The following is a 142,361-nucleotide window of genomic DNA, read 5'->3' on the forward strand; positions in this document are numbered from 1 at the left end:
CACCTCTCCTTGAGGTACCTGGTTATCTCATTTGTTTGCACTGTGTGACTTCAAAATAAATCCTGAAATGAAAAAATAACCCAGTTAAAATTGGAAAAAGCACTCGGGGTGGTGCTGCTGCATCCCACGGTGTGAATACCCATTTTCTGTGCCCCACGAGTGGGAAAATAACCAGGGTGCCTGTAACCCCACGTCCCTGCCTCCCAGCCTGAAGGTGCTCCACAAGCAGAACCAGAGACGAGATGAGGTGAGATGTGATGCGGGGCGTGCAGTGCTTTTATGTGGCAGGGGAATGAGCGTAAGGCTGCGAGCAGGGCTCTTGGGACGTGCTGGGAGAAAGAAAAAGGCTCCTGTGGTGTCAGGGCAACCACAAGAGAAGTGCCCCGATGCTTGGAGGAGTCCATTCCTGCTCTGCCTGGTTTTCAGGCTATGAGTAAGTGATCTCACAGCTCGTGATTGAGTTTTTAATATGCCATTGATAGGACTGTAGTGTTAGCGTAGTAATTAACACGTTTTGGAGGTAATTAAGCACAAGAGCTTGTATGGCTAAACTAGGATAGTGGCCCAAGGAAATGGGTAAAATTTCTCGTCAAGTGGAATGATCCTGCCCGATCCTGGGTTACCAAAGAGAAATTTGAGATTTTAAGCAGAGGAGAAACTGCCTGCATCTGGAAACACTTCAGGCTTCAGCTAGGTTTTACGAATTTTAAGAGACCGAGCTCCAGCTAGGAAGTGTGAATTGGTTCATTAGCTGGCTGTTGGTGACCTTTCTCTCTGTTTATTTATGTTGCTAATGCTTTCTGTGCATTAAAGCAAGAAATCACAGCTCTCGTTTTCCTCCTGTGGAGCTTGCCAGCCTTACTTTGCCGCGTGAAACCTCCCCCTGCAGCTGATAAGGAGCGAGCTGTGTCAGGGGGTAGCCATCCCGAGTAAATCAGGGCTCCCAAGGTGAGCTGGGCTGGGTGGAGGCTCGGGACTGCCCACCTTCCTCTCCTTCAAGTGTAGGTTTTTTTTTCCTAGACTTTCTGACTGTAATTTGTTTTTCTTAGTGATCCAGTCATCGCGCCACCTTCCAGCCCCAGGGAATTAGTCATCCCCAGCTCCTTTCTTCCTTTCTCATTTCCAAGGTGCCTTAAAATCAGATGTGAAGCCCTGCGGCTGGGGTGTGGCTCCCCTGGGTGAGTACTTGCAGGTGGTGGGGCTGATTGTTGCTCACCAACTTTCCTATGCAAGTACCAAAAGCGAAGGTCCTTGATGTTCCTTTTTTGAGGCTTCTTTTAAAATCAAGCAGGCAAAAGGGGCGTTCCGATTCCCAGCCGCTTTGTGCAAAATCCTTTCTATTAGTGCCTTTACGGGTTAGAAATAATTTTAAAATAACTGAATGACATTTTCTTTGAACAGAAATACCAGTGATAAGTAGAGGTCTCCTAAAAATTCTGGCGATACCTTTCCCTTTTTCCCCAAAGATTCCTTTGCCAGCTGATGGCTTTGAGTCAGTTGGGGTGGCGAGCCTGTTAGGAGAGTGGAGAGCTCGAAGGGGGCACGGTGGCTACTGGAAAGCTGCAGTCAGCACGTGGTGAGGTTTAAAGCGCTCGGATTGCTGAGGGATGATTTCACAGCAGAAAGAAGAGTCTGGGCATCCCCAGCAGGCAACAACCTGGGTGGTGGTGCTCGCTGAAGACCCCAGTTACCTTCTCTGTTAGGGCGATTCTGTTTCTGACACGTTGTTAGATCCCTTCCGCACCTGAAAATGGACGTGGAGATGCAAATCTCCAGATCCCTGCAGGAATTTGGAAACTGCAGCAACTGGCGTGGCTCCAAAGAGGCCCCTCATGGTTGTCATTGTGGTCTCTTTGTGGTGCCAGCTCTGAAAGCTGCATTTGGGCTGCCCCAGCTTGATTTCTCTGCTGTTCCTGGGGGTTCACTTTACCCCCAGCTCCTTGTGCTCTGTTCCTGGGCACGTTCTGTCATAGCATTTAAATCCAGGTGCCTGCTTGTGGAGCCTTGCAGATGGAGGCCTCTGGTACAAACGAGAAGCCTGGCACTTAGCACCTTACCTTCACTTCATAAACGATCCCCTCTGGCTTGGCCTGGCTTCCTGCAGCATTGCAACAGGCGGCTGTAAAATCGCATCCACAGCAAGGAAGTGTTGCAATCTCTCTCCTCACTGTCCTTCCCCTCTTTCCCCCTTCTCTATCATGCCAGGATTGTGCTGATTTTCACTATTTCTGTTTTTTTTTTTTTTTTTTTTCTTTTAAGGAGGAAGCTGAACGAGACAAAGCTTGCTCCTCTCTCACTCTCAAGCCAGTTCTCCATTACATGTGACACGTCCAGAACTTCCCAGTCCATGTCTGCCTTTAACTGGTAGCAGCTACAAGCTGGTGCCTCCTGTTCGATGTCACTTGTGTGCATCTTGGAGTAAAAAGTGTGTTTGGCCTGGTGAGAGCTCAGCAAAAACTGCTTGATGGCTGCATTGCTCCTAACAAATAGGTGAGAGTGAAAGCAGTTCAGTCAGTTTGGGGTCATTTCTTGTACCTTCACAGGTACTCTGTGCTCTGCAGAACACCCGTGTGGTCTCGAGCTTTCCCACAAGCCAACGTCCCGTATCCATTGTAATCTTAGTGCTCTGAAACTTTACACATTGCCTTTTGGGAAGGACCTTTGAAGAAGCAAGCTGCTGTGAGGGTTTCTGGCATCTCCAAAGGGTGAGAGGCTCGGCACAGCACTGTTCTCAGTAGCTCTTGCAGGCTGAGCTCAGCCCTGTAAGCAAGGCCCTGTTTATAGGGGAAACCATGCGTTTCCTAAACTGTCTGCCTGCATCTCTACTGCTCATATCCCAGGTTGTGCCACGTAGCAGAGACTATTTCAGGAGCATTCAAAAACTGTGTAAACAAGATCTGCCTTCTGTAAATCTGTAATTACAGGAGGGGAAAAAAAAAAAAAGAAAGGTATTTTAATAAGTATTGAAATAGGTGTTTATGTAGGGTGATCTACAGTTGGTCTGCACTCATGCTTTTCAAAGTGGCTAGCTGAGCGTTGGATGGGTAATGTGAGACATTAAAAAGAAGCTGAAGTGCCTGCCTATATTCTCATCATCAGGTGGCTTTAAAAGGTTTCAAGCTGTGCACTCTGAAAAACTCAGAAGGCTCCAAGAGCTTGTAGCGTATTTGGCCACGTCCTTTCTATAGGCTTCAAGATGTTGCTTCATTCCTTCCCTCAGACCCTAGTGATGAGGGAAAGTGATAAGTGTGTGTGTGTTTGCTTTCCACGTATATAGAGTTAAACCAAAGGAAGGGAAATTGAGTGTCTTTGTTTCAAATTACTTCACCCCTAGAGAGTGCATTGGAGTAGCAAATACTCCTTGCCCTAGTGCCATTTGCGGTTCCCAGCAGCCCTGCAGAGCTCAGCGCTGGTTAGGCAGGGGGCTGCCCTTCTGTAACACAGCACGCAGATGTGCCTGAAGCTTTACAGTCGGGCAGTTTGCTGAAGAAGGCTCGGACAGGGTTTGTCCAGCGAGCTGTTTTGTTCAGCACTGTGTGGTTATCTCCGACCACGGCAATACAGCGTGCCCGTGGTCCTTTTACATCACTCGGAGGCATCCAGAAGCATCCTTGTTGAGCCGTGCATCACATCTGTAGCTGAGAGTTGATTCTGCCCTCTGTTTTTCTTTTTTTTTTTTTTTTTTCCTCTTTTCTCACCTAGCCAGTTCTTGATGCGGTATGATTAGAATCAGGAAAGAAATCATTTTGTATGGATTTCTACCGGTAAAATAAAGTAGTCAGCAGATCTGCATCTCGGGGGATTTTATTTTTTAGAAATTTTTTTCCAGACATGACAGCATCTTTCCCGTCTCTTGATGATGCAAATAGGATTTTATGGGTCGTAATGAAATATTTTATCGATCATATTACGAAAAATCAATGGGAAAAGTTGCCCTGGCTGTCAGTTCTGTGCTGCCTACGATATCCGCAGTGACAGGTTTGACTGCTCACCATTGTGGCTGAGAAGAGAATACCTTGGGGTGCCCAATTATAGCAGCAGCGAGAGGAAATTCAGAAGAGTAATTTTGGCTTCCTTCATTGCCTTTATGTTGGCCTGTGGATGAGTGGCCGTTCCACTCCTTTCAGATTTCACAGCGGCAAGAGCACTAATGGCAACTCGGTGCAATTTTGACTTCTCGTGTCCATGAGATTGAATCAATGCTTTTCCTTCCACATTTAGTAAAACAATTTTCCACGCACGCTGAGCAGCTATTCTTGTCTGTACCTGCTTTGAGATGGGCTAGATGAACTGGAAGATTTTATAGAAAGCTCTCTTCTTTCTTTCGCTTCTGCTCCTGCCACCTCCCCCCCCCCCCCTTTTTTATTTTTATTTTTTTTATAAGCTGCAGATTGACAATGGAGCAATTCTCTAAAGGAGGTAGTTTTTAAGGGAAAGAAGTGGAAAAGCCAAGTGTTTTAACAGGGCTCGTCTCTTAGAGGGTGGAAGCTTAAAGCAGGAAAGAAGAATGTTAACAGAAGCAGAAAACAGCAGCTGGGCACTCGCAGCTCAAGGAAGGATATGCACGTCAGGCCCTGTGACCGTGGCATCTGAACACCTGAATTGTTGATGTGTTTCTTGCTGTAACCTTGCTGCGTGGCTTGGAGCAGAATCTCTTGCAAGGGAACTGTGACCTTGAAACCCAGTAACGACGTCAGGTGCCTCAAGGTGGTTCTGAGCGCAGTTGAGGTGCTGAAATCCATTCCTGCAGTCGGTGAGTTCCCTCTTCAGCTACCTCTGGAGGTGCTGCATCTGCAGACAGCTGGATTTTGCCTTCGTATCGCCCGGGACTGCTCAGATTTGGAGTCCCACTGTGTAGCTCCTAAAGAAGTGTGCCCTGACCCCAAAACAAAGCGTTCCTCTGCCCAAGTTCTGACCAAAACCTGCTGGTTTTTCAGGGGAGCCGAGCTTCTGATGAGCATCATTTCTCTGTTTTGGCCAATTTTAAAGCGTAGCTGGAAAAGGAAGGAGGGGGCCTAGTGGGGAAGGTGCTTCTTGGTGAAGGCAAGCTGGGGTCACACGCTGTCGCTGAGCACTGTCCCTCAGTGTGCCGGTTAGCATGAAGATCACATCCACGTGCAGAAATGAGAACAGGCAGCAGAGCTCTCCGTTCCCACACCACAAAGTCATGCTTCCCCTTAGGCGTAGTTCTCTCCCTCTGGCCCAGCAAATACACAGTTATAACTTAGGCTGAGCGTCGGGAGCAACTCATTCCTCGAGGACAGGGACACGTTGGACCCTCTTGCTCCCTCCGTACCCCCTGTACCAAAGGCCTCAATCTCTTAGGGCAGTAGTTTAAACGTGGTGACCGTGCTTCTTAAGAGGAACCCGGCTGCATTTTTGGAAAACATCTGCCTGTTTAGTGGGCAAGAGATGTCTTTCCAGCTTCTGTGGCAAGAGGTCATGTGTAACTTAAAATCTCTCTTCTTAACTGCAATTGATTGATCAGAGTTAACTGAACAAGCAGGGACTGTGTCTGCCCTTCAGCAGGGGCCCTTTGGGAACAGCCGCGAGCAGGAAGCCCCTCCACGCATCAGACAGTGTCTGGGCACTGCTTAGCCCGTGCTCCAGCAGCAGGGAGGCAGGCAGCAAAAGGCAGCAAGCCTCTTTGGTTTGTTTTTACCAACACGAGGTGTAATGCATAAGCTCTTCTAAAAGAGGGCGGTGGCTTTCCTAGCCTGATATTGTGCTGCGTAATAGCATAATCGTGTGATAGTGTGAATTTTTTCCAAAATTATGCTGCAGAGGTCTACCTCCGGGGAAATCTAACAGCAACGCGCCGTTGGGGACTATCACCTGGCAGTGAACTCCTCTCTGGAAGAAAACAGCTCCGATGTCCCCAGCTACTAAGACCGGCTGTACCTGGCTATGTGGGTACTTAGTTATCTATTTATGTAGCTCTACAGTGTGGTACTATAAACACACAGATAGAGAGCACATAGAAATATTTGTTGGGCATGCAAACTTCTCAGGTCTCCTTTAGACCTTTCTAACACAGTTCTCCAGCAAGGTTCTGTAAAATTTTCTTCTTTTTTTTGGGAGGGGGTCTAAGTACAGCTCTCTCTGCTCGCCTGTGTTCCCCAGGGAAGCAGCTGCTGGCGTGTGGGACGTGGTGGAGGAGGCACTGCTTTCTCCATGCAGCAGCTGCAGCAGCTCTGAAACCTTGTGGCTACACTTGACCTGCTTTCCTCGACAAAAGCACATCTGGTTTTCAGTTCGATTTAACTTGGAAACCACGTCTCGGGGCTGGGATTCCTGAATTGCATGCGCTTCTTCACAGCTCCGGTGTGTTGCTGCTGGGCAAATGACCAAGATGGCAAATCCACAGTGTTTCTCCACACAGAGGCTGTGTGGGTGTCACAAAGGTTCAAACACAGCCGTAATACGGAGCCTGGAGGCTTTCAGCGAGGGCCCGGACCTCCAAAACAGGTGTGGTGGAGGGCACAGCTAACAGATGTCTTCCCTTTGCTGGGCATCTCTCACCTGCCCCCACGGCAGCCCTCCCTCTGCTCCCAGCAAAGCATTTGCTGCCATGAGTGAGGGCCAAATTTCGGACCAGCTTCACGCCCACCCAGAGCTCAGGCCACGCAGGTGGGAAGAAGGGCTGGTCGCAGGAAATCTGGTGCCTCTTTTGGGGGATAGAGGTGGGAAAATGCCACCCCCCCATCTAAATCAGGCACGTTCGCTGTGACGGTAATTGGAATGCAGGCTGGGAGCCCCAGGATGCCACTTTCCCCAGCCCTTTTCAGAGCAGGCTGCACTTTAAGCCATCCCCTCCAGTTAAATCTCTTTACCAAAGTGGTCTCCGTGAAGGCTTACATACAGGAAGATAATGGTGCTGTCATTTCTACAAATAATCACAACGGGAGCAGAAAAATAAAGAGGAAGATGATTATGCCTGAAAATCCAGCGAGGTTCCTCTCGCTAATGCGGTGCAAGCGAAGAGAAAGCTGAACCACCACCGCCAGCTGCTCCTGCCAGCCCCCAGCCCAGCTCTTGTCTGGTGGCTGGGACCAGCGGGAAGTGTGTGACCCCTCTCCTGACGGCTGGCATCTGGGCACCCCTCCTGTGCTCACAGGGATTGGGGCTGCTGGCACCCCGCTGATAACGGGGTGACCTGAGCGTGTTGTTTGGGGCTTGAGTGCTTTGGGGCTCAGTATGTGAGTACACAGCATCAAGCCCCGGTTTCCTCTGCTGATCAGAAAGGATGGCAGGATAGTAGGTTGTTAATAGCTGTCTCCCTGTTTGTTACTTATTCCAGTGCAAATTTCTTCCCCTCCCTCTAAACAGGAGGATTTGTAATCAGCAGCACGGTCTGTGCTAACTTCATACATACCAGGTACTCCCTTTGCAGGTCAGAGGTGAGGCAAGGAAAACACGGAGCTGATTGACTTCTTTGCAAGTTCTGCAAGAATTGCTCCTAGTACAATATTTGCCCTAATTAAACCGACTCAGGGAATCATTTACAGGTTGAAGTAAAGGGACCCGCTTAATACATCAGCTCAGCTGGAAAACAGAGTGGCTGGTGCGGTGCTGGAGGGAGAGCAGTTGCTGTAGCTCAGGGGAGGAGCAGGGGCTAAAGCTGTCAGTCCTCAGGCGAAATGGTCAGTTGCTGAATGCCCTGAAATTGTTGGTTACATTCACACTAGGTACGTGTAGCTGGGTGTAAGAGAAATGTCACAGAGGCATGTTCTTCAGGAAAAAGGTTGGTGAGGTTGGCGTGGCACTTGTCACACGAGCGTGCAAGTCACCAAGATCCCTGCCTGGCAGCTCTGTAGGTAGGTGTGTTGCTGTACCCTCCGAGCAGAGATACAACAAACCAATCGTGTGTTCCTAAAAGCTCTGCTGTGAGGCTGCGTCAAGCACAGGCTTCGCCTTTAAATCCAAGGTCTTGTTTCTGTGCTTTGCGACCTACCTGAATGAAAGATCTGGCTTTTTAAAACGTCATAATTAGTATTTTAAAGTACTGGTGAAAAAGTGCAGGCAGAGAAACCACCGCTTCTTAATCCGTGCCTTCTCTTGTAAGATAATTTATTTTGCAGAGGTAAAACCTTTCGCTTATCTGTTTCTTCCCCACTCCTCCATGCTGGCTACCTTCCTGTGTCTTTGAGCAAACCAGGCGTTGCTCTTAAATTTGCCTGGGGTTTGTTCCTGCCTGGCTTGGCTTGTCATAGCCATTTTGGTCATGCCCATTAAAAAAAAAATAATAATTAAAAATACATCATCTTCTGCGTCTCTGAGGTGTCAAGGCAGGAAACAGCCAAACAGAAGACGAAGAGGAGGAAGAGCAAGGCAGGAGCTACCTGTGGGAGCTGGCTGCTCAGCTGCGTGCCCCTGGGTGCAGCTCCTTTCTGAGGGCTGGTCCCTGCGGTCTGGGGGCTGACGGAGGTGGTGCCTTGGTCACAGGCAGCTGAGACAGGAGCAGACTGCTGCGTGGTTGTGGGAGCAGCGCGGTTAAGCAGGTACCATTTGACTTTGGCCTCGAACCAGGGAGGGTTGCACATTGTTAGCGGCGCCTCTGAAGCGAGATCTGTCAAGAAGTGCGCTGAAGAGAGCTGCTTATGTGAAAAGGCAGCCGGTGGGAACGTTCATTAGCGGCAGGACTTTTTCCTGGGAAGGCTAAAGGGGTGCCAGACCCTTTGTCAAAGCTAGTGCCTCTGTCAGTTCCAGCTGTCTAATGCATTAAAGTGCACCTGCGCACGGCAAAGAGCAACACTTGGCTGCCACGGTGGGTTCGCCTGCCTCGAGACGTTCCCGTCTGGGAATATGCTGAGAGCCAGGGGTGAACGTCACAGCTTTCCTGAGTTTTAAATCACTGATTCCCCAAGACGCTTAGCCATATAAATGTAGGGAGTGCGGGGGCTTTCCCGAGGTGCACAGCACTGATGGATGGGGTAACCGGGGTTGGCAGCAGACCTGGGGTCTTCAAAAAAAGCGAGCCTGAAAAGCATGAAAGTGCTGATTGTCGCAGCGCCGTTTTGCAGCCACAGAGAGAGCAATTTCTGCCTCTTCTCACAGGGGAGAATATTGCAGGTTTCAGTCCTGACATCCCTTGAAGTTAAAAGAAGGGACTGTGAAAATATGCTTTTGTCTAGTGCCTGCAACACGTGTCCTGGTATTCATTTAGGCATTGTTTCTTACTGCCCTTTTTTTTTTTTTTTTCCCTAGATGGTTTGATTTAAATTATACATGAGATTTTATTTTATCGTTTTATTGTTTTATTGTTTCTTAGTACTATCCGCCGGAGCATCCTGACACTTGGAGTAATTAGAAACCAACTAAAAAATGCCTAAACATGAGATAAACACCCAAAAAACCATCCGAACCCCAGACTCCCCCTTGTCCTGCCTCTGCCAGGTGTGTATCCATGGCTGTTAGCTGAGCAGCAAGCAAATGCCAGCAGTGAGTGTGCCACATTCATGTGTCCACAGACACCAGGAAGAAGCCAGCGATGATGCTCCACAGCCTCCTGTCCCTAAAAACTCCTCCCTCCATCACTTTAGCCACGGATTTTATTTAGCAGTAGCCTGTGCTGAAATAGTAGTGCCTGAAATCTTTAAAGGCTGGAGTCGGAGCGGACCTAGCAATAAGCCTGGTGTCTGGGTCTCCTGGTGTGGAGCCTCTGATGATGTGTTTCATTTAAGCTTTGCAGCTGAGGAAGACAGAGGGGGGCTGTGTCAGTGTGGTGTGCGTGGATGCCTTGCTGAGAAGTTTGGGCCCGCTTCTTTCCTGCTGCTTCTGAAGCTCAGGAAAGGCTGTATCCCCGTGCAGCACTCAATGCGCTCAATTTCGAGGCTGCTGAAGTATGCAGCTTCCTCTGTTTCTCACACCAGCTTTAATTTCTCCTGCTAGCAGCTTCCCCAGCCCTGTTCATTGTCATCCGGTCCCTGCGGGGCTCCTGGCCTGTGGTTGGCACTAGGGCTCCGGTTTCGGCACGCTGCTGTTGTTGCTGACTGATAAAAGTGACAGGGAAAGACAAGGTTCTCCAAGACAGACTTAGAGTGCATTAAATAAATATAAATTTTATTAAAAACACCCACATCTCAGCGTTATCAGGAATGATATAATAATAAACAGCTTTCAAATAACCTGCATTACATTACAATACTTACAGTATTTATAACCATCCTCAGATTCTTTTTATAGACATACCAAACATTTCATGAAAATGAATGAAACTAAAGTAAAAAAAAAAAAAAAAAAAAAGTAGAACATAAGCATAGAAAATGCACACAGAAGTTCATTACCTTAGTGTCAAACTGCTAAAGTTTCCTACACAAGTTAACCACTAGCTTTAGAAGTGAACTTTATACCACTGTGCGTCAATCAAGATGAAAAATTCATTCAAGTAAAGTTGACACCACTCAGAAGCATCTTCAAGTATGGCTATAGTCAACCTGATAATCCTATACAAGCAATTTTATGTCTGCTTTGTCATTCGATCCAACTGAGGCAGGGTTCTGTACACCAAAAATTACAGTTCGGGTATTTACAATACATAACTGCTTCACCAACTAAGCTTCCTGCTCTTGCTGCCAGCAGTTTGGCAAATGACAGTGCACGGCATGTTAACCAAACGTCTACTGGGGATCAGATGAATCATATAGGACTTAAAACATAATCACCAAAAGATGAAGATTAGGAAGGATTTAATTAATCTGACACATAACCATCATTAATTTTTTTCTTTAAAAAGGCGAAACTTTTGTTTCAATGCAGTGGGTAAAAGTCACAGACTGAGAATTAAAAAAAAAAAAAAAAAAAATTGCCATAATAAATATTTGACCATTAAACCCAAAGGCCTCCTTTGATTTACTCGAGTTAGGTTGTGATTCTGTTAGATAAAATTTCTTTTGACCAAACTTAATCTTACAGTATATTGCACAAGATATATCTGGGACATGGAGGTTTGCATGTTTAGGGAAGCCCTTGTACAGACTGTACCTTTTTTATACTTTATTTTATTTTATTTATTACAGTATCCAAGAAGCCTTGTTTAGAGAGTGACTTGAAAAACTCTAGCAAACAGTCACTTGCCAAACCCCTGCCTTACATTTTTCCCTTTAATCAGCTCAGTGCATTCTACTTTCTTTTGTTTATTCGTTTGAAACAGGCAAAACATTCTAAATCTCTTAAACACTTTCATTACAATAAAAAGAGCTAACGAATTTACAAAATTAGTTTTAGTTACATCAATACATGTACAAGGAAAATTAGAGAAGGGATTCAAAAGAAAAGCATTAAATCCCTGAAGGAGAAAAAAAAAAAAAAAAAAAAAAGAAAAGAAAAAAAAAAAGAATAATATATTTAACCTACAACAGCTTTACATACACACAGGTGACACGTTGGCATAGGAGAACATGAGCTGAAATATCCCTGAATTTTTAGAACCAAAAAAAAAAAAAAAAGTTGAAGTTCAAGTTATACTTGCTAAAATGTCAAGTATTGAGAGAGTTTTTTTTTTTTTTTTTTTTTTCAAAGGCTATTGGGGGAAAAAAGATGGTATACAATATATAAACTTTCACACTCAGTTCAATATCCTATTGCCAAACTAGTGTTGAGGTATATGACAAGTAGGAACATCACTCAAACCTTTTAATGTATTTTTAGCTCACATTATGATATATTTGTAGCAGGCTGAGTAGCACCATGATGTGAATTCAGCTCAAAACCCAAATATATATAGATTTAATATTTTTACAGTACTAAAATACTAAAGCATTGCGTTAAAAAAAGTTTTGTTTACAATTTAATTTACTATACAACTCTCCTGCTTTTTTTTAATAGAAATTAATGTTTTAAAACCACCACAGCAAGCCAGCTGCCTATTTTTTTTTTTCTATTTAATCAACGGAATCACACAGAACTAACCCTGTTTCATTCATCTTGTGTAGGCATCGGTCTGCTCAATCTTCCTGGAAAAGAGGACACTTGCACCGAGAAATGACTTACACCACAATGTACATAATTATCAACACAAAAGCAGTCTGCCATTCAATAGTTGAAGAGCATACAGATCTTTAAAAACAGCAGAAGCCCAAGCTAACTAGTTGTAGTCTGTCGCATGCTGCTAATTATTACCTGTGGTTAATATAAAATTCTTTCCTTAAAACTGTACATATTTGAGCAATGAACTTGTCATAATTGTAGAAAACAGTTTACAGTATAGCTGTGTGAGATGAGCACCAGAAAAACATGTGTTTTGTGTACTAAAGTATTCCCTTATATCCAGTAAGCCCCATTTTTACCATAACTGACTGTATTAAAAATGGATATGTAGCCCACTAGCAGATGCACGGCTAAAACAAAAGTATTTAAAAGCTTTTTTTTTTTTTTATTTTAAAAAAATTATCTTTGCATTTTTAAAATCAAAGTAAACTCTTTTTTTTTTTTTTTTTTTAATGTCTTAGTACCTTAGCATTGTTCAAGTTGCCAAGCTTAGGTAGACAAAGTGCTTTTGAAACACTATTTTAAAAAAAAATCTCTCTCTCTATATTTTATTGTCCTTTTCTAGGACTTGACTGGATGAGCAAAATCCAGAGGTCTTTGTAATTCCCATATGTTAAAAAGTAAGCTTATTTTAACACCAGGTAAATTCAATACATACATGAATGAAAAGGTCCTCCCTGTTGTCGAAGAACATTTGAATACATCATTGACATTTTAATCGTTATAAAGGCAATAACTGCTTGACTGTTAAAATAAAGACACCGTTCTCTTAGATAGCACCATGTTTTTAGAATATCCAAACAAATTCAGTGTTTTGCTGTCTATTCATTACGTTTTATACGTATCTACTTTGTTAAATAAAATCAAGAGACTAATAAGATTACAGTAAAAACTGCATGTTAAAAAGCCATAATTCCAGTATTTCAGTACATTGTAGATTCAGCACCAGATGTTATTTTAAGATTCCTGCAGTTGGAATACTACAGTATTATTTTTTAGGATTTTTTTTTTTTTTTGCTCCTGTTCCATGACTATGCAAACTCAATGACATTAAAAGTGGTCACAGATGTGCAAAACTGTAAGAAAAAAAAAAATCCATTTGCAGATTCTCTCTTTCAGTAATGGAGCCAGTGTTTTCAAATGTAAATTGTGAAACACTTTTTGTTTTGTTTTTGTTTTTTTTTTTTGTTTTTGCATAGGATGCTTTGGTCTTGTTTCCTACATGCCATCTGTGACCACTTAAAAACCAGTGGAAAAGAAGTGCGCTAGTGAGATTACCTCTTTATGCTGGTGTGCCGAGGCTTTTTCCACCGATGAGTTTAATAGAAACACTGCTTTCTCCTCCACCCTTGCCTTCCCCAAAACCTGAACGAGAACTACCCTACTGATGAGTTGTTGTTTCTTTTTTCTTTTCAGATGAGGTAACCAACGAAGGTGTGAAGTTAGATATATCTGTTGTAAGGCCCTGTAACCCGTGTAAAGGCATATGGAGATGTCGTTACTGTGGAGTCTGTGGTGACCGACAGCGTCCGTTGTGCAAGAGACTTGATGAAGCGCACGTACGTCGGCTCCGAGGCTTCGTGTGGCTCAGCAGGCTCCCGCTTCGCTTTTTTGCCGTAGGATTTCTGAGGCACGTAGTCTGGACCGTATTTCTCACACTCCTCTTCCTTCTCTCTTGCCTTCTCAGCCATCTTGGCCTCCCACAGAGCCAGGCCGTGTTTCGGCTCGTTCATGCTCTTGTGCTGGTAAAAGACAAGGGATATTCTGGTGGGATGGTTCCTGTTGGGGTTTTTCAGGGGGGTCGTTGCATGGAGCTCGCGCTTTGCACACTCTATGAGAATTGACCCATGAGATGGAGCAACTGCCACTCCTCCAATTTCTGGATCCAGGAAGCTCTGTTCACTATCGGACCAGACTTCATCGGGATCCTCTGCTTTTTCAGGATTCAGCACATCGGTTTTCTCTAAACCGCCTTGGGGAGTAGTCCTATCGTGGTTTTGACCTGGAAGCATGCTAGACAAACCATTGACTGCATGGGAGATCATTTCGCTCTCCTTGTTTTGGAGGTGCAACGAATTAGGAGGACCACTGAACATATTTGGAGCGGGATGGTAGTCGTGTGCTAAATGTGGCGGGGGTTGCACATGGTGATGTTCAGTGGTTTTATTCATGGAGGCATAGTCCATGCTTGGATTACTCAGATTGGATTTTAGCCTCGAGGCTACCTCCATAAAATGGCCATCAGCCTCGTGGGTGGAGTAAGAGGAAAAAGACCCTACGTGGTGTACATTTGGTCTAATGGTGCAATTACTGAAAGAGTCGACCTGCATATTTTGGTTTCCGTAATTCAAGTATTTGGGACCAAAACTCTGGTTATTCCCAAACCTGTGCTGGTATAATGTTTGAATGGGTGGCAGGCTTAGTTTAGACATAGGGTCTTGACTCTGACAGCTATACAAGTCCACGTGCTGATGCTGGGAGGGGTAGGAGCCCAAGTAAGAGGGGCAGTTGTCCATCGGCATGTTTCCATTGCATGGGTAGGGTGGATACTGATTATTTTGACTTAACGATCCTGAATAAGGGTTCATGGGACTGGAAGAATTCAAATAAGACCCCGCAGGCTGTGATGAGGTGGTGTAAAGATTCATGGGAGCCGACCCTCCGTAGGGATCTGAAGTGTATGAAGAGCTGGGATAACCACCGGCTGGATTAGGCAACCTTACATACAGATTTGCAGAACCTGAACCCGAGTAAGAATTAATGGGATTTGACTGGGAGCTGTTAGGGAGAGTGCGCTGGGGATGTTGCTGCTGCTGTTGTGAGGCTGGTCCTGAAAGGCGTAACAGATCTGTAGACGTGAAAAGAAAAGAACAAGCAAGCTTTTTTCTTCTTTTTTCTTTTTTTAAACGCATACTTTATAGATTCCTCATGATAAATATCTGTGAGTTTTCTAAGAAAAGTCTATCATATGATACGTTAACAGAGGTTCCCTTTCTCATATCTCAAATGCCATGCTTTAAGAAGCTGAATAAATACTAAGGCTACTCTTCCTTTTTGGCCTGCATCCAGCGAGATCAGATGCTAGCAGCAACGGGGAAGAGAGGACAGTGCAATCTGTTCAGAGTCACATGCACAAAGTCCAAAGAGTTGAATCATCATTTAAGTAGCCCATGAAATGGAGCATCAAAGTGCTCCCAAAAAGCCATGCACAAGGTGACCTTCTTTGACCCGAGAATAAATAAATAAATTCTGCTACATCTATATTTATAGAACTGCCTCAGAAAGAAATGGCCCTAGCTTAATGTTAAACAAGTAAATAAAATAAAATAACAAAGGTGACATTCACTGAGAGAGGGAACATTTCAGTACCAAGTGAGATTAATTGAAGACACGAGGGAAAAGCCATCATTCATTAAAGTGGCATAGTTTGATGGTTAGAGCCCCAGCCTGGGTCACAGGACAGCTGACTTCTATTCATAGGCATCTCGGTGACCTTTTGGGCAGCCTTGGAGGTATCGCTTTATTCCTCTCTGTGGAAGCTGCTGTAACAATCAAATAGTCACGAGGGAGGAACTCCTTTGCCCAGGATTCTAAATCTACTGATGGGAACTGCCAGGGGTTGTTAAATGGATTTTTAAACTCTTACTCCACTATGGAAAAACCTCTGCTCTGCTTTTGGTCTTGAAGCAGAGTATTTGTATATACAGTGGTAAAGAGGCTAGGCTAGAATCCACTCGGATTATGATGTTCTCTGCAACAGTGGCAGACAGCGAGTGATGTGCAAGTCGCATTTTCTTTAGCAGCAACATCACACACTTCTCTTCACAGCTCCTAGCACCAGTAGTCTTTTAAAGGTACTTTGCAATATGTTGAGTTTGTAGAAGCACCTGACTTCTACAGGCGTCAGCTATCCAGTCATGGCTTTCTCATGTCTGGTTTTTTTCTTTTTTTTTGCTTCTCTGAGTTGACCACAATTTGGCATTCTAGTATTTATAAACATGCAATATTGATATTTACATTCAAGAATTTCTCTTTTGTTTGAAACGGTCTTGTGCTGTGAAAAATGGTTTTCTAGAGACTCGTTGTAAATGGCCTCAGTTTCTAGGAAGCTTACCACTTGATAAAGATCCTGATCAGATTCATGTGTTTACCTGCTAGCTGCTTCGCGTGACTTGCTGCTTCAGCGTTGCCTTGCTTGTTGCGTGCTGCAGCAGACTTGTCTCTTTCAGCTTTGCTAGACCCATTCTCCAAGGAGGAAAGCTTCTCTGCAGCTGCCTTCTTTGCTTCTAGCTTCCTTTGCCGGCACGTCTTAACGGGCTCCGCTAGCATCCTTACTTTCCGCCGAAAGGAGGTAAGGACCTGGATGCTGCCATTCCTCTTCTTCTCCTCCTGGCCTTCAGCGCTTCCAAACTCATCCACATCAGAGACTTTGTACAACGGGAGCACGTGGAGCTGCTCATCTTCAGGTGTTTGGCCAATTTCACGATTGTCTTCTCTAGTTAGTGTGCAAACCTGTCAGAAAGGGGGTGTTAAGAGTAACTCTCTCCAACCAGTCTGAGAAGAAGTTGCCTGAAATACTAGCTTGTGTGTTTTACCTTGCCCTGACACTGTCAGCATCTGGAAAGTTGCTTGGAAACTTTAAGTTTCTGCTCAATTTAAGCATTATCACAAGAAGTCTGCAATTTCACTTCTTCCATTCCTCTGTTGGACAGTGTAAATAGAAACACAAAGTACATACATCTCTGTTTCTGGTACTGAAATGAGCAGTATAGTTGGGTGTCACCTAACATGAAATAAACTGTGTGGTCTACAGCACCACATGGGCAGGGAGCTAAAACAGTGAGAACTGGGACTTTGTACCCAACTGAAGAGTTTGCTGTGACAGATTATTAGCCAGGTACCTATTTGAAGTAGTGAGGAATGTAACGTACTGCCACTGTATTTCACACCCCCTTACAATGGCAGCTTCCAGCACTTTGCAAAGGAGACAGTCATGTTAACGTGCACAAAGATTTCAGGAGGGTCCTGTTGTGTCTTGCAGCATGCTCACTGTGTTAGCTCCAGCTAAAACAGGCATTGGGAGTATCTCAGTGGAGAAAAAGATGCTGATACAGACATACTCTGCGGCAGAATCATTGAATCAGCCAATCTTAGGAAGAAAGCTCAGCTAGGAATTTGTGTTTGATTGGTGGTGGTTGACTTTTCAACTAAGTCAGACCCTGGAAACGGGGCAAATTTGAGTTGTTACTGGATTATCACAGAGAGAGAATAAGCAGGAAACAGAAATAATCTAATAACCATCGAAAAAAAAAGGCTAGTTTTTCTGATATCTTGTACAGAAGTGTTGCAAATGCAGTGTTCAGAAGAGTTCAGAATGGAAAAGTGTCAAGTGAGCACATACATTACTAAGGGTGGCAAGGCTTGCAGGCTGTATTCTCATCCCAAGCAGGAATGAAATCCACAGCTTTCTAAACTCTCCTCGGAAGAAAGTTATGAAAAGCAGTCATCTGCTTCTGTTTTTATTTTATTAGAAGATATATAATCCAAAGTAGTTATAAAAAAATATTTCAAGATGACAAACATAAATCATTTTGTTCCGGGAACGCTGAAACAGGCATTTCAGCCCTGCTGGAACCTTCCTGCCATTGTCTCCACGGTTTCTCCTTTACCAGTTCTATATTAAACCTTCCTTTCATACATCATAAGTCTCATTCAGTTGAATGAAAAATTGTGGAGGGGGGTAATAAGTTAGCTCAATTACTGCTTAACGTTTCTTTTTTTAGCAATCTACGTTACGCAATTATAAATTTAAACAGACTGAAGTTAATGAATTAACTGTATGCAATTAGCGCTGGAACAAGGAGGCTCTGTGCATCGCCGACTTACCAGTGTGCTCCCGTTCTGCATATTGTGTAAGTCTCTGTGGGCATGAGCACAGAAATCCAGGCAGGCAGTGACCCCGGAGAATGGGCGACCTTCTTTTAACCCCAGGCGACACTCGGGTGCTCTGTGTTCGTACTCGATCTGCAATCAGACAACAGGTATCGCTGCAACACCCGGGCTTAGCACCGAACAGCAGGCAGCTCTCCTAACATCTTCGGGGTGGTGACATACGGCTCTTACAGGCAAATAAAATCAAGCAATTCTGTGGCAGTTTTATATGCCTCTTTCACTCCTTGCTGCTTGCTTCCCTGTTACCTTGTGTCTCTGCTGGGATTGTGAAACCGGCCAGTAATACTTTTCTGTGCATATTGCTCCTGATTCCCTGCCAGCGGTTTGTGTTTTTACATGACAAATACAGTGCATGGTTTCGGTGTCTGGCACTGCAAGAGTGATGTGTTTGTGTAGTCTGGAAATACACCAAGCTATTAAGGGAAAATGACTTTAGAAAACTGACTTCAGAATGACTTCATGAAAAATAATAATTTGCTTTTTGATTTGTAATATTTTGGCACACTAAAAGCCTATTTTCATTAGCTTTAGTGCAGCACTAACCCCTGACCAAAATGATAATTCAGTCAAGGCCGTATTTTCTATACATGTACTCATTATTAAGGAGCTTTGCAAAAAGTTTATAGTGCAACAATAAACCTTACACAAAAAGAAGGGATTTTGTAATGGAAGATCAAGCCTCACCCAAATGGCGGTTTCATATTATATTTAGAAAATATATTTATTAAAATATATATTTAAATTTAGAAATGAAACCCCATTCGTAAAATGCTTTGCTGAAATTCCTGTTCTAAGTTAATGGGAAATTAGAAATTTTGCCAAGTCTTGATCCAGGATCACTAAAAAGATGTCTAGTTTGCTCACAGTAATTTTTCTTTACATATTTGGAATATTTACTTCACTGGAATCTAAAAACAAAAAATCAGAAGAAAACTTGAAACATGGAGACTCCTTTGGAATCCAGTGAGAGTAGTTCGAAATGGTATCCACGTTATAATTTGGTTAGATTTAAAGGGTGTGTTTAAAACGTATCGCTGCAGAGGTTGTATGAAATGTGCTGCTGGGTCCAGTGGGATAAACAGACGCTTTCCAATTCCAGATGTTAATGCTGCTGCAGTCCTGACATGGATTGGAACAGATTTTGGAATTTGGAATCTCTTCTCAGGATTCGCAGCTTGGGATATTCTGTGATTCAGAGGGGGACTGGCTTTGGTTAGAGCTTTGGCTTTTTATAACCTGCTACTGCAGCCACACAAATCAGGTCTTGCTCATCTCCCTTTGAAGACACTTGACAATAGCTTGATCTCTGTTTCCCCACAAATTCAAGGTTTGCATGGAACTCCCGAAATAGGCCAGGCTATACACATTGCTTATTATCTAAGGTAGAAGTTGGAACTTGAAAAAGCATGTACATGTATTTTCAGCTAGTGTCAAGCTTACAGTTTATATGAAGAACTTTTATGAGAAAAGAAAAGCAACCCAAGCAAAGAACCATTTTATTTTTCACCACCCCCTCATTTCTAATTCTTCCTCTTCCTTTCTTCGCTTGCAGAATGTCTCTACGATATTTGGAGAGATAACCACAGCTAGTGGGCACGTAGCCACAGTTTCCTCCAGAATGAGTCTCCAAGCGTTATCTGATCAGGTAAGTGAAATCGGATCAGTCTGTACTAAACCTGCTTACCCTGCCTAGTTGCTAGTAAATACACAGCAAAGGAGTGAATTTAACTGCGAATATAAATGGACAGTTTCACGTTAGCTTACTGCTTGCATTACAGTGGAAAATGTGTTCTGTGCTGATTGCTACAGCAAGGGAGTGTTTTGACTGGGCTTAATGTTGTCAACAGGAAAGAAAGAAGATGTCACAGTTTGCAGTGGTGCTGGTAGCCAGGAGGCTGTAACTTCTGTGAGTGTTTGTAATGGTAGCAAGCCTGAACAACAAAAATGAAGGCCAATAGTTAACACATTTCAAAGGGTACGGCGTCAAATTTTGATGCAAGTATATGAAGCTTTGTTCTAAAAGCACGTCTGTAATGGCCACTTTGGTGAAAACTGTCACTTGAGAGAGCAGAACTGAAACTGTAGTTTCAAGACTCAAGTGCAATATAATTCTCTGCCTAATGACACTGTCACCAGTCTTGAACCGTCTCTGTGGCTGTTTTGCTTGTTTGGCTGGTGAATCGCTCTAAATCCAGAAGCCTTGTGTTGTAAAGCTGGATTTCTGCTCAAGTGTGAAGTAATGTTGTTGTGTTTATGCAGGTGAAAAGATTAGCTTTATTTAGTGGGTAACATTCTGCTAGTTTTACTTTTGAAAGCATTTTAAGTGGCACTGAGGATTTCCATTTGTCTTTAGCCTGATGTCAAAGGAAGGCTGGTACAAAATGTACATGAATGGTATGGCTCAAAGATAAAATGCTGGGGAAAGTGTGGTAAAAATCAGATGGTGTGACTCTTCCAGTTCCCATTCCCCCCACTATACCTGGTTGTTGTATGCATCAGGTGCAAGCTTCTTGTAGGTGGGCGCCATCAGGGTTGACAGATTCTGCAAATTGGATTCTAGTTTTTCTTCCTGTTAGCAGACGAAATAGAGTTCAGTGACATTTCCATACCCTATGTATGGACCTAAAAAGTTAGGGTCTGCTAAAACGGAGTGATAGATATGTAAAGGCCTAGATCGTGGTGGTTCTGGTTTAGACAATAACTATTATGAATCTCCTTTTAATTATATTGTTTCACAGCCTTAAAAAAGACACAATAGTAGGGTAGTGTGATCCTTGTGAGAGGATATCACCGACTATAATTTTAATTTGGTTTATCTTAAAAAGAATTTATAATTTTTCAATATGAAGGTGTTTTAGGTCCAAGCATGATGACCCTTGTTATTTTCTCTACTGGAGTTTTGGGAAAATAATATTCTTTAGAAAGCTTGAGAGAAATAATATCTGAATGCTCCATCAAGTTAATCCGGCCAATTTAAGGGTTTTACACACCGCGATAACAGCACTTCAACACATTTAAATTGTCTTTTCATGCAGCAACTTAAAATTATTGTAATGCATTAGACTTCAAAAAGTTCCCAGTCCTCATGCAATCAAGAATTGTGGACACACCTAGGAGTTGGTGCTATGCAGCTAGGAGCGACCACATTTCACCTTTCTGTAAGGAGATGGACATGCTCTCAAAATGAAGGGCTCTTTAAAAATGAAGTACTCCAGTAACACACTCCAGAGTTGCTCCCTATCCTCTCAGGAAGAGAATTCCAAACTCAAGACCTTACTTACACGCAGCCCTTATTTTTCATTTCAAATACAGAGAGAACAGTGGCATAATGGAGTGGTGTACTGGCTTGTAGGAGTATTTCATGAAGGTGTGAAGAACCTATGGGTTTGACAGAGTTTGGTACATTAAAGTTTTGTATCTCCTCCTAAAATTTGGGACTCCAAAATGACACTGTGAAATTGTCAGAGAACATCTTGCTGTGACCTTTTGTATGGTTACCATTTGTAAGCATAACTTCGAGCATTTATTGGTGAGGATCCTATTTGTGCTGTCTGTATCACCCATAAACCGAGTCTATGCTATGAGACCCTTGTCTGGATGTGTGCCCCTGCCTTCGGGAACAGGACTGGAGGGTAAAAGCGTCCTCTCTGCCCAGCTCTGGCTTGCATGGAATCAAATCCAGGAATGCAAGTTGGAAGAATGCCCTAGTGAGCTCTGGCCAGGTATCCAGCTTAGAAAATTTGGGGGGTTTAGGATTGCAGCTATGATAAAGAAGGCTTTGTGCCACAATATGATTGAAGGAGAGCTGTTTTGTAATGCTGGGGGACACAGAGGAGCAGCAGGGAGGAAAACCTATATGGTAATTATGATGATATTCTAAATAAAGTGTGCTATTTTCAGCACAGGCCATAGCATGCAGGCATGCCCGACTCTCTGATCACATACAAGAAATGTTTGGGTTTGTGTAAGATCCCAGAATATAGTGAAAGCTCTGGACCTATGCATCCGTATATGAGCAGCAGTCCAGGGACTAAATTTGCACGTGCATGCCAAAGCCAAGCTAGGCCATTAGAGCCTCCCAGACACACGAATAACTGGAGGTGTCCAGGGTTCGCTGCAATCATACCTTCAGAGACATCCTGTGTCCAAGCTAAGGTTGGTGCTGTTTTACTCTGACTCGTTTTAAATGATCGCCAGCTTGCTGTAACACAGAGCCCGGCCTGGAAACTATCAGTGGGGCAAGACTGTGTGTAGCACGAGGCTTCCTAGCCTCTTATTCCTATTGTACTCTCAGAGTTTCACCACATTAAGTCTCCATGCAGTCTGCTCTGGTTCCCAGTTGCAAGGTTACATGCCTTCAGCTGGTAAACCTTCCACTCTGCCACTGGGGAATGCCCGATTGCAGGCCTAATGCGGGCACAATCATTCAGGCCGTGCCCTTTCTTCTAATTGTGAAAGCCTGCAAACATGGTTTCAAGTCTCAGGGCTTTTACCAGCTGTCAGAATTTGGACAGTCAGTTCAGCTGGCTCGGTGACTGGAGTCAATCAGCTCTGACTGGCAGTCATTTAATGGCCCTACGTGCATGCAGGGCTCTGCCCCCCTGCTCTCTTGCACTGGATCTCTTATTTGTGGAGTGACAGAAAACATTTCCTTGCAAATGAGGCACGTTTTCATTTTAGAAATGGCCACCAACCTCTTTTGGATCATCCCCCATCAGCTTGAACTTTCTCGGAATCTTGCTTCTGGCAAACTTACAACCATTGTAGTACATGCTCCAGGAGCAACCAAAGGAAAATGAAGCACCACAAGTTTCAGGGTCCAGCCCTTGACATGCACAGGTCCGTCTAAAGAGGAAGAGAAGACGGCTGTTAGCAGCAGGCGGGTCACCCCGGGGTGCTCCCACAGCGTTCTGCCAGGGAAGCACCAGTCCTGGATCTCCTTCCATCAATAAATAACGAGGAAGTGGAAGAGGCAGTCAGAGGAACTGTAGCAGAGGAATTTATCGCAACGAGTAGGTGCGTGGTTGGAAAGCAAGTTTCCTATATTGATCTGAGAAACCCGGGCTAGCTCAAAAGGGTGGATGTCTGCAAGGAGCCTCCGCAGGTGGGTCACTAATGGTACCTGGAGGGGCGTATGCTGCTGGCACTGCAAGGCTGGGGCTCTCTGACAAGCATTTGGCAAAGATTTCCGAAACACGACTCTACCCACGAAGCCACAGCATGTAAAATGCAGCCATCGCTAAGTTATTTTGATCTAAATGTTCTTTGCTGTCAGAAAGACATGGAAAAAAGAGTGTAATTTCTTTAGATTCAGGCTAGCTTCTGTAGGCATACGGTGTGATTTAGTGCACCTCATTTTCATTTCAAGGTGTCTGCTTTCCTGGGCCCAGCTGCGATTTTCTTTTAAATCATCTTCTTTTAAATACACAGCGAGGCTTCACAACTCTGGGAAGATGTTTTTTTTCCCTACTTTTAAAAAATATTTGCTTTGCTCTCCTCCAAAGCCTCGTGGGTTTTCCGACTGTCTGAAAGGGTTTGAAGGTGTGTGCGTTTATGGGAAAAGAGCCGGCGGAGACGCCAGGTCCCCGGCTGAAGCCAACCCCTTGTGTCACTTACTCTTCGTTCAGGGCACAGCGCCGGTTGGTGAGCGTGCCATACTTTCTCAGGGTGTCGGTGAGCTCCGAATACAGCTTGTCGGCCAGGCTGGTCGGGATTCCCTCCCAGACCAGGATGAGAATCACGATCACCGCCGTCTCGCAGGTGTGTCCCGCTCGCTCGCGCACCAAGCAGAGTAGCTTTTCTTCCTGACTGCTTCTGCGGACTACCTGCATGCACAGCAACACACACCCCCGGAGCCCCAACACAAGCAAGGCATTTCTTAATGTGAAGAGGAAGAGGAGAGGAAACCTCAGCACTAGTGTGCGTGGGGGGAGGTCACTTCTATCTCCCTCTTCCTCTTTGTTTCTGGCAACTCACGCCGTTCTTCCCCTCTACTGATAGGGGCCGGGGCGCGAAGCCCTTCCCTTTAACGAAGCTCTAAGCGTGCTGACTGATGGCATGGTGGTAGAAAACAGCTTTGCATGGTATCCCCCATGCTCTGATTTAGCAGAAATATTCTCCTGAGTCTGCACTACGGTATGAGTGCAGTGTCATTGTACGACATCCCTCCCTTTTCCTAGCGTGCCTAAACAGCTACACTTGTCACCAGCCGCTCTGTTTTGTGGCCTTGCCTGCCCTGACTCACAGAAACGTTATGGCAGTGAGAGGAAAGCAGCACCCGGCTCAAGTAAGTGTCCCTGCTTCTCAGTGCTGTGGGTATTTCTGTAAAAGGTGCCGTCTGGCGTGCAGAAACACTTATAATCATAGATCAGCTTTTCCTCAGCCCGGCTTTCCCCAGCCTACCCAAACCACTCAGCGCTTCGTGCCAGAGTAAGGCAGTGTTTGCTAAGAGGGTGTACTAATTCCTCGCTCCAACTGGGAGTGCGTTTTCAAAACACCACCGTGGTGTACTTACGGCGCTTCTTTGGAGGTAAAATTAAACAGCGGAGAGAACGGCTGGAGTCACGGGTCTTAAATCTTAGTTTAACTGCCTCCCTCCTCGGGTTTTCGTGCCTTTAGGCCAAATTTTATTCTCGCTGTTTTCCATGCAGCTCAAGTAAATGGAGTGTGAGAGACAGCGGTGGGAGCGGGCCGCGGGCGCCCTGCGGTGAGCTATTTTAAGCTCCCCAGCGTCAGCTAACAGAGGGACGTCACTGCTGGCTGATGCAGGAACCACCACACTGACCTAGATCAGCATTATTTTGTGGACATCACTTACCCATTTAGCAATAGGGCATCCTTGAGAACTTTTGCCTTCTTTCCCAGTGTAGACAACCCTCTCAATCCTTATAGCTTTACCCTTCTGTCCAAATCTTAAACAAACAAAAACACGTACAATAAGCAGGTTCATTTGGTTCTGCAGAAACACTTAAAAGATGGAGTACACTCACCAGGCTTATCTTAAAAAATAAATACTGTGAATTACAGGGAAGGGTGTGCAGTGCAGTTTATCTGGCCGATTTTACGGTGGTGGCGAATTAACACGTTAAAAGAGGCAAATGGCTTTAATACATCACAGCGGAGTGAGAATTACCCGTAACACATTAATAGCCCCAAACCTTTTAACCGTTTCTCTAGAGGAGTTGTTATAGATGGCATTTTGAAAAGTGGGCTTGAAGTCTCTCTGTTTTGGGAGGGAAACTTGCATTTGTCTTTAATTTCTGGGTTAAATTTTCAGTTATCACTCTGAAATTTGTATAATGAAGTTGTCATGGAACAGCTGGCATGCAGTAGTCACTCTATTAATTTTCTGTGCTTGTTTCTGGCTTAGATACAGTGTGAATCAGTTAAGCCATGATTAATTTGCTGCATATCTATTTCCTTTACTTTATCATCCGGTCATAAATTGTTACTTATTTACTTCTGCCAGCCTTCTATACTGAATTACAATCACGAGGTGCCCTCAAATGATGCCATTTGTGTGTGTCTTTTGGGGATAAAGGCAGGCAAGCTCCACGCCTGCTGTAGCACTCAGTCGAGGTGACGATGCACTCAGGGCAGAACTGAGCCCCAGAGCTGTTCAGAACAAAGGGGATCCACTTCCCATGTCCTCTGACGGACCAGGTGGAAATCTATGGCAAATGCTAAGTGAAGCAAGTCTTGAATTAACAGCAAGCATCAGACCTGTTGAGCTTTTCCTGAGCTTATTCTCGCCCCAGGGCTGCTGCAGCTGGGGGTGCCCAGCTGCTGAGCCAAGAGCGTGCCGGGGCTGAGGGGAGGCTGCTGCTCAAAGCCTGCGTGCTAGAGACCTCCGTGGCTGCAAAGTTGCAGCTCCAGCTTCGCTGCTGACTTGGCTGCGTTTCAGGGACTGGGCAAATTCCACCTCCAGCTCCTTTTCTTGAATCTGCTGCTCTCATTGGTGCTTTTTTTTTTTTTTTTTTTTTAATATATATATATCCAAGCATGGGGACTAAGTCACGGTGTTCCTGCTTTTTGCCTGTTACCTATGGAGCAATCAAGATAGTTCCTTCGTGTTACCCAGCCATTGAAAGCTGCTTTGAGAACTTTTGACCTTTCATCCCTCTTGTTTTTGCACTAAAATCTCAGTGACATATTTAAGAGCAAATTACTTGCATTTAAAACTTCTGTCGTGTAAAGGAAATGAAAAATACTTATTTTTAGATGTGATCTCATTGTGAAATTTCAGTGTCGCAGGAAATTATACAAATAAAATCAGGTCGTACTACACATGTTCTGCAGGCAGCTGTTAGATCACTTTTTCCTATTTAGTCTTGGAGGTTAGCATACATTTGTTTCTTTAATTAGCCACATAAACATTTTTTGATCTTAACATTTTCTATCAGTCTGCTGATCTGGATTGCAGGACAGCTGTGTGGGTGCCACTATCGATCTATCTTGAGCACTGCAAGTGAAATGGACTTTGTCTCACATCTCTTCAACTGTCACAGAAGAATTTGTGCCTGATGTTTGTCATGCTTGCTTTCAGTCCAGAGCTCATTGGCTTCAAAATGGGAGCAAAACTCACTGAGCATGAAGACTGGGAGAAGGAAGAGGTAAAAAATGGGTATCCACCATGGATTCTGTAAGAAACTAGTGTAGCTAAAATATCAACTGTCAGTATCAATTCAGATCCTGGTTTGTTTGGCAGTGCTAATACCTTAAAAGTCAATTTCATGGTCATGGGAAGATAGTTTAAAAGTGCTTAGGTTGTGATTAATGTCACCAACTGTACACACGTGCTCGAGAATTTCTTTAGGGTGTTTTTTTTCTCTTAGGGATACAAAATTAGCTAACAAGAAGGAGCTCTGGAGGTCTGTCCTGGGATCACACAGTTCAAGCAATATGACCAGTTGTAAGCTTGCCATTGTTCAAGCGGTTTCTGTTAGACTCTGCTGAACCTGGCTGCCTATACATATGTTATCTGTAATCTCTCAGGATTTCCTTCTGCCAGCATGAAATGAAATTAATGGGACGGGAAAAGGAAGAAAAGACAAGGTCGGTATTAAGGATGGAAAATCACATTCCTAAGTCCAGAAATGGAAAAAAGTTTCATCTCTAATAATTGACGTGATGCCGTGAATGACTTTCCTGTTTTATGTACTAGTTGTGAATATTAAAGAATTAAACAGTCAATTAGAGCCTTGGAGGTACATGGTAAGAAGCTTCTCAGGAGGGTCAGCGTTCACTCCCCCTTCCCAAGAAGCAGCTGATTGCAGCTTACATGCCTTTGAGCTGCTCACAAAGCTGAAAACAAGTAGTGGGGCAAGCCTTGCCCAGGAGCCACAGGGAAGGAGGTGCTAAGAGAAAGGACCTTAGGACTAATCACTTGGAGATAATCCTAAGGATTTAATATGCCATTAATGGTGCATGGCTGTGCAGTGATGAGCACAAGCTAGCAGACCCTGCTGAGAAACCGTTCTCCTTGGCTCAAGACAAGCGCTGCACAGACACCTATTTGCTTTTGGTGTTCAGAGTTTTAAGGTATTAACAAATCAAATTCCCATCTGGCTCCGACTTACTGGGGAGCTTTTGTTTGCTTGTTTGTTCAGAAGGGAACTGAATTTCCAGATAGCACTAAAAACCTGCCCTTTCCTGTCTGTGCTTTCCGAAACCTACAAGTAATGCAGAATGCACAGTGCCAGAGTCACTTTGGTGTGAAGAGGTTTGAATTTGTATCTTAGAAATGCTGGTGGATGTTGCACTTTTTCATTTTTCTAGATATCGCAGGTCACATACCCATGCTGTACCATTCGGAATCCCTTGTTGGGTTTGCCTTTGGGTAGCAGATACATTATGGGATGCAACGCACTGCAGGAATACCCACAGCTGAGATGAGGCTGGTCTTGTGCAGTACTCCGAGGGAGAGGGATGTTTTGTCACAAACATACTTCTTGATTCTTGGGCTGAAATCCTATCTAGTAACCTTGTTCCACACCTCTGGAAGTGACTGAGTTAGGCTTAGTCCTTTCGGGTTGTACTATGCACTCAATAATTGGCGGGCGGGGAGGAGAGAGATAATTTTGGAGCCTGGTATTCTGCCCTCCGTCCCCCTCCCGCCTTGGCGTCCTCGTCTGCAGAGGGAACACCAGGTCGGTGCCTGCTCTGAGAGCCATTGCCAGCCGCCTTGCCTCGCTTGGCAGCCTGGTGGATTCTTGTTCCTGCTCGGGTTTGCTGGCGTCGGTCTCAAAGCACGCAGCCCGTGCCAGCCAGCCGCCCATTAGCCCTGTCAAATATTGTGACTCTCTGGTGAATAGCACAGCGCGTCATGTTGGCAACACGGGGGGAGCTAAGCCTACGAGTAATTACTTGATTTGCAATTGTTTATTTCTTTATGTGCAAAAGCTGGAAAAATTCTGACGTCCACAAAAGGATAAACGTTAATCTGCCCCGTGCCTTTGCACTAATTACCTTTCTTCCATGATTTCTCTAATAGCTGCCACGTTAGGACCGGCTCCTAGATGGGTATAGAACGGACCTTCATCTTTCTCGATAATTTGCTCTGTTTAAAACAAAACAGAAGTTAGTACTTCGAAGCTTAATTCTTTAACGTAAAGAAGTCACATCGCAAAACTTACATCTAGCTGGTTACAGTACTGCTGTTGGGTCTCAGGTCAGTTTTCAAACACTTAAAGTACACCCATGAAATTTGTACAAAACACGCAAAGCACGTGGCTAACTCTGCAAATAGCCACGATATGGGCTGTGTGCTTTTTGCTAGCACAAACGGTTGTTTCACATCTCGGGCTTTACACTGAAATCCAAAAGGCATTTTCCCGTTATCACGGAATGAATGTTTCTCTTTCTCCCACTTCCTCCTCTCCCAGTATCTGGAAAGGAGGAGAAATGGGATACCAATGGTAAATATTGACATTAGTGAGCTGTACAGCACTTGTTTTGCAGCAGGCGTGTTATATAGGAACCTACAGCTCGAGAAAGTGCCCGTTAAGGTTGCACAGAGAATTTCTGCCACCCACTTCTGCCACTCTTCTTGCTTAGTTAGCGGCTGCAGTACTGGCTACAACATAAATAAATAAATCAACAAAATCGTTGCCTGAAAAAAGTTTTGCCAACTGCATTGGAGAGTGGTCTTAAACCAAACCAAACCAGTTGTAGGGTTAAAAACCAAACTCGACATGTTATAGGTTATTTCTTATAAAAGAAGAAGGAACAGCAAGGAGCTGGCTTCTAGCTTCCTTGCTGGGAGCTGTGAAAATCCATTACTTTCTCTTTTTGCTCCCATGGAGCATCTCTGAGACACAGCCCCAGGCATCTGAAAAGACAAAAAGGTCCATTTTGCAGTTCTGGAGGAGCACTGCTTCAACTTTCCCTTTTTAGTTGGTGTGAAATCCCAGGCCGTTAGGGCCAGTAAGTGAAACTTGGAACAAAGCTTTTCCTTTTCTCCTGGTTGGTGCTGAAGCACTTGCACCTTTTGCTTCAGTCTGAATAATTTATCCCGTGGTGGAGTCTGAAAATGCCTGGCCATGGGTGGTGCCAGGGTATGAAAGCTTGGGGTACAGGGCCTTGCTTTTCTTCCCTCTGCTCAATTCTGCTTCTAGGGACTGGGTGTGCTGGGAAGAAATACCAAGGGTATTTCTTGCTGCTTGTGTGGCTTCTCTAAGAAGCTGCTTAGCCTTGCAGTAGACAAATGAGTCAACAGGGTGATAAACTCTTGCAACAAGCGAGGAATAATCTAGCATTCCTTCTTTGCTTAGGTTTTACTGAGGCAAACTTCAACAATCTCACTGCCAGAGCAAAAACTGGAGGAAGGATCGCAAGTGTTGGACCCGAGACATGTTTTACAAACACTGTGTCTAGCCTTGACGTTCGATTATAAAGTTGGGACCTACTTTTTATCAGCGTGTTGTTATTACATGTCTGCTGCTTAAGGAGAATGGGAGAGAGGGAATGTGTTACCGTCCGCAGGCTTTCTGACTGTAAAAGCAAGTGGATAACTTCAGGAAATACTGAGCAAGGGCCCGCGCGTAGGGTTGGCTAAGCGGAGCAGGCCTAAGTGTAGAAAAATTGCTGTGAGCCTTTCCTAATCGCTCTTCTGACAAACAAAAAGCCCAACCTCCAGCAAAAACAGCCGAGTAACCCCTGCAAGCTGAGCTCGGAGGCTCGTTTCCCCGCTGCAAGCTGGCATGCTTTCGGCACACCTCCCAGCACTTACCGACACAGCTGCACGACGGGAAGTCATACTGGGTTTTGGCAGGTGTGTCCAGTAAGTTTTTTACAGGAGTATCCAGTAACTTGGAAGGTGAGTCTAAAAAATTATTGAGAACAGTTCCAGCTGTTCTTTTGGTCGGGGTTTTCTCAGCAGACGGGTTTGCTTGGTGTTCCGAGATGGGGGTCTGAGTGTCAAATTCTGCAGCACAGGTGTTCCTCGATAGGATGGTGATAGGGCCTGCTGTTTCAACCTTCACATGTTTAGGCGATTTGACAGTAAAAGTCTTGTGATCAAACAGTGATTTGACCTGTATCTGTTTTAGCTGCTGTTCCATTGTCTCGATGATGCTCTTTTGTTGCATGTTCTCGCAGCCGAAGTGCTGATTCTCTTGTTTAATTGTTTTTTTCCACATTTTGCTTTCTAGCTGTCCGGCAGACGGGCGCATGCAGACGTTAGCCTTTGTGCCAGCCTCGATTTTGATCGGCTTGCGTGCTGCGCTGGGGCCGAGCTCGGGTTTGGCTTGCTGGTACACCTGCTGCTCCTGTTTTTGTAGGAGATGCCACCTTAGGGCAGCGTGCTTCTGAAAATCCTTCTGGGTTTGGGTCTGCAGGTGGCAGCCTCTCTGCTCCGGGGCGTGCGGGGGAGCCTGTAAGTACCGCGGGGGCAGCTGCGGGGCTTGGTGGCTGGGGAGCTCTGGGTTCAGGCTGCCCCCGTAGCCTTGCGGCTGCTGGAGCGGCAGCTGGATGACCGAAGCTTGTTGCGTCTGCTGCTCCGCTTCTTGAAAGCAGTGGTTCACGTCTTGCTTGGGGGGCAGGCTGTTGGGAAAATACTGCGCGTGCTGCAAGTCCTGCATCTTCTTGGCCCCGAAGCGCTCGACATGCGCGGCGTTTTCCTTCTTCTCGGAGATCAAGTGCGCGTTGTTCGGGCAGGGATGCTGCGGGCCGGCGGTGGGTTTCTGCCCGTAGAGGGGAGCCTTGCTGTTCACGCCCTGCGCCTGCTCCAGCCCCAGCTGAGGGCCGTGCAGCGGGAAGGCGGCCGGCTTCAGGTACTTGTTCCCAGCCTGAAAACACTCATCTGCCTTGAGCTGGCCGAAGGATGCCCTGTCCAGCTGCTGCTCCAGGGCGCTTTGGGAATGGGAGATGGCTTGGGGCGGCTCTTTACTTCTCCTTTGCAGGGCCTGTTGCTGGCTGGGGGTCAGCTGCGGAGCGCACGGCAGCTGGGTCTGCTGCGCCTGCTTTTGGAGCATCTGTTGCAAGATGTGGGAATGCAAGAACTGCTCGCTTTCCCCTGGCGGGGGATTCAAGTGCTGCTGTTTCAGCGGGGCCCCGAGGGGCTGCTCGGCTGGCTGGTCAGCCCTCGGCTGGAAATGGAGCTGCTGAGCTTGGGGCTGGAGGGGGGGATCCACCTTGGCGAGCTGGGGCTGCGGCGAGTGTTTTGGGAACAGCAGCTGGGGGTCAGCTGCGGGAGGCGGCTGCAGCTGGGAGGCCTCGCTTTTGTAGAGCGGGGGAATTTGTTCCTGTTGCATTATCTTCTGGCTCTGGGGCTGTCCCGACGGCCCCTTTAATGCATCAGGGCTTCCAGCGTACTGCTTGCTGTAGGCTGTTTCGGGTGCGTTTGCCTGGAACTGAAGAATTGACCGGAGCAGCGCTTCGCTGGGCTTGTGGGGAGGCTCTCCCTGGCGGAACTGCGTGGAGACCAACTCGATCCAGGCCGGCTTGGAGTAACGCTGAGGCTGTGGCACGGGCTCTTTCGCTTGGTCCTTCTCTTTGTCGGGAGGAATCTCGGCTTCCCTCTGTCCTGGGAGATGCTGGCAGCGTGGCAACTCACCGTTGCTTCCGCACGCCCGCAGGCTTGGGAGGGGAGGCTCCGGCGGCGGCGGCGGCGGCATTTCTTCTGGGTGCTGCTGAGGCAAGGCAGCCACAGCAGCTCGGGGATTGCTCTCGCTGACATCTTGCTGCGGCGTTGGCACCTGCTGCGGAAGCCTTTGCGGAGGGTGAAGTTGCTGCTGGCCGAGGCTGGGACTCTCTAGCACCAGTCCCTGCCTCTGCCCTTCGCCCGCGATCTCTCCAGGAGGAGTTTCCTCGCCGCTGTTGCCGTAGGAGCGGCGTCCTTCTCGCGCCACGCCGGGCAGCGCGCTGTTCATCTCTGGAGCAGGAGGAGTGGAGGAATCTTTGTGAAACATTGAGTTCTGTTTAAAGAAAGCACCATTATGTTCTGCTCGCTCAGAAAACCTTTCCAGCGCGGCGTTCTGAGCTTGCAGGTTACTGCTGGAACTTAGAGAGAGGTCTTGGTTGGGAACCTGCCCTACGCTTCCACGCACAGTACTGTTTCCTACAGGTAACTGGTGTGTATCATAGCCTGGGATCTGCTGCTGTAGCTGTAGTTCTGGTTTCTGAAGCGAACAGCTACCTGGCAATACAGGTGGTTTACTGGAGTCTTCTGCATCGTAGACCTCAGTAACCACTACAGCTGGCACTTGAGGCAGCTCAGAGTTTGAGGTCTGTGGGGAAGTGATCTGCCCTGAGGTATGGGATGAATGCGTTGTCTCGTAGGACAACTCATTAGTAGCCTGACTGGTAATGGCATTGATATGAGATGTGTTCTTCTGCATTGCTATGGAAACATGTTCTGGATAGTATTGAGACAGTGTTTTCTCCAGGAGTTCACCATGCATGCTTTCCATGGAAGAGGCAGAAACTGTAGCACCATTAGGCATTGGCACCGCCTTGTTCTTAAGTAGTAAGACAATGTCCCTGTTGTGGCAATGAAGGTTTTCCCGCTCCTGCTCATTCTGGATCAGGAGGTCGTGAGGGTTTTCAGAACCACCACTGCTGTATCTTGTAGACGGTATCAACTCTGAGGCTTCATTTCCTTGTCCTGTAAAGCTCTCGGCTTTCTTCTCGCCGTAACAATTGGAGACGCTTGGTTTTTCATAGTTATCATCTGGCTCAGCTTTTTCTCCGTTCACCTCTTTGTCTTGTTTCGCCTTCTTGCTCTGATGAAGTCCACACAGAGAGGGCTCACTAAAAGTGCGTTTAATCCCACCGTTTTGCATATATTTGGAGCATACTTTCATTTCTTGTACAAGGTCGGGGCTAACGCGGTGGTTTGGGCTTCCCTTCGCGTGGGGCGCTCCGTAGTTGCTTTTGATGAGTAGCTGCTTGTGGTCTCCATTTACCTCGACTTCGGGCCTCTCTGTTGCCGGACTTCCATTCTGTAGCTTCACTGCCGAAGGCTCTGCCTGGCACACGGGAGAAGGTTGCGGTCTTAGGAATGGACTCAATCTATTGCCGTCAACATGCTTGGTTCTGTCCTGTTCCATCTGGCCTGCTCCGGGGCCATCCACAAGGCTACCCTCCGAACGTATCTGCGAGAGAGAAGCAAGGGGAGAGAGCTAAGTTAGGTCTCGTTTCCCTCAACAGACAGCAGATTGCTGGTTCCTGCACCCGCCGTCCCGACCCGTCCCTACACGCGGCAGCGGCTCGCGGGCGCACCTGAGGGGAGGCTCACGGCCCCGTTGGGTTTGGCAGCTCCGTGCGTCCCCCTTACTGCAGGTTTGTTCTTCAGGATGAAAAGAGCGTGAAAATACAGACCCGTTGCTCACCCCCACCGAACACACAAACAGCTGTTTTGCCAAAAAGAGCTCTCATAATGGTGGAAAAAACACCCTCTGCTTTTGAATGATCTGCACAGGCTCCCCTGTCGCCGCTTTTTCTCCTTAGTAAGGCAGAAAGTCATGCAGAAAGCCTGGTTCCCAGACTCGGTGCTAATCCTGTTATTTGATTAAGTGTGCCAAACCCCTTTTGTGTGACTTGAAGGATTATTGCCACCAAGCTTGCCAATTAGAGGGGAAAACCTCCTTTTTTCAGTCTTCAGCTGTCTGACAAGGTCTTTTAAAACTGGCATTCCAAAAGCCCACGCAAGTGGCACAATCCACACATGAGACAAAGCCTCGCCTGATTGCCATCCGTAGGAATTCTTACACTTCATCAACATCTTGATAATGTTGATAGAAACAAATTAAGAGATTTCAGAAAGGTTTGATGGAAACGGTATTTTTTCAGGTATTGATATTCTTTTAAATTTAGACTATAGACATCAGGCGTGGCTTAAACTCTGCATTAGGGTTTTGAACTGAGCTTCAAAGCTCCTTCTTTGTTTGGAGATGAAGTCCTACTTTCTTCTTTGACCTTTATATTTTATTTATAAAAGTAGTTTTTCCTTTAGCTACCAGTACTGACAACGCGCAGTGAACAAATCCCATGTAGCGACAACCTAATTCTGTTCACATGGATCTTCCCAAGATCCCAGTTAACGGAGATAATTGATAGAAAATTCACAATTCACAGAAAATTCACAATCCCGGTTAACATAAAGCCATTGTTTGACTCTGCTTGTAATTTATTCTTTGTTGGCTTGATGGTTCTCAAACAGTTGCGAATGACAGAAGACAGACTGGCAGAGGGTCTTCCAGATGTGAGATCACACAGAAAATTTGGACTCATGCACGTCTTTGCCCTGCAGGCTTTATTTTTAGTTTGTGTGAATGCGAATTCGAAGGCTTCCCCCTTTCCAGGCTGTGCCTGGCCGGACTGCAGAGTCAGCACCAGCACCACACGTGGCTGCCGTTGCCACTACACAGGAGTAACTGCTACGCTGGAAAACTTCTGTCATCACAGTTGCTCTGCTTATGTACGTATCCTACATTAATCTTATTAAAAAAATGAAAAAATATACTAAGGAACATCTAATTGATACAGTTTTCAGTGCAGTATTCCCTTACTCAACTAAGCAATATGATTCTAAAATGCTTTTTAAGGTAATATTAATGCCTGAGATTCATTACTTCCAGCAGAAGCACATCCGCTTACACCTCTAATTTTGGTATCAGGACAGTTCAAACATAAATTTTGACTGGCAAGCACCTATCTGACAACTTGGATTCACTTCATCCTTATCCCAAACTAGGTCTTAGACTCACTTTTGACCTCCTGAAGTTCTTTACTTTCTGTACTGAATTTATCTTTTGTGTGACGGAAACAGAGAAGTTCTCTCTGCAAATATCAGGACTTAAAAAAAGAGCTTTTGAAGTGAAAGCTAAGAATATGGCAACGGAAAAGAACGTTTGTCCATCTTCTCTATGTTCTTGACAAGGTAAGGCAAGCTTCTTCCCTTCTACATATATTTCAGTATATTTCCCATGCTAGCTTTAAAGCACCCCGAGAGATGAGCCTTTGCAGCTTTCCCAGAGAGACTGTATTCCACGCTGGAGAGAAAGCAGCGTGAGAAGGATTCCTCTGATGTGTCATTCTCGGCTGGGCGGCAGAGTTACGCTCCCAGAGTGTCTCAAAAAATAAGATGTCAGCCTAATTTGAAAACCATTCTTTGCCTTCACACCTTTCATTCCTAGAAACTGCAGCTGAACCACAGCTCATACATGAGTGTGTAGGCTGCTCTATTTCACAAGGCAGAAATGAAATAAAAGGAACCGTAGTAATTAACACTGTGCTGTCAGACTGCTTCTAAAATATTTATTTCTTCAAAAACAAACAATAAAAATTAGTCGGTGTGGTTGAGCCATGAGAAACTTCCTTCAGCCCTCAACGTCTGTCTTGTTTGTCGTGTTCTGATGGACCAGATGGGTTACAGCTTAATTCCACCTAAGAGTTCCCAGATGATCTTGCTTCCTGGCTTGTTACAAATAGGTAAAACCACCTCTTTTGTTTAGAAGTCTGACTTGCCTAACGTTACCGTACCCCTTGAAGGAATGCATCTGGGCTTCAGAAGAGAGTCTTAGGTTCACACTGCCCTTAAAAACCACAAGGTTATTTTCACTGCGTGGCGAGGATTGTTATTCACAGGATTCTCAAACACCTCACGGTGTGAGTCAACCGATTCCCCTGAGTTCTGATCAACTCCGGTGTAGAAGGCACTGGTCTTAGGCATTGCAAAGGACAGTCACTCAGTTCTTCAAAATACGAAGTTAATTCATTGATTAAAAGCGCCAGATCTACGTTCTTTAAAATGCAGCTGGGGTTGTGGTGACTTTACGTTACATGCGGTCTCTGTCGACGCTCTGTTATTTGCACTCCTCTTGAGCTGCATCTTAGCACAGATGTAGCTCAAGCAATCACAGTGCTTATTTGTAATTTAGAACTGGCAAAAGGCAAGTGGCAGCCGTGCCTTTATTACTGGTTTTAACTAGGGCACTGTGAAGATATTCTTGACGCTGCTACTCAGAGACCTGGCTGGGCCTTACAAAGTCTCTGCATTTGTACAAAGTCTTTGCACTTCGTTACTGTGGTGGGGTGATACGTCTGTCCCTCAAAGGAGGGCTGCCTTTCCCTAAGTTAGCGGTTACGCATTTTTCTCTTTCCCATAACTGTATTTTATTCAGGCCATTTAGGAGCTCTACATATTCTTCCTCAGCTATAATTCATTAGAAATTCAAGTCACATCAGCAGCATCTGTGAAACAATTACTGCATCTAGGACTGACTCTGCAGTCTAATCCATCATAATTATGACTGGCCTCTTTGAAGATGCCACGATGCGTGACTTAAATATAGCACATTACTGTGCAAATGGATCAGCATCTCATCCCACCAGTATGCATGCAGGTTATAATTCAGTCCACCGCTGTTTGACTTTCGCACATACGAGCCATGTACGTACATCTATTTCTCCCCACATATGGGGCACAAATTGGAAACCAAGCACTGAAAGAGACTTGGAGATTTTTTAGGTTTATGGGCGAGCTGGGCATATTTCTACCACCTCCAACAATACAGGAAAATGGAAAGGCTGTGGAGGGCACTGTTATGTGTGTGACAGGCAGTCCTATGGCAACAGAAGTACTTTTAGCTATGGTTTGTTGTTTGTTTGTTTGTGTTCCCCATGGAAAATCTGTCTTTAATTTAAGCCAGTTCTAGAGATTCATTCCTCATTCTGTACAGCACCCATACCTCGGGACTTTGTGAGTGCAAAGCAGCTCGGATGAAGGACTGGGCAAACACCTGCTGCAGGGGAGCACGATCTTTTCAAAGCTGGGCGAGAAACCCCACAGAAAAAGTAGGTAGGGGAATGCTGCGTTAGAGTACTCGTGGCCCCGAAAGGACTGAAAGGTGGGGTGTCAGACGGGTGGCTCCCCCTTCTCGGGTCAGCTGGGTTGGAAGTACACCTCCTCAGAGGCTTTGCTGCCCTGCAGAGCTGTGCCTCTTCTCTCCTCAGAAGCTCGTGCCATCAGCAAAGAGGTCTAAAGCCTGAACTGCTGTCCTTCCTAAGTAAGGACGCTCGTGCAGGGCATTATTGGAAAGCTCCACTTGCAGACAAATATTGCAAGTCTCAAGTTGTAACTCTGAGGTGTCCCTGAGGAGCAGGCTGTAACGCAGAGCTGAGCAGCACTGACGCCCGCTGAGCAGCACTGAATCCCTCCGTAACAGACCAAGTGCAATTCGTCAGGGCACAGGCAATTCGCGGTAAGAACTTCAGCACTAAAAACTGAAATCTTCTGGACTTACTCACAGAGTGCACGTGATGCTGTTTCTGGTTAGCTCAGAGTCAGTGTTCTCTTTTTAATTCTGGAAGGAGATGTGTAAGCAGTTACGATGCTCAGCACCAGGGTTTACAGCCGTGTGGTTATCGTGGCGTGTCATTTTTCTCTGGTCTATTTTAATAAATTCTGTTTCAGCTGTGCCCTGGGTTAACACCTGTAGGCAAGAAGCTTTCTCCTTTAGTCACTGGGAGAAAAAAAAGTCACTACAGAGAAAAGATGTGAACTCGGAGCACTAGCGGGTGAAGTAATGCATCAAAGCTGCTTATTAGTGAAACGTTTTCATTATTGTTGGGGTGAAATGTTGCACACATGGAAACCGTTGCATAGTTTAAGCATTTTGCATGTGTTTTGCACTGAAGGTGCTCCCTGCTTACCCGCTGAGGAACAAAGCAAGCTTCCCCATGGAGACCAGCGGGAGAGGCAAGGCCAGGAACATGCCTGCCCACACGCTGGGTGGTTTGTCCTTTCAGGACAGCTTCTTCCCAAGCCAGGATTGCTGGTAGGTTGTAATAGATTCAGTGCTAGCCAACCCCAAATCCCACACTGGCCTGAAAGGAGTTCCCTGAAGTGGAAGGGTACGGCAGCGAGGAGTGCAGACTGCTTCACGTGATTCCTTAGCTAGAGGTTCCTGTGGCAGCTGCTCTGTTTGAAGCAGAGCTATCCTACAAAATCGGGATTGCTTTCATGCTCAAGGTGAATTGAGGCTCCGAACCCCACAACATACCCTAAGGATTCGCTCTCTTCCCCACCAGCATCACTGCTGCCCCACTGCAAGTGCGGCGGCTGAGGAGAGTGCAGTGCAACTGCATTGCAGATTGCAGGAGGGCCCCAGAAAGACAAGGACACTCTGTTGTTAGCAGGGCTCTGTGGCTTACAATGGGGTCCTTCTGCACTGCATTCAGCTGTCTCTTCATTTGGATAGTATATTTATTCAGTGCATTAGAAATGGAAAAAAAAAAAAAAAGAAAGAAAAAGAAAAAAAAAACTGCATAAAGATGCAGTGCGTTCTCTGTCACTTGAAGTCCTTAAGTTAAGACGAGATTTTTTTGGTAAAATGAATAAATATCCTGTTTTCTTACTGTGGCTTTAAATAGCAGTTATGGGGTTAATGCAGAAACTACTGGATGAGGCTCTGTGACTGTATTCTGCAGGAGGTCATATTACATGAATGTAATTGTCTTCTCTGGTATTTAGATCTATGAATAATCTGTGTCAAATAGGAGAGAAAATGTGGGATGGTTAAAATTTGTTACCTCATTTATCCTTAATTTACAGGGAAAATGGTGACTAGTGAATATAGATATAAGCAGACATCAGGGAATGAAGGGCATGGGATTTGTGAAATACGAGGATTAATAATTCATTAAACCTTATCCAAGCTAGAAGCCTCATAATTCATGCATTTTTAAACCAACTAGTGCTCGCCCCCCTTCAATTTATTGACAGCACTGCTTGCATTTCAGTGATGCAATGATCTAATCGCAAAAGCACTTGGATCAGTTGATTTTTGACCTTAAAGCAGAGAGCAGGAGAGTAAAGCTGAACTGGTCTGCCCGGTGGTTTCCCCTTGCTGCACTGTATAACCATCAACAAGAGCGGGTCCTACAGAAAGCCTCCACAGGCACGGAGAGCTGCACTACCTGGCAGTTGCATAAAATCAAGGAGAGTGACAATTAAATGCTTCTACAGGATGGGTTGGAAAAAACCAATTATGCGAAGGGAATGAATTCAGGAATACGAAATGCGAGTAAATAGGAATTATAATGTCACCTCACAAGCTCTGCAGTTCCTATTTTTTCTCACCTACACTTCTATGACCCAGGCTTTGCACCTAACTGTGCCGTGCAGCGCTTGTAAGAGAAGAAGCCAACTCTTCCAGTCACTCGTCATGCTGCTCCAGTAGCACCAGACTGGAAATGCTTCTGGAAAGCTCCATCTGCAGAAACAGGCTGGATTTAAGTGATCAAAGACCTTCCTGCTGCAATAACCAGAAGGTTCAAGACAAGGTTAGCACCTACTCTTGTTCTGGCTGGTCATGAGCTCGTTTCTGTGGCCAAGAGTTGAAGTTTGTTGGATCCAGGTGGTTTGTACCAACAGGCACACAGCTGCAATGCTTCCCCCTCACCCTGTTTGGTGTAACCTTGGGTGTTGGCATGCCAACGTACTCTAAGACCAGTATTGCTCAGTTTCTTGAGCACCACTTTGACTGTTTTACACCTTCCTCAAAGCCAGGGCAGCTGACCTAAAACACCTTTTTGCCTTCTGTTTGCAGGAGCCACTGCAGTGGGTAATTGTAGTAGGGAAAGCGTGGGGGTGAGAGCTGGAGCCCCGAGAGCTGGGGGTGCTCCAATAAGCATGCTCTGAGAGAGATGTTTCTATGCCTGGGCAAAGCCAGAAATATTTCTTCTCTTGTGTGCCTGCCTGTGAAGTCTGTACCAGCAAAATTGTTTCAAATCGCGAGCCAAGCAGGGCATCACCATGGCAGTTCACCAACAATTGTGGATTCAACATCAGGAAAATTGTTGGAGGGGAAAAGCAAAACTAAGCCGCTGTTTTTCTGCATTTCAGCCAGCTCTGTTGGGTTTAGGTGTGTCGAGTAAAGGCTGGCAAGGCAAAGTGGGCAGCGTTACCTGGTGCATAACCACCAAATCAGTACTCAGACCGGTTTATTCCTTGAAAAACAGTGGAATTCAAGGGGTGGTTTCCTTGTGGGTCCTTCAGGTACCCCATCTGTCAAAAGGTAATGATGAGACTGGTGGCTGATTAAAATCAGCTCTCTGAAAGCAATAGCGAGCTGCTGATGTTCTGGCGGAGCTGTGTAGTGCTGCGTGCCTCTTTGGGAGCACGAGAGCCTGCCAGAATAAGCAAGCGTTGGTGGCTGAACCGTTCTTCAAGACACACTCGATGTTATCAACCTGCCATTTAGGGAAGGTTACCAAGAGGTCAGTGTCATCATTATCCTCCAGTTTCTGTGATCTTTGTCCATCTGGCTTCAGACCTGGATATAGCACGGATTTCTCGGGTTGATCACTTCCTGACACCAGCCGAAGGTCGGTTACCCGGGATGATTTCATCACAGCTGCCGGCAGGGTTGAGCAATTCATGATTAAAGAGCGCGTCCTCCTTGGGAGCGAGAGGCAACGGGTGAGATTCTCTTGCCTCTCTTCTTAGTATAAAGAAGTAAGGGCCCAAAGGAGGAGCCACTGGCAGACTTGCCAAAAGATTTCAGCGTTTCATCGTGTTGGGTCAGTAATATTAGAAAAATGGTCCTGTTTGGCATCTGGATGGAAGAAAAGCAGCAGAAGAGAATGAAGTGTTGTAGGCAGCGGCGTCCTCAGAAAGCCTGTTTCCACAGCTCTGTTTTCTATTATCCTTTGAACTTCAAATAGGAAATCCTGTTGGGTCTGCCAGTTCTGCCGAAACCAGAATTTTGGATGAGGTGCAGTTACCTTAACATTTCTTCTCCAAAAATTGAAGGTGAAGGCCAAACCAAGAGGAGACAGGGGCTGGGGAGAACACAACAACCGTCCCGAGTGCCGATTACTGCGAGGATCGCTCCGACTGATGCCCCCAGCTGACAAAGCATGGCTTTCGTCCCCTCTGCTGGCCTCACTTACGGTATTAAACCCCTCTGCACACTCCTCCTCTGTTTTTTTTCCATGCCTCCACCACACCTAGGCCGGGACGCTGTAGTAAAACCTGATTTTCAGCTGTGATTCCTGCCCGTCGAGAAACAAGAGGCGGCTCCCGCGCTAGGCAGTGCCGGGGATCCCCCAGGGGCGGCGAGCCACGAGGTGCCCGCTGCGAGATGCTGCCTGCCTCCTCCGGGGGATTTTACATCCAGATGGTGAAGATGGAGGAGCTGAGCCAAAACAAGGGTTTGGAAAGAGCTTGTGCTCTTTTAACCATTGCATGAGTTGATTCAGAATGGGTTTTCGTGCCCGCTTGCAACTTTTTTTCTTTCTTACAAACCAATAGCTGGTAAAGAAATGGGGAAAACAGGTTTGTGAGGGGCCTGAGGAGATGACCCAGCCTGTTTTCAAAGGTCTCTGTGGATGAAGGTTGCATGATAACCCACAGTTACACGCAGTGCTTCATTATTAGCAAGTTTCTACCATTCAAAACAAACCTAGATCACCTCATCCTGTCTACCACTGACTTGCAGAGCCATGTTTTCTTCCGTGCCATGTTTTTTTTCCACTGTATAACTGAAGACTTACGAATGCTCCCCTCCCAGACAGAGCAACCAAGCCAGCCTGTGACATCTGATCTCCTTGCCGGGTGGATCTCTGTCCACACCATTTGTTCCCGGACCAGGTGCACCGAGGTCACAACGCAAATGTGAGGGTCTGCTCCTCAGAGAGCTCATGCACACACCACCTTTTGCTGGATTTTCCCTGGGTGAAGACGTCTGATACATAAGCAGCTATGATACGTGCCTGTAAACCGCTCCAAATCCTGTGTGAATTAACTCGGCTCTCCCCCAGCACTGAAAGTCTCAGTTTTATTCCCTCAGTTTGAGAGGGACGGTGTAAATCGCATTGAAACCAACAGAACCAACTCACCACTCTGAGCAGTGCTTTACGTGGAGGCTGTTCCCTTAAAGACTTCCCTTGAAGCCTCTGCCTTCAGCGTGTTTAAGGCTGCAAACTACTGGCACAGACATCTCTGCTGACTTCCACTGTTGCTGAGGCACCACAGAAGATAAGAATCTAATGCATTTTTAGAGGTCTATTAGAAGATGCTCCCTGGAGCTACAGTTGCCATTCAGCTTCTTTCTGCGTTTGTGTGTGGTCTTCAGGAGCAGTTTTAATGTGGGTTTTTGCAATCTACACGCAACAATGGCGTGGGTTATCGGGCTGAAATCTACATCTGAGAAAATAGCTACAATTGCCTCCCCAGATGTACGGGAGATGAAAGACAAGGTGTTTTTGATGACCAGAGCCAGCTGACGACCCGAGAGCCGTGGAAGATCTAACCTCGATAGCAGCACAGCTCTGGGAGAGGAACGTGGGAGTTGGCGCTGCCTCGCCACGGCCCCGAGCGAGCAAAACGCGCGGCGCGGGTCCTGCTGCCCTCCCCTTGGCTTCCAGGGTGGGGATGAGGATGTGGGGCTCAATTTTCTTTTTGGATACTCAACATCCTCGTTTGCAATGAACTTGGGCATCGACCAATCTTAGATAAAACGGCCCGGGGCCCAAACTAATTGAAAGTCAAGAGACACCCACTTCACAGCACGCCAGTATTTATCAAGGAGATACAGCCTAGCGTCTGAAGGTTGACTTGGAAATCGGATTTTCCCTCATTACTTTCCTGGCTACAGCAATTCCACCCCCACCTCCCCACCCTTCTAATTTTATCATTTTTATTATTTTACAAGACAATTTAGTTTTTTCTTTACAAGAGCACGATTAATCCTGATCTGGGAATCAAACTACAGGCTGAAGTTTGTTCTTCCACAAAAAACGAGGCAATTTTAGAGCTCCTTCTTATCCTGTTACATCCTTGCTTCCAAATAACTTGTATTACACCTACAGCTGTTTAACATTCAAAAATACATGGACAGCATTGGGGTAACTTCACGCATTTTTGTGACAAGGAGCATTTAGTTAGCTCCTAGAGAAGAAGGCTCATTGCGGGGAGCTTGTAGCGTTTGCCTTTCTGAGGCATCTCCCTTCAGTGTTCCAGAAACTGGAAACCAGGAACAAGCTGAGATTTCACGAGCAGGATTCCCGTTTAAAAATACAGTCCTAAAGTGAGGGCTTCTCCCATCTACCACATGACAGGACTGGATAAAGATTTGGGATCACTGTGCCGAGGAAGGGTTGGGATCCCAGGATGAGCCGCCGTTCCTACTTTCCTTTAATTCCCAATAATTCAAAGCACATTCTTTCTCCCGTTTAAATTTTCCTCTTTATGGCAAGATGCAACACGAAGAGACAGAGAGCTCACTGCCGCCAAGTTAAAGAGCAGGGGGGGGGGAAAAACCGGCAGATTGTGTTTTAAGTCTCGTTAAGACTTTTAAACACCCGCAGCTGAGACTTGGAAGAGCGGCATTTGAACAGTCCTGAAGGGAACTTCAGCACTGCTCTCTCTGTCGCTCCTCTTCAAATGTGTTCAAAGCTTTGAAAGCAGTCGGCTGTTCCTGGCTCTGGCACCTCGCCACCACCGACTGCCGGCTCAAATCAGCTCACGGTCTCCCGAGGTACCCGGTAGCCCGAGCGGGCTTGAGAGAGTTTGAAGCTCTAATGAGAGACCTTTGATATTTGGGGATATGAAGCGACGTAGAGAGACGGGGAGGTTAAAGGGAGCGTTGTCTCCGTTCCTGCACAGCCTGCGTCCTGTCGCCAGCCACGAGGCAGCGCTGGGCCAAGCGGGGGCTGTCGGCCCGTGGCGTAGTCCTGCTTTAGGGGCACGGAGCAGCAGCGTGCAGAGCTCACCGCTCGACTTCACTTAGGGGAGTACACGCAGAGCTGGGATGTTGGACTGAATGAAACTCATTAAGCACAGCTGGGACTTGGTTCAGCTTAGGTACAGCTTTACGACAGCCGGTGACAATGACAGGAGCATTTTAACAGCCTCTCCTCGCTCTTCCTTGGAGGGGCAGCAGGTGAGCTCGCCTCCAAAGGGTCAGGATTTAAATACACACCTCTACGAGGAGGACCTGACCCCACAAGCTCACACCTGGGAAGATTGCATTAAGTGTTTGCCAGCCCAGTCCTTCAGCCAGATGCCTAATAAGCACGGTGCTCTTGGGCTGTCAGGAGTGCAGGCGAAGGGACAAACACCTTGCAGTGCCCTGGTCAGGCTCCTGTGGGTTCGCCTGCACCCTTGCACGTGAAGTGTGATTGCAGCTGGCAACAGAAACCTTGGCTCCTTCCTCCACCCCGTCCCCAAAACCTGTAGGGGAGAGGACAGGGCTGGACACAAAGCCAGGAGGGCAGAGCCGTGCGTTCAGCTCGGCTGTACTCGGCTGGTTTTGTTCAGAAGACAACACAAGGCCATGCATGTTCGGTGGTAATGCTCCTACACAGCCTTTGGGGGAACAAGCAGCCGCCTTTCCTCTAAAAATCAGAAAGTGGGGTGGGGGAAGGAGACAGCAGTCGGGATACTGAGTCTGATGCAGTTGTCGGAGCTAGTGTGCACGCCGCTGTCACGTGTGTAGGACATGTAGTGTTTGCTTTAACAACCTGGGGGGCAGCCAGGCTGATTATGAGAAAACGAGCTCGTCCCTCTGCTGTGGGAAGTGTGGGGGACGACGATAAATGACGGTTTGTCTGCTCGTTACACTCCCCAGCAAACAACCCCTCCAACAGCCTCATCGAGCTCGCAAGAGCTCGCGTGTAATTGATGGGTAATAAATCAGAAGCGTGCTTCAACTCCCCAAACCAAAACGAGTTTAAAAGTTTACGATAGGTATCGATGATTAAGTGTTCTGCAAAGTTAGTTGCACCTCAAATTAGAACTAAAAATGAGATTGGGGGTAGTATGGCAGGTGACTTGTACGATCAGGATGCTGGCTACTGCAACGTGAAGTATTTGTTGGCTGTTTTGCCTCCCTTCCCTCGTACACCACAACATACCCCAGCAGCATAAAATCTTAGCCTGTGCCTCAGCTTTGCTGGCTTCATTGAAAATATTCAATGTCCCAAACACAGCTGCTACTACTTAATGATCTTTGGGTAACTAAGGCTGATTTCTTTTGTTATGCTCTCTGAAGATTAAATTTTGCTCCGGACTCCATTGCCTGAAGGAGGCCATTGTAAAACAAGATACTGAGAAACCAGCAAAAAGATGTTAAAGCTAAGCCAGAAACCCAAAACACTTTAACTCGAGCAGTGCTGCTGCTGCCAGCGAGTTTGAGAAGAGATGCTGAGCTCCTGCTAAAAGCAGCGTCGCTTCATAACGCGCTGCGCAGCCCTGCAAAAGAATAACATCTGCATGGTGGAGTAAGAGCCTCCTCTTTGATGTTGGGTTTTAAAATCTGATTTGAGCAACCCGGCATCAGGCAAGTAACTAGCTGCTGGTACACATCGCTATTGCTGGAGCTGGTGGGAGGGAAATGCAAAGCTGGAGGATTTGTGGTCCCTTTACAAGAGACCCGTAGTGGAGAGCTTGCATCTGATGAATGCTGAGAAGCCTGATCAGGATTGCAAAGGAAATTGCTACAAAAGATTAAAATATGTGGTCAGCGGCAATAACTCTCGGTCTGTTTGTTGTCTCAGATTGTGTTTGTGTTGGAGGAAAGTTTGCTGCACTCCAGATAGCAGCAAGGAAGAAAGAGAGAGGTCTTGAGGGAGATTTTCCATGACAAGGTTAACAGGAGGAAGCGGATGGGGACGGGGGGAATGTGCTCTGCAGAGCTGCAGGAAGCCGAAGCCGAAGGAAGGCAGCACAGCAACTAGAAATTACTGCTCGAGACTTGTCATTAGGTGGCTACGAACACCGGCATTAGTTTTGGGGGATGAAATTATTAAGGGATGCCAACGGACCTGGACTTCAAAGGGGCTGGGTGTTTGGTGCCGGGGCTCCCCCCTTGCTCCGGAGCTAAAAGCGAGGTGAGCTCCGAACTCAGAGCCTACCTGGGGCTGACGGCAGGACTAAAGGCTGCCACTACCACAGGTTACAAAAAGCTTCCCCTTTGCAACGCAACAAAAGGATGCCTACAGAATAACACTGTACGCATTGGAGGAGTCAGAGGACAACCGTAATGAAACTCTGGCTGAAATGATTGCGGCGTGTTATCTTCTGTGCTCCGTGTTTGTCTACCGCTTAGAATTTTAATAGTGATTCAAAGGCCCACGGAAGGCAGGAGAATCCAGCTAATTCCCGCAGATACGGCTGATGAGAAAAGCCTCCCTTCTTAATTGAAAGTTGGAGCTCTTGCTTTGCAACTACTGCACTCATTTCCAAGTAATTGAAATACTTTGATTCAAATCAATCTTTATAGGAACTTTCCCACGTGACCCTCCCTATCTTGCAGCGCCGAGCAACTCCGCGTTTCCCTGATCCTGCCGACTCGCACTGAAATCCTCTCCTCAGATCTAGCTTGGTACCAGGAGACGTGCTCATCTGACCCGAGATACCAGCTGCAGGATTGATGAAGCCACTGCCTTGAGGCTGGCTGTCTCTGGAGAGCCCTCCTGCTCCCTGCAGCGAGCCCTGGGTTTCTGAGCGATGCTGTGGGTTGCACATGACCCCACTTAGCCTGCCTGTTACATTCCAGCTGAAACAGGGAGGGCATCAGCCCTAGCCAGTCGTTTTGCGGATGTAGGTCACAGTCACGGGTAGAGATTCAGAGAATTACTATAACCAGTACGTAGCAATGTGCAAGGCTTGGGAAATGCACGTTTGGTGGGCATATAAATTGCTCGCCATCACCTCTGTCAAACGTGCAGATACACATTGATAACATACAGGGCTGGATCAATCACAGCAAGCAATGCCCACATTATCATTTCAGAGGAGGTTTGCATTGCGTGCCCAGGGCACGCAGACAATTCCTAGTATAGAAGCTTATAGTTTCTCTTACAGCTTAGAAGGGAAATAGCTATAAGAGAAGAAATAGCTGTAAGAGAAGTAGCCGTACTTCAGTTTTAAATGAACTCTGCCTTGAGATTTAGTGGGTTTTCAATAGACGGACTGAAGAGAGGGGCAGTGGTAACAGCTCTTGTTAACCCTTTGGACTTCACTTGTGGCTTTGTCGTCACTTTAGATTTAGCTTTAGGCAGTTTTCACATTGCATTCAGCTACCTAAAGAAGTACAAAGTAATCTGTTACTTTATTTAGGCTGTCATTTGCCCACACTATGCGTGGAAAAGCAGAGCAGACAATTTAGCATCAGTTGCAATGGACAGGAAAACGCAGCTAGACCAGAGGTGGCATCTGCACAGAGCCATTACGGGCTCTAGTACCTCAGAGGTGCTACTTTCAATAACAGGAAAGTAACTCGGTGGTATTTTGTATATTGGTCATGCCCCAATAACTCCCACAGTGCTCTTCTTTTGTAATACTGAGCCTTTCTTTCCTTTCTTTGCTTGACAATGTTTATTTGCATTCTTTGTGTTCTTTGCTCGAAGGGAAACTCTTCTGTGAGCTTTTCTTTTTTTGTTGTTGTTTTTTAGAAACTATTTGCAAAGTCTTTTTTTCTGTACTCCTCATCTTTTCAAAGGGAAAAATAGACTTCTAATATCTGAATGAAGAAAAAATGATGGATAATACTAAGTACTCGACACATCCAAAGAGCAAAGATCATCAACTTTCTCTTTCATTGTTGTAGTTAGGAAGTGGATTGAATGAAGTTATGCTGTCAAATGGACTGGGAAGATGGACCAATTCTCTCACTTGTTGTCCCGTAGTGATGGCACGGAGCTCAGTTAAAATGAAGTCACTGTACACGACAAATCAGAAACTGCACGTTTCTTCACTGAAAGCCTTCAGTGCTTCGAAAATGCACAGAGAAGCTGCGTTGTAGGTCCATGCCCTGTACACACTACTCCTAATGCGTATCCCAAAATCCACTCACTGACCTGTGTGGCTGCTGTACTGCTTATAGAGGTAATTACTCGTTTACTGTCTTACAGAAGAGAGCTATTCCTAGAAGACCCCCCAGATCCATACAAGTGTGTATTTTCATATCCTGTACAACTCTGGCCCACAGTCAGCGTCTGTCTTACAAGCAGAATTGCAAAATGCTTTTCAGCTGGAAACCGAATCAGTAATGGAAAGGCAGAAATCTTCCTTTCCTCGGTTCCACAGTCCTCACAGTTGAATTGTTTTTATTGTTTTCATTTCAACACTGAGAGTTGCTGAGGAAGGAAGAAAATCTAGGCAAATCCCTCAGTTCCACTGCCTGTCCTACAGAAGAGGTTATATATTCATTTTTCTTTTATTCTTCCAAATATTAAACCAGAGTTAAGATTCTTCCTGACCATCTTTAGGGGGCGAGGTTTACGGTTTAGTTCTCAGTGGTGTTTTAGAAACGTAGAAAGAGAAGCAGTCCTAACGAAGAGCGGTATCTTCACCTAGGAGTAGGCTACAGATACAAGTGGTGCAGCAAGATGATAGCTTTCCAAGGCTAAACTCTGCAAGCAGGGTGTAGTGCAGGCAGCAAGCGGGCATCTTCTGAGATGAGGAGCAGAGGAGTTGCAGAAATGCAGGGTCTTCTTTGCAGTTGACCTTTCCTCTCCTTGAGCTCATGGGTGTTTGTTCAAGAGGCAGAAATTCTTGTTCTTGCTGTGCGCCCAGGAGATAAGGCCAGTACCACAGGGGGAGGGCGGTGTGCTTTCCTAAAAGGTGAGTTAGTTAAGGAGGGAGGGAGGGAACAGGCAGAAACTGTTTGGGGGAGATGTTTTGCCTAGGGGAAGGAGAAAGTAGACAGCATCACAGCTGAGCTCAGTTACACTGGAAAACTGTAAGGGAAAGAGATGGGCAGCATGGAGGGACCCGAAATTGGGACAAGGGAAATGCAGCCACCCGGGCTGCAGTGGCAGAGATCAGCGTTCAGACCAAAACGTGCATTTTCAGAGAAAGAACGGGCTTCTTTTTTGTCATCTCTAATGGAGAAGAAAAGAAAAATGCAAATGCAGGAAATCTTCTCGTGCCTGGGTTAAGAAATCCCTCCGAGTCACTAATGCACTGAATAAATCCTGTTTTAGGCAGGTAATGACTCGAAACTCCCTGCTGAAAACAAAGGCGATTCGCAGCGATGCGTGACAGCTGCAGAAGCAATGTGACTGTGCGATGGCACAGCTACTCCCCACCCGGGGCCGACGGGAGTTTATCTGAGGATAAAAGAGGGAGGGATTCCCTCCGCAAGGTCAGCGCAGGAGAGGGACCCAGGGGGAGACCAGCTGTCTGCTCCTGCGAGCCTCTAATCCAGGAGGACAGCTTTGCTCTGCTGCTGCTCCGAAGGACAGGTTAGGCTGAACGCCGACGAGGTGTCAGCCATCTAGGAAGTCATCTTCTGTTTCATTGCTCTTTCTTTCTTTTTTTTTTATTTTTTTTTTCCTTCTCTACTTGCACTGAGACAAGCATTCGAGGAGTTCCTGAGCCCAGGCTTTGCTCCTCAGCCTTGCAAGCAGCTCTGCTGCTCGCCCAGGGGCTCCCGAAAGGCCCCGGTGGTACCTGACCCCAGATGCTCAGCAGATAGCTGATTTTATGTGCTCTGCAGAAGAATAGGCCTTTGTCAGAGTTAGATGATAGCTGACTTTGTTGTGCAGGGGGAGGGGAGTTTTCTCAATTTCTCTGTATTTCTATTCAGCTGCTGCAGAAACATCCCCATCTGCTTTGAATCTACATTTTAATTCCAGATCCTAGCAAGAAACGAGGCAGGCTGGCTCGCCGTGCCTGGCAAAGCACACACCCAGCAAGTTGCTGAACCCAGAGCTGTTCCAAACCCAGGAAGTAACGAGCTGTAAAGCCAAGTTACCTGGCCCTGTGCTCTGCTCAGCCACACGCTGATGATAAGCAGAAAACAGGATTCATCACTCTGTCCTTTACATGTTGCCAGTTGCTCAGCAGTACGCGCTTTCTTTGTTGTCTTCTCTGCCAGGACAATTTGGACTTAGGAAGTGACACGGTAAAAAAAAAACACAACAAAACCCATTTCATTTCTCTGCAGAAAGCAGGCAGCGGGCATTTGCCTGCGTGATTAATGGACAGACAAAACAGAGGACGTGAATTAAATTGTTGAGCCTCATTTGTAACAGCAACACCGTGGTGTGACGTGATTTTTGCCACTAACAGAGGAATCTTGCATGTGTGTATACACATATATGTGAATGCTCAAGGCCTTTTTTTTTTTTCCCCTTTACGGTCTGCACAGTTGGAGTTTCTGCCTGCCTCTGCTCGTGCAGGAAATTTTATCCCTAACTGTCAACAGGTGTCAGAAACAGAAGCAGCTGGAGCCAGAGCCCTAGGAGATTTCTGTTCTGATCTGATAAACTTGCAAATAAACCACATGCGACTGCCGTCCTGGACGCCCAGCGAAGGCTAATCGCCATGCAGACCCTCGGTTAATTTCTGTGCCTGTTTCACAAGCTGAAGCAGGGGGATAGTGAGCGACACACAGGCCAGCTCGCAGGCTGATAAGAAGCAGGGCTGCCTCTTAAATTGCTCCTTGCTGAAAGGAATCGGAGAAACGCGAGTTATTTGCATCACGTTCTGGGGAGTATAATTTAAGGGAATTTTCTGGTGAGGGAAAGAAAATGGACAAGTGAAACTGCTGAAGCAAACCTAAGCTGTTAGTTGTGGGAAAAGACAGAAAAGGAGAAGAGGGTTTACTGTGAGCTGAAAAGAATTGAAAGATGCCCATTCAAATGCTTCATCTGCCTGCTAATTTTAATTAAGACTCCTCCTTTGTAACTATGCCACAGAGCCTGAGTCTCTTAAAAAAAAAAAAAAGTTGTCACTAGGCAGATTTCTGTGAGTCTCCTGATTGAATCATCATTTTAATCTCCTCGCCGCCACCCCCCTCTCCCCAGCAGAAGCTCCCGGCCGCATTAGCTGACAATTAACATGCTAGGAAATGCTGCCGCGCTCCTCGGGGACTTCCAGCGATGCAAAACGCTGCTTTGCCGGCTGACAAAAAAAGCTGAAACCTGCCAGTGTTAAACCAGCCCCTGCTTTCTGAAGCCTGGATGCACATCTCGTTTCCAGCAGGGGGAAAAAAAAAAAAAAAAAAAGTTCTTCCTAAACTTCTTTTGTGGAGAAATAAATATTCCTTTCCCTCTCGGCCCCGCCAAAAATAACCTCTCGGACTTTGGAGAACTTGATAAATGCGGCGACCTTTGGGAAGAAAAAGCGGACGGTGACAAAGCTGCTGGCTGGGTTTGTGTCTGCTCGGTGTCCTCGTGCTTCCTGGGACCCCTCCTTGCCCTGCTGCCACTTGCTGCTGTTTTGGCTCCTTGCTAACACCGCGCCGGGAGCTGCCCCTCGCTCCCCAGCAGCTCCCAGCCGGCCTCGTGGAGCCGGGGCACTGGTCCCAGTAAGGCGGCACCCACCGGGCCAGGCGAGGCGACAAGGAGAGGGGAGGGAAAAAGGCACCGAAGGGGCCCCCCCCGGCCTTCTCCCCCTGCCACCTTTGTGCTCCGTGCTGCCCGCGGGGACGTGCTCGTTGCGATGCTGTTTGGCAGCAGCCCGTGTCCTTGCACAACCGTTCGCAAAATGAGTAATTAAAAACAAGGCTCTGTGCCCCGCTTCCTTCCCTCGACGAGTCAGCGTAGGCACGTTTTTCCTTTCATTATTTCACGGACAACAATAAAGGACACGCTAAGGAAAGAGCACTTGGGAACGGTTTTGTCTGAAAAAATACCGAGGGTGGGTGTCCCTTTCTTCACCCTGGCAGCTCGCCTCGCTGGGAAGATGGGAACCACGAGGAAGCCGTGCAAGAGGGGACTGCTGCAGGACGGGCAGTGGGGTGATTCCCACGTGGACCGGAGCTCGTGGAGCACGAAGAACAGATTTTCAGCTAGCTAGCGTGCACGGCGAACACGTGCTCTGTGCCCAAGGAAAACTCCGAGGATCTGCTCTCCGTGTTGCTCCACAGAAGGCGAGTTCCTCGCTCTCCGAACGCGGGACTAATTGCTGTGAAACTCTGAAGGGCTCCTGGAGAGCTTTCCCGAGGCTTGGTTAAGCAGAGGGCTTTCTCTGGAGGCACAGCGGGCACAGCCACGGGGAGAAAGGAGTCAGCTGCTTGTGAAGACCTCGATGTCTCGAGTTGGAGAGGAGCGCATCCAGCCACGTGCTCTGGAGATGCTGAGGGGCAGCAGTGGCCGTGCCAGCCCAGGCTGGAAGGGACCGTGGGGTGCTGTAGGTTGATGGCAGGCATTACTCTTCCCAGCAGCTGCTCGGGAAGCCTTAAGGAAGCTCGAGACGAGAAACGAGCAGGTGGGACAAACCACCGAGCGGCGTTTAACCACAGTCACGCAGATCTCGGGCATCTCGTGGGGATTCATGAAAGCGATTTGGTAGTTAATGTAATTAGAAACTTCCCGGGGATTACAGAGGTACCTATCTGACTCTCAGGAAATCGCAGTGTCCCTGCAGAGACAGTCCTTGGGACATGCTTTACCAGCAGAGAGGTGTGCGGGTTCAGCTCGGCGTGGATCAGGTGCTGCTCCACCTCTCCTGCGAGGGCCCATCTTCTCCAAAGCTGGGTGCAGAAAGGCACGCTAGCTCGATTTCCACGCACAAAAACCCGTCCTGCTGTGAAACGCTTAACTACATTTTTGTTCAGAGCCAGGGGAGGGCAGGGAGGGACAGGAGCGATCTCTGCGTGTCGGGCTTTTATTTGTGTAAATGCACAGAACACCTTGAGAGGCGCGGGGATACACAGCACTATATATAGCAGTGTGAGTAATTGTATCAGCGAGCGCCGTGCCCTGTGCAAGCCAGAATATTCCCCAGTGTCTGCGGCCATGTGCTTCCCTGCCCCCTCCAGCCTCACGCAGGTTACTCTAAATCACTCCAGCATTATCTAAAATAAGTTTTTCTTCCCTTTTAGGGTAGCTCTTTCTGCACGAGTACTGTGTCCTCCTGTACGGGGTGCTCAAAGCCTCCCAGGTTTGTCCCGTGGTTTTTACCGAATAAATAAATTCCTTCCGTGGGGCTTTGCAGAGCTGTTACCCAGCTCATTCTGCAGTGAGGTTATACAAAAAGCCCTTGCTGGAAGAGAGATGAAGTGTAACGACGTGAGAGTCGGTGGATCGATCCAGCAGCAGGCTGATGACTCCCCCAGAATTGGTACCTATCCGTTCCTGTCCTGAATTACTCACAGAGCTCGTTAGTCCCAGCACTGACCTACAAAATAAAGTCTTTCCAGCTGAGGCAGCCACGCAAGGGGGTTCGCTGCTGCTGCTTGTATTTTGAGGTGTAAGAACACCGTGCTGTGAGCTGGTATTTCTTATTCCTGAGTTTAAAAGCTAAGTGACACGGATGAGAACGTGACCGTTCCCGACGTGGGACCCGCTTTATGCTTTCCAAGCAGGCAGTCCTGGGAGCAGCAAAGCACAGGGAGCTGTGAACCCTTGGGCTTTGCTTTTCCCGGGCAACTGCGAGCTGCAGCAGAAGCTTTTCCCATGGCTGGAGCGTGTGTATGGGCTGTCTCCCCTGAGGATTCTCCAGCATTTAATTACAAGTGAGGTTACGCATTTGCCGATCCCTCGCTCGGGATGCTCACAGGGCTTTTTGCCTCTACCCGGCGTCCGATCTGGCAGCAGCTGGAGCGCTCGCTCCGTCACGCCGCTGAACCCAGACTCAGGCTCCTTTTGGGGGAATGCACGGGCACGTATATGCACAGCATCATCACGTATTACTCATTTTGCTGGGAAAGCAGTTTAAGATAGGGATGTATTTCTAGCCACAGATGGACGTGTGAGGGTAGCGGCTTTTGATAGCGAGGTGAGTGGTCACTGGGATGAATGGGTCGGAGAAACCTGCGCAAACCAAAGAGCAGAAGGCAGAACTGCACGTCAGGAAGCCAGGGAGAGCACTGTCTGTAAGAACTGGAAGCAGAGACAGGTAATTTTCAAGCAGTTCTGGACAGTTTCTTCCACTGAGCCCTGGACCCCGCAGGGCCGTTGTGAGGAGGCAAGCGGAGCAGGTCCATGGGAGCCTCTCACCCTCTGAGTTCGCCGAGACAGGTGAGAAGTTAAAAGTTACAGGTCAAGTTACTGCAGCGTGGTACTGGCAGGAAGACAGGGCTTTGGATGGGCAGTTTTTGTTTTGTATGGAGTGAAACGAGGCGAGACGTTTTGGGGACAGCAAGTCAAAGTGTTTGACAGCAGGCCCAGAGCAGCGCTGCAGAAAGGGACGGCGCAGGGAGGTGCTGCAGCTGCGAACTCGGTGCTGTTTGGATGCAGGTTAAGCCACGACAGCTGCAGGATAAGGGGTTTGTGCTGGGCACCGTTTTTTTTTTTTCCCAGAGAACAACTTGACACGCGTTAAAATGAAAGGCTTGGAGCCTCTGAACGAAAAGGGACAGGAAGCTGGGAGGATGTCATAGGAAGTCCCTTCCGAATTTCTAATTTGGGAAGGGAACTCTTTTGGAAACAGCTGAAGGTGGCTGCGAAGTTTGGTGACAGGAACTGAAGAGAGAGGCTTGAGGGGTGGGAAGGGAAACGGGGTAGTGGCATGAACAGAGAACGTGTGGGTGCTTCGGGAGGAAGCAGGCTGCAGGGGAATAAGTCAGGAAAGTGCTGCTCAGACCCAGAGACAGATGCAGAGCTTGGATAGATTAGAGAAATCAAACGTATGGCCTTCTTTGGGCATGGGGAAAAACGCAGGGAGATGAAAGGAAGGATCTCAACAGAGGGCAGGAACAGATGAGCAGGAATGTGGAACAGGGACGGTTGGATAGGAAAAAAGAGGTTGTGGATACAGTGGAAGAAAAAGCTGACGAAAGCAAGTTTTGAAATAAAGCAGTGATGCTTCTCGGCTTGTAGAAAGTGAGCAGAACAAGCGAGAGGTGAAACAAAGTTTATACAGCCAAGAAAGGAGACTGGGGAGAAGTAAGACTTTCTGCTTTCTTCCTTTTAAAGCCATGCCACTCACAAAATCGTAAGGTTTGGCCTTCTGGCAGCGACGACTGCTGCTCTTACCCACTTCCAGAGCGAGCGTGGCGTGGCCAAGCGGTACCAGCCGTGGGCATGACGCTGTCAAGGCCCCCTGTGACCGCCCGGGTGACCCAGGCGAATGAGTTGGATGACTTCATGCAGCTAGCAGGTTCATAACAGCCGCGATCAGCTCCCCATTCAACACGATCAGATGGCTTACACGGTATCTCTCCTGTGACCCGTGGAACCGAATCTGTGTCACGGAGTAAGGTCACTACACTGTCAGCTGGGCAGCAGACCTGGTTCGAGCCTTGACTGGGGATTGCAGGCCGTGGGCCTCGGGCCAAGGGATGTCGAGCGTGCCACAGGGGTGACGCGCTCGCTGCCGGCGGGTGGCTTCCAGCCGAGCGGCACGCGGCCACGCCGTCCCCGCGCCAATTCATGGAAAGGCAGCCGGGCACCTGCGAGGGGATCGGCTCGCCTGGTGCCCAGACGGACGTGGAGCCGTGCTGCTAACGCCAGCAGAGGAGGAAGGGAGCCGGTCGGGTTGCCGCTGGCCGCCCGCACCCAGCTTTCTAAGGACGCGGGCCGTGCGCGGCAGGCACCCTGTTTGCTTTGGCCAAAAAACCGGGAGAGTTTTGCAAGAAATGGAGGAGCCAAGGGCAGATGTCGTGCTGCCGTACGCCGGGGTAGCTCCACAGATCTCAGCCGAGCCATGCTGCCCTACATCTGTTGAATTTTGGCTCGAGGTCTGAGCAATTGCGTTAGCACGGTGAGGCTGTTTCACCCCCGCCGTACAGGGTGCTGCTCCAGCTCTGTCTGGTCGAAGGGAGAGGTGAACCTGCCCCCTCGTGCGTGACTGCTGAGATACGCTGGCGCCGAGTGCGCCCGGGGTTTCTGCGTTGCTTAGAGCAGGGAGCAGCCTCGCTGCTGCAGTTTAGTTCTTCAAACAGTGCCATGACAACTGTGCCGCACGGTGCCTGCCGGGTTCAGGCAAGGACAGAGCGGAGCGCGCGTCAACAGTGGAGCTGCAAATGAGGTAATGTGTTATCAGCAGGCAGGTCAGGGCTCTATATATCAACTCCTGGAGCACAGAGCGACTAAAAATAACTTTCTATTGCAAGTGCCCATTTCCCGAAGAAGGAAATGCCCTCGTTTAACACCTCCCACCCCAAACAAACCAGGAATGACTTATCGCAGCTCCTGCCTCCCTTGATATCCCAGTGGTCTGGCTGGATGGCTGGCCCGAGTGCTCTGCTTTCACCTCCAGGTGACCACAAGTCAAGAGCAATATTAAGACCTGAGCAGCACCGGCCACATCCCCATCACCTGACCGTGCCCGTGGGTAATATTACAGCTATGTACTGGTCTCGCTCTCAGCAATGTGTGTCTGGAGCGAGTATGGAACTGGACTCCTCCTCGTGCTTTTTGAGGCGCACATCAGCAGATCGAGACCTCGACTGCTAAACAAACTCACATGTCAGCTCCCCGCTTGGATCCCGACTGCGAACGGAGAAGCACTTGGCTCCTGTTACTAACCCAGACTTTGTACCTGGACACAGAACCAGAGAGATCTCAAGCAAATAATCTTTCTGCTGTGAAAAAAAAATAAATCACTATTCACTTGTAGCTTGCAGCGTGCTCTAGGAGGTTTATTTTAGTTAAGCTGCAGTGGATGTTTTGGACTTAGCCCCGAATCAAGAGGTCTGCAGGACAACACCTCAGTGTGAAGGGCACGAGCCTGATGGCCCTGGTGCTCTACAGCTGGGCTGGCTCAAGTCAAGGGAAGAACTGCATGAGGTCCAGTTTCTTGAGAGCATTGGGCAAAAAAAAAAACAAAGGAAAAACAACAACAACAAAAATAATCGGGTACTCAAATTGTATTTATGCGTCTTCATCCAAAAATGTTTATCTGATTTCTGTTGGCAACACGTTTCACTACCTTGTACAGCCCTGGAACACGATGCTCTTATTACTGGCTGATTACTGCTCCCCCTCCCCACCTAATTATTACCTTTCCAGATGTTTACATGAGTAAGTCACGGAGTATGCTGATCCTATCTAATTATAGTGGCAGATTTACAGTTGTGCTACTACAGGCCAGGATAATCTTCTCCTGAAGATACCACAGCTTTGAGAACCCTCAACAGAGGACAGAAGTTTGCAGTAAGCAAAGAAATAAATGCAGCCTCAAAGAAAGCAGGAGCTTTTAAGAAGCAGTTGCTACTAGCTACACAAGAAGGAAGCTTTCCTGAAAGAAATAATCCGTGGCCCATATCCTAGTGACCAAAACCACAGGTGTTTGATTAACACACGTAATAAGTAACGAGCTTAAAAGGGCCACTGGACCAGGCAGGCCAAAACTCCCCTACATTTGCATGAGTTGACTCAGGACCGGGCTGGGGTTTTTTGTTTTTTGTTTTGCCTGCCTGCAGACAGCGCACCGCGGCTACAGAGGACAATGAAGCCCCGCTGCTGAGCATGTCTCCTCTTCCCATGCTGCACACCCTGGCAACAAACCAATTTTGTCTTTTTGCTGGGAGACTTTCTCCCTCGCTGCCTGCTCGGGATTGCTCTCCCAGCATCCTCCCGAGCAGCTTTTCTTCCTGCCAGTTGCCACTTTAGTAAATAGCACATTGCGAGCAATAACTTCATTTTTTTTTTCCATTCCCTCTAAAGGTTAAATATAGGTGAACGTTTTATTCTTTATAACAAGTAATTGACATGCATGAGCCAACTTTCTGTTCAGAACATAATTTGTATTCTTGAGAGATCTGTGCGTATTCTTGTTCGTATTGCTTCTTCCCCGAAGGGATCTGGGAGGGGGAGGAGAGGGAGAAGCTTTTAAAGTTTGGCTCACAAAAGTTACCGAGAAAGATCTAGGCTTTCAGCTCCATCAGATAAATGGCAACGTAACTGCACAACGTACAGCACCGCGGCACGTACCGGTAGGAAAAGAACAGAGTAAATAAGGGGGAGAGGAAGGAGGGGGAGAAGGGAAGGAAAGAGATTACTGCTGAGTGTCCAGCCAGCCTGCTGCTACAACAGCAGTCGTCAGAAATGGTGAGCCAGAAATTTGGTGGGCTTGCTTTCCCCATCGCAGATACAATTCAGCTGGGGTGGCGGTGGGAACTTTCTAATTAAGTCCGTGCAGCTCTTCGTGTCTGCGCGCTTAGGAGGCTTTTGCTTAATCAAACTTAATGATTTGATCCCAAGATCCCTGCAATCAGATTTAGCTCATTGACTTCAGCGGTTTAGGAACAGAGCTGTAAGAAGTGCTGGGTTTAGGGGGGGGGCAGTAGGGGTGCTTAAGGAGTGTGCTCTTTCTTTTTCTCTTTTTTTTTTGCTGGTATAATTCAAGAGCCTTCTCATGTGGTTGCATCTTCTTGTGAGAAGGTTTTTTTTCAGAATTTCTGTACAAAAAGAGTGTCAGCACATACGCAGCGCCTGTAATTTAGAACCTAGCTGGCGGGTTGCGGTCTCCTCGGTCGGGCTGGTGGGTGTGGTGGGTGCAGCTGCGTAATCCTCACCGTGCCGTAATCTGTCAGCTGCCACTTCAGCCCTTTAATTTTACCCGACGAGGGCGAATCTTGAGTTTGTAGGAAGGATCTCCAGCCCCCTCGTAAACAGTTTTTTTCAAGGCCAAACAAACGGACGCATCGCTTTAGCAGCCACGCAGCGGGCTGCAAACTCAATGTGAAATTGCATTTAAAGAGCTGATCTTCACACTTTCACTGCAAGGGTAGGTCCTGCCTAGTGGAGGTAACCCCATTAGCTTGTAACATTCAAATGTGTGGTTTCAGAAGAGCGCATAGTGTATTTTTACTCAAGAAAATACAATTTACAGAGTCGGCACAAGATCACCTACTGGAAGCATGTCAGCGTGGCAACTTCAGGAGACTGGGCTAGTAAATAGTCTGTCCTCGTGCTCCCTGGGTTGGGGTGTCCTCAGGTAGCCCCTCACTTCTGCTTGCCCACTGCACCCACTAGTAAGCACACACATGCTCGTTGTCTAGCAAAAAATCACTCTGCATACTAAGTACCCACAACTTACCCAGACGCAGCCACCTCTCTGGTACACCGAAAGCCCAAAAGAGCAGCACGAGGTTATTCTTTCCACTCAAACTTTATTTCAAACAGGTGTGCAAAGGGAACAGATCGGAGAGACTTAAATAGAAGGTGAAGCAGACTGTAAATTTCCATCTACGCTTGGTCTAATTAAAGCGACGAACATACTTGAGACTGAGAATTTAGGTTAGAGTAATCCCCTTATCAAAATTGTCATATGCCAGGAAATGTTAGAAGCAGAATTTCTCGTTCCCTGTATTCTCGAGCGCCCGTGTCTGCCATTTAAATATCAGCATTTCTCAACAGCTTTCGGTTTAGCCCACAAAGGTTTCCCACAGCAGCTACGGGCTGAGTTATGAGCCCCTTACTCATACTGGTGATGAGTTAATTCCACAAATAGCTCCACTGACTGCGATGGGATCACATTTAATTATGACTGCATCAACGTAAAAGATTTCCAGCCCTTTAGGACTGATGCAGATAGTGTCATGAGATAATCACAACACCGGTGTTCCCAGAGGTTACGGTCATCGGACTTTTTTGCTGCTTCTGCTAGGGCGAGTGACAAGCCCCTGCACAGCAGACGTGTGGCACTGTGTGACTCTTGCAAGCCATGCTAAGCCTGGCTTCCTTGCCTTTTTTTTTTCTTTTCATTGTTACCTTCCTACAAAGAGCCCTTTGCCTCTCCTCTCTCTTGCATTTACCACAAAAGCAGCATTTTAAGGGTTCAAGGGTTTTTCTCAACTGCAATACGCTGTCTCGCTCAGTGGGGTCTGAGTTTTGCACCTCCAGCCAGTATTTGCATTTACAAATGATGAACAGATCATACAGAAAAATGATTTTCTGTGCTATTTATGTGCTGCAGCAATGTCGTCAGGGCTCAGCTGAGCCAGGGGCCCGCTCCTATGAGCCACTAAGGGGACACACAGTGTGCTTTGATTCCCCTCGCTGTCTGTTCCTTCCCAAAGGGCCATATTGTGGGTTGCTTACATGGACGCAGGTAAAACCACACGCGATCTCACTGCAGTCAGTGAAACTATTTGTGAGATTAACTCCTCATCACAGGGGAAAAGCGCTCACGGTAGGTTTATCGGTGATGGAGAGCAAAGGAGACGCTTGTCAGAGCAGGGACTGGGAGCCCTCCCGAGGCTACCGAGGGCCAGATCCACGTGTGGACCTCTGGGCTGCCCCTTCCCCTCGTGGTCCTGCTGCTGCTGTCCTCGGGATGGGTTTCCTGCTGAGCTTTCACTGCCTGCTACGAAGCTTTCTTTTTTGAGAACCGCTATGCAATAGCCTAAAATAGCCTGCCCCATCCATCCTGAGTGCAGCTGGGCAGAGTTCCTTCATAATATCTGTCATGCCTAAAAATATTCTTGTTATGAAAATAGAGACAGAGATACTATGTCTGTTTTCATGTGCTGAGCTTGTGTTTAGTGTACGTGCGAGTGCACGCGGAGTAAATCTCAGGACAAGCTTCCTGGTCCACAGCACGTGAGTGCTGTGCTGAAGAATTACCTGAAACAGCGAGCTGAGGAAGGGCTCGGTGCTGGTGTTTCCGAGCATTTGTCCACAGCCCTGCTGCTGCCCTACAGATCAACCCACAGCAAAGCAGACGCTGTAGGAGGCAGGCCAGGGAACACCTCTCCGACTTCTGGAGATGTTCAGCTTCCCCCGTGGAGCAGTGCTGCTCACGGGAAGACTGCAGGGGCAAGACACACAACCAGGAGGGAGGCAGAGCGAGCCTCAAGAGCAAGGTGAAGTATCACGATTGGATTGCCAAGGAGAGGCACTACGAGTGCACGGAGTAGGCAAGGTGCTTTGGCTGCTGTGCTGAGGATGACAGTGGCGAGGGCCACGGTGACAAAGCAGAAAGGTGGGAGGTAGTTTAGATCACATGTGGTTTTCCTCCTCCGAAAGTTTTAAGTCACAGAAAAAGCCCGTAGAGGAATCAGATATGACCATAGAGAAACAGGAACTGATTAGACAAATTCAGGGCAGAGGAAAACCCTATTAGCTGAGTGTTTCTCACGGCCTTTCTCTCTCACTCTCTCCCCTCCCAGCCCCCAGCTCCCCACCCCTCTCTCTCCCTCCCTCTTTAAATGGTGATGTGTTCAGGTTCCTAACAGAGGCAAAGCTTGACTCTGGGCCTGCCCAGCTCAGGTGAAGCTAGAGGAGGGAGGCATAAGAAGCACAAACATCTGCTGGGAACAGAAAGGAACAAGAGAAAGGCTGCAGCAGGGAAAATGCCCAAGCTGTCTCCAGTTCCCCCTGAACCTAGCCCAGCTACCTTGCCATGAGATGCAAGTTCCAGCAGGATGGCCAGATTTGATGAAAGCTGGGTATTTCTCACCACTGCTATCTTTACATCAGATTACTGTATTTCCATGGTATTTCATTTTATTATTTTTTAACGGTTGCCTTGCAGCTTTCCTTGTTTGATAGTTTCTATGGTTCTGCAACCACCACCTCTGTGTTCTCGCCCTCTGTGACTTCTGAAAATGACTTCTCAGCTCCCTGGAGGGAGAGGCACGGGCAGACGAGGCAGCTCTTCCCTGTCCAGTTCTGCTCTGCAGAACCAGTAACCCTTCCAAACAGACTGCCGTTGCCCCTCCTGAACGCCCTGATTTAGTGCAAACTCGTATCCACATACATAATTAACACTTTAAAAGGATTTCTAAAGTCTGTATCGTAGCCTCGAAGATTTTCTGCTGCAGGCAGAGGAATGTAGGTACTTTCAGGCTAAAAGAGTTTTGGCAACACAAAGAAAACCAGAGGCAGTAATGAAGAAACAAAATCCCTGAAAGTACACGTTGTGCACTTCCCTGGGTTTTAGGCTGCCACAACGGTGCTGATAGGCAACGGGGGATCCGCGGGGATAAAGTAAACAACAAGCATGCCGATTGCAAAGCAAATATTTGGGTGTTTTAGCTAACTGTTTGTGGGTGTTTTGTGCTTTTAGGTTTGTTTGTGTTAATGTCTGAGCCCAGCTCACCTTCCAGAAGAGAGATAACTGACCCGATCCGTCTCCTGCCCAGAGCCGTCTCCCCCATCGATGCTCGTGCTTATCTCGCTTCTCATGTTTCTTGTTGTTTCAAGCAGCTCTTTAGCGAGCCACAAAAATGTGAGCTATCCAGCCGGCTTCGAGCGGACCCCGGCTGAAGTAAATACTCCACGCAGGCAGCCTGGCTTCGTTTTCCCTGTCTTGGTTCGTCCGCTTTGGGCCTGCTACGTGTGGATCAAGAGCCTCTCCAGTGTTTAGAGAGGAGACCCTGCACTACAGAAAGCATGGCTTTCTCAGCGCTGTGTTTCTATAGTAACCATCTTATTAAAGCACTGCAGCCATCTGCTTTAAATATTAACTTCACAAGACCATCAGGACTAGCTTAAAACAATATCACATGTTCATTAAATATTAAAACTCGAAACAAAAGGAGAGAACTCCAGGAGAGGGCTTTTTCCCGTTCCTCCTATCTAATCTTTGAGAAAGAAAAAAGCACAACACTGGTTTGCTGCTTTTAGATAATTTAACAGCTCGGCCCACTGCTTTCAGTGACCACGCTAGCTGCTGGTGGCATAAACTACAACTTTTGGGGTGCTGCAGAAGCAAACAAATGGAGAAAAGAGCTTCCTGGGGTGGGTGATGAGTTTGTACACGCACGTTCACCCCGATGTCAGATCCTCCTCACCCCGTTTCGGTAGCAGGAGTCTCTCAAGGAGCATGGCAGCCTCCCGAGGAGACGGCCAGCAGCTGCTGAGGGCTGCGCTGGAGCCAACAGCTGGCTGCTGCTCTGGTTTTGTCAGTCTGCTGAAGGGCAGGCGCCTGGGAGACAGGTATGAATGGTAATGTGTTACCCCCTGCGGGCTGGGGCTGATGAGCAGGAGCCTGGGCGCTGGCCTAATTCATGGAAATGCCCGCCGCTTCCAAAAAACCCGCAGCAGCAACAGGTTGTGACAGCAGAGTCCTTGGGTTAAGCACACCAGATCCTACTTGTTCCTTTTTGGCAATTTGAAATATGTTGCCTTTTGCTCTCTTTCTTCAAACTGTGCTGGACAGCTGGAGGTGAGCTCCCGAGAGCCCCTCTCTGCCATTAACACAGGACCTGGAGCTCACCCTCTCAGGGTATTTTCTCCGTGCTCCTCTTGCTCCCCCCTAGCTCCCCGTTTTGAGGCCCTCACCCAGAACAGGCTCTTGTGATCAAAGCGATGAGGCACGGGGATGAGCATCGTGTGCAAGTTTCACCCGAAAGTTTCACAGGACCAAAAAGGGGAGAATTCACATCTTCCCGTGGCAAAGCCACAGACCGCTGGCACTTGAGCTAAAGAAAACTGTTTTCTAGTTTTTCATATTCTCTGAAACACGCTGCTAGCTCCATCCACTGCAGCTTAATGAAACCGTACGTAAAGCCATTTGGTTTTGCCACCTCTCTTTACTGGTGCCCCACAGTGCCAGTACCCACACCGAGCTGCTCCTGATGCTATCTCGATCTTCTTCGGTGAGAGCGAACTCTTCATGCTGTGCCCAAACAGCAGCCATGCACCCAGCTAACACGGACGTGGTCCTTGCCCAAGAAATTCGCACGAGAGGATCCCCAGACCCTCACACAAGCGCCTAATTACTTGTTTTACAATTCACCCTGTATGCATTTCCTCCTGCTGCGTGACACTGACTTCTCTGTTCTCACACAGTGACCTTTTTTCTGAAGTTCTGCTCTTTCTTGTGTTGGTAACTCAAGGGCAACGTCTCAAAAGGCAGGAACAACCGCAAGCACAGACACTGAATGAGGAACAGCTGCCTAAGCTGCTGTTCAGGGAGCTGCCGCGGACATCCAGCTGAACAGCTGGTGTCAAAACTGGGGAGAAAAAAGGCAGTTTTAGGCCCGTTTGAAAAGAAAGGGAAAGAGGGGGGGTGAAATGGCCTCCTCCATGGCTAGTTCATGCACCTTTGGGGAACAACCTGTGCACTGGTACCAGGAAACTCCCTTTGGTGTATCCTGGTGAGAATTTTCCTGGACAAGCACGCAGCCAAACCTGCACGGTCACGGGCCTCAGGGGCTTCCCAGAGAGAAGGTGCTGCCCACTGCTCCCCCCGGAGTTAAACAACCCCCTGTTCTCCACACCAAACTCCATGCAGGAGCACTGCTTCCTTTTTACGTGGAGTTTTGCCATGTTTGCCGTGCTTGAGACTCCTACCACAAGGAAAGGCGACCAAAAAATGAAGCTGCCGTGGCAGTGGGGTGTGAGTAAAGGACCTGGTTTTGCTGCTTCTTGTGTGTTTATATTGAATTCATAAATCAGGGTTTCTTCTGCTTGCCTGTTACATAACAAAGACTGTTTTCTTTCACTGATGTATAATTTGGCCTCTGGAAACGGGGGTTTCATCATATTTTGAAGCTTTGGAGGTTGGCCATGGCCAAAGGGTAAAGCACAGTAGCGTTTCTTGTAGCACTGAACGATGTGGTAAGAACCATCAGCACCTCACTGGTTTAATCCCATGAACACAAAGAAGAGCCACTGGTGGGATGGCTCAGCCAACTTTTTTTTTTTTTTTTTTTTTTAGCCTACTCTATAATGCAGGGTTTTCTCTTTCCTAAGAACCTCTCTGGGCAATTTTGCCTAATACATTCCCTGGTAGCGTAAAAAGCTGAAACACCTCTTGCTCCTTGCATTGCTTTTGTTCTTTTTGCCACATGTCGTAGTTCTTTTGAATTAAGGGGGCTGCTTTGTATTTAAGAGGGGTGATGGGAAGCCTTTTGTGCTGAGCAGATACCATGCAGGTCTGTTGGTGTTCCTACCTTGCCTTCCAACGCTGCGGGCAGGTGTTAAGGTAACTCAGTGCCGTCCAGCGGGTGCTCTGTGTGCTTGCCTTCCCCAGGCACATGTATATGAAAAATTAAGAGTCCCGAGTCTGGTGCCTGGTAGCTGGGCAAAACCCTTTAGTAAGAATTGCACTTATGCATCTGGAGACATAATTAAACTTTAGGTGTGCCTTTTGCTGAACTCGTTGAACAAGATTTCCATTACTTTCTTACCTAGAGGACAAACCCATGACAGAGTCTGTATTTATTTTGAGATACTCATCTAAACTGACACAATGGTGGTTATTCACCCCGTAGCATGCAATGGTAAATTTTACAGTATTTTCTTCCATCCTGTCTCCAACTTAAAAGCCTGGAGTTAAATAATCTTTATCATAAGCAGCATTTCTTTCATTACACTTTGTTCCCTGAAAGAGTCTGCTCTTATAATGTAAGAAGGCGTCATTAATGGCCATAATGAGAAGATTCTGAGTCAAAGATGTGCTAGACGCATCATTTGGGTATCTGTAGAGATCTTCCCCTGGTTAAGCTAAATGTTCTGGTAAAGCCCGCAGACATCATAAATACTAATAAACTAGTCCTGGTGAGCCTCGATACTTTCTGATTCAGAACATTTTCCAAAAGTGCTTCGGGACTGCTGGAGGATGACTCCAGAAGCTGTACTGTGATGCACCCAGCCAAAAAGCCACACAAACTCAGAGAAGATGAGATGAAGACCGCTGGTTCTCCTTTCTCTGAGGCTCCCCGTACCTGTACAGATTCACTGTAAGGTGGATTTGCTTTCCGCAGGCAGAAGAAAGGCCACAAAGAACACTCAAAATAAGCAGTGACCCATTTTCTGTCCTTCCATTCTTATTCCTAGGTCTATTACACACTGTAATGAACACCATAATGAGCAGCGAAGAGACATCAATAACTGACGGAAGCACATTTGCTCACATGCTGAAGGCAACATTAAAACTGAGCGAGGAATTGGGACAAAACCAGCGTGGGGCTGAGCTGCAGAGCTCTTCACCTTCTCTGGCTGGAGCTATCTGGCCACATGAAGGCAGCTGGTGACCAGCTCTGGCCTCCCTGCCTCATGTAGTTTAAGTAATAAAAGATACCTACAGCAGCCTTGGTGACTTAATGCAGAGCTGCCATGGATACAGATGGAAAAGGTGAAGCCTCTGGACTAGCTCTGTGCTTGCAGGAGTTGCCTTCGGTAATGGGACAGAAGCACGTTGGGAAAGAGGCAGGGAGAAGCTCGTAGCGTGTCTTTCCTAAGGGCTTTGCCATCGGGATATTTACAAACACGGCGATGTATCATAGTAACTGGTATAAAATAGAAGTATGATCTTTCTGCTATCTCGTCGCCCTCAGAAAGGTCAACCTTGCTGTCTGGGAGGAAAAAAACAAAACCAACCCTTCACCACTTAGCAGGCTTTTGCAAAGCTGGGAGTAAGTAAATTGTTTGATTTCAGACGTAAAAATTTGAAGTGATTTATTAACGAGCACGGGTTATTTTTTGCTGGTTTAGCAGCTTTTTCAAGAAGGCTGTGTTTATCTTTGGCAACCAGTCACGGTTGTGTAGCCTGTCTTCCTCCACATACATGCTTTTCTGAGAAAACTTCAAGAAGCCTAGAGGCTGTCAACAACCCATCGTCAGACCACGTACTTCCATTTTACAATAAACTGCTAACTTCTAGGAAGGAAACTGTTTTAGGGTAATTTCAAGTACACTACAAGCTTCCTTGAAGAACTTTGAGCATAAGGAAGAGACAAATCGAGTTTTCTAATAAGCATCTAGTGTGTCCAAAAGCAATTAAAAAAATACATATGGAGAAGAAGTGTGGAGATCTGACAGCTGAGTGTAAGGCCTGGTTTGCTAGAGGGACATTTCTTTTCTTGAGGCCCATGCCAAAAAGTAGAGTGGTATTCATATTCTGCAGAGAAAAGTGTGTCACTTGAAACTGCTCAGCCGTCTTTCTCCTCACCCGATGGTCACTGTCCAGCAGCCAGGCATTCATTAGCGCCTGGGTGCAAGTGTTAATGAAGGAATAAAAAGGGAACTGCCGCTCAGGAAGCACACAATCACGCACTGTTCTTTTATTTTGGCCAAAGTAAGCCGGCTTTGCACTTCCTTACCACTTTGAAAATGTTATGTACTTTGAGTCAGTTCAGCAGAGAAACAAACCTGCGGTGCCGGAGAACACAGTCACCTTTATCCCCCAGCTGCTGAATCACTCGCCCGCTCCTGCTAGCTAGTAGGAGCTATTTTTAGCTTACGCTGGAAAATTCTCTCGTGGTGGCAATGATATTTCAAACGAGTTCGGAAGCAAAATCACCTTCCCCAGCGCCTCACTGTGCGCTCGGAGCCTGCACTCTGCTCGCCCGCCGCGCCGGCGATCTGGGTCAGCCTCGCGCAGGGGACGTGGCATTTGCTGGCTCTTTCATCACCCGCCCGTACGTCCCTACGAGTTCTGGGGTCATGTTTGTAAACACTGCGGCCATGTGCGCGCGAGCACGTGGCGAGGCATCAAACCCAGCGCCAGGCGGGGAGGGAGGTAAAACCTTGGCGCTGGGATCGATGTCGCTCCGCCGGCCAGCGCCAGCTCTGCGGCCGGCGCATCGCATTCCCCTGGTAGCCGCGTGAAGCGCGCCGGCGGCGTTGCCCGAAGGGAGAATCGGGGAGCTTTTTCCTGCCCGTGGCACACGTGGGAGCGTCCTGGTGTCGAGGCAGGTTCCTTCTCTCCGCCCTAAGCAAATGGCAGCGCGCCGAAAGGTTGGCGAGGAAAACAAAACGCACTTCTGCCCTCGGTCAGCGAAACCGGAGCCAGCGTGGTCCCTCAACACAATGCCAAACCGTGGCTGTTAGGGGAAAGAATTGTATAAGGGCGTGTTGCCAGCCTTTCCAGAACGACTTCAAAGGCAGATAAGCGAGACATCGTGTCTGTAATAGCTTTTTGCTGGCTTTGCACTGATGAAATTAAGACCACGTTGCAGGCATTTGAGGAAGTAGCTCCTAAATTATTCCTGTTCATCGGCAGAAGTTGCGTGAAGCTAGAGATGGCCAGTACAAACAAAAGTCACAAGCCTCTCGTTTCCTCTTACAGAGGAGCCAGCAGACACAGCCACCCAAAGGCTCAGGGAGAGTTTCATCTCGCCCTGGCCACGCGCTTCACGTGCTTGGAGACAAATTATGCAGGAGGGGGAACTGCCTGCGCTCGCCGGCCCTCCCTCCCTCTCTCCTTCCCTCCCTCCCTCTCCTGCCATTCTGTTTCAAGCGCAGCTGTAAGTCTGGTTTGCTTTGACCTTTGCTGGGAGAGCTGAGAATAGGACAAAGAGTTAAAGTGTTACCAGGCCCTGCTGAGTTTGCACTTCTCAGGCCCCGCGAGCCAGAGGCGGCTGCGAGAGGGTGTGCACGCCGCGCTGCGGAGGGCGAGCGGGAGGGAGGGTAAAGCAAAAGGAGAAGAATAAACAGTGCACACCCCGAAACACAACAGCGAGACGTGTACAGAAAAGTGCCTGTCTTTGAAGAGCACGGGCTTCTCTGTTTGTTTCTCTTGGGGTAGTTGTATCTTGTTATCTGAACTCAAGGTACGGTAGATAGAGGAGTCCTTGAACTCCGAACTCGTGAGGAGAGCAGCGAGAAGTAAGTCAATACAATTTTAGCTGAGTGCCTGGAAATAAGCACGCTTTGTCTTTTCGTGCCCCGGCTCTGGGAGGCCATTCCATACGGCAACGCACAGCTGTCCAAACCTCTTGCTTGCTGTATGCCAACGGCCTGCCAAAACAACGCAGAACCCAGGTGGTCCTCTCCTGGTGATAACGCAACCGGGGCTGCTCCGAGCGTCTTGCGTTTCGCTGAGACTCGTCTCTTAAATCTGGAGAAAAAGGGGTCCCTGCTTTGTCAGTGGGAAATAGAAAGGGCGCCCATGCACTTGCACAGGCTTTGTGAAACCCTGCCCGACTGCAAGCGTTACCCAGTTCCCTAGCAGCGTCTCTGGAAAGCAGAGGAGTCCCCTCCTCGCTGTTGCGTGTCTGTCTAGCTAGCGCTCTCCAGCGCTGCTACTCTATCGAGCAATAAAGTTTCTATTTTTGACTCACCGTGGACGACCTCGCTCTAAACCCCAGGCTGAATATCTCTTAAAAGCCAAACGAGCAAACCCCAGCGCGCTCGCGGGCTCCGGCAGCTCAGCCTTTCGCTGCCATCGCCGCCAGCAGCCACAGCCGTGGGTGACAACCGGGCTGGCGCACGCCGCGGCCAGGTCCTGCAGCGTGGCACCCTCCGGCCCGGCACGCAGCGCCCCGGGGAAGCCCGGGCCAGTGTTTGTAAACACGGCAGCCACGTGCGCGCCGGCCACGTGGGGACCCGGCCGCCGAACCTCCAGACTGCCAGGGGAGCGGCGAAAAGCAAAGCGGGGGGAGCCAGGAGGGAAGCCCCCGCGCCTGCTCTCGTTGGGGTTTGCTGTTGGATCTATAAACGTGGCAGGGAGAAATCCGTCTGTCCTTCACGGCCAACTGACTCCAAGGGAATGCTGCCCGAGCTAAATTGCCCATCGGATTTTGTTTCCAAATGCGTTTCATCATGGATTGTATCACGAGTCTCTGAACCCGCTGGAGTGACGTGGGGTGGGCTCTCGGATAAATGCTTTAAGCACCAAAGCAGGCGGCTCGAGCTACAGCCACCTGTGGCCTAAGAATCCCCAGCAAATCCCAAAGACACCAAAATTCACCACCTCCGATTGAGGTCTAGGAGACTGTTACACAGGAAGCTACGAACGCTGCCTGCTTTGTGTCACCTGCATGGGTCTGTGCATCCTGGCTCCAGCAGGGAGAAGTTTTGGCAGCAAATTAAAGGTTTTTTTTCCTTTTTCTTCGAGCTCCGCTACCAAGTATGACATCAGCGCGAGGGTTCGTGAACCCTGACGAACCTTTAATTGATAAAACAGATCAAAACGGGAGGCGTGTGGTAGGTTCGGGCTGGCCTACAGAACAGTTTGCAGACTGTGGGAAATCTTGCCTGAATGAATAGGAGGATCAAGGGTATTAAAGGTTAATGGGAATTATTGGAGTACCTACTTACTGGGATGGCATTGCACAACTCTGCCCTGCTCACTGCAATTAACCGACACAAGGCACTGTTCTTAATTATAATTAGCTCGTTGTGAGATTCTGCTTGTTTGTTTGGAGGTGCGTGGAGACATCTGCAGCACCAGTAAGATGGAGATAATGCCCTTCCTTCCCTGCACCTTTTCTCACTGAGAGCTGAGGGTTTCAGCAGTGCCGTAGTCCAAGCAGTACACAAAAGCAGACCTCTTCCCTGAGGAGACAAACAACAGAATTGGAGCACAATTTAATTTGCTGGCTTGTTTTGGGTGGGCGCTGCTGCTTTAAAGGTCCTGAGGCTCCTCCAGAAGGGGAAGGAGACAAAAAAAAAAAAAAAAAAAAAGTAAGCTAAAGCAAAAAACCCCGATGTGCTGTCAATTAACAGAAAATGTTACTGAAAAACAGCTTCTGAAAAAAGTGAAAAGCTACTCCTTTCTGATTCTAGTTTCTGTTTCTTAAAATTGATACTTCTGTTATCTTAGTAAGCAGAGAAAACTATCTGTAAACTTCTGAATGAGCAGGAAGGAGGGTATCATGGGTAACGCACTGGGGCATAAGAGATACGGGTTCAGTTCCCAGCTACACCACAGCTTTCCTGTATGTCTTTTAGTTTAGTTTTGTTTGCATTTTTTTTTAAGGTACTGAAATGAATGGCTCCAGCAAGCTTTGCACCACGTTTTGTGATCTGTGTGCGCTTTGGCTCTCGGTTGTTGCTTATTAATTTTCTACCCTTTCTCTCACTCCCCGCGTGTTTTGCCTGCTCATTAATAGGAGCACCCTAGGGAAAAGGCTGCAGCAGTGCTGGTTGGGAACTCCTCCGAACTCACACGGAGCAGGTAGCAGGAGCAGCTTTGCTTTATTTACTGCAAATATTTAGTTTTTTGGAAGGCAGCTGTCTGCCTCTGCTTTGCGTTATAAGCAAGAGGCACTAACACTCTAGGCTTTGTGTGCTGCCAGGCTTCTTTTTCTTTCCTTTAACTGTCTCCTTTGCTGCGTTAAATAGCAAAATGGAACAGAAATGGCTTGTGTTTGTACAGCCCCAAGCACAGTGGGATTCTGTTTCATGGCTGGGATACGAGGTGCCTCCTAACGCGCAGTAATTAATTTCCCTCGATCCACTCCTTATATTTAGAAGCACCAGAGTTGCCATCCCAAGCCAGGCTCATGCTACGGCTTGTCCCACAAAGCATCTCCAGCCAGCTAGTAGCAGTTGCTTCAAGAGAAAGCAGCTGTGCAGGAGGTAGTTACAGACTCACCCTTCCAGAGGCAAAACCTCTTTCCAATGCATCAGCGAGGCTTTGTATTTTCTAGGAAATGTGCTAACTTGCAGCTGCTTCAGAAACTTTTTTTTAAAGTAAAAATCATTTTGTAGCCTCTAAACTCCCCTCTGCATTTTTCTATTTCCTTCCTCTTCCCCCAGCAGAGGGAAAAACGCCCCCCAAACTATTTTATTTCCTTCCAGTTGCTACAAAGCACGTGGGCCTGAGGAGGTGCCTCTCTCCGGTGTCTTCCCAGAGGCCAACTGCTCCTGTCCCGCGGAGGAGCAATCAGTAGGGCTTTGTGGAAACGCAGGGGCTGCCATCAGTTTGCAGGCTCACACGCCTGCTGACAGCACCGGCAAGGGGGGCACCCAACGTATTGTCAGCTGCACAATGCAGGCATGGTGGAAAGATGCATAAAAATATGTATTTTCCCCTACCTGATCTCTTCCACTTGTCAGGCACTACGTGTAGGAATGCAGAGAAAAATCCATCAGCCTAACGCTTATCCTCCCCACTGCCTTCTCACACCTTCTGAAGCTGCCTCTCTGCATCAAGGATTGCACAGGAGCAGCAAAGCTCAGGGCCAAACTTCCTAAAAAAGACCAAATACACTGTAGAAAGTATGGAGAGCGCCACAGAAGCAGCAGAGAACTGAAAGGCTGCGTTTCTCTGTCTTGTGCGTTTTTCATTTTTATAAATACCAGGCGTGCATTGCCCCATTTGCTCACTGCTTTCAGCTGTTGCTGGGTCTGTGCCGTGTACACTTACTGACTGACTGTGTGGCGTGGGTCTCCTTAGCAGATTTTCTCTCCCCCCAATGTCTGTTGGCTACATGAGATAAATAAGGGTTAAATCCAGCCCTCTTCGGTTGCTCAGCTTTCATGCTTTTGATTTTTACTGTTGCCATTTTAGTGATACTCCAGCCCTTTGGGGGCAGATCCAGTTGAAAGAGAAACAGGCAAGCTAGCAAAGGAGCAGAGTGGGAACAAAAAGGTTGCCTTTTAAAAAAATCAAAGAATAAAAAATGTGAAGGTCTTTAGTACATGCATGCACCCCTCCCCTTCCCCCAGTTTTCCAAATCTCAGAGAAAGGCAAGGCCAACGCATCTTCCAGCTTTCATACGTTCTCTTCCAGGGATAAACTGCATTCTTCTTCCCAAGCTATACACGCACGGTAAGCTTCAAGGAAATCTCTCCCTTCTGTGAACTTCAGTAACCTGGGGGGAAGGGAAGCGACTCCTGCCTCACTGCAACAAGTCCTTTTCCTCATTTTACTGCGAACAGCACAGCAACGCTACTTTCGCACAGGAGGAAACATGCAATCATTCTTTTCTCCTTTCTGCTTACATAAGGGCCGAAGGAGTTGTGTGTCCTTTGGCAAGCAGAAGAATTGTATAACTTCAAAGTATGTGACTTCAAACACGGGAGAAGTAGCACCGAGAGAACAAACAGATTAAACAAAGATGAAAAAAAAAAAAAAAGGATCGGGAGCGTGAAGGTGGGGGCGAGCGCTGCACGGACGGACAGCCGTCGGCTCTCGTGCGAAGGAACAAATACGGGGGGCGACTGAGTAAAGGAGGCTGAAGTCAAGGGCAAAACTTTCGTGTCAGCATCAGGCCCAGGGTTAACGTTTACCCTTTGATCTCTGCAACAGCACCAAAAGTGGCAAGAGGAGGAACAAGCGCTGCAAACTCGGAAATGCCTTTTTCGCATGTTCCCTTCTGTGTGCTTTTATTCCTGTTTGTCGCCTCCTGCGAGAACAGCTGCGGCAAGAGCAGTGGGAACCGCGGGTCGGAGAAGTCAGCAGGACACGAAAGGAGGTGAAGAGCTTTGCGAAACAGCAGCGGGCTCCGGATCTGCCACGAGCAGCTGTGCCGAGCAAATTGAGAGGCCAGGTGAGAAGGGAAGTGCTGGAGCACGGTAACAACGCAGTGGTTGGGAGTGTGGCCCACGTCAACTGGAAGCAACCGGCGTGAACGCACAACGCCTGGCAAAAGGCACAGGTACAGCAAGTGCACTGGCCTCCAGCCACCGCCGCATGATAGCGAATGCCGTGACTCACGCAGACACATCCAGGATCAGGAGGAGACACCTGGCCCAAATCCTGCCTCCCTGCACGGAAAAACCAGTTCCCGGGACTCGTTTTGCAGCCCGAGCCATGTCCTCCGTACGCAGTCCCAAGGGAGCCTGAAAATCGTGCCCGGGTCTGGAAGCGAACGTTTCTGGATGAGGAGCAGCACCTCTGCTAACGAGGAGCACATGGCACGGGCTCAAAGCGTCTCCTCTGAGACCTGTTGGGCAGCTTCAGCTACAGGGGGTGGCCCGAAACCGCGCTTCTGGCCAGCTGAGCTTCCCGGAGCCATCCTGGCAGGATGACCCCGGTAATTGCCAACACCTCCCTCCTCCCCTCTGCCTTTTTAACAGCGGGTCGGTGGCGTTATTCTTTGGGTAGAGCAAGCAGAGAAATCTCCCCCGGGCTTCTTACGCCTGGTGGAGATCTACGGCTTGCCTCGCAGCGCGCGGTGTTAGCTTTCGTAACAGCAACGCCTCGTTGTGTCAACATGTCTCATTAGGTAATAAAGACTCACAGCTATTTGATTTTACTTATAAAGTTAGCAGCCTTCATGATTTCTTTCTTGCTCGTTAAAGAGGGAATTGTTCTAGTATTCCAACAGGCACTGAGTCATGCCTAATGAAGGGAAAAATACATTAGCAACTTACGGTGGGACCCTTGTACTGCAAGGAGCTGCTCTTGAAAACTTTGGGGATCGGATTCCTCACACGTTTTTGGAAAGGGCAAGGAATCATTCGAAACCTTCTCAGCAATTCCCTAAACTGTGTCTCACAGCCTGGGTCAGCCCATTCCAAGCAAACGTGTCGACACAGACGGCAGAGGGGGAAACAGGGGCGCCTGCGAGAGGCACGGGCGGCCTAGGATGGAACACAGACGCAGCAAGCCGAGCCAAAACCCCAACGCCAGCCCCGCTTCCTTCAGCTCCTCTGCGTGCTGCATTTCTTCCCCCCTCCCGCGAGGACCAGGCCGTTCCTGGGACTCCGGCCTCCTGCTCCTCGCCGGCTGCGTGGCGGCAGCTGCGGAGGATGCTGGGCCACTGTTTGTAAACACTCGGCCACGTGCGCGCGGCCGCGTGGAGAGTCATCGTCCCGAGGAGCTGCGGGGCGAGCGCGCTGCCGCCTGATCCTTTTCCAGCGCGACTCGGCTTCAAGCGGCTCGTGCCAGGACATTTGGAAGACGAGGCTCAGCCTGTTTGCGCGTTATTAGAAAGAAGACGAAGCAGAGGAGTTGTTTCAGTCACCGACACGTGGATTTGGGGATAGTGTAGCTCTCGAGGAGAAGCGAATGCAGAAGTCATTACTCCCTTTACGTGTCTGCAAAAAGTCCTGCTCCGACCTGGAGGCTGCTCCTCCCCCAGACACACACTGGTGAAGCCCATACTCGTACCCTGGGAACCCCCGTGGAATATGGTCAAGGTCAGAAGCAATAATGGGGAACACATGAAGATATTTCGCGTTGCTTAAATTGCACCATAGTAATTAATCACAAAATGGCAAGGCCACTGCCCTGTACACGTGGAAAACACTTCCAAGGGGTGCCTCTTGCTTATCTTGGCTGTCAAGCCACTCACCTGCTGCTCACTGCTTTGCTACCGCGCGCAAGAGGAACACAGACACTTCTTCCAAATACAGCATGCTTTTAATAAAAAAATTACCCCATTTCTCATGTAGAAACTCTTTTTGGATCTAACAGTCATGTTCTCATCCAGGACTACGGAAGCTTTTTCACAGCGCAATCTTGATAGGAAAGCTTGGAAAGTTTTCCCCCACTTTTCCAGTAAGTGGTGGAGCAGGACAGCATCGCACAGACTTGTGGAAGCACTGGCCTTTGCCTCATCATGGAATTTCTACTTGTTGCTTCAGCAGTCAAACATGTTCCTGAAGAAACGTACCGTTTGTACGCAAGGTACATGGAGAAACTCTCTTAAAAGACATGCTTTACGTGGGTAAGATTAGCATGCTGAACTTCCCTGTCTTGTTGAACTTGGGTATAGGACAAGTCTGTTCCTCTGCACACTGCGATAGAAATGCTGCACGGTAGTTGCTGTTTTTAAAAGACAAGGTTAAAAAAAAATAATAAAGGAAACACACCAAGAATAAGGGCAAACTGAAGCCTCGATACTGCAAGCCTTTATTTATTTGTCAGAATAATCTTACTGGGGTTTCTCGCCATACGTATGCTACACGGCTCTCCAGCTTGGAACCCACAGCTCCACAGAAAACTTTGTTCTTGAAGGAGAGCCTGAGTTCTGCTCAGGTTGCTAAGATGATTCAGCTTTTTGGAAGGTGTTTGACAGAGGTGAACACGCCTGCTTGAAAAGATAGACAGCAGTTTAAATCTTTAAGTCTTTTAATTGTTGAAGTGCATCGCAAAGCACAGCACCTCTGTCCGAGTTGCCCCCTGATGTAAAACCTGTTGTGGTGAGCAACTAGCAGAGCCTTCCCCTTGTGGGGCAGGGCGTTTCTGCTCCTTCCTTCCATCCTGTGTGGAAGGAATTAGCTGCTAGTTGTTCCTCCGCTTCAACCCTTGTTTTTCTCCACCTTCCTCCTGCTAGCCCCTGCTGTGTAACGTGAGCCATATTCCCAGCATTTTAATCCCCACAACTTTTCGTGCCAGCCGTGTCAGCTGTCCTTGGGATTAGTCCAGCTGATGCGGGAGGCTCGTGGCTTCGCTCCTTAACCCCACCACCTCTGCCTCCCCGCGCCGAGCAACGCCTTGGGAAAGGGGTGGGTTTTTTAAGAGCCTTGCCTACCCTGAGGGAAGGCAGAAGCGATTTCTTTTCAATGGGTGACTGAGAAGATGATTACTCATGGTACTTTCCATTTCTGACATTTTATTATCTGGGATATTGGGACAAGCTATGCAAATTGGAGACGTAACCAGTGACGATCTGAAAGTGTACTGGCTTGAACTGCAGCAACTTGTTCCTAGTTACTTGTTCAGTGTTTAAAAGGATACATTTCCTGCAGAATATCATTAAATGAGTAAGAAGGTATTCACTGCCTTACGGAGAATGGGATCAGAATAATGCTGCCAGTGTGATTGATTCATATAATTCCCTTTTTGGCTTTCAGCCACGATGCAGTCATATGCTTTATCTCCGTTCAGACTACAGCTTTTTTTTTTTTTTTAAGTAATGAATCATAGTACATCCCACTCCATTTCAGAACCAGCACACTGCCTTTCAGAATGATGTCACAACACTTAGTGCTGCTGGCTGGCTGACTGCCTCAGCAGCAATCAGGGAGCTGGACTAAATAAATACCGTATATTATTTGGCAAAATCATTTGTGGTTGTGTTCTCCAGCGCCGTTTCCAAGATAACCACCAACTCTACTTGAAACTTGGCAACTTTGTTCCACCACTTTCAGGCTCCAGTTGTGGAGCTGGCTTACAGATGCTGCTACCACGCTTAGAGCTACTGTGTGGCAGTCAGGCGGGAGCGGTAGAAGGGTCACCGCGATAAGCCAAATTTGACAGCTCATCCGAAATCCCGCCGTGAAAAGTGGACAACGTAAAAACAGCTCGTGTCTCTTGCTCCCGCAGCAGCCAAATATCCACCACTCAGAACGAAACGCAGCGAGTGATTTAAAGCCACCGCTTCAGCACGCGCTGTGAAAGCCACTCCGCTGCCATGTATTCACACGTAACTCGGAGGCAAGCTAGAAGTGAAACACTCCTGATAGTCCCAAACAGGGATGGTAACATCGTTCCAACCCAAACCTCACGTTTCCCAACATCTGAGCAGCAGGTTTGCTCCAAAACATATTTTTTCCCCATGGAACCATTTGGCTGTTACAAACCTATAAAGGAACCGCGCGTGGGACTGCATCCCACCAGCACCTGAAGCGCTTGGGGTGCGAGGACGGTCCCCTCACCCCCGGCAGCAGCTGGAGCCTCCTGATCCCGCACACAGAAACCAAAACATTTACAACCTCCCGTTCCCGTCACCCACCGCAGCGCCAACGAGAGACCTTGGGAGCCTGTCCATCATAACACAGCTCCTCGGCGGGCACACGCGTCGTGTTCTTTAAACAATGTTGACATGCCAAAGGCTGGGACCACGCGCGCTCTATCACAACAATGCCAGTCTCCCTGGCCAAAGGCCAGGAGTCAGCACAATGCTAAAGTCCTCGTTCAAAGCCTTACTACGAGCGGAGATAGCTTGGCAAAGGCAGGAGCCTCAGCGTCTCCAGCGCAACCTCTGATTATTTTGAGTATTTGTTAACAATTAATTCTGAAACAGGCAACACAAAACCGGTTTCTGAGGTCCCTGGGAGCGTTCGCAAAGCTTCTCGGTGTCACTCCCCCAAACGAGACAACTATTTCCACTGAAACGTGACTTCTGAGTGCTTCATTTGGAGAACAGCAGCTCAGTCCCGCCACCCGAACACCGTGACTTTTCACTTCTCTGCCCTCCCTCCCTTTTTTTCCCCTTCCCCTGCACCGTGGCTGCTAGATTTAAATGTCTTCTGACTCCCCTGGCAGGGTTCACACTACACTTTCCATGACACCGAGTAAGAGTCAAAACATTGCCCAACAGCAATTTATTTACATTGGTTCCAAATTGCTGGTTTTTTGCAGGAAGATATCCCAGACACGCACGTTCTTTCAAAGCATTAACAGCAGCAAGTCTGGCAGACCAAAAAGTTCTTGCCCTGCTAGATTCACCGGCGTTTTCAAGGCACAACAGACAGGAGTAAAATGGAAAGGAAATACTTGGGGAGCAGGAGAAGAAATACACCAAACTGTCACAGTTGCTACAGATGTAGCAATACAGTATCAATGTTTCATACCCAGCTTTAGCTGAGACTTTTCGGGGGAAAAAAAGTATCAGAGATGTAGCACCAGAGAACTGAAGCCCTGGAGGACAGCAGCAACTGCTGAGTGCTGCCTGCTTGAGAGAGAAAGAGCTGAACGAAGTAGCGTGACAGTCTATTGAGAACTGTTATGTGACTGTTCTCAGTTACCGAGCTTTAACCACGATTCACAAGCAAGCAGAAAACTGTACATAAACAGCACAGGCTTACCTTTACTCGGAGGGGTGAGAGAAGTCAGTTTTGGAGGCGGCGAGGGAAAGAAAGGAGAAGCCCACCGAGAGGGTGAGGAGTTTGGGGGAAGGTAAGGACGGCTGCGGGGCCAGCAGCCCGGAGGGCTCAGAGGAACGCGGTCGTTTGCTGCGGCTACCGATAAAAGGGGCTGGTGCCTTCATCGCACATCACTTGGGCAAATCCGTCCAACTCCCGGCAGATAAGAGGACGGGTGATTTATAACCCACGGCCAGCACGGTGTCGGCTTCGCCACCTTCCAGCCAGCCTCCTACACGAGCCCCCGGAAAAAGTGCCGGGGAGGCACAGAGGCAGGAGCAGAGGGGCTGGGACAGCTCCCCCAGTGCTGCATTCAGCCGGGCAGCACCCCTCTGCCTCCTGGGCAGCAGGAGGAGGAGGATGAAGAAGAGGAGGAGGAGGAGGAGGAGGAGGGGGAGGAAGGCTGCGCGCTCTGCGTGCATCATCACGGGGAGCTGCCCTTGTGAGCAGGGCTCGCCGGGCTCAGGGGAGCGGCTCGGGGTCCGTCCCCTCTGTCCCCACAGGGACATTTTAGGGTGTTTTTTTTTTTTTTTTGTTATTTCATTATTTATTTATTTTTGGGGGGGGGGGAAGGTGGGGGCGCCCTCCCCCCCCCCCCCAGCTGCCCGTTTTCCACCCCCCCGCAGCCACGTTGTGCGCACAGCGGCCCCGACGGCAGGGCTTGTAGCAAGGCGGGGAGCAAAATAAAGAGGGGAAAAACACACAAAAAAAGGAAAAAAATAATAAAAGGAAAAAAAAAATTTAAAAAAAAAAAAAGGAAAAAGGGGAAGGCAGGCGGCGAGGCTCGCCCCCCAGGAGCGGGTTTCGCTTCCCCCCCCCCCCTCCCCAACCCCGCCTTTGTGTGGGCCGGGGCCGGCAGCGCCACAAAGCCGGGCCCCGGCTCCCGGCGCCCCCCGCCCGGACAAAGCCGCGGGGCCCCCCCGGCGCCTCCCTCCGGCGGCCGCCATGTTGGGGGCTCCTTGGCGACCACCCCCCGCGGCCGCCCCGTCCCTCCCCGCGCCCCTCTCCCCTCCAGATCCCTCCCTCTCTCCCTCTCCCTCTCTCTCCCTTCTCCTTCTCCCTCTCCCCCCCTCCCCTCCCCTCCCGGCCCCGCACGGCCGCCCTGACCTGCGCCGCCGTCCCTCCGCCCAGCCGCCGGGCAGCCCGCACCGCCCCGCGCCGCGCTGCGCTCCCCGCTCCTACAGGGCCGCCATCTTGCTTCCTTCTGCTCCGCGCCCGCCGGGACCCCGCACCCAGCGGCACGCGGCGCCCTGACGTCGGCGACCGCCCCGCGCGCCGCCCCGCGCGCGCACCGCTCCCCCCCCCCCCCCCCCCACCCTCCCCTCCCTCCCCTTCTCCGCCGGCCGCGCGCCCCCGTCACGCGGCCGCGGGGGCGGGCGCGGGCACGAGCGCGGGCACGCGCCTGGACCCCCCCCCCCCGCCTTCCCCTTCCCCTTCCCGCCCCGGTTCCGGCCCCAGGGGCTTTCCGCGGGGCGCCTTCGGCGCTGCCCACGGTTGCCCTTTTTTTGGGGGCTTTTAAACATTTTTTTTCGGGCTTTTAAACCTTTTTTTTTGGGCTTTTAAGCCTTTTTTTGGGCTTTTCAGCCTTATTTTTGGGCTTTTAAGCCTTTTTTTTGGGGGGGGTTCAGCCTTTTTTTGGGGTATTTCAGCCTTTTTTTTTTCTGCCTTTTTTTCTTTGCCTTTTTTTCTTTGCCTTTTTTTTTTTTTTTACTATATTTCCTTTTTTCTTCCATTTTTCTTTTTCTTTTTTTTTTTTCTTTTGCCCTCTTCCATTTTATTTGGCTTTTTTTCCCTTTCTTATTTCCCCCCTCCCACCTTTTTTCCGTCTTTCTTTAGTTTTCTTCCTTTTTTCTTTTTATTTGGCTTTTTTCTTTTTTTTCCCTTTTTTTCTTTTTATTTGCTCTTTTTCTTTTTTTTCTTTCCCTTTTTTATTTTTATTTGCCCTTTTTTTCTTTCCTTTTTTCTTTTTATTTAGCATTTTTTTCTTTTTTTCCCCTTTTTTTCTCTATTTTTCTTCATTTTTAATTTCTTTTTCACTTTTGTCTTTTTATTTGGCTTTTCTCCCTTTTTTTTTTGCTTTTTTTTTTTTGCTTTATTTCCCTTTTTCAATTTTCTTTTTCTCCTTTTTTTGCTTTTTTCTTTTTTTGACTTTTTTTGTTTTTCTTTTGATTTTTTTTCCCTTTCCCATTTTTCCTCTTTTTTCCTCTTTTATCTTTTCCTTTTCCTTTTTTAATCTTTCCTTTTTTCTTTTTCTTCCTTTTTTTTTTTAATTTTTCTTCCTTTTTTTCTTTTTCTTCCTTTTTATTTTTCTTCTTTTTTTCTTTTACCTTTTTAAATTTTTCTTCTTTTCTCATTTTTCTTCTTTTTTCATTTTTCCTTTTTTCATTTTTCTTCTTTTTCCTTTCTCCTTTGTTCTCTTTTTTTTTCATTTTTGGGGGCTTTTTTGCTTTTTATTTCTTTTTTTTCTTCTTATTTTTTATTCCTTTTTTTTTCTTCGACCCCTTTTCCTTCTCCCCCGCCCCCAGCAGGCCGCCCCCGGGGGCCGTGTGTCCCCACGGGTTCAGCAGCCCCTCACCACCAGACCACCTGAGAAGCGGGCAGTGTCACTGGGTAACACGTTGGCTATTGAAAAAACATACAAAACCACAACAAAACAAACAAACTCCTGCGTTTTCCCCACAGGACAACCCCCCCGAGCAAGACCCAGCTCCCCCGCATCTCCCCGGCCTCCTCAGCAGGTGTCAGACCCCGGCTTGGCCTCCCGCTGCCCCAGACACTGAGGGGCTGCCAAACCCATGCCCTCGGGCTCCCAAAACACCACCTCAGTGCCCTAACTGGAGCAGCTCTACCTGGGCCGGCACTTTGGGGACAAGGAGGGCCTTTTGGGGCCGCAGGGTGCTCCCACCCCACCCCACAGGCCGCTCGGTTTCCCCGCGGCCCTGGCCCAGCAGCAGGGCGAGCAGGGCAGAGCGCTTTTTAGGAAGCTCGAGTGGTCGCAGAAGTGATTTGCTTTCCGCATCACGGGTTGCTGCCCGCGTTTTGGTTTTGCTTTAATTTCTGCAGAGGCTGCCAGGAGCCGCCCGGAGGTGCGAGGCTCCCCCTGCCACCCGCCCCAGCCCGGCCGCGCTGCCGGCGCCGTTTCGGGCCCCAGGTGGTGCCAAGGTTTTGGCCCGCGTGCCCTGCCCCGTATGGAAATACACGGCTTTTGGAGACAAAGGTCTTTGTGTTTGCTTCCGTGGACCTGACTTTGGCAGCGTCTCGTGCAGCCCAAACCTGTGCAAATAAGCTCAGGCTGTCTCTTTCCAGAGGAGCAAATGATACAAAAAATGGGCAAGGTCTGTCTGGATCTTGCCACTTTTTTGTGTGTGTGTGTGTGTTTGTGCCTTCACAGCACCTGCTTGCTCTCCAGCAGGCTTCAGCCGGCGTTTCAAACTCCTTTAAGTCTTCATCCCAGGGTTGTTTCACCCCCCCCGGCGTGGCACATCCAGCTGACACCTCGGGTGCAAAGTGCGGCTCCCTGCGCTCAGCAGGCTCCCCGATGGCTCGCCTCCATCCCCTGCTCCTTCTCCCTCTGCTCAGCACCAGCCAGGCCTCCCCCAGCTGCTTTTCCACCATGTTTGCAGTGAGCCGACCCCCCCCGGCACAGCCTGAGCCCGTCCCAGCCGAAGGAAGGGGTGCCTGGATTTGGCACGCTGGTTTTTGGACCCTGCCCTGCGCCGCCGGCTTCGAGCCCTTTGCTCAAGCGAGCAGCTGGCGAGCTGGGTGGGTGAGGTGAAAGAAAAAAAAAAAAAAAAAGAAAACCAACAACCCGCCAACCACCCCGGAGCTACCAGCGGGGTTTTTACGCCGAGACGGGATTCTCTGCTGCTCTGCCCGTGTTCCTGTGCTCGAGATAAGAAGGAGACAACTCGTGCGTATCTGACCTGCACGTACGAGTGTGGGAGAAGCGTGCATTTTTTACATGCTTCCTGTCATAGGTGTGGTTCGCTTCTCTATTCTCTTCTTTCACCCTCCTGGTTGTTTTTTTTTTTTTTTCTTCTTCTTCTTTTTTGTTTTGTTTTGTTTTGTTTTGAACTTCCCTGCCCTGATCACAACCCCCTGTAATCACCAGGCTGGATGAAACCCGCAGCAGCCCTGCTGAACCAGCCTCCCACCACCCCGGGCGCGCTCCCCTTCCCGGCGCGGTGCTGCTAAGCTCTCTTGACCTACAAGCCTCCTCATTGACCCGCTGCCCTCCCGTAGTCCTGCCACGTTTTGACAGACCGCAGGACCTTTTGGCTTCCAAACCAGCTGCTTTCTGCTACGCGCGCCTCTGCCAGCCGCGGCTCGCTGCACGCTGCGGGTTTGCTGCTGCCTGGGAGCAGCCGAAGGGGAGAGGCGCGGGTCCGAGCTCCCTCCTGGAGCAGCCCCGTTGACTTCCAGGCGTTTTATCGAGTGAGAAGACTTGACCCATTTTATCTTGCCACATCCCTGCCTGTCAAACGGGGAGGAACAAGTGCCTGAACTTGACCGCAGCGCCGAGTGACCTAAAACCTCCCCACATCCTCACCCTAACAGAGCTGGGGGGAAAAAGACGATGAAACAGCGTGGTTGCTGCTAATGTTTAGGCTTAAAATCCTAAACCTCGGCCCAGGGCTGGCCATCCTCCCAAGTCATAGCCTCCCGCAGCAGGTCTCTTAAAATCCAGAGAAGAAAGCACGCCCCATGTGTCTGTGTGATGGAGCAGCGAGCTTCAGACCGTGCATCCACCAGACCTGCTCGCTTCTTGAGGTATCCACAGGAACTAAAAAAGGGGGAGAGGAAAAAGAAAGAACGCCTCATTCACCTCCTGAACGTGCTGTTCCCAGCCTGAAGCTGTGCGTGTGTTTCAAAAAAGCTGCAAAAGGAGAACGTGCAGCTTCTCTGAAAAGGCTCTTAAACCAGGCACTGCTCCGGAGCCGATTCTGCCAGGCAGACCAGGTGGGTTTCTGCCTCTGTAAGCAGTGAAAAGGAAAAGACAGCAATTTCAGCTTCAAACGATTACGTGCGTGGAGTCAAGGGTCCTACCAAAAGGCAGATATATTGGGGAGCAGTTTCAGGTTCTCCATGAAATTGTGCTCCTTCTTTCCCCGGGTGAAACCATCCTCAGTGCACGGCTGGGACGTTTCACGGGCAAAGCGTCAGTTCAAAAGCATCCTGCCACTTGGCAGCAGGAGTGTTTGTGCGTGCAGTTATGCATCACACACACTAATTGGATGGACAGGTTAAAAAACCACCTGTGCCCGTGTCTTAAAGGTGTCTTAAAAAGTGATTGCTGTGCAATGGGGGATGCCGAGGCCACTACCGATCAGAGGGCCCTGGACTGAAGCTGCTTAAGGATTGTAGAGGGCAGCTTCAGAAAATTTAGGATGCTTTCAGGGCATCTCAAGGGAGGGAATCCCCCGTACGAAGTGTTTGCTTTCAGCCCCGCTTTTCCATTTGTAAATAAGGCGACTAACGCGCCCGTATCGGCAGAGGGATTTAGGGAAGATAAACAGATTTGTCTTTAATTCCTTCAGAAGCTGTGCCAGAGGTACGGAAAATAAACAGGAAGCGTTGGGAGCCCCAGCAGAGCCGCAGCAGCACGACGTGCCTGGAGGCCTGGGGGACAAGCCACAGGTTGGTGTATGGGCAGAGAGGGGCATGGCCCGCTTAGGGAACAGAGCAAAGGGGGATCCTACACCAGGAGATCCATCTCTGGACCTTGGAGAAGATGCTCGGGGGGCAGAGGGGATGGCAGAAAACACTTATAGTAGTTGTGAGTTCCTTGACCTGGCAGACAACGGCCAAGCAAAATGCCCCAGACAGTGGCTAAAGGTAGATTCCTGCTAAAAGGTTCTCATTTTTCAGAGCAAGCAGAGCTTCTTCTCAATTCACTGCAGGCAGGGGAGGTGGCAGAGCCTTGCTGTGGAGGCCGTGCCCGCAGGAGGCAGCGTGGTGAGCTCGGTGCCGGCCGGCGTGGTGCAGCCTCGTCCAGGGGTTGTGGCTGTACGGGGCTCCTGCTGCTGCTGCGTGGGTTCGAGGGCGACACACGGGGTTAACGCGGCGAGGTTCATCCCCAAACAACAAAAATCATCGGGGCTGCTCGGCCCGAGCGAGGTCAGGGGAGCAGCAAGTTTCTGGGAAGGGCAGGGCTCAAATTAATAAACGTGGGTGGGACAGAAACAGCGAGGTGCGTTCGTCTTTCACATCTAGTCACCCATGTTAATCGGTGCTAATTGCATTAACGGGACCGAACCAGCAGCATGGCTGGCTCTCCTCTGTGCAGGGCCTCTCTCACGGGAGGGCAGTGACCTTCCACATCCATCCATCCATCCATCCTCTGCGTTAGATTAGTGGCACGATAAGTGTGTGTATGTATGTAAATCTGTGCTATTTAACCTAGTTGATGCTTTGCTCCCAACTCCACGGGATGATGCTTTGCTCCTCCTGCCACGAGGCAGGTGGGTCCCGTGCCTGCGTGCAGAGCTGCTGTGTGCTCTTGATCCGGTAATCTCAAGGAATTTGTGGTTTTTAACCAACGCATCAGCAAAGCATCAGTGAGGGCTGAAGACCAAGCGAAGCACGGAGGGCTGGCCGGGCTGCAGAGGTGGAGCTGGCAGGTGGCAGCAACCTGGGGCCCTGCCAAAATAAGAAGGCTGCAAGTAGGAAAAACTTAAAGACAGAGGCAGGGAAGGGGCTGGAAGGAGGGGATGCTGTTTATGCTCGATTATTGTTGAAGGAGACCTGAGGTCTTGGTGGCTGATGGCTCCCTGTGAGGCAGCCAGTACTGTGGGAGATGCCCTCTCCATCCCCACCAGCCAGCTCCAAGGTCTCATCGTGACCCCTGAAAACCCAGCATGGTCCCTGAAATCCCAACGCAGTCCCAAAAGAGGAGATCTGCTGCAAAATCAGCATTTTGGAGCAGTTTGCTGTAGAGTGGAGAGGCTCTCCTTGCTGGGGGGGGGGGGGGGGGTAAAATAACACCAGGAGGTAGCAAGGGATGAAAGAGGGAAGGAAATGAAGCTGGTTTTAGGGCAATGACTTGCAGGGGGAAGAGGAGCTGCCCCAGCATGGGGGAGTTTCTGGAGTGCCCTTTGGGGCAGGCATTGGCTGGCTTTTTGGGATGCTCCTCTTCCCAGAGCAGATCAAAAACCTGCACCGATTTTCATCGCTGCGAAACGCTCGTGCCCGCTGTCATGCTGATCCTGCTTTTCCTTGGCAGCTTCTGCCTAGCTGTGTGTGGATTTGGGGATAAAAAGTCCTGCAGTGACAGCAGTGGGGTGCTTGCAGGCACGCCGAGGCAGCCCCCGGAGGATTTCGACCTGGGGCTGGCTGCCGCATCGCGGCGCAGCTCCTGCTGCCGTCGGGTTTATCCGCCGGCTCCCAAGGGCAGAGAAAAGCTTTTAATTGAAATATCCAGGCTCTTCAGCGTCTGAGGAGAAATCCCAGAGGGGCTTTAACCCCTGTAATGCAGGAGGGCAGCGTGGCTTGCTCTCGCAGGAGGGGGATTTGGAGTGAGGCTTCCCCACGGAGAGATGCGGCCGCGTCCTGCCCGGCGCAGCGGGAGCCCCTTCGGGTGCTTTCTGCTCTATTTAAGCCTGCTGTGTCGTTTTTCTGTTGTCGTCGTTCATTTCCTCAGCATATTTATTTAACATTAAGGTGTTGAGAATATATACCTAGGGGAAAAAAAACCAACACAGCCATCGGATGATCTGTAAAATCACCGATGGCTTCTCCCGGTCCTGTAGAGGAAGCGTTGCTCTCTGCATATCACAGCCAACACAAACCAGCCCAAACAAGGGCGAAGGCATCAGCCAGGGCTGTGGGTGCCCATAGTCCTAATATTCAGCCTTGATTGCATCCCGTTACATTTGCAACCTGCTTTCTGCTGCCGGCAGATAGGCTGACAGCCATTGCAGTTCTCATTCCGAAAAATCTGGGAATGTTTGGGTTAGGGGTTTTTTCTTTTTCTGGCTTTTTTTTTTTTTTTTTTTTTTTTTTGGCTCTGGCAAGAACGTTTTGATTCCCAGAGGGCAGAGGGAGGAAGAGGGCTTGTTCTCCCTCCTTTCATCTGCATCCGTCCTCTCTTGGGTTTGCTTTCCAAGGATGGGTGGGGGAAAGCGATGCCAGGCCCTGTGTCCCTTGCCCCCGTGCTCCAGGGCTGTGGGCTGGCGTTGGCACAGTCCTGGTGCTTGTGTCCAGCCAACGTGCTGAGCTGCTGTCGATATCAAGGAGGAATCGCCCGCTATTTTTAGGAAGGCTGCTGTTGGCAAAGTAGAGGGGGAAACGGGAGAGGAAAAGGAAAAGCTGCGGAAATAGCACGGTTTTCCTCCAGGAAAGGACCAAAAAACAATATCTGGGAAAGAGGAGGCAAAGCTCCCTTCGCCCTCAGGACCGAGGTGTCCTGGTGCTGCTGGGGTGAGGCTGCCCCCGGCTTCATGCCCCGTGCTGGAGGGCACTGGCAGCAGCACCGTCCGAACCCAGGGAGATGTAGCTACACATAGCCACGTATGCACATGCACAGCACGAACACCCCAGGCACTTATTGGCACATGGGGTGGACCCGGTGGCACGGAGGTGCCGTGTCCCCATCCCCTTGGGAGCCTGGGTGTCCCTACCCCGCTGCCAGCACCAGCACCCCCCTGTTTCTTCTCTGAGTCAGGGCAGGTGGAGATGATTCATCCCCAGCATCCATGCGGTGCTCATCTGCATGCTCTCAGGCTAGACAGCTTTTTTTTCTCTATATATTTTCTTTTTTTTTTCTCCAGTTCCCCAGATGATTCATCCGCTCATGCCAGCGCTGCAGAAGCGTCGGTCCCCGGGGCACTGACTTCTGCAGACGGTCTTCTAGGCGAACTCGGCCACCTTTCCCTTCCCTCTCTGCTGAGCAGCGCTGTTTGGGCTGTTTGTACTCATTGCTTTCTTATTCACTCACAGGTTTATGCCCCAAAACGAAGCGCCCCAAAGAGCTGAATGCGGTCAGTGCACAGCGAGGAGAAGGCAGCCCGGCGGAGAGCCCCCTACTCTTCAGTAAGCACCTTTATTAAACACCTTGAAAAATAGCAACGGCTTCCTAGAATACTCCAGCAGATGTGAAATTTGCCTTTCCTACTATTTTCACAGCTTGCGGATGCCCCCTTTCCCCCTCTGAAAAGAAGAGTGCTGTAAAAAGCCTGCCTTCCTAATTGAATGTGTGTGTAGACTCTGAAGGTGCAATCTAATATAATTAATGCTAATTAATTATTACATGGTCAAACGAGCAGGAAATGCACATGCAAGCTCAAAAAAATTAATTATATGAAAATAAGATAATCGCCTGTGTGTTCAGATACACATTTATCTGAGCAAGTGTGTACTCAGCATTTTAAAAAGGGTTACTAAAGAAAAAAAAAAAAGAAAAAGCTGTGAACAGAAGAAACCATTTCCTAAAATACTCTCTCCTGCATATTAAAAAAAAAAAAAAAAGTTAGCAAAAATAGCCAAAGTTGAGAAGAAGAGGCTAGCTTCAGTATCTTCAGAGGGGAAAATATTTTTGCTGTGTACACAACATCGATGTGTATGTGTAAAACCAGAGAGGTCCAAATGTGGCTAAGCATGCTTCCAGTGCGCGGTGGTTTGCTTTTTGGTTTTGCAGATGGGGGAAACAAGGTGTGAATGCCAGCAGGTGAGTGCCCAAGAGCTGCGGGACGGGGCACTACGGGGTTGTGGCATTGTCCAGATGCTGCCCCGCCGACTGCTGCAGCTGTGTCCAGACTCGTGCAGGGTCCTGTGCAAATGTGAAAAAGCCTGCACGCGAAGTCGCAAGGGCTATCGGGATCCAGGTTTTCCTCCCATCTTGCTCTTTCCCCGCTGGCTTCTCTTCCATGTGGTGCAAGCGTAGAAATGACACGGGAAGGCTTGGCAGAGTGGGAATGGCATCACGTTGCTCACTCCCGCCCCGGCACTTCGTTTTGAAGAGCGGTGTTACTCGAGGGATGATGATAAACAGAGCTGCAGAGCGTGTTTGATCCCTTCGTCTTTGTTACTCAGGCTTCGGGGTTGTTTTCCCCCAGCATTTTGCTTGGCTCTCAGGCAGACCCGTCTGTGCCTCTGGGTATGGAAAAAATGATGGGAGACCTCCAGCAGCTGGAGTTCAACTAGCAGCCGCTAACCCCAGAGCCTTCGCTTATGGCTTTCATCAAAACAGGACGTGCTGTCGGATGCCTTAGTTTTGATGCAGCTGCATCCCATTTTTTTTGACGCTGCTGCATCATCAGATGGGGATTTTGGCTCGCAGCAGAGGCTGCAGCAGCAGGAGGGTGGTGAGGAGCACCTGGCCACGATGGGACAGGGACCTGGGACACGCGTTTTCTTACCAAACAAACCCATTTTCTAGCTGCAGACACAAAACAGGGGAGCAGAAGTGTGTACTCAATGCACATCAGTGGCTGTGGTCGGGTCAGACGTTCAGCTAAAGTCTCCTCTGCTTGAAGGAGCTGCTGTAGGAGCACCACCACGGGTTGCTGGTGGTCTGCTGTCCATTGTGGTCAACGCAGAGATATATTTATACCAGGAGCTCCCAATGAGGGGAGGGTCTCTGCTCTGAAAGTAACAGCAACGCTGAGTTGGGATTCATTGAATATTTCATCCTGGCACAGCCATCAGGTCGACCTCCAGGAAGTGGATGGATGGAAGTGTGAGGAGTGTGCGCCCTGTGTTAAATTAGAAATAATCATTAAAGCCAACAGAGGTTCTAAAGAGCCACAGCAGGCCCTTTCCAGAAATTGATTTTTTGGGGAGCCCTGCGGATAGAGCTTTTTTTTCCATATATATAATGGATCCGTCCCCCGGCGATTAACGAAGTAATTCCTCCAGCAATTACATCCTCTCCGAAACAGCAGTTTTGTGGCTTAGGATGTACAGATCTGAACCCCACACCACGAGATTCACCCCCTGGGTGAACCATCCTCCATCCTCCAAGCTCCATCCTCCGAGCTGCCTGCCTGGGTGTGAGACCCTCGCTGCAGCTCCTGCATCCCGCGATGCCAGTTGCCTCCAGCACAATTAGCAGAGCATCATCAGCCGCTGCCAGCCCGCACGGGCACAGCTTTTCCCAGGAGAAAGCTGCAAACCTGGGAGCATACGAGGGAGATGAGTCCTCGTGGCCACTGGCCAAGAGCAAACGATTACAAGGTAGCAGGGGCACCCGCTTCCTTTAGCTTCTTATAAACCGGATAATTATCCTCTGGCTTTGATGCCGTATCATCGGCGCAGCGTTGGCTTGTCGAGTTGGCAGGACCCCGTGCAGTCTTAGCAACAGGAAGCTTCTTCTGTGAATGCTTAAAACTTTAATAATTATTTATTGAATAGGTAGGACAAGAGCCAGGACATAGCAGAAATGCGAGCAGTTTCCCAGGAGACCTTCCAAACTCTTTGAGATACTCGCAAGTCCAGCTGTAAAGTTATTTAAAGAAAAGAGAATCTCTAAAGAGCTCTTGGCTGTTTTTCTTCTCTCTTTCTCTCCCTTGTTTACCTGGACAAATCTCTCCAATCTGCCTTTATTTAGTAAAGTTGAGGAAAGCATTTTCTTTTATAAACTGAATCCTTCCTGAATGATCTTGGTGGAAGAGATAGAAGAAGGGAATACAAATCACAGCACCAAATTTATTCCTAACAAAGGGAGCTGTTGCTGCTAGTCCTGAGACAAACAGATAAGTCCAGTAATTATAGATAAGTGCTTTTGTTTGATCTGTATAACTATTCCTGCATTTGCAGGTAATTTCCCTTGGGCGTTCACAAGCAGGTGGGAAGAAGTTCTTATACAGGCTGTATTTTAATTTATTTTCAATTGACTTCTTGATGAGCAAACAAACAACTTTCATTTTTAGGACTAAACCTTATTCCGGAGACTTTTTATGAACTAAAGTTATGATTTCTTTTTAATATTATACTTTCTGAGTTTTGCCCTTTTCCCTGGGTAAGCCAGCAAATAAAATGAAGTACCCTCTTACTTAATTCTTGATTTTTCCCAGTAAAAAAAATAAAAATAAAGTAGGATAAAAATGCTCCTGACATCTTGCAAGCCCTTCTTATAAGTTAGGGGCCCAAAGCCCTGGTCAATATTTGTCCTAACTCTGCTAGATGCTATACAAACTTTTCCAGAGAAGTGAGAATTGTGTGTGAATGACTGAAAACCTTCATTTTCCAGGTTTCAGATTCCCATGAAAACCCACGGGACGCTTTCCAGACGTATACACAGGGACAGGAATGCCTTGCTAAACCCCATACATCCCCACGCATAACAAGCTAACGCACAACTGGGATTTTCAGGCTGCTGGCAGGAACATTTCCCTGGCCGGGAGTTTTGAAAGGGGATGCAAGCCGAAGCCAGCTCTATAACTAAGCAACGAAGTCAGTTGTTTGATATCCCAGCTTCCCCGAAAGAAAGTCAAAACCATGAGGCAGGTTGATAAGCTAGCTGAGAAAATGCTGAGAAAATGCACTTTCTGGACAAAATCTCACCACCATCTTTGTGTTTCCAGGTGATGATGAGCAATTTCGGGGGGTTCTGCTAGGGAAGGGTGGATTTCTTAACGAGCAAAGTGAGCACAATAGAAGGCTGCCTGAAAACATGATGGGAAATTGTTATTTTAGTGTTGACAGAGCAGATGTTCAAGAACACTTAAAGCAAACCAGATACACTGAGCTTTTTGTCTTGCTCTTCCTCTTCTCCTGCACTCTTTCTGGCCCCACGAGCAGTGGCCTGGCTCCAGAACAACAGCATTCACTGCTCCTACCTTCGGGCTCAGCTAGGGCCTGATGGCAACCCAAAAAAGCAGGGGTGGCCGGGTGGTCTGGCTGAAGATGCGGGTAGCTGGATATTTCACCATTTATTTTGGGGTGCTGGTGTTGGTTTGAGGGAGGAATGAACGGTGGCAAGTGAGAGCACAGGCCGAGAAATGTGCCTGCTTTGGGTAGTCCTTGGTGGCCTTGTGGTAGCTCACGAAGGGTTGAACACCCTCGGGTGGCCCTGTGGTGGTGCCTCTTCATGAGGGGTGGCCACCCTTGGTCTGATGGCAATGCCAGGCCTCTTGTGGTCGAAGGAAACCTCAAGCTTGGCAGTGCTGTGACTGAAAGCCACATCTGGACTGGCTGCAGCTCTGCTTCTTGCAGCGAAGCTTCAGGGATGGCCCAGCCTGTTGCTGAACTGGCTGCAGGAAGGTCACTATCAGGTAAAATTGCTGCGACGTGTTTGTTACCCCTCTCCTGATAGGACATGAAGGAAGAACCCTGGTGGGAAGGAGAGCTCACCTTGCGTGAGCCCATGCCCTTCACCCTCACCCATCTCCTGTGGTGGAGCCAGCATCTCCTCAAGAATGAGGTGCAGCAGAAAGCTCCAAGCCAACTAGGGGGATTTATTTCGCTCTTTGTCTGTTTCGACACTGATCTTTAACTGGTTCTTCTGGCTACCTCTGGGCATGTCTAAGCCGGTTTGACCAAATCCCATTAGGCTTTCCCTTGTTTTCTCCTTTCTTGAGCAGTTTCTGGGACCAGACAAATGGAAGATGACATCTCCTACTTAGGACCAAAGAATAGCTTCTGGGATAATGTTTGACAGCATAATTGTGCCTGGCAGTGAAGGAGCACCGGTGTTTAATTGTGGGCCATGTTAGTGTCAGCTAGGTGTAGAGGGAATGAGTGTGTAATAAGTATTTGACACAGTTCATTATCAGTCATGGTAGATTAAATAACAAGACATACATTAACTCATTTAATAATTAGCTACCATCATATCAACTTGATAAAAGAGTACTATTAAATAAGTCTGACATTGTATTAATACAGTCTTTAATTTTTAACATGGAAGATTAAGATAAAGCAAGTGCCAAGGACTGTATTGTAACACCTTCTCCAGCTATCTTGGGGTAAACATCTTTTGGGCAGAGTTAAAGCCTCCTGGGGTTAGTTAATGTTAACTCCCACGTCTGGCATTTTTCTGAAACCTTGAGTATTTGTATTAATTGCTCACATTCCTTTGGGAGAGAGCCAGTAGGCATGGACACCTGCTGCAGCAGAGCCGATCACGAAGGGCAGGCGAGGATGTGGTGAAAGCACACAGGGCACAGATGCCCTATGTAGGGCAGCGCTGGGAGGAAAGGCAGCCAGGAGGGCTGGGCAGGTCTGTCTCAAGCTTCCTCTGTGGGGTTCGAGCTCTCACTTCACCTCTTCTTGCATCACTTTCCTGTATAAAAAATACGAATATCAGCTTTTCTTTTTCCACGCTGTTTCATTCGCTGTGTCATGGCTAGCACTGCAGTGCGGGAGGCCATACCACATGTAAGGTTAACCACGTTTCCAGGGCTGGTTAGAGAGGTATGAGAGCGTAAGAGCTGCTGCCTGTGCTGCCCCGTTTGCGTTTCTGTTGACCGCACGGAAAGTCCTGGTTTACGCTAATGCAGCAACAAAAGCAGCGTGTGGTTTGTGAGTGGCTTAAGCTGGTTACATCTATCAGGTGTCCTCTTCATAGTGAAATACTAGTAGGAAGTGGGATGAGAAACAAACGCTTTGGTTATAACCATGATGTAGAAATCGGTCGCATGTCTCTGTTTCCTTTCATTTCGCTTTCGCTGCCGCTGACGGGCTTTGTTCTGGTGGTGCTTTTTTCGTGTCGCTTGGGCAGCGTGTGTCCTCCAGCAGCACCTTTCATCTCGCCCTCACCTCAACACGTGCACGAGAAAGCTGCTGGTGGGAATCACACCCAGCAGGAGGTGCCAGGGTGCGTGGTGGGCGCCCAGGGGAAAGCGGAGGTGGGGTGTGCTGTCCCGGCAAGGGCCTCCAAAAAGCAAGCTGGTGTCTTGCTAAGGGACACTGCTCCAGGGATTTCTTTTCTTATCAATTTGTCTGATGCTTCTGTAAGCCACTGTAAGCTCTCGGCACCCCCAGTGTGCTCCCCAGTTAGGCTAGGCACCACGCAGACGGTTGTCTTTTTCATTTTTAGTGTGCTGCCTGCTGGCTCCTGTCCACTCCCTCTTAGATCCCACGTGAAAATGACGGTGAGCAATCCCTACCTGTTTTATGTGACATCGCTCGTTGCCTTTGCTACGGCACCGGGCAAGTTCCTACATGCTCATGTGTGCTTGTAAAAAACATTTTGTGGCATTCTGGTTAATGTTTAGCAAAGCCAGTTTAATTTCAGAAGCTAGATTTAAGTTTTTTTTTGTTGTTTGTTTTTTTCTGAAAAAAAAATATGTTAGAAGCTAAGTATTTTCTTTGTAAATAATGCTATCTTGAATATTAATTTCTGTCAGTTATTTTTTGTGCTGATATGCAAGGCTAAGTGGCCATGCTGTAAAGGGATTGCAGAGGTCTTTATTGAAGGAACTTAAATGTTGTTACACTGGTGCATTCCTTGCTAAATACTGCAGTAATGCCAGTGGGCAGTATAAAAAATAATGGTGGGCTCGGAAAAACAAAAGTCAGCTTAAAATCAGAGGAATGAGAGGATATATATTTATATCTGCTTGCTTCTTATATTCTTCCTGTGCTTTTTTTTTTCTCTTATTTATCTGAGACTGCTGTTTATGCTTGCAAGGGCTTCTCCTACACTCCTATGCTGTCTCAGCACTTTGGTTTTTGTTATATTGAAAACCAGGTTCCCATGATGTTGCTCAGCTGAATGGCCAATGCTTTAAGAAAAGCAAATATGACAGGATACTTGATGAAATCATGGGAGATGGCAAGCTGCGGTGGCTGTATAAAGCACCTTTTCTGGTGAAGCAAGTTGACTAGACAGCTGGGGGAGGGAGCAGGTAGATTTATTCTGAAAATCACATTAACAATGTTCACGCAAGAAAATGAGCTCTTGATGGGAGGTGCTAATTGATATTAATTAAACAACTTAGAGATTATATGATTAGTATTGACCCACAATATTAAAACAGTAAATTACTTATAGAGTGGGCAAGACTACGATACGGGAAATTGGATAAGTTAATAAATCAAAATTAATGGATGTCTGGAACAATTATAGTCATTAGTGGAACTACAGTCATTCTAAATATGTAAAGGGAAGTCCATAAAAGCTAATAATGTTACTGTGGAAAGGGATTTCTTGGGACACAGCAGAGATACAGGCAACACCAGAACCCACACCAGGTATTGAAGAGGGGCCTCCAGTATGGGTACGCCTGTGGATGGGGGGCATTGCTCCCCGTGGCTTTCTTTAGGCTGCTTGGACAAACTGCATCCATGTTCCTCAGTCCTTCTCATGATGGACTAAAAGAGAAGGGAAAGAGCCCTGCTAAATTCAATGGCGAAGCCTTCATCAACGTGAGTGGAATGACACACTTGGTATCAGACTATGAAATCTTACATATACCTAGGAGGTTTCCACCCGTGGAAAGGAGAAGGGCTTGCAGGCACAATATGAAATAATTCCACTGCTAAGCACACAGTACTTTGTACTCGAATCAGGAGACCTTCTTGCTGTTCTGTGTGAGGGCCCAGGTCCTGGTCACCTCTGCAAACCAGAGCAGCTGGCCTCTGAACTGTCAGGACAGGCACACAGGACATACCCAGGACTATTTCTGAGTACAGAGAGAAACACGAACCTGAACCTAAAACAGGGTAGAGGAGGTGATATGCTCTGCATTTGATCACCCTTATTCATGTCACACCACATTGTTAGCGTATGTGAAAATGCAGTGAAGCGTTAACACACAATAACCAGGAAACTGAAGATCTCCAGCCATTTTGTGTCCAGAAGCAAAGTTGTATTCTGTTACTGAGGCAGATTTAATCAACAGGAACCAGAGCTGGAGGGCAGTAACAGATAAGCAAAGAAATTAGTCCCAGAGTCGTTGTAATTAAAAACATCTGGGTGATGTCAGCCTGCCTACAAGGCCATTTTCATTAAGAGTTTGTGAGCACTCCTAAAATCCTCTTACTAATTGGCAACATCAAGCCCCTGCATTACATGCCACACTTTTTTTTTTTTTTCTGAGTGTGTGTATCCGTGTCTGTGTGATATTTATGGGCTTGAGTATCCCCACAAATACTGTTTCCCTTTTTTTAAATGTTGGAAAAGCAACGCCACTTAGGAATTTACAAGGACAAATCAATGGCCAGACCCAAGAGCAGATGGAAACATTTAACAAATTTCTATATCCATTGGAGAGTCTTACCACAGATGTATCTGAAGGAGAGACATCAGCCAAGCCTTTATTTGGACACAGGGAAATGGTCTTTTATGTGAGATTTTTCCTTTTGCTGACTTGGTGGAAGCAGAGGAGCTGTATTTCTACTGACAGGTGGGCTACTAGCAGGGCTGAGCACAGGATGGGGCATCCAGCAGGTGCTCGTGGTAACTGGCAACTCTCTACTCTTCTCCAGTATGGGGAAATAAAGGGTTGGCTGGATTGGCCAATGTGGGAAAGATCAGTACGACTTTCTGATGAGGAAGGACTAATATCCTTATTGGCCAAAAGGGCTTTTTACTGTTGTTTTAAATTGTTTAATTGATGAACAACCATGTATATTATCATTCATAGGTTTGGCAACTTGCATTGCCCCCACCAATAGGTGAACTTCACAGCATGTTGGCTTATTTTACAGTCTGAGTGAGAGTCATCCTCGTTAATTTTAACGAGAGGTTGTCAAATCAAAGAGCGTTGGGGTCTTTTTAAGGTGCTCTCCATGTTATTTTATGGGATTCAATGTGGGGTTGCAGGGGAATAGATGCTTCAACAAAAACTTGCTGCTGCTACAAAGATTGGTATGGAAGGGGCGTTAAGGGGGCCTGTGAGCAGGACATATTTTACAGCACAACATGACCAGCATCTCCATTAATGGACCGGTGTGGGAAATTTCGGCTGCACTAAAATTAACCTGTATTGTTTAAGCATTTTATCAGACTGATCTAATCTCCATTGTCAGGCATTTATAACATTACTGTAGTGGTGGTATCTATGCATGCTATAAAACTTTCTAAAACTGCAAATGTTTTATGCTAGAAAGTGAGTTTTCTCTGAGTAAATGTGTCTCTGGAGCAGAGAGTACTTGTGCTGTCTTTGTTGTACAGAAGAATATAATTTTTTTTTTCTTTTAGGGTGAGGCCGCTGTAATAAATCCCCAGCTTGTTGCAACTGACTTTATGTCTGTGTACAGCAAACAACGTCATCCTTGCACCCAGCTCTTTAGGGAGCAGCCTCTGGTACGTGCTGCATACGTTGCTCCCTTCCAGAGGTGCTGTGCTGTGGCTGCCCCAGCCCTGGCCACATCTTGCAGCTCTTCAGCAAGCCCTCCGGCTATGCACGCCAAAACTGCCGCAGGAAGAAAAAAAGAAGAAAATAGCTGCCTCTCTCTAGATGTTTTAAACAAAAGAGAAGAGCCATGCTCTGACCTCGCTGCTGCAATGTGCTCACCATATTGTTTCCATCAGCCCCAGCAAGGCTGTGTTTTATGAAGCGCGCAAATAGCAATCCCAGTAGCAGGGGCTGTTCTGGAGATACTTTTGGCTATTTTGGAGATACTTTTTCCTTTTTTTTTTTATTATTTTTTTTTCCCCAGCATGCAGTGTCTTGAAAACATTTTATTTTATTTTTTTTTCTTTTTCTTCATAGCAAATAGATTTTTATGTCTTAGGAATACACTAGGAGTGAAAGCTGGCCGGGCATTACCAACGCCCAGCTTTACAAGCTCAGATAGGATCAGACTGTGCCATCCACACTCAGATCCTGCCCGTGCATGCTGCAGGAAAGCCATCTCCTTCTCTCCAGAGAAGCTGGAGATCTTCAGAAGCTAGGGTGCTGACTGCCCCCTGTTCTGCCCGCTCCCAACGCGTTTTTCTCTGGGTATCCCCATAGTTTGCTTGTTTGCTTTGCAAATTATTTTGTACTGCTTACACCACTAATAAAAGGGTGTTGTGCAAGGCCTGGCTTTTAGAAGAAAAGCAGACTGGCTTTGCAGCCTGCTGCCAGCCCTACCCACCACAGCACTTTCGGCTTTAAAAGGCTTTATCCAGTCAAACACCACTGACAGGTCATATTTCGAGGAAGCAAGCCAAAAATGTTTTCACTGTTTGGTTGGGTAAATTCGAGCACCTTAACCCCTGGAGCACCCTCCTCACCTGCTCCCTCTGCCTTTTAAAATCATTTCTGTGCAGGATGAAGCACAGCTTGGCTGTTTGTGCACTGAAACGTGAGTAAAATGCTACATTTTCCATGGCATTACAAATAGATAAACGATCACCTGGTAAAGATAACTGGGAGGAAAGAGGGACAGACCCCCCAAAGGTGACTTTTATTAATATCTGCAGGCTCTGCTCCTACTGTTACCCCCTTGTAATAATGCTTTTTATCCAAAAGGATCCAAAAGGGAAAGGCAGGGGCCTGGTACTGCCCTCCACTGCCACCGGCAAGATGGGGGCACCCCAGGCCTGGGCCTGGCGGAGGCCGCCATTTTGTGCGCCACAGAGCTGAGCAGTAAACACAGTCCCTGGGGGGGGGGGGAACTCTCAGCTGGTGCAAATTATCACAGCAATTAATGCGCTGTTTTTGTAAGTATGACAATTTACACCAGATGATAATCTTCCCCCTGGCCTGAAAGAATTACCAATTTTAACACATGATCCGATAAAGCCAGCTACAATTGCAGACCGCTATGACTTACATGCACTGGTAAAAAAAAAACACTTTTCTTCCATGTTTGTTTGAACTGAGAGCATTAAATGAAACATTTACCTTCTTCCCCTTCCCTATGGTGTGCACCTGCTGAGCACCCACCCTGCAGGTGCTGCTGTCAGATTTTGGGTGTTGCTCTCCTATCTGAGAGCCCTCTCAGCGTAACTGAGGACAATGTGGCTGGGCAAGAGTGGTTTATGCCCTGGGGCTCTTCTTCTTGTGCTGGTTTGTTACCCTGTGCCATAGGGGTTTGTTGCTCTGAGGAGTGGATTTATTTATTTATTTATTTATTTGATCTTGTTCTAAGGATTTGGCTAAAAGTAGCTGCGGTTGCTGACTTGAAGAGTCTTTGCAGGGATCTTCGGAAATGGGACAGCAATCCAGATTTGCAGAGTTGTAGTCAAAGGTGTATTTCCTTCCCTGAAGGATGAGGAATAACAAGGTCAGCAGGAAATCCTCCTTGAACCCCCACCTCTGCATGAGGCCTGATACTTCAGGGGTGTCCTCATCCATTTCCTTAAGGCATGTAAGCCCTTATCCATTATTACCTTTTTTTTTTTTTTTATGCTCCACTTGGGCTTTAGTGCATGTAAGACCACCAATGTGGTCTACTCCATCACCACTGTCTTGCTAGAGGCAGAGCCGAAGGCTGTTAGGGAACTATAAATTTTTTAAGATGCATGTATAGCTTCAACAACATCTACATGAGGAATTTGAGGATTTGTCCGTGGATTTAGGTACCTAAATTGTTATTTTATTACTATCTAAGTGGTGTATGTAGTTGGGTGTGGGATGCTGTTGTCCCTCTTGTATACATACACGTTTAAGCCTATGCTTTACACTGCTGCAGCTCACAGGAAGGAGGGCTGCTCACACGTACTGTACATCTAACACAGATGTGCACTAGGCTGGATCCAGGTCTGAATTTTAGCCTGGAGGTGTTCCAGATGCTTCTGCTGTTACATGTGTACAATGGAAACAGGATTTCTCTAGCTGGTTAAGCACTTTTGAATTCTGCAGGATGTAGACATTACTGTTATAATAATGGTTATGGTAATTTCCAAGGTAGGTGATAAATCTATCACTTAACGCATCTATTCCTTAATTAGACAGTAAGGGTAATGTCACTATTTGGAGTAGAAGGAAATGCAAGTGAGATCAGCATTTAAAATCTACAATTCAAATGATTCTTTTCTTTGTAAGGATAAGGGGGATTGTTTAAAAATAATCAACTGTGGTGATTTATATGGCATCCTCTTGTCTTATAAAAAGCACAGATTAAAATTGCAGAAGCTTTTATGGACCCAATGGAGAAAAGTCTTAACTTTAATCCTAGCAGACATTTTAAAACCATGAGAAGATACCGAGTATAGATTTTAAAAAGGCAAAACAAAATGCTTAACTTTCAGCAGTTAACAAAAGGCCACTCCAATAACAGAAAGCTACGTAACTCCGAGGGAAGAGTGCAAGTCATCACTGCAGCCCAATTAAATGATGGTGAGACCCAGTGGGGAACTGTGGGTGGCAGATGTGAACAGGGATTCTTAGGGTTGATGGAGCGTTGGACATCCTCCAGGAGAGGAGGCTGGCTGGCTGAGTAGCCTGTGGTCAGAGATTTACTGCTCAGGCTGATGACTGGGTTCACATCTCCAGGGCTATAAAAAGAAACCAGAGCTGTGGTCTCTTACTGTCTGGGTGAGCAAGCCAGGAAGAAGCTCAGGGACGAGAGGAAGGAGATGACTTTCTGCTCCTTTGAATGTATTTGATGTATTTGCTTGTAAGGTGAGCTAAGCATGTGCTTTGAGGAAGCCCAGGGCTATGGGAGGAGACCACGGGCAGGAGAAGCTATGCATGTCCCTGCAATGCTGAAGCATGGGCCAAAGCAGTTTGGGAAGGTGGCTTGACTCATACAGCTTTTTACTATGATGGATAGCTGGGCATGCTCTGTATCTTTGTCCCATCTCCTTCGTTTTCATTTACTGAAAATAGTTCTTTTGTACAGACCTTACAGTTAACTTTCTGTGTCAGGAAGCTTTCCAGGTGCTGGCTTAGAGACCAACAGCCCATGAGCCTGGGGCCTTCAAAAAGGGCTCCGCAGTCTTTTCTGAGGCTTCTGGATTAGTATTATTAGTACTGCACACTTTGCATCAAACCTGTGTGAGCTCCTTACTCAAAGGGCCTTAGAACAGGGAATAAATTACAGTTTTTGCAGGAAAAGGGAACAAGTAAGTCAGTTTAAAATTTCACACAGGTAGCTTGCAGAGTCTCTGCTAGGGCTGCACAACTTTTTATTCCATGAACTTTTAAGAGGATATGTTTGAAGCTGGGCTGCCACTGTAGTTCATTCCTTCCTGCCTTATTTTTCACTGCTGGTACTTTTTCCTTTCAATTAAAGTGCTTTTTACACCAAAATCAGTAGAGTTGAACTCCGAGTACACCTGACGTAACAGGTAGCTTTAAGGAAAAATAGGTTTGCATTTAGGGTATTTTTAGCTGATTTGCACCATAACAAGCAGCTTCTGTCTGTGGTCCTAAATGTGAGTGATAGGGGGTTTGTCACTCAGAGTCTTATCTGATGCAGAAGATTTCCTCCATCTGGAGCTTCTCTGTTCTGCCAAGTTTCATCCCTCCACAGAGAAGCTAGGAGGATTGGGTTGTTAATTAATAATATCCTAAGGATATTGTCTTAAGCCTCACGCTGTCAGTGCAGTAAAACAAAGCACTGATTAACTGAGTTATTTCTTTTTTTTTTGCCTGCCTTAAAAGGTTACTTTTTTTTTTTTTTTTTTTTTTTTTAACATCAACAACAAAAAAAGATTGTAGTTGCCACTACAACCTTGTTTATAGTGGCAAAACCTAGACATAGTGAAACTGCTGCATGTGCTGGAGGGAGGGAAAACCCCTGTCTTCCCCCCTCTGCCAGGAACGGAGTGTATATAAAACTGATAAGCTTGTTTAAGTTAAAAAAAAAAACACAAACTAGGCTGAAAACAGTGTGCAGCACTTTCTAAACAGCAGTTCCCTGAGGCATCCTAGGTGGCCTTGGTGTGCTGGCTGGGGTGGATGTGTCTGTGGAGCTGTGGGAGGAGATGGGCATGGCTGGTGTTCCCCTGCACCCCCAGACACTGACTTCTAACTTTTTATTTTATTTTATTTTATTTTATTTTATTTTATTTTATTTTATTTTATTTTATTTTATTTTATTTTATTTTATTTTATTTTATTTTATTTTATTTTATTTTATTTTATTTTATTTTATTTTTATTTTTATTTTTAAGGGGAGCTACTTTTAACTTATATCAGCTTAACACAGATCAAATTTGGGATGGATATGTCAATCAATCCACAGACCACTGTCCTGATGAGGAATGAGTTGCTCGGACCTGCTTGTGCTCATTTCATACGAGATAATCACCTTGTGTTAGCATACAAGTGAGGGTATTAGAAAAGGAAAATCAACAAGACACATCAGAGGTGCTGTTCAGGTATAAAGTCCCTATCGTTTTCTGGACTCAGATCCCGCAATTACCAAAAATTAGCCCATTATATGCTCGTGGTCCTTTCAAACCGGAGGGCAGCCCTGTGGGCAGGGAGCGTGGTGACAACGTGAGCCTCGCTGTGTGTTCAAACACTGCCCGACAGAATTAAACCTCAGACTCCTCCAGCCCCGACATCCCCATTCAGGAGCCCGACAACAGCAGCAGCCTTACTGTAGTACAGATTGAAGTGCATTTTCCTGTCTTCCAGCTTTTCTTCGCCGTTTGCTGTAGAGATCCAGATGTTTTTGGTTTTTTTTTTTTTTTTTTTTTGGTTGATGGAGGTGGCTGCGGAGATCCTCTTGTTGCTGCGGTCCCTCCTGTGGCCAGCTGCGGGTGCTGGGTGTCACCGCAGCCCCGTCAGGTGCAGCAGGGCTGCCACCACAGTGATGCTGTCTGACTTTTCACACAGCTGGAGGCAGGGGGACAACAGGGTCCTGGGGCCGCTCCGGCAGTGGGTTAATCTGTCCTGACAGCAGAGCTGTCGAGACATCTTTGCCTAATGGGCCTGGGGATAATTGGGTTTAGCACTCAGGGCCAAGGCGTGAACCCTGGGGCAAAGGGATGGATAATTGGGATTTCCCCCCTGTGGGGATAAAAGCTCCTCAGCTTCTTGCACAGAGTTTGGGGTGATGAGCCAGAACTTACAGACCCATCCTCTCAGGGAAAACCCTTTCAGTATCACCCTCTCTTTGTTGACTCTGATATAATCACATTGATATAAAACTATATCAAAATCACATTGATATCAAACTTTTTTTTTTTTAATTGTAGTCTTATACGGCATTTCTAACCATCCTTATGAAACAACAGTAGTAAAAGTTACCGAAGTCATAGTGGAAAGATGAGACATAATTATAGCAAAAAGTAATTTAAAATGCAAATTTGCCAGAGAAACTGAAAAAAAAAAACAAAAAAAAAAAACCAAACACAAATCCTGCTAATAATCCAACCCTAATTGCAGTGCTTTCTCTCATCGTCACTTCAAAAGCTCGGCGTGTTACCTCCCTCCCTTCGGGACGGCCTCAGCCGCGGCTGTGCTGCCACACTCTGACCTCTCCAGCGAAATACGTTTGACCCGAAATAAAATGGATGAGAGAGGGGAAGGAGGCAGCCAAACGCAGCAGGTGCCCCCTCGCTTGGCCTTTGCCAGATGGGCACGTGGCCACCGGTTGGCCATCGAAGGTGTCCTCAAGGATGTCACGGAGGCAACCGCGCCTCGCGGTCTGGGTGAGGCTGGCCTGTGGTGGACGTCTGGGTGGTTTCTGGGGCTGCTTGCACTCGAGGTGCCTTGAGGCTTTCTGAAAGGCAGCGGGGTTGTTTCAGCAGCAATGAGCACAGTGGTACGGACTGGCCCCAAAGCAGCGTTTTCACTGTCAAGGCCACCTGAGGGGTGGCACCAGTCACTTGGTGACCCCTCCTCAAGGTGCACTGGGGCACCACGAGGGCTTAGATGCCTCAACGCTGGCTCCTGGGGCTGAGCTGTTGCTGTAAGACCTCGCTGTGCTTTGAAGCAGCATGGGATGGGGTTCTTCAGGGTGGCTGCTGGCCTCACCTGGGGGGCACCTGGGACAAAGCCGGTCCCAGGCTGTGGTGCTCTCGGTTGGTGCTTCCTTGAACAACATCTCGTGTTTTCTCTGGAAATCCTAGCACAATACCACTTGCATCGTGACCTAACGACGTGGTGTAATTTGGTACGTCGTTCCTACTGTTCCTGTGCCCCCATAGCACCCTTAGGAAAGTTTTTATAGGGCTGAAGAGCAAGATATCCTATAAACCTCTGGTGGCAGTGGGTGCTTGCACTCGCACAGGCTGCGATTCGACCCAAATTCTGGCGCTGCAGGGTAGGGGACTTGAAGGCAGGTGAGGGAGCTGCATCCACTGGCCAGGGCTTGACAGCAGCAGGGCTGAGCAAAGGTTATTTATTTCCATGTAGCAGCATCGTAATGAAAAACTTATTGCCTCTGACAGGAGAGGAGCTCACCTGGCTCCTTCCCTGCTGATGGATGGGAAGGGGAATGAGCTTTTACTTGCCTGCAGAGAAGAAAAATCCCCAAAGAAGCCCAGACCAAGCTCTCCTTGTTCAAAGGGCTGCCAGGAGCTCTTACAGACATTTTGGGGATGGGGCACTGCCGAAGTAGCGATGGTCTGAGCGGAGGCATGCTGTAAAATGGGAACGTTTTCTAAATGGTTTCTTTTAAAGCAGAGCTGAGTGGTGAGTGGGAACGCTTCCCTGCAGGCTGGCAGAAGGACACAGTTGGTATCACACGTTTTAGCAGCTGGCATGTTAATGAGGCCATTTTTATTGAAATGAGCTAAATACTATTAACATTTGTGGACTCCCAACTGATTTCTGAAGCATTTATTGAACTTCAAAAAGTGCTTCAAGAATCAATTAAAAATAATTTTTTAGATTTGATAGAAAGAAGACCAAAGAATATTCTGCAGTCACATTTACACTTATCTGAACACATCTTACCTTTGTGTAGCTGACTTGAAACAGTTTCTTCTTTTTTTAATTTTTTTTTTCTTTTCTTTCTGTGCTCTAAATAATGCTTAAAAATAGGTCTTCTGAGAAACCGACAAGGTAGTTTGTAGCCAATGTGACTTTGGTGGGTCCGAGTCTCCTGTGCAGGAGGATGGTCGGTGTGCAGCTGAAAGAATATATGGCTTCCACCATACAGTGATTGCACCTGGCTATCTTTGCCGGTGGATTTAAAATAGATTTGATTATTTGTTATTAAATTAAGTATAAACATTCAGAATAAAATATTGTATTAATATTTTAATTATGAAAAGTAAATGCAGCAGAGAGCTGCCTGTCCTGGTGTTGCAGGAGGAGCGGACGGCAAGCAGCATCTCCTGTTCCCCCTCTTCCCAGGCAGGTCTGGAGACCCACACCGAACCCCACCACAGCATGGGGTGGTGAAATGTTCTCTGCTCCTCTGCTGTCTCCACTGACTGCCCGAGAGCTGCAGCCAGCCCAATATTTAAAGTGCTGTGACAGTCATATTGCTGCTTCTGGTTCTTACCTTGTCTCAGACTTGGTAATTATTGGCCACTATGATTATTTTTTCATCAGCTTCCTTTGAAGGAGAAAAACCAACCTCCCTCCCCCCCATTCAAAAAGAAAAATAAAATAATAATAATAATAAAAAAAAAAAAAACAAGCAAAAGAAACACACAAAGAATACACATCACATACAAAAATAAACCAATATGCATAAAGAGAGGCACTTGTGTAAATACACCTAGAAGTGGTTGATTTTTTTCCTCCTCTTTCCTCATTCAATTCAAATCCTTTCCCAAACATTAAAAACAGACTGGTCTGAAGGAGAGAGAAGGAAGGCAGCAGAAGCACGCTGCCACTCGGGTGCCTGTAACATCAACCCTGCGTGTCCCCAGCTCTCCGAGCAGCAACCCAGCCAGTATCCCTGTGATGGGAGTGTGCCCCAGGATCATTCTGAATAACCAGAAATCTTCATCTGACTTTTTTTGCGGGGAGGTTCACATTATTCACTAAATTTGTAGGATGGTGGCAGCTAGCATCTAAGTCTGCTCAATGAGGACCCCAAGTACTCAACGGGGTCAAGGGCTGGGAAGTGATTTGGGGTACGCAGGCAGCACAAACCCAGCTGGTCATGGGTTTTGTTGCTTTGGTCATGGTCATGTTGCTTTGAATATTGCATAAGTGACTTCAGTGCTAGGTCTCTTTGGATGCTGGACAGTTTTATGGCAGCTCTGCCCTGAAAGCTTTACGTGCCAGGGTCCTCGTGGACTGGCCACTTAGGTGGTCACCTTCACTAAAATTAATAGTGCTGTTCGATTGGGGTGGGGTTGGTCCCAGTGGTTAACTGTGCAAGAGCCTGCTGGAAAAAAAAAAGCAGCTGAAAACATGAAGTCAGCAAAAGAATAGGGCAAACGACCGATAGGTGTCTGGGCTCCTCTTCCCGGCTTGGCCAAGAGGACCTCTGCAGAAGCCCCTCAGCCTCCCTAAAAAAAAAAAAAAAGGCACATGAAATGGAGAGAAGAGTGTTTTAAAGATACGAGGCAAATGCAAGAGTGTTTGTCTGAGCTCTGCTCTCTGATGTCGCAGTGGTCAAAGCGAGGAGGGAAAAGGCTGAATGCTTTTAGTGCTTAAATAATTAATTCTTGGCACAAACGAAGCGTAAGGACTGATGGGGACCGGACCCAGCGCTGCCTGTGTAGCAGTGGGCACAATTAGATGAGCAAAACCAGGTAATGGGGAACTCCTAGGTTTAGTTCATTTGTGCCAAAGGTCCTCGAAATCCTGTGACGGTGCCGTAGCACCCTCCCCTTCCTTGCCCCTACCCCCCAGAAAATAATAGTAGAAAAAATGCAGCTTTAAACAGATATCTCTTTGCCTGTGGAATTGTATTTTAAAAAAAAAGGCATGACTGAGTAATCATGAACTAAAAGGGCTGAATTTATCCTTCCTGTAAGTTTGGCAGAGCTGGTGCTATGGTCCGTGTCCGTGCGGGTGAAGTCATCGTGACTGGTGAGGGGGATGGCTTTGTAGTAGATGGCTGTAAATGTTTGCAGATATTCTGCTCTGCCACCAGAAGCATATTGCTGTTGTGCAGGTTTTCAGTGCCGTGTGTCACATAAAACACAGAAATAGGACAAAGGAAGCTCTGTTTGGTTAAATGACCACATATTGAGCATTTGTCATAAACGCAGTTTTGTAAGGCATTGGGAAACTGCTATCACTTACGTTTTAAGAGCTTACTTGTAGACCAGCAGTCTCTAGGAAAACACAGTTTGAATCTTCTATTTTTTTGCGATGGGGTAGTTTAAAGGGTTGGTTTGGGTGAATTTTTGCTTTGTGATTCACTGTTCTGGATCGTAAGCAAAGTTATTGTTGTGCTGCTGTTTCTTCAGGAATGGTATTGCTATTTTTTACTTCCCTGTGAATGGCAATAACATAAAGAAAGCTGGCATCAAGGATTGTGTTTTATAAGAAAAGAAAGAGGAAAGATGAAACGGCTACATATGGCAACATGGACAGTTTCCAACTGAATGGGGAAAAAAAGAGTCCGATTTTTGCAGCATATACAGAGAATTGAACTGTATTTTTATGCAAATGCTTTAGAAAATGCAGCTCAGCAAAGGCTCTTTTCCTGCCATTGGCTGGGAAGCATTTTGAGCGCCTAAAGACTCGCGTTTTCCACAAGAACTTCATGAGAAAGAATATAAAGAGGTAATAGAGCGTCTAAAAACATTATGCCTACCACAGTTGTTTTTTTTTTTGTTGTTTTTTTATACTGAAGTTTCATCTCAAGAGTCAGCTAAGAGGAGGAAGCACTGCTGTGCCTTTGACAAGCCCAACTAGTGATTGTTCCTCGCTGTTTTAACGTTTTTGTTGAGAAATGCAGGTCAAGAGCAATTTGTGGAGTAAAAGACAAGGAAGACGGTGCTTGTGTGATGGTCCTGCTGCCAGCAGAACCCCCTGACCTAAAAACCCTTTGGGACAGCTCGACCTGGATGCAATATCGGGATGTGGATGAGCGTGGCCCCAAATTAGGATGCTCCTTGGAGGAAGGGCTTAAGGAGCTGGGCCTCTCTACCAGCACGGGTGGGATGGGCAGACCTCCCAAGTGCTCTGTTCATATGAAAATAAATCACGCGGCGTTAAGCCTGGCAGTGCGTGCAGGGTGCCTGAGGGCATGTATCAAAGAAAATTTTCTAAAACGAGCCCGAAGGAAATAAACTTGCTTTTGCAGCCTTCCAGAAGGGGACACAAGAGGAGTCTTAGGCTGCCCGGCTGTCACTGTAACTTCTCCGTGTATCTGTTTGCCATTAGAGTTAATTGTGACTGAAGGAGATGGTCTCCTGCGGGTAGGCAGAAAGTGGCAATATATAAGCACAAAGCAGACAGAGGAGCGGCAGGCGAGAGCCCTCGCAGAGGAAGGGAGCTGGTGGGTGAAATATAGAGCCGTGCTTAGTGCTGACACTTGTTTTATATGCAGTGCACCAGGAAGGCTAGAGGTGGCTGGCCATGCCATTTCTCAGCGCCGGGTGAAGCGTGGATGCAGGGCACGACTCCGTCCGTGGAAGCCAGGAGGGGATGGCACCAGATCGCCTCCGGTTGTGGTAAGCTGCTAGGGTTTAAAAGTTGGCTCCAAACGTATTAGATTTGATCAGCTGGATGTCTGCCTGCTTTAAAAGAAAAAGAAGAGTGAAATTAGGTATTCTGACAAACAGTTTGAGCCCTTCTGTATGTTTTAATTTTTAGCATTAACTTCAGTGCCCTTCCTGTAATTTCAAACATTTATAAAGAGATGAGTGGAAAAAAAAAACAACAAAAACATATCGTCATCTTACAGAATACATTCAAAGGTGGCCAGCATTCCTCCTAAATAACACTGCTCTGCCTCCCTCCTACCACCACGTTTGTCCATCGTTTGTGGATAAGTGTTAAAATGAGCTGCTGGGATGAAAATGTCCTCATCGCAGATCCAAAGCTGCTACTAGAAACACTGAGCTCGAGAATGTGCATTTCTCTGCCGGCAGCATTTTACCAAAATACTTTCTGTAGTATCTCAAAAATGCTTTCCCGTACTCACAGAGGTGGGAAGCAATTGAGTGTGTATTTTCTTTCCTACAGTCTCTTTATTAATACTGCTGAAGAAATTGTTCTGGAAAGAAGAGAGAACCTTATTTTGGTTATAGGTGCACACTTCAGGGATGCCCACGTTACATCACCAGCGGCCAGCTTAAGCCAGAGGGCTTTTAAAAACCTGACCTTTTCCTTGGTTGTTTGCCACAGAGAATGCTAGGGGCAATGAAGGAAGCTTACAAAGAGCCATACCCTTGTAATTACCTGAGTAGCACCAAGGGATCATTACATTCATCCCATCCTTGCAGCAGCGGGGGGACGTGTTGGCGCAGGGCATGCTGCCACGTGTCGAATTTGCAGGGGTGAGAAAAGCCAATGCTGTGTGGGTGGTGGCTGCTACACACTGCTGATGGCAGGAGTCGCACCAGAGGAGCTGAGGATGTGTTTAAGGCAAAATTTGCTGGCAACAGCCGCAGTCCCAATGCCAAATGCAGTCCTGGGCAGGGGGAGAGCCCTGCTTTGGTGCTCTGCAGCTCTCCTCGGCTCCCTGGGCATCTCATGGTGCATTCCCCAGGCTGAAATCAAGCAGGTTCAAAGCCTTGGAGAGAAAACCAGCAATTTCTGCACAGGGTGGACTATGCATGTGTGCGTGCGGTGTGATGGGATGGGTGATTTGGGAAAAAGGCGTGGTAAACATTTCAGTGATGGTGGCTAATTAAATAGAGGTTGAAGAAGGTGTGATGGAAAGACACACTAGTGAATTGCCTACATAGAAGCTTAGAGCAGAGGTAATACATGGCCCCAGAAGTTAATATCAGTGGCTTAATATTTGCAGATTTTATATCAGGCAGTGATAACCAAAAGAAGAGGATAGGAAAACATGCCAATCTCGGGAGGAATGAAGAACAAGGAAAAAAAAGAAACAGACATCGGACTCTCCCTGCTGAGCGCCATTGACCACTGAATTCAGAGAGCTCCCACAAGGTCAGACGTGTGATTTATTTCATACTGGGGATACCATTTGGGGCGATACACCAAGGAGAAGCGTGCTATATTGACAAGCTGTGCTGATGCTTTAAAGCTTAAGGTGTTGCTGATTTCCAGCCTGCTGGGTAAAGAGGCTAAGATTTTGTGCTTCGTTTCAATCGTGATTACAGCACGATGGGCTGATGGTCTTTCTGTGGTTGCTTCTTCACAAGAGTCACTGTTTTTTGTCTTTCTCATGTATATCAGCCACGTAACTGTTTGGAAATAGCCTTTAGAAATGAGTATAGAAGAAAACTGCAAAGATTAGTACTTGAACACTTGTATGGACTATCTCTGTAAGTCCTGGAGCTGTCTGCACCTTCACCACTGCCAAATCCCAAGCTGAAGGGGGCAAGAGCATTTCTGGAAGCCCCAGCTCTGGGATTCCTGCAATTCTTGCTTTCCATTAAAAGAACAGGTTTCCAGCTGCTGTGATTGCAAAGAAAAGGTTGAAAATGTAAGCCCTAAGTATGCAAAAGCAACAGATGCAACTATAAAAAATATGATTTTTTTTTCCATTTGGTCCTGTTCTGAACTACTCCTCCTTTCTCCAGGCAGCTGATTCATTCTTTTGAATAGATTGTGTTGGCAATACTGTGTTTTTGTTCCCCAAGGGATAACTTCAGAGCTTTGCTTTCAAAACCACTTTGCCCAGTTTAGACATCTCTTAGAAAAACTAAATGAGAAGGAATTTGTAAGAAAAATTAATGATCTGCTACATAAATTTTTCACAGCCTCGCACACGGATGGAGTGGGTTTGTAGAGTTACAGAACTGCGGTGACTAATAATAGTAATAAAGGGTCTGATTGTATCATGTGGTTAAAGATAGTCATAATACTCTAATTGTCTTTGCAGTTTTCCCACTCCTTGCTGTGACATCAGCCCATCCCCAGACCATTACATCCTGCTCATGGCTCTTCTTTGTTGATAAATAATGAGTCATTATATGCCTTGCTCTATGACTTGCACAGCTGTATTGCCAAATTTTCCTCTCTGCAGAATGAATCCCCCTTTCCAAAGGGGATTTAGTGTGCCTTTAAAATGGCAAAGTTTATCTGGCAACACACGTGCCCTTTAGCAGAGGATGGACTGGGTGAAATAAGGCTCTTGCTGGATGTTTCGCACTGGGAGCAGGCTCACCTACGGTAAACTGTACGTTTTTATTAATGACTAAACACTGCCACTTTGCAAGCCACCACGTGCCAGGATTGGAGCTGGGAAATCCCAGGGCTGGGATTTCTGTGGACTTCCTTGTAGGGCACATCGAAGCCAAAGACTCCAGAGTCCTGCTGTGACTCAGGCATCTGAACTGCATGCTGTATCTCAGGATGCTTATGTGTAAACAGATACACAAGGACATTACATGTTTTATCCACAAACACAAAACTGAATTGGTAATACTGAAATCAAAACTTGTTCTACAGCCTGCTGCTAGCTACGTGACAATTAGGAAGCTCTCCTAAAAAATCTTGACATGAAATCTAAAACAGATACTAATATGTATTAAAAAAGCACAAGAAAGAGTTACAGTGTTTTCCAAAATGACAAAAATACTTAGCACCATTTGCTTTGACACTGAGAACATTCAAGAATGAAGGCTGTGTGAAGCCTGGCACTTTAAATAGTGGATTTGCGTAGTGGGAAGATAGTGGTTTTCTTTCATTCTAATTTAAAAATATGATCAAGCATGTGGCACAGCAAACTTGCAGTGTTCAAGACCTGCTACGCTAATACGAATGGCTTGCCAACAGACAGTGTTCAATGAAGGATGCCTGCTTTGTACAGATGACTTGGGGGAGATAGAGGAGTGAAGGGAAGACCCAAGGGTATACCAGATATTCAGTGAAGCAGGATATGTGATTCGTTTGTTTTTCCTTCCTCGCATTAATAAATCATGCTTCTCGTGCTTGCAAAGCAAAGGAAGGCCAAGAGAGAGGGTGGCCTGGGGAGCGGTGGTGAGTGTCCGTGGATGAAGGAGGGACAGGTGAAAACCAGAGCAAAGAGTAGGGTTGCTGAGGTGCTGTGAGGCCATGCGGATGGCCTCCAGCCCCTGCTCATGTCTCTGTCTCCACACCGTCCCTTTTTCCTCGCTAGATTTGGAGCCCCAAATCAGCCAGCTGTCCAACAAAAGCTCACCTCAAGCTGGCCTGGGGTGTGTGACAGGGCGTCTCTCCCAACACACCTGCTTAAACCACAACCCTCTGCCTTCACCAAAACGCCATTATTTCACAGAAAACCCTTCACCACTTGTGTACATGCTGCTTTCTGCCCCATGCCACAGCCTCCACATCCCAACGGGGCTGGCGGCCACCACGAAGCCGTGCTGGTGGTGACACCAAACCTCTGCTCTCTGGCCCCATTTTGGAGTCGTGCAGGGTCTGCGGGGCGGCGAGGCACCCCGAGGGCAGTGTGGTGTGCTCTCTGGGATAACGGAGGATTATAAGTGATAATATAATGTGGTAATATATGATAATAATAATATAAATGATAAAACTCTGTGAGCCTTCCCTCCCAGCCATGCTGTGCGGCTGGGGGTTAAACCGCGATTACACCCTGAGCAGCCTAGTCACCGCCGTCTCTCTGCCCTTCCCCGGTTCTCATCCCCGAAAAGGGGCCAAAAAATCAAAAAATAAATAAAAAAACACAGCCCTTGAAGGATTTACACCGCGCCACCCGGGCTCTCCTCAGCGGGCCGCGGGGCGCCGGGGCGGGGCGGGCGGCGATGGCGGCAGGGGGCGCTGCGGCCCCGCCGTTGACGGCGGCGCTGTGGCGGGGGCGGCGGGCGGCGTGATGCTAATTGGAGCCGACACGCGGCTCCTCCATCATCCCCCGGCCGCCCCCTCCGGCTCGCAGTGCCTGGGAGGCCGCCGCCGGGGAAGGTGTTGCCGCCGGGAGGCCGCCCCCAAGCCCGGGGCGAGGCTGCGGAGCCGCGCCGTGCTGTGTGGTGTGGTGTGGTGCCGGCCCGGCGGCCATGTTGTCCCCCAGCGGGCGGCCGTGGCGGCGGCCGCGCTCCCCCGGGGCGTGACGAAGCAGAAAGCCGCCGTGTGATAATTAAGCTGCAAAGTCCCGCCCGCTTTTTCTCAATAAAATCTAAATCCCGGGTGTTGCTTGTGCGCATCGCGGTTCACGGAAATATCAAAGGTCGGGGAGGTGCCGGCCCCGCGCCCCGTGCCCTGCTGAGGTGAGGGGGGAGCAGCTCGCCACAGCCGCCCCCTGTCCCCAAACCGCGACCCCCTGTGGGGGCCGGGTCTCTGCCCCAGGGGCTGGTTTGCCTCGGGGAGATGCTGGCAGCCCAGCTGGAGGGGATGGGAATAGTCCACAAAGCTGATCCCCACCCAGCTTTACACCTGAAGCCTTTTTGGAGGCAGTATTAAACCAGAGACTTCGTTCAGCTGAGCAATATTAGAGGGGGAAGGTGCCAAGTAGCAGGGTGATGCCTCAAGCTTGTGTCTGTCCATCTACCCGTACTTCTGGAAATAATATAAACGCCTTTTCAGCTGGTATTGGAGCTCCTTGATGTCGAGGAGGAGTTGGAGCACTCAGCAAGGCCACGTGTCAGTAGGAGAAGCTGCCAAGCGCCCGCTCATCCCTCCCATCGCGCCCCTCCAGCGGCCTGTCTACGAGGTAGTTTTTGCTCTGTGCATGTTGAGGGAAGGTTTGTGGTGATTTTGCTCCTGGGTTGTGCAGGACCCCCAGGCCTTGCGGAATTTACATGCGATGTGTGTGTTTGGAAGGGCAGGACAGAGGTATCAGGGGCTGCTGGCTCTGGGTCCTTCTGTTCACAGCTGGTATTAGCAGATGAGCCCTGTCTGTCTCTTTATTCACGTAGAGACTTACATTTTCCTAGGCACAGGACACAAACTAGGCTTGCAAGGGACTGCTTGCTTTTACAGGCTTGCCAGAATTGGGAATTTGAATTGATCAATCTCAGTGTTAAAGGTTTGGGCTCTGAGGTTATTCCCACCCTCGTTTTAAACAGATGTAAATCCGGAGCTAACTCCACTGAAGGAAGAGTTATGCGGCACAAAGCCACTGTGCATGTCTGTGAGCAGGTACAGCTGACAGAAATAAAAATAATGAAGTAGTGGTGAATAAGCTGGGCACCTTACGTTCAGCTGTAATAAGCAGGGTATCTGAGAGGCAGATGTTCTCCGTCTTGCAAGTGCTAGTCTGTAGCTGAGCATGGCTGAGAAGGCAGTGAGGTCCCCTGAAGCCCTTGCGAGGCGTGAATGTATACACAGGTTTTAATGATGTCTTAGAGGCAGAGTCCCCGCAATCTGATCCCTACATGCAGAATTGCAGTATTAGATACACTGCCAGACAAGTGATAGGCATGAATTGGCTTTACAGAGATCAGCCATTACATGTCTCCTTGTGTCTACCATAAGCCATTAATCAAAGTTAATGGATGTACTCTTCTGCAGCTTTGTTCTCTCAGGGCAGATTTATAACCCCAGGTTGGTCCCGTAAGCACGGGTGCCGTACATTACACCTCCCGATGATGTCTAGTGCTGGAGTGCAACATGTAAAGGGCTCCTTTACAACTGATGGTGGAGTCATTTTTGACAGGACCGGGCAGCTCTACTGCCCAGGGAATGGTTGTGCATTAGTGGGATGACAAAGACTAGGTTTCTCCTGCCCTTTTGCTTTAACACGCTCCCTGCTACCAGAGAATAGCTGTGTGCTGGACTGGGACCGTACTTCTCTGACCTTTGCATGAGCCCAAAACAAGCATGAGGAGAAACTCTTCACCCGGTCGCTGCTGCTCTGTTGTTACTGCTTGGACTTTAGGTAAGCCTGACCTCTAAGAATATTTCATTGTCAAATACTTCTGTTTTTCGTCTTCCTGTGGCCACCTAGAGAAGACTGCTCATCTTACGCATTAAAGAGGCTTGCCGTACAGGAATTTCTTACTGTTTTCTTTATTTAAATAGCCTTTTCTGTTTCTTTGCATTGATTTCTTCTCTGGTGTGGTGCAGTCACCTAGAATGGAAGGCAAGGATGTATCTATTTATCTTTGCTGTTACACTGTCAAAGAACATCCACCATTCCCCAACAAGAATTTTATTTATTTTTTTGTGCGTGCTTACTTTTGGATCTTCACTTGCACTCCAAGCCCCTGCACATTTTAATGCCTTCTTAGATATTCTCTTTTCAAAATCCATCAAGTTTCTGCTTCTTCCCCCCACAAGCTCCTGCCTTTACCTTCTGGAGTTCTTTTTGAATTTCTTCTTTTTCATTCTGTGGCTGTTTGAAGTCCTGGTTCTGCTTTGTCATCGTGTCTCCCAGCGTCTTCATGTTGGCTGTCAGGTTCCTCTTCACAGATTCACTTTTTAGCCATCTCCTCCAATACAAACATTGCCCAGACAAAGCTGCTGGTAGACTTTGAATGGGCTTGCTGTCTCTTCTAGCTGTGCTTCAGGGGTGTTTAGTTTGTCCATGACCTGTAGCCTTTTCAGTTTGGAGCTGAGAATTACCTGGAGTAGGTCACTGCAGTGTGACAGGTTTTTGTTCTTTTTAATGTTCATGTTTTTTTATTTATTTATTATTTTTTTATATCTCTTTGCAAATGCTGTACAAGCTGAGTGTCATTCTGGGAACCGCACATCTTCTGTAGTGTTGCTACTCGGGGTATGGGCTCGTACAGCTGCAAGTTGTGCACAGGTTTTGTATTCAGTAACTTTGTCTTTAATAATCTGTCCCTTAAAGGCTTGGTTGTCTAAGGAAGGTCTATGAAGATGGGTTAATAAACAGCAGCTGGCATCACTGCTGTGGTCCATGGAAGCAAACTCTTTTGTGGATAGCAGTTAGTGGGATAGAGCACGGATACTGGGCAGTGCCTTGTTCTGCATGTAACAAAGTTCTGGAGGAAGGTTCTGCTGGAGCCAGTTGTGCTGTAGGAGCTCCTGAATCCAATTTTGCTGCTTGTGTGGAAATAAAGGAGCCAAGTACCAACCTAGCCAGTCCTGACAGAGCTGTATGAAACCAATAATCGCCGTGGTTTCCAAGTGTGCCCACTGCCAGCCACATCATATAAGTAACGTGCTACACAAGCTTGCAGGAATGTGCTGGTGGCATTGCATGGACTTTACTGCCAGCAGTGAAAATCCTTCTTTACCTTCCATTTCATACGGACACCGCAGCAGGACCAAAACACAAATCAACTTCTGAGTGAGTGTGGCTGTGATTATACTCACAGGAGGACAAAATTAAGCATTGGGGTCAGTGCCTGCAGTGAGTAAGTGAGGTGACGAGTCTGCCCTTCAGAGGATAGCGGTTGGGTCTCCTCTACCTTTGTGGAAGAGTTGGGGGAAAAAAAAAATCCTCAGTCACATTTTTTGATCCATAGTGACCGAGTAAATGAGTTTTCTAACTTGAAAACTTGTCTTTTTCTCTGTTGGCAAAAGTCTGGTTACTGGATTTCTCTACTTCCAGTTCATACTGGAGGTGGACATAGGTGGGCAAAGTGTTATGAAGGGGTAGATTTGATGAAGAAAACAAACTTTTCAAGGAGACCTGGTCTGTTTTGGTGTGACATGAAATTTGGTGAAGGTTTATTGCAAGACAAAAAAAAAAAATCACAGAAAAGGAGAAAAGGTTTAAAAATTATTTAGTTTTGTATGGCCTTTTTTTTTTTTTTTTTTTTTTTTTTCCTTTTCAGGTCAAAAATAGAGAGTAGAAGGCTTAATACATTAAAGGCAAACATTCCTCTCCTCCCCCCCTTTTTTTCCTTAGCCATAATTCCCACCCCCCTTAGCTTTTATTTCAAGTAGATTCAACTGGAATTTTCTCTACCCATGATTGTTTTTTGTTTGGCCGTTGAACCAGATAATCCAATATTTGCACAGCTCTCCCTGGAGCTGCACAAAGAGGTAATGCTGTCACTATGATAGGTAGACCTCAGGAGATAGCGTGGAAACACAGGGTCTCCTAGCAGAAGCTCCCTGGCCTTTAAATGTTCGCTCTCAGATCTTCAGGATTTCCCTGCAGATCTCTGGGCCGTGTTATATTAGAGGGGTTGAAGTGTTGAGGGGGTACACTTTCCCAAAGGAAGCCAGAGGAAAAATGCTGTTGGCATGGAGTTCTTGGCCTGTTCATGAGGATTTTTCCCCCTAGGGAAAGATAAGGCTTCTAGTGCTAAATGGCAGGATTTATTCCTAGGTATGTTTGAGATTTATATTCTTCGTGTTTTGTTATTGTTCTGAAAACAGGGTTATTTATACACATATATACCTCTTGTCACTGGTTCTTGTGGAGGTTGACGTACCTCGTTTTGTTTGTACAAAAATATTTGTTCTTAATTAAACTCACCTTTTCCTGTTTGCACCAAAACATGAAAATTGCCTGACCCATGGAGCTGTCAGCTCGGACAGATGGCTTTTTCATGTCTAGCCGTTTGCGTGTGGAGATTCAAAGTCTTACTTCTCTCTCGTAGGCAGGTAGTTGTATAAATTATCGAAGCAAATGCCCACCGTTACATGCAGCTATAGAAGTAGGTTTCGTGCTTGTGAGATTTGTTTGCACGAAGACTCGAAGCCACCAAATTCTCCACCCAAACCTGCCACAGTTGCTCAGATCTTCCAGCAATTGCAGTCTAATTAGACCTGGCATTCAAAGTTGCCTCCAGCATTGGAAACAAAAGTAATTTAGTCGTAATAAAAGTGGTAGATTGACAGCTCTGGAGGCTGAACGCAGTTCATCTGCAAAACATACTCAAGGTGGGAAAGAGCTACAAGAATAGCCGCAGTGACTGTTTGAAGGGCTTGACCCCTGCCTTGAAATGACAACCTCCGAGGGATGAACATATGGGTAATTTTCTACAGGTCCCTCTACTGTCACTGCCAAGAGTGCTGCTAATTACTGACAATAATTAGTATATTGTCTGTAGTATGAATACTTTTCCAGTAGGAAAAACACCTGATTCATTGTACGGCAGCCATCAAATGCCCATCGTGTAGTGACAGCGTTTAGTAAGTTAAGAATTATTCTGAATTTGAACCACAGCTGGTGAGGTGAAAGGCTTTATCCTATTACCAGTCCCCTGAATCATTCAGTCTACGGCGCGTGAGGCACAGGGCTGTGATTACCAATTCATTTCATAAAGGCCAACCGTTTAAAATTCTCTCAAACTAGCAGCTGCTTGAGGAATGAAAAAGCACTTGGGGCTGGACAAATATCTTTTTCTTCTTCTGGGTCAATTTAAAAGGAAAAACAACAATTCTTTCCCCTGACAAATGAGACTTTCAATCAGCATTGAGCTATCGCTGCGGAAGGGTTACCTGTCTTTGCTTACTTGACATATGGGAGCCTTCCACTTCCAGAGGTGGAAGTCATGGTTAGGCTGAAGAGCACTTGACAAAATAAGTCGCTTCACGTTACCAATCCATAAGAGGAATCATTTGGGTTTAATGGGGAGAAAAGAATAGGCAATCCACCCACTTTAGTTTTTTCGTGGTGCTGTTGAATTCGTTTATTGCTGTTGCTTATAACCACAGACAGAGGCTAGAAAGACTTGTCGTGCTTTCCCTTCCCTTCCCTTCTGTGCATTGGTTTCTGTGCTCTGAAGTACTCGTTTCTGATGTAGGAAGGACCACAAGTGACTTCTGAAATCTGACAGATCTCCAGATTCTGAGTTAGAATGCTCCTCATTGCAGGAGGCAAACCTTAATGCAGTAGGCAGCAGGATTACGGGAGGTATATTTACCTTCAAGAATACTCATTTTCCCTTTCTAATTATCTCTTCATCTGCTGAGTCAGGAGGAAAATCAAAATCAGTTCTGGTTTAGATTGTGTTTTCCCAGGACTGACACGAGAATTCTGGGTGACATTCTCAAAAGCATTCAATTTACACCATCGAGAGACCGTGGCTTTTAGGAGCATCTGTTCCTCGGACGTCTTTGGTACTGTTTCATGATGTCCCTATGGTTTGGAACAGGTAGAAGATTGCTGCCTTTGTTGCCATCAGTGTAGGGTAGGATCGTCACTGATGCTTTCAGATGAGGCTTTGAAAATGACAATTTCGTTTATTTTAACTGGAAACCAAGTTGTTGATGAGACATGTTTCAAATGAGTAAGAGTTTGCACTAATATTTCCACTATACTTTTTTTGTCTCTCTGCAGTCTGTTTTCCTGACAACCACAAACTACTGCAGAAGAGGAGGAAGGTGGTTTGTGTGTGTGTGTGTGTAAGGAATTTCATTTTTGCTCAGGGCAGCTGGGGTTGTTTTCTTCTTTTCTACAACATTCCAGGGTGATCTTTGAATTCCTGTTCCCCGTTTGAAAATCAAGTATAAGCAAGAGGCTTTTCTGCCTGCTTCATCGGTCTGTTCTGCGCAGCCTATGAGCGGTTTCAGACAGAGGCTTGCTCTCCTTCCAGAAACATGACTGCTTCCAGTCTGCATGCTTTAATGATCTAGAAATACCGTGCTGTCGTGCTCACTGGCCACTTCTGATGTGGACCTATTGTACCGTACCCGCAGAGACATGTGCTGCGTGTCCTTTTCTCATCTGCCTCTGTTCCCTCAGCCCTACTTGAGACGAGCAGACTTCTCTCCATGCAGCCCTGCCTGTGAACAACCCCGGCAGCCAGTAGCTCGTCTCCTCGTCCCCGACTGCGTGCAGCTCCAGCAGCAGTTTGGCCCAGCTCCTCACACAGCGCAGCCAAAACACAAACCCTATGTGTGACAGCACAGGTGGAAGCCTTCCAGTTAGTAGCTGGTTTGTAGAATAGTTTGGGACCGTTCAGGTTGGTAAATGCTGCGTGAGGTTAAAGCACTGTTGTGCCTCATGCTCGCATAAACTCACATTTCGTGGCTTTGCTTTGCTGGTTGTCGCAGCAGATCTACCTGGAGCACCCACTGAGGCTAAGCAGTCTTCCACTTCGTTGTTTGATATCAGATGTTTTATTAGGGAACTAAAATCCAACTTGACCTAAACAAGGTGGGCCTCCCTGCGATTTTTAGGATGTTATGCCCTATTCCATGTCCGTACCTCACAGGCCGGTGTGTAGTTAATGATGCGTGGCCTTCCTTACCTTGTTAATTGATGCGCAAGCTTTGGGAGGTATGGATCATTATCTAACGTAATCATGCAGAAATGTGAAGGGTGGAAAAAGGAGGAAAAGGGGGGAAAAAAAGCCCCCGTTCCTTGATGTCTGAGCACAGTGGAAGCGTGTGGGGGTTGCCCCAGCGAGTTCAGAGCTGGAATGCCTCACGCTATCGCCGGGCTCCTCGGGCTTTGAACAGCCCGTGGCTCCAAACGCCTCCGCGATCCTGTTTAGAGAAGCCACTTGAAACGTGTCTGCTCCTCCTGCTGCCCCTTGCCCTGGCACCTGGCAAGAGGGCAGAGGAGCCTCTCCCTCCATTTTCTGCTCACTGATCTCCATCTCGCCGGCGTTCGCCGGCGGCTCGGGAGGCAGGTGCTCTGGAGGCCGCAGGCTCCTTTAATCCCTATTAAGAACAGCAGATCACAGTGGCCCCTCTGGCCTTGTTCCCGATGACTATGAAACTAGCTTTAGCTGCGCAGAGATTTAATCTTTCTAGTGGAAATGTAGCGTTGGTCAAAGGTCTGCGCTGCATCTTCTAGGGCAGTTTCTGAGCTCCGGGAAGTTAATCGCGAGGCAGCGGCCGCTCCGAGTCGCAGATTTTGGCAGAAGGCTCCTGCAATGGATTCACCTTCCTGCAGCTCTCCTCTTTTGCGGGGAGAGGCCCCACAGAGGAAAGCCCCAAACTCTGCCAGAGGCGGGGAGCAGGCCCCTTGCAGGCTCCTGTTGCTCCTTCAGCTCTTCCCCGCCTCAGGATTTGTGCCTCCATCTTCAGTTAATTCAGATCGTACCTAAAGTGCGTCCACAACTACGTTTTTAAGCAAAAGTGGTTTCCATAGTAACACTGGAGCTTTCCTAAATGCAGTCGATGATGTAAACAGCTGAAATGACTGTCACCCCAAATAGTTGTTTATTTCTTCGCTGTAGTTTATTGAGTATTTAAATCCCTTGTAGCACACACAACAGATTTACCACTTCTAAGTATAACTTAGAGGAGTAACACGTTTTTTTTTTCCTTACTGCTTCCATTTCAGCTGATCTGTTTCCATGTCAACCGCACACATTGATAACGAATTGACATTCTGACTGCATGTGGCAGTACGGGGTGCAAGGTGGCAATTAAAATGAATCGATGTTTCTAATGATGCTGATACTAAAACTGTGCCAAAATCCCGGGATTCCCATGCACGGGAGCCAGAGGCTGCTCCTTCAGTCTGCAGAGAGCTAGGCAGGGATTCTCAAGGGAGCAGACTTTCTTTGCAAGGTTTTCAAGCCTCCCTGCTTAGAGATGCAGAAATACTGGGAAAGCAAACTCACTCTGTCTTTTTTTTGCACTCATACACAGAAAAACACACCTAGCACTGTGTGTGTCTGTGTGCACGTGTGTGTGTTTGCTTTGGCTCATCCACCGCTAATCTAGGCGAGGTCTAGAAATGCGTAAAGCATGCATTAGAAAATAGACCTCAATTCTTGGACTAAAAACCTGTTTTGAGTCAAGTTTCTGGTTTAAAAAAAAAAAAAAAAAGTGGAGCAGGAGGGCTTGATTACAGCCTCCCCCCAATTTCCTTGTCATGAATAAATGAATATTGAAATTTTGGAGGGACAAGCAGCACGGAGGCCCAGAAGGGCAATTTTTAAACTCAGGGGCCTGTTCAGCAAAGATTGTAGATTCACAATTGCCACAGCTGAGGTGCCATCACTGGGTTTGTTTTGCTTCCTGTTAGTGCCTGGAGGGGCTAAGATCAGTGCCCGCTGTATTAAACACCCCGTTTATACGCCATAGATGGATGCAATCCACAGGAAGTCCCAGGCAAAGCAGCCAGCAAACAAGGAGAGGAAGGAGAGAAAATATTACCCTTGTTTTGCGGGGACAGGGAGGGGTTGGGAGGAGTTGTCAGAGCTGGGGCTAGGAGGAGTGGCTTCCAGGAGATGCAGGTTCCCTCCCTGCAGTCTGGGTGCCTGCAAAGGCCTTGTCTGCTGTTTGCTCAGGGCCATGCTGGAGTTTTGCAGCAGGTGTGGAAATCCAGCTCCATGCTCCTGAATCGAAATGGGCTCATTTCCAACGGAGGGCATGCTCTGGGAACATGTTTCTGTGGGGAGAACACGTTCCAGCTGTGTGGAGGCACTCTGTCTGCTTTGGAGTAGGTTTGAATTTGCAGTTCCCATTGGTTTTGGGGACTGTGCTAACCTCCTGTTGTTACAGGCATCCTAATGGCATACCTAGTGATCTTAGCTGGTGTGGCTTCATGTGGTAGCCAAAAGAAAGAAACTGTCCAAGCAACAGTTCAGGTCAACTCCATCAGGTGTCTAGCACTGCCTGCTGCTGCACTGTGACTATATAAATTCACCAGTTACATCCTTCATGTCATGGGAGCACACCAGTTTGGTGTTCTTGTCAGGCCCACAAACTTTGGCCAGTGAGTTTTCTATTTTTAAATTAATTTCTAAGATACTGTTCCAGAGAAAAAATAAAAAAGCATTGTTAAGGGTAGCGTGATTCCTGCTACCACTGAGGTGTGCCAAAATGTGGTCAGTTTCTGCCCTCGTGCATGCACAAAAGAGCACACTCCAACCCCAAATGTAGTCATTTATGGAATGGAGAATGGAGATGAATATGGTAAAACCCCCACGTGTACTAATGCTGACGATCATTTTATTTCCAGATTGGATTCTTTGCATTTGCATTGCATTTGGAGGATCTCTGAGCGCTTCAGAAGGACTACGGAATTATGCCTCACAGCGGCCCATAAGGTGGTAAGTAGTGTTCCTGTTTTTTGTAAATGTGGAAGGATTGTGGGATATTGATAAACAGAGAAATTGCCAAATCAGTCAAGGCAGCAGCAAATAACTTTTCCCTGTAGAAAAATATCACTCTTTCAAATACAAGACAGGTACAATGTTGATGTGTTTCAGCAAACAAGCCATTGCCGAATGACTTTAATTTGATTGCCCACGAGTGAGACTCTTTTAGGGGGCGTTTTGTGATTGTCACCGAGGTGGTATAACATGAAGAATAGATTGCAGCCGAGAGGGGATTTGTAATCTGTTTGTTGGTCCGGAATATTGGCTGGAGCTGACAGTAGAACAGCAGCTGGTTAGATGGCTCCACGCAATAACGAGGGCTAAGAAGATCTAGCGCTCTCTGTTGAACTGCTCTTGGCCTTCCTTATCATATTACCTCATCTCCTAGCTGCAGGGATTGGCAATCTTTCAAGGAGGGATGCACAATGCTGTTTTTTTTCCTCTTGCATTAGAGGTAAGAAAGCAGCAGAGGCTGTAAGTGGTGCTTCTATGAGGCCTGGCTGACTAGGGTGCCACCCAGCACCTGCAGGATTTGGGTTTGGAAGGAGGGAGGACCCCGCAGGCACCCCTTCTAGTGTCACAGCCTCCAGTGCCTGGCTGTGCCCTAGCTGGGGTCTCTCGATGGAAATCCTTCACCGCAGCCTTGTGGCTCCCAGCTGTCGAGCCGCGTTTCGGTACCAATAGCCACCATCCTGCGGAGATGTGACTAGCCATATGGTAGGGCTGCTTCTAGCACCATGTGATTAGCTAACTTTAATTAACGGGCAATTATAATAACCAGAGAGACAAATACAATAACCGACTGTCATGCTTCATCATAAATGATGGCTGTTGTAGCCACGCCGATATTATTTGACTTAATACGAAGAAGGTGCTTGACATACACCACAGAGGGTGAGATGAACGTGATGCATAAGACAAACTGGGTGCTAACATGTGGTCCCTGACGTTCAAAAGCTCTGGAAACCTGTCCGTAATCAGTAGCAGCAGAGCTCTGAAGAATGAAAGGGCAGTCACAACCATTTATATACAAACTAATGCAAACCAGAAGAAATAACCAGCCAGATAGCAGCTGAAGAAAGCTGTGACTTGGTCCCAGAAGCTCTGTACTAAAGGCCTGGACCTTAGCAGGAGTAGACAAGATCCATTCCTAAGACACAACTGAGAAATCTTTGTGCAAAACAAGAGGTCTGTAAGTGACAGATGTCTAATGATGTTTGGCTATAACTGCATGCAGTGTGACTACTGTGAAAATGTTAACCAAAGTCTTTCCGCATCGGAAACCAAACCTTGCTCTTACAACCTAGGATTTCTTCTGAGCTTTGCTGAGGAGTTGCAGTTTTGAAACCAGAAAACTATAAATAGAATTAGAGAAAGCTGTAATTCTAATAACTGAACTTGCCCTTTTTTCACTCGTGTTGTCTGACACGAGTAAGGGGAGGATGAAAGAAACCAATTGCTTTACAACTGTTTATGTAAAAAGCGTGGTGTGGTAGAAGTGTATATATATATTTTAATAAATCAGGTATGCTATGCTGCAGTCTTCTGCCATTCTAAAATAGAAGAAAGCAAGAGTTTTTCAGTGGCAAAATAAAAATACTGTCTTGTGGCATTGTAGTAGAACTGTAAAGCAGATTCCCCTGCCTTTGGGCTGGCGCAGTGAAAATGCGGGGTGTTGCTCACAGTTCTGCTTGGCTTTGTTCAGTCTCTGTTGCCTTTTGTTGTCAACGGGGTGCAACTCCCACGGAGTGAACCATTGTGGGTAGCATGGGCTAAGTCGGTGCCTTAAAACAGCTGTAGGCTGCCTGAGGCAGCACCTCAGTGATTTGTAGGACTAATGAAGGTGTACACTAACAACACTGACCTGCGGCCAGCTTGAGGATCAGGACCAAAGGTTGCTTTTCAGGTAAGAAAAAGGGGAGGTTGAAAACACACAGATGAGCAAGAATAGTGTTGTGAGCACTGGTTCGTCTCCTGCTGCTGTTACTTTGCAACTAAGGTTGCAACCTGAAACATAATTAACTACAATACTGTTTTGAGCTTCCTTACGCTTCAAAGACTCAGTTCAACTGATGAGGGTTGGGTAGGGCACGTGGGTAGGAGCTTACTGAAATCTAGAGGGGCTTTCTGCTGGGGTGGATGTCACTGAGCAGTCCTTTTGCTACTGTTTGGAAGGACAGGAATGCCCTGCCTCGTCTGTCCATGCTGGTGAAGGTAGGGATGCAGGGACAGATTTCCCTATCCCTCTACAGGAACCTGGTACCAAAGAGCACACTGCAGTGATTCAGTGTTGGTAGGGTTTTGGCCAAAAGCTGACTGAAAGAGCATGCAGTGCCACATGCAATACTTTCTTCCTACGCTGCCCTGGCTGTGCCAGGTACGGTCCAGTTCTTCTGCCTCACAGCAGAGGTGCAAGGTAGCAAGTAACAGTTTGCTCTGTTCACTCCCCACGCCTGTGAGGGGAAGAGCAGCTCTTGCCACGGAAAGAGCAGCTGTGAGTCTTAGCAAGGACTGGTGAGTGCATATCACAGCAAAAGTGAGTTTTCAGGGTGTCAAAAATGTCTCACCTTGGCTTTGTGTCTGGATGCTGAAATGCTGAGGCAGCGTCCCGATGCACTTCGTTATTCTGGAGGAAAGCTGCTCCGATTACGCCTCAGGTTCCTGCAAGGATGGCTGGGGCCAGAGACTGGCCTGTAATTGCAGCTGTCAGCTCACTGTTAAATGGAGAGATGTAAAATACCTCCTTGCACATCATTTATTAACATTTAAAACCCATCAGGGGACATATAAAACGTTTCTCTTTTTGTAACATTTATAAACTCCTGAGAAGCACAGACACATTCCCCTATATTAATTACTCTAATTTAGGCAGTGTCCGTGGAGGGCCCACCAGCTACGCTTCCCCCCGCAATCCTTTTATTTCTGGTCGTTGCAGTTCCCCTGAGCCCCTTCCAGCTGCAGATTCTCCTGGCGTGAAGCAGAGTAATGCTGGAGAGCGAATGTATTTCCAGACCTCGCATACATGAGGGAGGTGCCCTAAGATGGCTGGTAAAGCTGCCGAGTTAAACCAGCGCAGAACGCGATGTGGACAGTTTTATTTCGTGTGGTGGCTTCTTTTAGATTTAGATGAGTTGTGAAATCGAGGAAAACCCCGTTTAACATCCTCAAATAAAGATGTGCGAAGGCGTTTGCATCGGCTTAACGTGAATTGTTTTGGTCAGATTTAAATGAAACCAGTGAAACTTCCTGGTACTGAGCCGACCTCAGTAAATACAGATTTGTCTCCTGCAGGAGGGGTTTGCAGCTCCTCTGCAACCTTCTCTTTGCATTTTAGTCACCTGTGCCAGGAGCCGGTGGGAATTATAAACTCTGCCGGATCAGCGTAAATCAAGGGAGGGACATTTAGTGGTCTAGGAAGGAACATGAAAGAAGGCAGCTTCGCTTGTCTCTCTCCGTGAATATGATCACAGCATCTCCTTTGATCCTCTCCGGGCCTGCTGCTGTAAATGGATTGGGGCTGTCACAGATCCTCAGTGCCTTGCTGCTGCTGTCAGAGCATCCCATGGGGCTGGGACGTGTGGGGTAGTCCAAGAGATGCATCTGACTGCTGTAGGGTCACCCTGCCTCATCTCCAGAGGCAAATTCTCTGGAGCATTCAGTTCTTTTTCAGGCTTTGGGATCGGCACCCATGTGCTAGAGCAAGAAAACGGGCAGTTACCTATCGGTTACCCCTGGGGATATTTCAGCCAGCTGTTAAAATAGCTGATAAAAATAAATGCTCATGAACACGTGCAGTAGACATCTTCTCCTGCAGTGGTGTGGCATTTGGAGAATGAAATGAATGTGTTATACCGAACATCATCCTGAGCTTCCCCCGTGATGTAATTTGAAGAGTATTCCCCGGCTGCTTGTGCTGAGCTGTGAGAACTGTTGCTGGGAGCACATAACGTTGTGCGTGCTTAATTTTAAATGACTACAGCACGGAGAAAGAAGTCTCTGTGTGCTATAGAATCGCCGTGGTCTGGAGTGAACGGATCCATGGCTTTCTTCATCAGAGGTGAAGCCAGAGAACTGCTGCTTGCCACTTCCCTGCTAGACACTTGCTGTGTCACCTGCGAGTGCTTCAGTGAGCATCCTGCATCGGTGATGGAAGGGCACCAAGAAGGTGTGGAGTGGCAGGGCTGTTGTGCAGAGGGTGGCTGATGAGGCTGAGTGCCCCGAGGAGAGGCCTTTGGCAGTGGCATCCTCCCCGTTAGCTGTGCCACCGTGCCAGAGATCAGGGGAGGGCTGAAATTTGTTTTTATCAATTCAGGAACAAGATCCTACATCTGTTCCTAATTACAGGTAGGGGTCTCAGAGGAGGGCTGACTTACAGTGTATGTGGATATCAAAATGCATGGCTCTCGTTACTTGAATAGGTAAATAATTTTATTCATCATCTGTGCGGGGACGTAGGAAGCGTAGCCCAGGAGATGTTAACAATTAACTGCAATCTCGTTTGCATTACCGGCTATCAATATCTTCAGCTCTTCTGCACAGTAGTTTAATATTGACTATGTAAACCTTCTGAAAAGGAGGTTAACTTTTTTTTTTTCCTGTGTGAAACAAGCATTAAAAATATATATTTTTTGTCAGATTGCGTTTACAGCATATTTTTTTTCTACAGTGGATATGTTTTTGTGGCTCTCTGCTTTCTTTTGGTGGCCAAATGTCTTCTGTAAAATCTGGGCTACCTCAGCTCTTTGCTGGTTTCTGTTCAGCTTAGGGTGCTAACCACCTTGCAGGCTGTTTCCCATGCCTGAAACAGATTTCTCTGGACCCCAACATTTAGTTTTGTCAGAGTTGCTGTTGTTTTTCATCCACTGAAGGCAGTGATCTCTGTCCCATGGAGCATACAGATTGTACAGTCCATTAGGGCAAGGATTTGTTCTTATTTTTTAAAGGGTTTGCCTTCACTATAGAGTTACTCTATGTTCTTGGGGAAAAAAAAAAAAAAAGGTCACATATAAGAAATGCACTGGAAGACTCCATAACCCGTTCTGGTGTGATATATTGCTATGGATTCAAATAGACATAAGAGAGAAAAATAATGAGAAATGGAACCATTTGCAAGCAAATACACTATTATTCAAATTTTTAACTTGAGATCGCTTAGGTGAGGCACGCTGCTGCCTTCTACTGAAGTTAACCTGCGTGCTGGGAGAGCACAGGCAAAACCTCAGTTCCTGCTACACAGCAGATGCCAAAACAACTCCCCTGTGTAGTGGGGCAGCGTATATAGTGTATAGACACCAGAGCACGGCTGTCCTCCCCGTACTACACCTAACTCAGGGGTGTGCAGCCACTGGGAAACTCTTACATGCAGGTGGAAATCCCAGCTGCATCCCAGCCAGTGCAGAGCACTGCTGCCAGCCTGGTTCTGCCCTCTGCTAGTCGTGGTAGCAGAAGTGCTCTGATGGCTGCAGGTACAGGGCTGGGGAAGCCCTCCGAGAAGCCCTGCATGTGATGTGAAATACCTGCTGCTGTTCCTTCTGTTTTAAGCGTGTTGAGGAGAGCAGTGCTCACCTGCAAATGGGAACATCAGGAAATCTGGAGATGCCAAAGTCGTGCATTCGAGTGGAATTCGATACCGAGTAGATTGTTTGACTTGCTAGTAAAGTTTGGAAGCAACGACAGCAGTCTGGGTGGTAAATAGATGGCGGCATGGATTTATTAGAAGCAAATCGTACAAACTCAACTTAATTTCTTTCTCTGATAGGATAAAAAGCTTAGTGGATAAGGTAAATCCACCAGAATAATGTGTCTCCGTTTCGTGAGCACTTTTTACAGTTCCATACAACAGTCTTATAAAAAAAAAAAAATATTAGAAGCATGGATAAGATATAGTTTTTATAAAATAGGATGGATTGTAAATCATTTTGAGTGACAGTAAATATATATGCCAAAGGTATATCTAAAGTGCTTGTCGCATCGGTGCTTATATACATATTAATAACCCCGTTTTGAGACAGGAGAGAGCTGTCTTTCAGGAATCATTTTTGGTTCCAGTGCTACGTTAATGTGCTCTATTTTCATTAATTGCTTTGATGGCAGGATTAAGACTTCATTGATTGTATGTGTGAATGGTATTAGTCATGTTGGGACTGCAAATACCATGCAGAGAGCAGTCATTAAAATATAACCTTTTCTAGACGTGTCCCTGCCATACGCCCTAGAGCTTCAAGCAGGGAGCATGCGCTCATCCAGGCCGCTTTGGAATTTCTCTATAAAGCAAAACTCCCTCTGTCCTTCTAGCTGGGGTCAAGAGATTGGCTCTCTATCTACAATTACATTTGAAAAAGGAAAAAAAAAAAAAAAACTAAACTTGAAAAACTTACATTAAAAGAACATTAAGGTTGTAAAGCCAACCACTGAGTAATTAGGAAATAATAGAATTCAAGTGGCCTGTATAATTTTATTTCAGCTTCCTAATGCATATGTATTATGAGGCAGTCTTTAATTCCAGGAATCCATACTATTTTTAGCTCAGGATTCTCCTTTGGTAGCCCTCTATGCAGGAAGGAATTTCATGCAGACTGAGTTTGGCTTCATACAACTTCATGAAAAATTCCCGAGAACTTCACCCAGGCCAGCTTGCGGCCCGCTGCTTCTAGTGATATTCTTGCAAAATTGAGATATGCATGCAGAAACAGAGAAACACCTCAGTGTAGTGTTTCAGAAGCATGAAGAGGAAGAAACGTGCAGTTTTGAAGTGTGCAACGTGGAATTTGTGATATCTATCAATTTTGATAAATTGAAATTAAAAAAAAAACACAAGGAATTTACAAATTCAAGTTTCAGTGCAGATGTTTTGCAGTGCCCGTAGTTAAAGTCATAATGTGAACGATATGTACACTGAGTCTTTGTGTCTGAAGATTTGTACTGTTGCCTTAGATGCATGACAATTAGGCCTTTTCTCGATAATACCATTAGATGCACAATAATTAGGTGTTTTCATCTCATTAATATTCATTTTCATACATTTAAATGCCTCTCTTATAGCATTTGTTAATTAACATACATTACAATGGTATATTCCTCTTCCCCATTCACCCATTCTGACTAATTTAATGAGCTGACATATCAGATGACTTCTCCTACAGGATACTGCTGTTGTATCTTTGGTGGGAACAAAGAAGTGGTTATCGTGGTGTTTGCGGGTGGTATTAGCACAGCTATTTTTTTTCTCAGAAGGAATCTGGGGCATGGAGACTCTGTCCTTTGTGACACTGCTGTAAAATGGATGGCTCCTTGCTGTATATTCACTTTTATTCAAATTATTAATGCCTGCATCCCAGAAGCAAAGTTTGGGCCCTAATTTTTTTTCTGAATCGGCAGTGAGTCCTGCTTGTACCCCGAAAAGCTTTTGTTTCTCCCACCACAGAGAGTACATGCAGCCTGTGAATCCGCAGTGAAGGACGTGCCAACATTTAAAAATATCTTTCCTCACTCTTGTAAGTAGGGCTAATTTGAAAGGTAAACTAAAACATTCAAGGGAGTTGAAGGAAATCCCTGTCTCCTGAAAATGTCTGCAAGGAGGTGAAGTAGTAAGTGAAATGCCGCTGTATAATTACACCTACTGGGGATATTCATTATGATTCTTGGGTTACTCCAGAGCCTGGCTATTAGCATTAAGTTAGACAGCTTGACTGTGGATCGTGCAAATATTGTAACAGACGGAACAGCACCTCCCACAATAACGGCTGTGCTTTCAGTTCCCGTGTTTTGCCAAAGTATAAATAATAATAGCAGCAAGCATTCAGCGAATAAACGTATTTCCTTCCGTGGATTTAGCAGATAGAGTTTTTGTGATGATGTGCTGCAGTTTTGTGAGTGTCATTCCATCAGAAATTAAGGGGAAAAACTCCTGCCAAATTCTGCGCGCTGATAAATCAAACAGCAACCTCAGCAGTTCACAGATTATTCAAATTCAGGTGGAGAAAGCACACCTGGAGGGGAATTTTCAGCAAGGCTCAGTGTCAACTTAGCTCTGTTCCCGCTGAAGTCAATGGGAGTTAAGCCCGTACAGAGCGATTTTCAAGATCTTAACCCTCGGATCTGCATCCCCATCTGAGTTCGATGAGGTTTCTTCTTGAGGAGATTCCGGGTTATTAGGGAAGAGATTTTGAGTAGCACCCGGGGGATTTAGAAGCACAGCTCAATTAGTCTTTCACCGCCATTTGCACTTCTAAATACCTGAGACAGGTCTGAAAAATCTCACGCTAAAACCCCTCCTTGGCTGCTGGTTAAAGCCTCAGTGCACACGTCTACTCCGATAAAAACAGGATCCCGGTCTGAGGCACGTGCAGGATTTCGTGTGTGGTTAGACAGCGCGGCGGGAGGCTGGGCTGTCACGTTATCGTTAACGATAGATGAAGGGCACTGTCAGCTGGGAAACGTTTGCACAACCTCACCAACGCTGCTGCGGTGGGCTCTGCTCGTGCTGACAGGTCACGTCCCGTGGGCTCTGCTGGGCTGAGGGGCACGCAGCTCCCTGACGGTGCCAGGAGGGGAAGCTGGGCTTAAATAGCTCCTTTTCGTGTGGTTTTTATACTGCGACCACCCTACGAAACCCCACTAGTACAGGGAAGGCGATCAGATTGAGGTGTCGTGGCAGCCCTCGCTTTTCCTGCTGGCAAGAAAAGCCAGATCCCTGCTTTCCTGAATTTCCTGGAGGGGGAAACACAATCCCTTCTAAGTGTATGGAAGAGAAGGGGGAGAGATCTGTCAGTGCGTTAGAAACTGGGAGGGTTTCAGCTGTGGCTCTTAGGAGGGAACTGGTTTCTGATGGAAACCAGTAGGATGGCTGCTGAACAACGTTACTGCCGGAGCGATGCTTTGTGTTGTACCTGCGTGTCTCAGGACCTCGTGTGAGGAATGCCTTGCTTTACATTTTTAACCCCACTGCGGTATAATTGAACCGAAATTTGGGGTTGAGGTGCAGGGGAACAGGAGTAAGAAATTGATAAATGTTTTCCTTCAAAAAGGATGGCTAAAAGTGGACGCTTGAATTATTTTGCTGTGCAGTACGCCACCCAAAAGTGAAGAGGAAGCGTGTAATTTATTACAGGGTTGTGCCAGCTGTGGTAAAATGAAGCCTAAGAGGAGAGCCAGTCTTGGTCTTTGCTTGGCTCAGCAGATGGGTGAAGGAGGGTAAGCCTGTTCCTGTAGCATCCCTTCTTCTCAGCAAGCCTTTTACTCGTGTCGCAGGGAGCAGAAGCAGGAACGTGACAGCAGTGTACCTCGAGAAATGCCAGATGCTCTTCCCCTCTGAGCAAAGGGGGATGAAGCAGCAGGAAATGAAAGGAGCCTCACCCTGATGGATGCAGGGGGCAGCGAGCTCCGCGAAGACAGCGGGGAACGGAACCATAAGCAATAACATCGTGGGGTTGGCCCTTGAGGGAGAAGGACCCTTGCTGCTCCTGAGGCTCTGAGGATCTCCTGAGGCTCTGCCCCTTCAGAGTACACTGAAGTAGGGAAGCTCTGGGCATTAGGAGAGTGGAAGAGATTGCAAAACAGGCAGTGTGGGGCTTACCATCAGGCCAAAGAAAGGGACACCAGTGGCTTGGGAACCTGCAGCCTGTCTTGGGGTAGGTTGGAGGCAACTGAGTTGGAGGTAAGAGAAGTAAAGGGGTGAGCTGGTGGAGTGGTCTCATAAAAATTGTTACACACTGGGAAGGAGGGGACTGGACACTACAGAGAAGGATGCAAAGGGGTCAGAAGGAAACTAACACATCCCCATGACCTGGAGGAAACACTCGACAGCTCTGGCTGGCTTTTCTGATAAGGGATGGGAAGCTGCTTGACTCACAGGGACTCGTGTCTGGTGGTCAGCCTCTGAATGGTTCCTACCCGATCTGTTGCACTTTGGTTTCTGTGAACAACTGCAGCCCTTGATAAACAAATGTTAGGAATGTCCTTTTGGTTCTCTATGGCTCGTCCGGCCTTCAGGCTCAGTCTAGGGTGATAAATAACGAGAGCCTCACTCTGACAGGAGTTCTGCTTAGGATTTGGTGCTTTGGAGAGTAACATTTCCTTCCCTCTGCCAGTCTAATGTTGGAGGAAGTGAGTCACTGCTGTCTTTCCCTCATTTGCTCGGAGAGCTGTGCTGATAGGGAGAGCACATCGTAGACAAGTCAAGTTTCCCATCCTTCCAGTCAGCGCCTGAGAGGTGAGCTGTTTCATTAATGGCTTGTATTCATCCCTGCCAGCCAGCCTGGCCTGCTTCTGCCTCTGCCTGGCTGAAGGAGAAGAGGCTATAGGGTACGCAGAACCTGAGACTGTTCAGCTTCATGGGGAAACAGTGAACGTGCAGCAGCGAGCCCACGGGGAGATGCTAATCCTGTTGTGTAGATGATGCCAGTGCAACGCTGTCTGAGTGTCAGCGTTAGCAGGACGGGCAGGCGAGGTGTAGAGAGGGGTGCAATCAACTAGTGCAAGTCCAGGGCCTCGAAAGGTGCCTCCCGTCCCTCACCCCAGCTGAGCTGCTCTCACAGTGCTGTGCCTGAGGGCTGGGTGACAGCACACACGCCAAGCTAACGTGGAAACAGCAGCACGCGCTGTGTTTTGTGCTGCTCTCTTCCCTGACGTAACCAGGTACTGGAAGTTTTACACACCAGCGCACAGATTACTGGCATTTACTAGGAAGCACGAGGAGCGGGCTGGCAACGGCTCGGAGGCACACGGAATATACAGGCAATTGCTCCGGAGCATGGGGAACACGCAGGCAATTCAATTCCCAACTGGTTCCTAGGCAGGAGCTACCAATTAAAATTAAAAGAATAAAAGACCGCAAGCTTGGGACTGATGATATGCTCTGGAGAGAGGAGTTGCCAACAGCTTGTGCTACAAAGATGCCTCTCTTTCAGTGGATTTCAAATGGCAAAAGAAACTCAGGTAACAGATCATTCTTTTCTTCTGGCTTCCCCGATTTTCATGTACTCAGTCATGCAGCCAAAATTCCTACAAAGACAGACGGGGCTGCTCCCCGTGAATTCCAAGCAGCGAGCCAGCCTTCGGAGAGCTGATGCAGCGAATGTGCCAGCAGTCAGCTACACCTAGGAAGCAGGATTTTAAAACCAAGCACCAGATACCTGAGCAGAGAGAGCTGAATGATGGGGGCTCAGGTAATCTACTAATGAGAGTATGGCATTTATTTATATATATAGGAAAGGATTTAGGATTAAAAAACAAAAAGAAAGATCTTACCCATCTGTCTTTCACATTAATTGTTAATGAGTCTCTGAAGCAGAGCTCCTCTTTTGATGGAGAAGACTGAAGCCTAGCTAGGTAAGGTTATTAGGCAGATGTGGGATCTTCATAGCCTGCATTTATACAGTGCCCATCGCGGGGAGCCCCGAGGATCATCGAGGAAATGGGCCTTTTTTAACCGCAGTTATCACGCTACAACTGCCATGGGGCAGATGAGATCATAAATCACAATCTGTCATCGGATTTCAAGTCAAAGCCTGCTCCCCTTGCTCCTCGCAGAAGTTGTGTGAATGAACGGTGATGAGCTAGTCAGGCAGAGGCTGCAGGGCTGGAGCGTTTTCACAAAAAGCGGTGAGTTCACCCAGTTTTTTAATGGCTTGTACAACGGAGGATGGCACGAAGACCATCAGTGCTGCAAGACTTGGAAGTGGTGCTGCAAGGCAGGAACTGATCTTACCCGAATTCCCCAGCAACCAGCAAAAAGGCTGTGCCCACCAGCCACAGAAAAATGGCAACACCGATCCAGCACAAATGTCCAGAGGTAGCGCGTGCGTTGTTTTAAGATGCATTTTGTCTGTGTGGTCTATACTTGGGAAGCAGAGCAAGAAGGCAAAACCTTTCAGGCCCTTCACCTCCGTGTGGCAGCTTGGGAACCTCCAGGCTCCACGGCACGGGGTTGGAGGCAGTTCTGCTGCGTGAGGATGTGCCTTGTGAGGAGCAAACTGTGTGGCTTTCAGGTTTTTCTTCCAGAGTTTAGCAAAGAAAGCGATGCGCTAGCAGGTGCAGGGTGGACTCATTTATTATTGCTTGGCTTAATAAACTGCATCTTAAATTATGATATTGATTACTACGTTGAATGAAAAGGCTGAGCTGGCGTTACAGTATTTGACACAAGCGGCGTTTTAAAATGTTTATGCTGGTTGCACGGCGCATCAGTATTGTTTTTGGAAAGCAGTAGACATAAAATATGGTGTTACATAAAGTGCTAGGTGCTTCTGAATCCATTTACCTAAATTTTGATGTAAAAATCAAAGAGATTGTGTGGCAAGTGGTGCTCACCCACGGTTCTTGTTCCCATTAACAAGCACAAGCCGATGTTTTCTGTATGGGTTCATCAAGTTAATGCCATTAAAGCACAGCAAAAATACGTTTGCAGCAACCCTGGTAAGTTCTGTAGGATTCTCCTGACAGGATAAACATGTCTGCTCTGCCCTCCTTTTTTTCCCTCTCCCCCTCCCCAAACAAGCAATAAAAACATTTTGCATAAACAAATTCCAAATTACAAGTAATCATAGGAAAGCTGACAAATGTATGCTATGCTAGTCTGTGAAAATACTAATCAAAGCAGCCTGTCAATTGTTAAAGTTAATGATTTAGATATGCAAAACTCTGACTAAATTTTTGTGGATAATTACATAATTACGGCTGGGTTAACACAATCAAAAATAGCAATTGCGTGCTCCATCTTGAAATCACCATGGCAGTTCCCTGCTACGTTTTAAAGGCCTCTTCACCCTCGTTCTCCCTGCACACCAAGTGCAGTGGGGAGAGGGAAAAAAAAAAAAACAACAAAAAGCAACTGGGAGCCACCTGGGAAAGAAAAGCCAGCGTGGAAGATGCCTCCTGCCTGCTCCAGCCTCTCGTCGCCCTCTGCAAAAACAATCGTCTGGAGAACAAAGCACCCGCCGGAGCGGGTGGAGGTGTGGAAAACGCGAGCCAGATAAAGGAGGATTGGAAACAGGAGAGTTATCTGCTGTGGCAAGCTGCAGTAGCAGCACCTCTGCCCAGGGATTCAAACCTGGGCGAAAAGGAGCTGTTCCTGCAGGAGGCCTTTCCCACCGAAGAACAGGGAGTTTTTGCTCCGTTTTAAAGGGCTTGCTGTGGTACGGGAAGCTGGGATGGGCCGAGGCTCGCTCAGGTCATCCCATTTTTCATGGGACTGTTAAATCGTGGAGACCACAACCAGCTGTCTCCTGGGTGTTTGGTTTAGAGGGGCTGTGAAGCTGTTTCTCCAGGGCCCCCTCCGGCCCATCGCGCCCCTACACCCCGGCTGGGGCTGGAAGAAGGGAAGCTTCATCCGAGAGGAGCTCCAGAAAAATGAGAGGGGGTGAGCAAGCCCAGTCCTGTCAGGCACTGGTCTTTTTAAAACCCCTTTGGAAATTGCTCTGAATCCCTTTTCAACACCTGCGAGAAGCCGAGTCCTCAAAAATCTTGCATTTCTCTTGCAGCACATTTTTTTTTTCCCCTTCTCACATTGGCTTCGCAGTCTCTTTTTATATTAGGGCTGACTGGTGGAGTTTAGAGATTCCAGCTGTTGGGAATCTCAGGGAGGTGACAAAAGTACAAATAAAATGAGTATCGGGCTCTTTCCTGAATGTCACATTGGCTGGGATGGGGTAATGACCGTGATTTAAAAAGTAATATATCTCTCGTGCAATTTTTTATCATAATTTTTCTATACAGTTTCCATTAAATAGATAAATGACCTAAATGAAAAAGAGAAATAAAGTGAAAGCATAAAATCAGTCCCTGTCAGGAGCTCCATAAAAAGAGTCGGGGCCCCGGCCCTACGAAGCGGGCTGCCTCAGCTCCTAAATCTGCCAGTGGAGGTTCGGGGGGATGGCTTGGCTCGGGGGGTGACTTACTGCAAGGTGTGAAATCAAAGAGTGGTGTAGTTGGACGTCTGAAGGAGACCTGAAATGCTCTTTGGCATCATGGCAAGCACCTGGAGCGACAGCAGGGCTGGGAGGCACCGTCCACCGGCCTTACACTGCTTATTTCTGCTGCGCTGATGAAGCAGAAATAAACTTCCTGTACTTGGACAGATTTTAAACAGTTTTTTTTTTTTTTTTTTTTTTCCCTACAAGACAGAAACCAGATGGAATATTTTCACAGCTGACACCGAAATTCACAGTTTTCGTGACTTCTGTGATACTGTGATTTACACAGGGACTTCCTGTATCAGCAGCCCCCAGCAGACAGCCTCTTGCCATTCGGGCTTCGAAACGCTCCTGGATTTGGTAGGTCAGGAGATGGCACGGGCTGTGTGAAACGCGAGGCATCGCTGGGTCTGAACGATAGCTCTGTGGGCTGTTCTGTTTCTGCATCTTGACTATACGTGATAATAATAAAATATGTTAAAAGCACTCTGCTCCAAAATGGATAGCAAACCCTTCAACGCCTTGAAATTAATCATTTGTAGGAGCAAACAAAGGGTTCCTGTGTCAGGCCGCGAGCACAAAGCAGGCCATTGACTTCAGGCGTTTGTTAGCTCTCTTAAAGGACGAGGTGAGAGGCAGGAGGCTTGCTCCTTGCGGCTGCTGGTCTTGCAGGCAGCGTTTTCAGGTGGCCTCGAAGCACTTGGTGTGACAGAAGGGGTTTGTGTCCCCTTCGGGGAGCAAGAAGCCCAGCTAGAAGGACAGGGTGGCGAGTGCAAGATCACTTTGCTCTCTGCTGGAGCCCCGGTCAGCCTGTTGCTGGCTGCAGCCGAGCCTCTTCCCCCCCTTTGTGGGAATTCGTGGTTTCCTGGGAAACTTGCGCTGACCGGGGCCTGAAGAAAACTTCAGAAACGCATTGATTTTTTTTTTTTCTTTGTGATTATTTTTAATGGGGCTTTCTCTAAGCCTGAGAGCGGTGTTCCAGTAACCTTGGTGGCTGCCTGTGTGTTGTCAGGTGCAGCTCCAGATCTGATGTTTTCCCTTCGTGGTCTCAGATGGCTATGGGATGCCCTTACAGATCTGGAGCTGCGCTTTGGCTGATGTTCCTTGTGCTAACAGCACTCAGGAGCTCAGCCTGCTGAGGGGAGGTGGCATTGGAGCTATTCCTTGTGTTTGTGTACGTACGTATTTATAGGATCCTGTTCTCTGAAATCCACGCCCCTTGACAGTCCCAACTGAGCTGCTTTGCACAGGGCTCCGAAAAATGCCCCGTCTTTAATCAGGTGTTTGCTTAGGAAGGGATGTGTTGTTGCTAGGGGATGTAATTTCCTTCCAGCTCTGAGAAAGATGCACGTATATATGATGTTAGGTGCTTATAATATGTGCACCTTATCTTTATAGAAGGGTTTATTGCGTAAATCAGTGACAAAATAAATGGCAACAGCTCCTGCACAGCCAGGGCAAGGAAGGGCTCGGAGTCCAATGTGTTTTTCCTGCTCAGCCACTTCTTGAGGCTGCTGGCATAACCAAAGTGTCCTTCGGGCTTCTGTAACACATACACCAGCCTCAGCTCCCATGCAATGGCCAAACAAAAGGAGCACAAACCCACCTTTCTCCTTCACCGTGAAATGGTAATTGATGATGCCTGGACCTGAGGTTTATTTTTTCCCCCAAAAGGTGTGGTAGAGATAGAGGAGGAGGATGGTTAATAACCTATAGCAAACTACCGAATTGTGTGCTAAATAACTGTTGGTTCCAAGGGTGTCTGCTGAAAGTCAGCATACAACAAAACATTTGGTGATAACATATGGAAGGAGGTGTGGGAGACAGCGAGAGGAAGCCTTTCACTTTTCTGTACGTGTTTATCATCTAGTGTCCTCCACGTTATAGCATCTACATATTGAAGCTGTCTGCGTGCAGCCTGGTTTCCAAAAAAGAAAAGCCAAAAAATGTGCTCACGTGAGTAGAAAATACTGCCATTTAAAAGATGTTATTTCCTCCTTTGGACTTCCCTCCCCACGCCCAGGCCAGCTTTGGTGAATGCAGGCGCTGCTTTGTGAGGTTCGTGCTCGTGACCAGTTGTTCGGGAGGCAGCAGCACAGATCTGCAGAGCTCTCCTTCTATACACGGCCACCAAAATCCAGGAAACCACGCTTCAAACATAACGCTGCTCCATATCTAGGGGAGTTTAAACAAACGCAGGCACTCCTGTAAGAGACTTCCTTCGGTTAAGCTGGAAATCCTAGGCGTGTAGGAGCTGATCTGGCAAATGGCTAAATGCATGCCTGAATCCCATGTGCACTTGCTTTGAAGTCGATGGGATTCCTTGTATGTTTGTGTGCTCTGCTGGTTCGAGGCCTTGAAACACGGGAGGACGTTTGGCATTTAGACAGATAGGGCTAGAAGGAGCATCAAGAAATGATCTCCCTCCTGCAGGATTAGTTATACTCACGGCATTCCTGGCAGACTTTTTTTTTTTTAGGCTGTTCTTAAGAACATCTGATGATGGAGACTCCACAGCTCTCCCAGCTCCTATTCACGTGTTAACTGTTGTTTTTCCCTGTGTCTGACTTGCATTTGTCTTGGTGCCAGTTAAACCCATTGTTGCCTGGGCTTCCTCACAAGCAAGAACCCTGGATGTGACGCCCCTTTACACAATTAAAGTCTTAACGTTGCCCTCCCAACAACTCTTTTCTCTAAAGACCTCAACCTTTCCAAATCTTTTCTCCTGGGCACATTTTGTGGACCTCTGCTCGCTGGTTTTCTTCTAGCGCTCTGCAATGAGTCCATCTCTACCTTGCTCTCTTCACCTCTCGTTCCCTCACTGAATTTCGACCGATTCTTGACACCGCTGTGATTTGTCAACATCTTTGCAAACGGTGAGCCTCCTTAGATGCGTTGTCCTTAGCACACAAATGTGCTGTTTCCTGGCTTATGAAAATACCAAAGAGAAGCATATCCACAGCCGAGTTTTGCCATCTTTTTTTGCTTTCACTGTGGGCAAACGATAACTTTCTCTGCGTGTCCAACCGCTCTGTGTCTCACAACAATTTCGTCGTGGCTGTGTGTGGTTGGTGTGCGTATGAGAGTGACATGTGAGACGGCACCAAAAGCTTTGCTAAATCAAGAAACGTGACATCCCTTGCTTTGCTCCTGTTCACAAGGGCTGTTGCCCTATGGCAGAAGGAAATTGAATTGATTTGACAGGATTTATTCTCTACAAATCCATACTAGCAGCTATTCATTTCAATGTTATCTTCTAGGCGCTAACAAATAGTTTGATTACTTGTTCTGGTGTTTTTCTGAGGATTGAAGACAAATTGACTGGCTGGCAGCTCCTCAGCTCTGCTTTACCCCCTCTGCAGAGCAAGGTGTTGTGTTTGCTCTTTTCCAGCCTTTTGGCACCTCATCTGCTCCTCTTGCACGCTCCGAGGTGACTGTCCAGATTCAGAGATTGTGTAAGTGGCTATTTAAGAATCCTGGGTTGAAATTCATTGTGCCCAGTCGATTTGAAGACCTCTAATTTATTTAAGGGCATTTTAATCTGTCCTTTTTAGGCCATTATCTTCCAGCTGCTACATATTCTGTTCCTTCTCTGCATTGGCGTCTGTGTCCTTCGGCAGTTCTCAGAGGCACCACCAACTCTCCTTCATTTATTATTTTTGCCTTCCACAAGTTCAACGAGTTTAGGTCACCTGCCTGGGTTTAATCCTGCTCTCATCAATGGTCTTGTTGCTTCGGGATTGAGGTTTAACTGGAGACTAGGAAAAGAATCTCCATTTCTCATTCCTATCTGGACAACAGTCTTGCTGAAGTGTGAGAGCCTGGAATAAAACTAAGAGCTGCAATAATGGGACCTGTGGTGGGCTGTGATTTGGGATGTCTGCTGACCAGGGCAGGATTTGAGTTGGTATATTGATTTTTATTCTTATTTTATTTATTTTTTTTTTCAACTAGAACAGATGACTCAACAGCCACTGTGGGAGGCTAATGAATACTTGTGTCACGGCGCCTGCTCCTCTTTGATAGATCTGAGAATTAATTTTAGCAAATAGTGTGGTTAGAGAATAAACTGATCACATTGCCATTTATCTCCTCGAGTTGTTTGTGGCGGCACTTCCTCTTTTGCAGTTCACTGATAACTTCATCTCTTCTCTTTTTTCCTAAAAAAAAAAAAAAAAAAAAAAAAAAAAAAAAAGTGAAGTAGAGAGCCTCATTCCAAACTTCTGTACGTTTTCATTCATGACAATGTCTGTAATGTCAATTGTTTCATAGTCAAATGAAGAATGTTCAGTTGAGACTACTCTTGAATGAGTAATAATTCACTGTATATAAATCAAAACTTTCTGTGCTAATTATAATATGCTTACGAGGGTTTTTAGTTTCTCTCCTGTCGAGAAGTATTTTCATTCCTATTATATTTTTGCATGATCTTGTTTTCTGAAAGAGAGAAGTGCAGAAGTGCAATAGCCAAGGTTGTCGTTTTGAGGCATGCAATGAGAGACTGGCCTAAAAGAAACTGCAGTATTCTGTACAATTTCATGGGGTCTTCCAAGGGAATGTGCCAATGTTATGGGGGCTGTAATGGAAAAATTCTGATTTTATGTGGATTCAGGTGAAAAGGGTAAATTTAATGGGATTTCTGGAAATGCACGGTCCTTTTCATGGAGCAAAATTTTATTGTGGTCTGCAGAACTTTATTTTCTATGGACATCTGTTCCTCTGACACATGTTGTGCGTGCTGGACCTCTTCCTCATCTTGCAGGATCTTCCTGTGAGTATTTTACACTTCTTGGTGGCTGCACAGCGCTCTGATCCTCGGATGATGGAAACCCGTGATCACCTACACGGGAGGCTCAGTGTGAGAGTGTGTGTGGAGGAAAGGGTGTAAGAATGAGAAATACTAAATGCAGTCCCGGGGATTTCATACTTTGTGGTGATGCCAGCTTATTTTATGCAGTATGGGAGGGAAGATGATGGTGAATGAGGAATGGTAATGATTTCTCATACGCAACACGAGACCCGAGCAGTGCAGCAGCAGAAGCAAGCCCCTTGCAATTTGTAAAACCCCGGCTCGTGCAAAGGGTTCAGCAGAAGACCCCGTGAGGAGCATATAAAGCCTCAGGAGAGAACGATGGTATTGCAGCACCTCGATTTATCCTGGAAGCAATGCCCTCTTTGGCTAGGACATGAGTGTGACTGTAGCATGCTTGCCTTGTTCCCTGTCTCGACAGAGGCAGCAGAGCTGAAATAGATCTCGCTTTTCAAGGAGAGAAATTAAGACACAGAGGAGAAAAGGAATGCATCCTCAGACAAGGCTTGAAAATCAATGGTGAGATGAGGTGAAAACATGCAGGAAGGCTGTGTCGGAAGGGCACGGGGAATGACAAAGTGATATTAGATAAGTGGAGGAATCAGAAAGGAAAGCATTGTGAAGCAGATTAAGCCAAATCTATGCAGGGTTTTAAAAGAAGAAGTCTGAACAGGATCTTGAGATGAACAGGGAGCCATCTGATTAGCTCTGATTTAATGATATTCTTGAACATCTTCATGTGCCTGAGCAGCCAGAACTGAGAACGTTCCTGACAGCGGAGGTGAAGCCTTGGAGGGAATCGACTTCCCGCAGCTGAGGGCAGACGCGAGGAAACGGCACGAGGTTGGGGCTTGTGGGTCATTTCCCCACGCAGGTAAAGGAGGAGAAATAAGTGTCAGGGTCCCAGATCACGTCCTGCACCGCTGCTGCTTCGGTGAGAAATATGGAGCAGAGAGCTGAAGCGAAGGCTGGGTATTGGTGCAGTCAAGGCTGTCTCTATTTTTAGCAAAGCCACGAGGATTTTCTGCGCGGCAAGAGGGACAAATGAAAAGCGAGGTCTGGCAGGTGAGGGAGTTGTTCATGCTAGCTGCAATGGGCACAGGTCTTGGTGCAACGCGTGCTGCCCTGCTTTATTGCCTGCTACCCACTCTCTCTACTGAGCCCAACAGGCTCCTAGGATCTGTGTTCCCTTTTGCTCCGTGTCTGCAAAGGCTAAATACAATTTTGCCATGTATAATGTTTTCCAGAGAAAACATCATCACCTTTTGCTGTATTACTTTGAAGGAGTTTGGGTCCTGCTGGGACCAACAACTGCTGTTCCCCG

The 142,361-nt window shown here is 47.4% G+C and overlaps 1 protein-coding gene across 3 annotated transcripts; it reads right to left on the reverse strand.

Moving 5' to 3' along the window:
- Positions 1-9,740: 9,740 nt before the first annotated feature.
- TET2 (tet methylcytosine dioxygenase 2) lies at positions 9,741-79,941 on the reverse strand. Of its 3 annotated transcripts, XR_014317356.1 has the most exons (11): positions 79,780-79,915; positions 30,170-33,533; positions 28,408-28,498; positions 24,758-24,851; positions 23,557-23,765; positions 22,635-22,785; positions 20,420-20,509; positions 17,875-18,012; positions 16,140-16,500; positions 11,911-14,836; positions 9,741-10,217 (listed from the first exon to the last, which is right to left on the reverse strand). XR_014317356.1 is itself a non-coding variant. In XM_082758680.1 (10 exons), the coding sequence occupies exons 2-10, from the start codon at positions 33,486-33,488 to the stop codon at positions 13,431-13,433; spliced, it is 5,859 nt and encodes a 1,952-aa protein (XP_082614806.1). In that variant the 5' UTR covers positions 33,489-33,533; positions 79,780-79,941; the 3' UTR covers positions 9,741-13,430. The 3 variants fall into 3 exon arrangements, 2 of the variants coding, with proteins under 2 accessions (XP_082614806.1, XP_082614807.1); XM_082758680.1 differs by having other exon boundaries at positions 9,741-14,836; positions 79,780-79,941; XM_082758681.1 differs by lacking the exons at positions 9,741-10,217; positions 11,911-14,836; positions 16,140-16,500 and adding an exon at positions 16,540-16,689.
- Positions 79,942-142,361: the final 62,420 nt, after the last annotated feature.

The sequence above is a fragment of the Aythya marila genome (genome assembly GCF_965140915.1).
Source record: "Aythya marila genome assembly, chromosome: 4".
NCBI lineage: Eukaryota > Metazoa > Chordata > Aves > Anseriformes > Anatidae > Aythya > Aythya marila.

What these genes read in the sequence shown, in the direction of transcription:
- TET2 (XM_082758680.1), bottom strand. Translation starts at nt 33,488, where the DNA reads ATGGAACAGGACAGAACCAAGCATGTTGACGGCAATAGATTGAGTCCA. An exon ending in TGGGGGATGATCCAAAAGAG is followed by an intron (nt 20,510 to 22,634) that starts GTTGGTGGCCAT and finishes GTCTGCTAACAG; the next exon opens with GAAGAAAAACTAGAATCCAA. An exon ending in TCACGCGAAGCAGCTAGCAG is followed by an intron (nt 14,837 to 16,139) that starts GTAAACACATGA and finishes TCACGTCTACAG; the next exon opens with ATCTGTTACGCCTTTCAGGA.